Genomic DNA, 144,179 nt, shown 5'->3' on the forward strand with positions numbered 1-144,179 from the left:
AGTACAAGGAAGGGCAGATCGTTTTGTATTGTCGCGAAATAGGGGAGACAGTGTCACAGACATGATACGTGAATTGGAGTGGCATCATTAAAACAAAGGCGTTGTTCGTTGCGACGGGATCTTCTCATGAAATTTCAATCACCAATTTTCTCCTCCGATTGCCAAAACATTCTGTTGGCACCCACATACATAGGGAGAAATGATCATCACGAAAAAATAAGAGAAATCAGGGCTCATTTTTCCCGCGGGCCGTTCGAGAGTGGAACGGTAGAGTGACAGCATGAAGATGTTCATTGATCCCTCTGCCAGGAACTTTACTGTGAATACCAGAGTAATCACGTACATGTAGATGTTGATGTAGATGAACGACAGTCATCGTATTTAACAGTGTAACAGAAGATGTTAGTGTAGATCGCAGGATTTATTTATTTATTCGTTCTGGTAACCGGTTTGTGTCCAGGCGACCACCCTCCAATTTTTTAAACGATTAACAAATTGGACGGACTGTTTACGTCAAACGTAACACGCAAACAACATAGTACAAAATGAAAATATGTTTATACCATTGACAACGTGTGGAACCGGTTCAAGGAGATGCCTTGTGCATCAGGAAGTAACAGTTGACGATTGCTGACTTACTAGTGAATGCTAGACGTTAGTCTAGACCTCGGACTTTTAGGTTCTAAAAATCTTAAATTGGCTACCTAAAATATGTTCTATCACTTACAAAAATACATTACTAAAATCGGAAAATAGGTGACCAAATTATTTTTACTGTCTAGAAAGATAGAAAGTTTGACAAAAACCACATTATATTATTGTCCATGTCCATAATTACTGTCACACTAAATAACTAAAACTTTCTCCAAATTTTCCATTGAGAAACTGCATCTCTTGTCTGTTAATAGCATCTTATATGCCGAGAATGAGCGTTCCACGTCAACAGATGTCACTGGAGCATATTTAAATGACGCTATTAGGTGCAATAGGACGGCACACTCATGTTGATTTACGTGATAACATGTTAGCCACTGTGCAGAGGGTGCTCAGTTCCGGTTTCTTGTAGCACTGTCTTTAGTTTCTCACAAACTTTCATACCGATAGAACCCGGGACTAAGTTGAGTTTTTCTGTCACCTCTTCTATCAATCGCAGTTGCGTGTAGACTGGTTTCCCTGAACACTCTAGATCTTTAATAACAGAACCAAAATGCATAATGAGATTTTATGTACGCAATGTCTGTGGAAATTGTTGGGTCCTTTAGAAGATCTTTAGCTGAAGTAATTCTCACAGGCTCCTCCTTCCAAATGCTCGCAGTAATATTACGTGGCCTCTAGTTATAATAAAAACCATTTTTATAGTTGAAACTTGCTTATTTACATGTGAAAATTCGAGACATATCGTATCAGCTACACGAATAACGGTATGGGCAAGAAATGTGGTCTGAAGCAAGGCTGAGTAAAATACTTTCAACAATTTAACAGCGGCAGTCATGGATGTGGCAGCATCAGTGTACATTACAAGTACTTTATTATCATCTAGACTCGCGGGGAAAATGTAATTTGAGGGCTTTATTAACAAAGTGAACAGCTGTATCCTGGTTAGTCTTTTTCAGCTCCTTGCTGCAGACCAGATGAGGTACAGAGCGAGTGTCAGGCTCTAACTTTCCAACAATCAAATTAGCCACATATCGACTTCGTCTGTTAGTCGTCTCATCGACAAAGATCCACATGTACGCATTGCCTATATCTTCCCTTATCCTGCTCAATGTATTTTCATATAGAGTATCTAAATAATTCTTTCTCAGTGTGGATACTGACTGAATGCTGCGGTGAGAGTATTTCTCTAGATAACCTTTGAACTGACTAATTTCAACTGCCTAGAAAGGTCTGTTTGCTGCAACAGTGACATGACACAGGTCAAGATGAAATTCGTCTTTGTTTGTTGCATTTGGTTGAGTTACAAATGTTTGCTTCAAATTTGATTTTTTTTTTAAATTTGCCTGGTGTTTAATGCCTGTAATGTTTAATCTCTATGACATGCTGACTGAAATGCGACATCTGTCCAGAACGTACCTAAAAACAAAAAGAAATGAGAAATACTTTGTGGAAGAATTTATGTACAAGACCTGATTACCAAAATTAAACTACATTAAGCATTTAGAAAGAATATTTTTGTATTCGCATGTGTCTGGTCCAAGTTTACTCGTGTAAAACAGTATTACTGTTCTCTGAGAGGGCATAGGAGATGTAGTGCCACGACCGTTTAAGACAGGAAAAAGTTACATTCGGTGCAATATTTATGAGTGCACAAGTTACAGCCAGGTGCGGGCCTGTTGACAGTAAGTTATGCTAACCAGCAGTTGCGAAGCAGAATGGAGACCACAGGGTCGTCCGACCACTGAAAAGCGCAAACACAGCGGTTTGCATGGCGCAAGCTACAGGCAGAAGGGGCCCATTGGTGCAACCGGGGTGTGATGAGTACGTGACTCAGAATGGCGCGTTAGCAAAACAGGGGTGCACAGCCGAGCGTAAATAGGGGCCGTTTTCTAACGAGAGTCATTCAAGTGTGGCAGCTCTCGTGGACGGCAGGGTGTGTCACACCACCAGCTACACGCAGCAGCAGATGGGATGCCAGCGTTCCAGTCCACAGCGGGTCAGTGGTTCGACCCTCTGAGGCTGATGTGGGGTCCGTAGCCAGCCAGCCAGTGGCAGGCCACTCCATGGCTCACTACTGCGGGCAGGCGTCTTGGCTTCCAACACACGCCACAGACATCCCGAGGCGAGGGCTGCAGATTCGGATGCAGAATTGCGGGCGCTTGTCATTGCCACGATCTCAGCTAAGCCAGCGAGGAAGGACGCAGCGGGGCACTCGGCAGCTCCCAGTGGAGCAGCGCTGAGTCGTCGGGGAAGAAGACCACTGAGTCAGCTGCCGGCGCATCCCTACAAGGCCAACATACGGCAGCGCGTTGCACTGGGTCGCTGGGGCGGTGGCCACAGTATTGCAGGACCCTGCGACGCGTAATGAGGTGAAACAGGGCACAGTAGTGGTAACAAATTATTTGGAAATCTCGGTCGAGTCTTAATATGGTGCCTTCTACCTCTTGCCGCGACGCTGGTCATCCTGATACATTCGGTGACAGAAGCCGCCACTACACAAATAAGAGGTTGACATTTTACTTACGTCTTCGTTACACACTTTGCAGTGAATAACTCTTCTGTCTGTAGATAAATCAGGAAATTCTTGTAACCACTGGCGAATCAGAGATGGTTTGGAGCTGGCTACTTTTATCGTGCTTGACTTTCCACAAATACAGTGTCACTGTGATTTCACCACATTCAAGGAACACGCTGATAGATCGAATGAAGAGAGTGCAGGTGTTTTAAACAGGCTATTCCGACAGGGCAGAAAGGCGCCAGAGGCAAATCACAAGGCTCCTATGTGCCCATTTCATCCTTCACAGCGAGCGACAACGATCTGAGGAGCAGGGTGGGCTGGAACAGCATGGCATATGCTGTCATCATCTGACACATGATTGGCGTTCACACATGCAAACAAACCAATTATATTCAATTGCTGATTCTAAGAAGCCGGGAAACCAGAAGAGTAGTTTTACTCATACAAACTTTATTTGACTGAATTTTTAAAAAGCAGATACAGTCGGTTTCCAACACGATATTAGGTATTTTTAAAAATGAGGTATAATCAGGTTCTAACATGAAATTAGGTATTTTCAGGTGCTGTAAAACCAGCGTTTTCTATCACAAATTGGCGTAATTCATTGTATATCCAATTTTTTTGCCTTTATTTACTGTGGAACGAAATAGGTTCTTACCTCAAATATGAGGTCTGCACGTTACAAAGGGAAAGCTCAATCCATCGCTCCACACATAATAGACTACGTAAGACAATACGCGGTAAGATTCGGAAATTGCATCTATGTAAATAGGATAACGTCGGATTGTTACATAAGCAAAGTTGATTAAAAGCCACAAATAAATTTAAACATCAAAAATATTTAAAAGCTCGATAGCAGTGGCTAGAATATGATAACATTGCCTGCTGTTGTGTATTAGACAGAATTACATTGCTTGGATGTTAGTTTTTATGGAGAATTGCTGTATAACACTAGGCCCATTTTGTTACACATTTCAGAGCTATTGGTCTGAAGATGTCGCTTAGACTGAAACGAGCTATCAGGATGAAACAAATAATTATTATTACGTTCCAGTATTTTGGTTATTTAGTGGTACATAAATATTTCATTACGATCACGAAAATATTTTACATATTTTAGTGTTATTACTATTAAAATCCTACACGTTTCTAGAACAGTAAGGTGATGGTGCCTGATGTAGTAGGACAGCAGTACACAGGCTGCGGTCGTATAAGGACCAAGCCCAAGTCGAGGATATACCAAAAATACAATTTTTTCTGTGTTTACTGAGACACTGTATTTACACTTGTGGCATATATAGAACAGTTAAGTAACTTGTGGTTTTACAGACAAGCTCAGCAATCTGAACAGTGTGAACGAATCTTTAGACATACTTTCACTAAACCAAAATCTATTTGAAACAATTAAGCAAATTTGACTTAAAAAGCAGACTCAACAATCTAGAAAGTAAACAAGTTCAAATCCAATGTTTAAGCAGAGTCATAATGAAACCAGAATTTAACCTAAAAGAATTAAACAAAAAATGATTTTACAAGTGTGCTCAGCAACCTGAAGAGCAGACAGACTCAAGTCGAAAGCTTAGATACAGTTAAATCAAAATTTACCTTGGAACAGTTACGTAAACATTAATCGTAACTTGACTCAGAATTTAGAAAGAAAGCAACTTCCTCACCATATTAAGAAGAGTATATGATATACTTAACATGGGCTGGTCCTCTCAATTGGAGTGACTTCAGAAATTCTACAGAAATAGCGTAAGTTGTTCTAAACAGATTAAACTGGAATTAATAAAGCGATTTTGTTAATTAAACGTTATTTTATGGTAATATATAGAGATTTATACTTCACCTTAACACAACAAATAAAAAAAGCACTAGAGGAATACTAAAGGTTGATATGAAACTAATGATTACAATGAGCACAGTCCAAAATGACCCCATTTTAAAAGGTGTGTTAGTCCTTTCCTAAATCAGGGAAAAACCATGTTTAGAAAATGTGTTAAATTAGGTGAGGCGTCTGTAAAAGTGAATTAATGAACAACTTCTCAAGCAAGCAACATTAAGCGAGATTTGCACCTTTAAATGGATGTATACAATTGAAAACGTTGCGGCTGTATAAGAGTCTTTAAAGAAAGGTAAAACTTTTCCAGGCCTTCAACAAATATTTTGATTACGCTGACCCACTCGGAAATGGCGAGCACTTTATCTTTTCGATTCCCCCTCAGGTAATGGACAGAAGTTCCAGAAATACCGACAACCAATAAGCAATCTGAAAGTTCCGTAGAACGTCAGACGCTGTAATGTGATAAGAAAGCGAGCACAACCAAGCCAAATCAAATAACAAGTAAACGCGCTGTAGGAAAATAGTACAATGCGGATGAAGGAGCTTTAACAATAACCACAAATAGAAAAAACCCAAGAACAAATTGAAAACAGTAACATTAGAATAAAACCACTCTCCAAGAAGACTAGGTGCCAGTGTAGCAGCTCAAATGGACTCAATTCTGTAAGCAATTCCGTGAGACGACATTGTCCCATCGAAACTCAGTTCCTCGACACAAAGCACAGCTCCTGTGAAGCATTGCAACAGGCACTAACCGCTTCAAAACCACAATTTCCGCCATAGCGTACCCTTGCCCCCGACGCACCGCCAAGACCCTCTGCCCCTCCACACACACTGCCATTTAATCTGCAATCCGCACTCTCCTCTCTGTGATGTTCACGAGCCGGCTGCCCCACCATCTCCCTTTGCAGACTGTCACTTCAACTCCCTGATGGCTCCCACTTCAGACCCCCGCCTAACCAAAGAGGCCAGAGGGGGAGGTCTACCTGCTAGATAAACCCTCTGGCCAACGATGTGGTACTACTTCCTGGGAACGCACGTGTAAGTATCTATGTAGTGTCTGTTCTTTCCGACATGACCGAAAGAACAGACACTATTTTTTAATCCAGCAGCTACTATGAAATGAAACACAAAGGAATTACTGTCACTGGCTGCGATAAGGCATTGACTGAAATCAAAGGGGAAAGATAAAAACTTGTGCTCGACTGGGACTCGAACCTGATCTCCTGTTTTAGTAAATCTCTAATCCCTTTGACTTCTAACCCATCCTGACACAGTGGTCATTGCAAGTGCGCGAAATGTACCAGCACGCCTCCTGCCAAATTCACTTGTAAGTGACCAAAATTACTTTCAGGATGGGGAGAGAGTAGTGAACTGTGATCCGCCAGTTCGAACATTGGAACCGCACCTGTTTCCTGGTACTCTAAACTGAGTGTTGATTGGTACCTACCGCTTGTAGGGCGATTGGGCCGTATCTCTGTGAAGCGTAATTAATAGGTAACTATATAACCGTAACCTTTGTAAAATATTTTGTTATGAACGCCATTTTCCACTGTTGGTTGCGCTTTTAACGTCTCCGTCTCCAGTTTCAGGATCTTTTTAACGATTTGTTTTCGAAGTTATTGTACGCACAATTTTAGTGACTAATTTTTACGTTGCTGTGTTATTCTCTAGATTTTTCCTTCTGGAAACATAACATCGTTTGTTCAATATGCTGTACTTTTGGTGTGTGATCTAGGTGTCATGCCATACTGAATAAACTTATGTCAGCTCTGTTTCCTTTCCTTTCATGAGCTGTCATCTTAGGAAACTTGCATTTATTGTGCCTAATTCTCTTCTGAGTGTCAAATTTCTCTGCCCTAAATTCATTGCCTATCGAAGGCACGAGTAGAGCTAACAAAAGATCTGTCTTCCCTGGGTTCGTAGACACCCTCTAAGACAAAAAAAAGGGACGCTCTTTGGAAGCCATACCTGAATCTCAAGGAAGTCGGTAGGTGTGATCTATATAACAAATAAACAAGTGATTACAGTTTCAGGAAAACTGGATGATTTATTCAAGAGAGAGAGCCTCATAGATTGAGCAAGTGGCCTTATGAAAGCAGATATTCAATTTAGCAGTAACTGACAGAGTAGTTGGTGGTCCCACTGAGAGATGTCGTCCCAAATTCTGTCGAACTGGCGCGTTAGACCGTTAACCACCCATAACGCTCTAAACTTTCTCAGCTGGGTAGAGATCCGGCAACCTTGCTGCCCAAGGTAGGGTTTCAAAAGTACGAAAACAGGCAGTAGAAACTCAAGCCATGTGCAGGCGGGCATTATCATGCTGAAATACAAGTCCAGGGTGGCTCGCCATAAGGGTAACGAAACGCGGCGTAGAATATCGTCGACGAGCCGCTGCGGTGTGAGAGTGCCACAGATGACAACTAGAGGGGTCCTCCTATGGAGTGAAACGGCACCCAAGAACACTACTCTTGCCTATATACAATGGTCTGCTCTTATCATACACACGCGTCAGCTTTGTACACGTGAAACCTGTGGATCTTTAGACTATCTACTCGCTAACAGCGTAATTATTAGTTAATTAATTCGCATCAATGGACTTCGAACAGCTCATCCATTGCACACAATTATGTTTCTTTTATTACTAGTGACATATGAAAATGTTTCGTTTTGTATTCTATGATATTTGGCGTAACTGGTTGAACTTCAAAGTATATTGATTTGAGGTTTGTTGTCAATGTAGAAAACGACACTTCAAAGAGACGAATATTTGGCAGTGTAATTTAATATTATTAAAGAATGACAACGTCCTTTGATTGCTGTTCGTGGTGAATCTAGATCTAAAGATATTCGCTCAACATTACTTTGGTAGATCAATGTTATTATTTCATTTTATTCAACGGAAACGCTTAGTAAAGCGTTCAGATAATGAGTAGGAAACGTGTCGAAACGTTGCTGCAGAATGAAGACTATACTCGTCTGACAAACAGAGCAGACTTCATCATCGAAATTGGCCGAGAAATCCGGTGTTCCCACACCTTTATATCGTATTCATGTTGCAGATAACGTATTACGTTTTTCCTTTAGTGGATGTAAACATCATGAACAAACGTCTTTCCATAAAAACGAATTCATACTTATTGCAGAACTGTGTGTATGTGTGTACTATGTACGTATGTACCACGTCTCCTCCCAAAACAGAGGATTGATTTCCAGAAATCTTTGTACATATATCACTTACTGTCAGCAGAGAACCTCTGTGGGGGTAAGACGTACCTGCCTATAAAATGGCTGGGATGAGGGGTAAAAAAAATAGCGTAGTTCACGAGGCACGACATCGCGGATTTAATTAATTATCCAGTATTTGAGAGCAGACGCACTTACTGAATTGCACAAAATTTAGCTTCTGATGTAAAACTCCTGTTGTTGTTGTTGTTGTGGTCTTTAGTCCAGAGACTGGTTTGATGCAGCTCTCTATGCTACTCTATCCTGTGCAAGCTTCTTCATCTCCCAGTACCTACTGCAACCTACATCCTTCTGAATCTGTTTAGTGTATTCATCTCTAGGTCTCCATCCACAATTTTTACCCTCCACGCTGCCCTTCAGTATTAAATTGGTGATCCCTTGATGCCTCAGAATATACCCTACCAATTGATCCCTTCTTCTAGTCAAGTTGTGCCGCAAATTTCTCTTCTCCCCAATTCAATTCAATACCTCCTCATTAGTTATGTGATCTACCCATCTAATCTTCAGCATTCTTCTGTAGCACCACATTTGGAAACCTTATACTCTCTTCTTGTCTAAGCTATTTATCGTCCACGTTTCACTTCCATACGTGGCTACACTCCATACAAATACTTTCAGAAACGAGTTCCTGAAACTTAAGTCTATACTCGATGATAACAAATTTCTCTTCTTCAGAAACGCTTTCCTTGACATTGCCAGTCTACATTTTATATCCGTAATACCTCCCGTATATTCACACATTTTGCAGAGGTCAATGGCGTATCACACTAAATGTATCTGGGAAATTATATCATTGTACGACTTATAGTTTGGGAGATATGACGTCTTAAGCACGGTGATGTGTGAAAAACTGCCGCATCAACCATGGCGTTTAAAGTTACTGTTTCTCTGCTACTAACCTTACTCACAATAAATTTCGTAGACTGTATCAACATATACTGCTGAATGTACCTAATTGTTTATATTATTGTACGAAACATATTTAAGGAGAACTTCAGTCACAAACACTGAGATGTGTGAAATAATGGCACATCATGCATGAATTTTAATTGCTTACTTAAAAGGCCATAATATCCCACATTGTTGCTAAAATGACAATAGGTACATTCTAACTTTGAAATTTCCACTACATTATATTTCATTTGGTTTCTCTTCAACATTGTCATAAAACCTAATTATTGTCACTGTCGGTTTCGTCCATCTGCTGGCCATCTTCAGAATCCACAGTGTAAAAAAGAAGAAAAATCTACATCTCAGTGATGGCATAAACTGGTAATCATTTCATCCATGTTTTGTGGTATAAGATATTCAAGACAGTGTGTAGCAGTCAATCGCCTTTCACCATAAAGAGGAAATTCAACTACATTTTTAAATGGTTATCTTGTAAGTTGAAAACTGCAAGTCCCAAACACGAATCCCGAGCACGTACATCGTGAATGTAAGATTAAATTTCTATATGCCGACAAATTTTCCTTTTCCTTCCGTACTGAACAATGGCAACCGTTTCCTTACATTGTGTTTTCGATTTGCGGGCTTCATTTGCGCCTCCTGCTAAAAAGCGTGAACAGTGGTAACCGCGTAAACATACGCAATACTCAGAGTGACGTACCTGCTGTATAAACACAGTGTTCAAGACCGTAATCGTTCCGTGTCCACTTATCTTCGAAGTAGACAACAGAGAGTTAAACAATAGCTCTTATCTGAAGCATACCATAGTATTTCGTGGTAGAGCGTTGTGGCACAGTGATACAGACGCTGGGAACGCCTCCTGGAGGGACGGGATTCAAACTGTCGTCCGGCCACCTCTGTTTGAATTTTTTTCCTAAAAATGGTATACCGAATGTCTCGACAGCTACCGAACCTTAGGAATTATGACATTTCTCACTAGTTCTAATCACGTTGTCATCGACAGGATATCTAACAATATTCTTTGATATCCTTACGTTTTATTATCGATGTGGCGATTGTTGGAGAAGCAGATAATTTGGGAAGCAATGGTGTCTGAAATCAGCCGTGGCCATATTGCGAGATCGATTATGGTATAAGTTCGTAGACTTTCACGCACAGTGACATTTTGAATAATATAATTCTGGGTATTGCACAGCGTCGTTGTTGGAAACAAAAGCAAATAAACTGCCGACGTTTCGACCGACTTACTGCGGTCTGTTCAGGGCGATTAACTGTTGGATACCGATGAATGTCTTCCCCTAAATATTATCTGTCTCGGTTATCTGGAAGCTACTGACGTCACATATCTTGGATGTCATTCCTGTTAGGGAGTCTGACAATTTCAATTGCAACTCTCATTTTATACTGCTGCAGCCACGTCTGACGAACAAGCGTGCGAGGTTCTAGAAAATTTAACAGAATGACCATATTCCTCGTGGTATTCAGCCACAGCTTTGTTGTACAGTCCCAGCTCTCCACACTGCAGCTGCCTACGAACGTAATTGAGCATATGGCGAAGTTTACGTTGGTGGAACCGGGAGACGCATTAACACTCGAGTGAGTGGGACAGAACAACAAATCAGCTGCAGCTGAACACCACCAACATTGTGGCCATCCTACTAATTTTCTAGAACGTCTCGAGCCCGCTCGGCAGCCGTGAATGCAGCAGGGTAAAATAAGAGAGGCTACTGAAATAATCGAACGCCCTATCAGCATGAAGAGAGAGGTTAGCTACAAGTTAGCTACTGCCTAGCTGACAACAATTCCAGCCTGGCGGACCGCGTGTGTCCGCTACATAGCAACATCACATGATCCAGGTTTATAACATAAACAGCGGCCACGAGAGAACTTCCTTAAGGCCATAACGCCTCGCTGCAGAAGAACGCTACCCCACGGATACTAGGTACCGGTTTACTATTGCCTGCAAATCACCATCAAGAGTTTCCTGCCAGTCATTTAGTAGAATGGCACAGAGAACAGGCTGCCGGTATGCTATTTTCTACAAATCACCCAGAAGATATGGCTTCCAATCAGCCACCAGTGTAGCACAGGCAATAGCCTACTGTACAGCCATCCCTGACCATAGTAAACACGCCTAGAATTGTCCAGTGACATGCCAGACATGTGACGTCGGTAGCTCCCACACAACCGAGACAGACAATATATGGAGGAAGACATACATCAGTATCCACAGTTAAGCGCCCTGAAGAATACCGCAGCAAATGCGTCGAAACGTCGTCAATTTAGTTACTTCAGAATTTTTACACTGACTCCGTCTAATACTAAAAATTATTTTATTCAAAATCTGTCATACTGTACGCTTGAAGTGTGCATAGAAAAATGAAACACCGAAACCAAGTTGCTCACAGGAATTGTAACCCTACGCCTCACGTAAATATTTGCGATCTTGTGATCCAGACCGCTCAGCTGAAAGAGGGCCATTATAAAGAAAATTAAAATTATTATTGCCCACGTTCCCTTTGTTATTTACCTATCACAATTCCTCGGGAATCACATGTAAACTCAGACGATGTCATTATTTTGCTGCCGGCCTAAGTGGCCGTGCGGTTAAAGGCGCTGCAGTCTGGAACCGCAAGACCGCTACGGTCGCAGGTTCGAATCCTGCCTCGGGCATGGATGTTTGTGATGTCCTTAGGTTAGTTAGGTTTAACTAGTTCTAAGTTCTAGAGGACTAATGACCTCAGCAGTTGAGTCCCATAGTGCTCAGAGCCATTTTGAACCATTATTTTGCTTTTTAATGAAAAAAATTGTAGAATGAAAAGTTAAATATCATTACTGAAATAGTAAAATAATGATAATAAAGTAATGTTAATATAAATGCTTCTCAAGATACACAAAAGTGCGAAACCACAACATAGTCATCAAATCAGAGTGTATCCAAGAGATTGAAACGCTCGTTATAAGAGAAAAGGTGAACGAGAAGTAATTAGCAAAATTTTGTGTACAAATTTCAATGAAGGAAGGGACGTGCTCACTAAGAGAAAATGATGAAACTGAGAAGATATCAACGTTCATTCGGATACGAAAATACGCAGAATGAACTTGCATGAGTATATTAAAAGAATGAAATCAACCAGCGTAACTGGATAGGTTATGGAACTCTAAGATAGTCGCAGGGCAACCAAAACTGCAAAAATGAAATGGAATGGGGCTGGTGAGAAAGACCTGGAGCAGCTAGGAGGAACACATATTGATGTAACAGACAGAAATTGGCAGAAAATTTACCGCGGGATAGTTACCCCGGCAGCAAGTTATCGGAATTCCTTGGTCTGATGGTCGAGAAAGAGCATATTCTGAAAGAATGACAGTAGTTTGGGCACAAGGAAAAGTTAAAATTAAACTATGAAAATGGCCTTTGTTGCAATCGCATGGTGAAGTAGGGCCCAAACCTCAATAATAATACTTAAAAGTCAAACAGAAACATGACGAAGAAAAATGTCGAGCTATCAAATCAAACACATATACAAACGTGAAATTCCTTTCTCTCAACTACACTTGGTTGCAAGATTTTTTGATTGCTTGACTTCCTGCCGGTGTTTCTCACAGAAAGAGTTCTAACCCTAGGATGGCTTACCATAAACAAAATGTATCGCAGGAAACAACCCAGGAGTATTGCCTCTGTTATCACTGAAAGGATGCTAGTGTCATTGGCGTTGAGAAACAGCTGAAACTATTAAAAATGAACAAAGCCCCAGGGCCCGATGGGATCCTTATCAGATTCTAAATGATATTAGCAGATGAATTAGCGCGTCTGCTAACTATAATCTATCGTAGATTCCTCGAATAAATAACTGTGCCCCGTAGCTGGAAGGAAACATAGGTCACACCTGTTTACAAGACTGGTTGTGGAAATGATCGAGAAAACTACCGTCTAACGTATCTGACATCGATCTGTTGTACAGTTTTGGAAACATTCTGATCTCAAACACATTGAGACATCCCGAACAGAATGACCTCGTCCATGCCAACGAGCATGGATTCCGAAACAATCGATCACGCATAATCCAACTCACACTTTCCTTACATGACATAATGACAGCTTTGAATCAAGGCAGTGTCGTAGAAACAATATATCGTGTTTTCTGAAAAGTATTTGTCACATTAACACATCTAAACTTATTACCAAAACTACGATCATATCAGGTATCAGGCAAAATTTATAGCACGATTGAACATTATATTAGAGAGTACGCAGCACTTTGTCTTGCATTGTAAGAGTCAGATGTGGAAGTAAATTCGGGTGTGCCATAGGGAAGTGTTTTCGGAATCTTGTCGTTCATGTTGCATATTAATGACTGTTTGACAGAAGCTGCATAAATATTCAACCAGATCTTGATAAGATTTCAAACTGACGCAAAGCTTGGCAGTTTGCTTCAAATGTTCAGAAAGGGAAAACAGTGTACTTCGTAAAATGAAAAAAAAAAAAAAAAATAAAATACAGCATCCTATGACTATAGCATCAGTGAGTCATAGCTGGAATGTGTAAACTCATACAACTGCCTGCGTTTAACACTTACACAGGAACACGGAGTGGATGATCATTTGGAATCAGCCGTGGATAAAGCAGGTAACAGACTTCAGTTTATTGGTAGAATACTAGGACATTGCAGTCCGTCTACAAAGGAGATAGCTTACATACTACTAGTGCGACCTATCCTAGAATATTGCTCACGTGTATAGAACCTCTACGAAAATGGACTAGCAGGGTATACTGAAAGTATGCAGAAAACGGCAGCTCAAATGATAACGGGTTTGTTCGACCCGCAGGAGAATGTTATTGAAATGATGAAAGAATGAAGTAGCAGACACTTGAAGGTGCACATAAAAATTATTCCGAGAAAGTCTACTAACAATGTTTCAGTGACTGGCTTTAAATAATGACTCTACTTATCGATCCCAAAGGGATCCCGACGACAATATCAGATTCATTAAGGCAAGCAGAGAGACAGTTACACACTCATTCTTCCCACGCTCCATGCGAGAATGAAACGGAAAAACCCTAATATCTGGTACAGCAGAAGGTGCCCTCTGCTATGCACTCCACAGTGGTTTGCAGAGTATTGAGCTGGATGGGGACGTAGAAACTTTGTATTGATTTTGTATATATGTCAACATTGGTCCTCATTTGTTTTCTGAAAGCAAATTGGCGTCCAATCAGTCAAATAAATCTGGCTGGCTAGTTTTCAGCAGCATAGTCGCCATTACCCTACCAAGATATTTACCAGCCTAGTGAGGATGTATACCTTACATTAATCCTTTTCTCCCATCTCTATTTCGATGAGAATGATTCCGAGTCCTGTAACTACTACGTCGACTTGCAGTGTTCGAGCGCCAATAGATAATCCACGAAATGCAAGTTATTTAATCGGCTACAAAATAAATAAATAAATAAACCTTTTTCAGTAAGGAGTTAAAACGAAAAAAGAAAAGGAGAGGGGAGAAAAAAAGGAGAATGTAGGTGCTTTAGAGTAGTTGATGAGGTATCGAACAGCTTTACTTTCGCTCCATTTGTGTTTCACTTCAATGCATTCATGCCGGTAAGAAAGCGATTTTGCTGGTCTGCGAAAGAACTCTGCACCTGTTCGTAGCCTCTGTTCAACTGGAAGCGGCCAGCGCTGCGGGGTAATGGTGATGTGACCGGCAGCAAATTAACGTGGGGCGCGCGTCCCAGTAATTGCAGGGGTTGTTAGCGCTCGCCGCCCGCAGGCGGAGAACACCCAGCAATTACCGCAACCGAGGGGCTGTAGCCGGCGTTACACCGCCTTACGAACACGGCACGGTCGCAGCAACGCCGCAAGCCTCTGCTGACACAGGTGGGACTCGCTGTCTAAATAGTATCCCTTTACAGCGAGGATGGGTACAGCGTCAAACGAATACGCTGCGCACTAAGGGAGAGACTAAACCGAAACTGTAGAGACCAGTGCAGACGTATATTCCATCTATCTCGAGCTGTGCCGCTTTTAGGTTTCACGGCAGCAGTACCTGAAGTGACATACACGGTGTTATAAGTGCTAAAGTTGCCTGAAAAACTACAGACAAAAACCGTATTGTTTACTTGTAATTATACATTGGTCTACCAACAGTTTCGACTCCATCGACGTTTACTTAAAGAGCAAATCGAAAACAACTTCCATAGTATGAGTCTGCAAGTTTCGTGGCTATTGTCATTAAAGATAAAATTTTATGTTTAAAAATAGTCGCTGTTTAGATCTCTCTGATAGCATCTTTTCCAGGACACACCAGAAAAGGCCAGCAGAGACCGTCAACGGAAGGGAGGTACGACTGGTCTTACAAGGGAACCTCCCCATCGCACCCCCCACAGATTTAGTTATAAGTTGGCACAGTGGATAGGCCTTGATAAACTGAACACAGATCAATTGAGAAAACAGGAAGAAGTTGTGTGGAACTGTGAAAAAATAAGCAAAATATACAAACTGAGTAGTCCATGGGCCACATAAGCATCATAATGGACCTATCCACTGTGCCAACTTATAACTAAATCTGAGGGGGTGCGATGGGGAGGTTCCCTTGTTAGTTTCGCTGTGATGTTGGGGTAGCGTCTTTGATTCGTAATTAAAACGTTTTCGGTCCCGGGGTCGAACCCCGTCGCTGCTTAAATTTTGATTAATAATCAGCACTGTCGGCCGAAGCCTTGCGGCATCAGAAATCAGCCCTCATTCAGCCAACGGCCTTGTCAAAGGAGGTGGAGGAGTGGACTGAAGGTTCAGGGCACTCTCTTGTCCTTGGGGTGGGAAACTGCCTCTAAAGGCGGAAGAATCAGCGTAATGATCAACGGCATGAGGATGTAGAAGGCAATGGAAACCACTGCGTGAAAGACACGTAACGTGAGTCCACAGGACATGTGGCCTGTAATTGTGTCATGATGATCTCTCCATTGGCAAAAGATTTCGGATTTTGGAATAGTCCCCATTCGGATCTCCGGTAGGAGGCTGCCTAGTGGGAGGTTACCATGAGAAAAAGATTGAATAATCAATGGAAGGATAAAATTCTACGAGCCGGGGCGTGGAATGTCAGAAGCTTGAACGTGATAGGGAAAATAGAAAATCTGATACGGGAAATGTAAAGGCTCAATCAGCATATAGTAGGGGTCCCTTTCGCGGCTGCTGGCGTAAATGTATGCCAGGCAGGTAGAAAGGCCAGACCGCTACGGGCTTAGATCTACGTACAGCGGGGGCGTCAACTCCAGACGCTACGGGCATTCATGTTCGTCCGGCAGGTGGAAAGTCCAGACGGCTAATGGCGTCCACATACGCCATATACGCCCGAGCCCGGGAGCAGATAAACGTGCACAGCAGAACGGCTGCTCCCTGCTGTCCCCATTTCTGACAACAGTGTCATTATCTGACCTTCTTTCTAAAGTAGGAAAGCGCTTTTTCCGCTTACTTGTCTAACATTCGGCCAGTCCCCTTTTCGTTTCTGGTGAGACGACAGCGTTACCGTGTGTAGCATTTGTCATGTCGAGACACAGTTTATCGGACAAGGAAATCATGGATTCTCTTGTAAATAGTAGCGACGAAGATTGTAGTGATAGTTCGGAGTTTTCTTCTGACATAGAGTTGGATGTGTCTGGACTTATTGCTAAATCCTCAACATCACGAACAGAAGATTCTTCCTCTGAAGACGGTAAAGAAGATGAAGTAAGTGAAACTTCGTCAGGGAAAAGAAAGTATGACTGGATGGAGAATCATCCAGTGAGGGAAACGATACCATTTTGTGAACACAGCCATATGGAGTGGTCTCTTGGTTAGAGGCGCCATGTCACGGACTGCGCGGCCCCTCCCGCCGAAGGATCGAGTACTCCCTCGGGCATGGGTGTGTGTCTGTTATTCTTAGCATAAGTTAGTTTAAATAGTGTGTACGTCTAGAGAGCGATGACCGGAGCAGTTTGGTCCCTTACGAGTTCACACACATCTCAACTAATTTGTGAACACATTTTGCGGGTTAAGAGCAGACTTCGAAGAGTCTGCAAGTCATTTAGATTTTTTTTTCCTTTCTACTTCATGTTCATGGAATTTGTTTCTACCATCTGTACACAGATAAACAATTATTATAAATTTGTTCCTGAAAAATGACGACAGTACCCAGGAGATTAGCATGCTGGAAGCATTTAGAGCCAGCACAATTTTATTGCTTCCTAGCGTGTTCTCTGGTTATGCCTAGAAGTAAAATGTTAGAAGTGAATGAATATTGGTCGACATCTTTGCTTCCAACACCAATATTTTCTAACATAATGGCCAGGGACCGGTACTAGTTGATCCTGCGTTTATTGCACTTCAGTATCAGTTCCACCGCATCGTAAGATATTCATGTAAAAATACATCTCATTGTAGATCACACAAAAAATAAATTCTGCAAGGCAGTAATAACCTTTCAAAATCTAGTGATCGACGAAAGTCTGCTACTTTTCAAAGCAAGGCTCCAATTTAAGCAGCACATACCAAATAAACGTAGGCGTTTTACCATCAAAATTTTCGTCCATCGTGACGTACCAACAAATTTTGTTGGATTATATTGCCTACAATGATGCTGCCACGGAAATAGAATCTGGAAGTGCTGATAGGGGAAAATCAGGCGATGTTGTTGTGACCTCATCAAAGGTCATACCATTCATTTAGACAATTGGTATTCCAGCACCGAATTGTTCTTGTGGCTCCATGATAAATGCACAAACGCCATAGGAACAGTACCCAAAAACAGAATACATTTATCACCGTTGCCAGACAAGCTGAAAAATGGGGAAATACAGTTCAAGTCCCGTGGAACATCAATGACATTAAAATGGATGGACAACAAAGGAGTCTGGATGCTTTCCACCGTAAATGGACCAGAGTTTGTGGAGAAAGAGGAAAAAGAACATACAACGGGCCAAAACAAATTTAAACCTACCTGTGTTGTCAGCTGTAATAAGGCAGTGTGTGCAGTTGGTAGGACAGACATGCTATTATCTTCAGTACAGTGCATCCGAAATACAATGAAGTAGTACAAGAAGGTATTCTTTCATTAGACTGACTTGAATGTGGTTAATGCAGAAACTATTTTTGAAATACAAAAGCAACAGAAGATACCACTAGCGAAATACCACTTGGAAACAATCTGTCAGCTGCTTCATAAATTTCATAATAAAACATTTAAAAGTGCTATCCTACGGACAACCAAAGAAGAAAGCCCTTTCCGACCGCAGAATAAAGAGGGACATTATCCAGGGTTCCTCGTAGCAACAGAGAAAAAGGAGAGTCCCCAGAGACGCCGTGTAGTGTGTATTGCTCATTCGCAACGAAAAATGACGGGAATAAGATGCAAAAAGTATGATGTGGCTCTCTGCATGGTGCTATGTTTCGAAAAATATCACACACTAAAGGATATAGCGATGTTTTAGTAACTGTGTACGTTTCGCGTAAAGGAAAGTAAAAAATTAAAACAAAAATAAAAAAGGAAATAAAAGAAAAAAATGGATTTTAACTCAGCCAGTGGCGGTCCAAAGCCTGCGTCAAAAATGAGGATGGTAAGCCACTAAAGTAAACCGCACTGAACGTGACGAGCTAAAAAAAGAAGACAGCGAGGAAGAAGAAAGTAGACGTTTACCATCCGATTTCTTAATGTGGAGAATCGACTTTAGAACATAATTACAAACGAAGCCATGGGCCCATCGCAAAATGAGTTATCCAAATATATTCTTTGTTTAACTTTGAGTTCGGATACATGACACATTTTGGTTTTAAATTTCTGCAATTATTCTGTATTTAAGATACCAGCAAGAATTTTCCGAGATTTGGGCGTTTTCGCTACACACTACTCACTTTCAAACTATATGTCTTGAAACACATTCGTGCGATGTTAATGAAATTTTAGTATGTTGTAGACACATACAGTTACAGAATTCGCTATTAAAAAAGCTCCATCATTTTTCTTAACCAACTGTTTTCCAGCCCATAATAAACATATAACTGATAATATTGGTTAGTTTCAAAGCTCTCTTTCGTGATTATCAGAAACTAGAAACAAGCTGACCATACAGGGTACAGTGTTATTAGGAAGAACATTACTAAACAGTGGTTCTGTGCACGGCGGAACGTGCGGGAAGCCTGCAGTGGCCGAAGCCTGCTGCGGCCACAGGGGTTAGTCCGGCGCTCGCCAGCCGGGCGCACACTGCGTTTCCTCCGGTCAGCCGGCCGGGCAGCCACGACGCTCGCCCCTTGCAGCCGCGAAAGTGTTAGGTTCCACAGCAGCACTACCTGAAATGACATACACGGTGTTATAAGTGCTCAAGTTGCCTGACAAATTTAAAACTGTATTGCGTTATTTGTAATTATGGATTGATCTACCAAGAGTTTCAACACCGTCGACCGTTTCTTAAAGAGCAAATGAAAAATTTCGTCTGTAGAATGAGTCTGCGAATTTAGTGCCTATTGTCATTAAAGGTAAAATTTCACGTTTAAAAATAGTCGCTGTTTAGATCACTCTGATACCATCTGTTTCAGGACTTTACTAAGCGTGCAACCAAATGGTCACACCGGGAAAGGCCAGTTGAAAACCGCAACGAACGGGAGGTCTGCTTGGTCTTAATTTAGATGTAAGCTAGGCGTAGCGTCTTTGATTCATAATCATAAACGTCTTCAGTCCCGGGTTCGAATCTCGCCGCTGCTTAAATTTTGATTAATAATCAACATTGGCGGCCGAAGCCTTCCGGCATCAGAACTCATCCCTCATTCTGCCGACGGCCTTGTCAAAGAGGGTGGAGGGGTGGACAGAGGTTCAGGACACTCTCTTGTCCTTGGGGTGGGAAACTACCCCTAAAGGCGGAAGAATCAGCAATGATCAACGGCATGAGTAAGCAGAACTCAATGGAAACCACTGCGTTAAAGACACGTAACATGCATCCACTGGACATGTGGCCTGTAATTGAAGAAGTGCCATTGGCAAAAGATTTTGGAATAGTCCCAATACGGAGGGGACTGCCAAGGAGGAGGTTGTATAATCAACGGAAGGGTAACGTTCTACGAGTCGGGGCGCGGTATGTCAGAAGCTTGAACGTGATAGGGAAACTAGAAAATCTGAAAAGGGAAATGCTATGGCTCAATCGAGATATAGTAGGGGTCAGTGAAGTGAAGTGGAAAGAAGACTAGGACTTCTGGCCACATGAATGTAGGGTAATATCAAGAGCAGCAGAAAATGGTATAACGGGAGTAGGATGCGTTATGAATGGGAACGTAGGCCACAGACTGTGTTATTGTGAACAGTTAAGCGTTAGGGTTATTATTATGAGCATCAACAGCAAACCAACACCGACAACGATAGTTCAGGTATACATGGCGACGTAGCAAGCTTAAGATGAAGAGATAGAAAAACCGTTGGAGGATATTGAAAGGGAAATACACTATGTAAACGAGGATGAAAGTCATTCATGAGGGACTGGAATGCAGTTGTAGGGAAGTAAGTAGAAGAAAAGGTTACAGGAGAGTATAGGCTTGGGCCAAGGAATGAGAGAGAAGAAAGCCTAATTTAGTTCTGTAACTAGTTTCAGGAAGTAATAGCGAATACTCTGTTCAAGAATCACAAGAGGAGGAGGTCTGCTTGCAAAAGGCCAGGTGATACGGGAACATTTCAGTTAGATTACATCACATTAAGACATAGATTCTGAAATCAGATACTGGATTGTAAGGTGTACCCAGTAGCTGACATAGACTCAGATCACAATATAGTAGTGAGGAAGAGTAGGCTAAAGTTTAATACATTAGCCAGGAAGAATCAATACGCGAAGTAGTGGGATACGGAAGTACTAAGGAATGAGATATTCGGTTTAAGTTCTATAAGGCTATAGATACAGCCACAAGGAAAAGCATACTAGGCGGAACAGTTGAAGAGGAATGGATATCTCTAAAAGGTGCCATTCCAGAAATTTGGAAGGAAAACACAGGTACCAAGAAGGAGCGAAGAAACCATGGGTAACAGAAGAAATAGTTCAATTGATCGATGAACGGAGGAATTATAAAACGTTCCGGGAAACTCAGCAATACAGAAATATATTGAAAGCCTCATCAGGCTACCTTCCGCCACATCCGCATAAGTCTCGATGCTCACAACAGGAATTTGTGTGATCTGCACCTATTTCTGGCCGGAAAACTTCAGATGGAAGACTGGGATATAGTCGACAGGTTAACCTTTCAGCAAGCATCAAGGACCAGCAATAGTATTACTAACCGCCAGATGAGAAACTACGACAAACTACAACAGAAATCCACGGACGAAACATTGACGCTGGACAGGCGACGGACAGTGGTCAACCTCTCCAGCCACACCTTGAGCGAAGCAACCACAGCAATTCTGGCCAAGGGGATGAATTTCGCAGTCGCACCTAAGCGAGTTCCAAAAGAAGATGTCATAGAATCCGTAGAGGCTTCGGTACGTCATCTGCCACAGGCCGAGGCGGAGAAGATCCGGCAGGATACGGTCAGAGTTCTGAATAAAGCAAAGCCACCGAAGCAAAACATCAACGTTGAGGAATACCATGCCATCAAGGAACTCAGGGACAACCCTCACTTAGTAGTGGTACAGGCAGATAAGGGCAACGCCTCTGTAGTCTTGGACACAACTGATTACAACAAACGAATGGAAGATATTCTCGCAGAACCTATCTACAAGAAACTTCAGGGAGATCCGATGGCCAAGGTAATCAAAACGACGCAGGCACTGCTCAAGCACTCTAGAATCAACTTCGACAAGGCCAGAAGATTCATCCCGCAAGTGACACAGGCACCAAGGATATATGGTGTACCGAAGGTACACAAAACCGACTTCCCCTTAAGGCCCATAGTAAACAGTATAAATTCGCCGACCTACTACCTAGCGAAAGAACTGGCACCTAGGCTCCGACACCTAGTGCACCAAGCCGAGTCCTACGTTAAGGATTCCACTCACTTCGTGTCTCTCCTAAAGGAAATGCGTGTTACGGACCAAGATCTGATGGTTAGTTTCGACGTCAAATCCCTATTCACGAATGTCCCAGTGTCAGATACTGTGAACATCCTAGAAGAACGCTTGGCACCTGAAATATGTGAGCTTGTGAGCCACTGTCTGACGACCACCTATTTCAAGTGGAGAGGTCAATTTTATGAACAAAGTGACGGTGTAGCTATGGGCTCACCCCTATCGCCTATCGCAGCAGAAATTTTCATGGAGGCATTTGAGGAAACAGCCCTCCAGTCCGCACCATTACGCCCAAATTGTTGGCTTCGCTATGTCGATGATACTTTCGTCATCTGGGCCCACGGAGAAGAGGAGTTACAGAACCTCTACAAGCACCTTAACCAACAGCATTGGAAAATTCAGTTTACAATGGAAACAGAGAAGAATGGGGTGCTGCCCTTTCTCGACGTGGAAGTTTATCGAAAACCTGATGGTAAACTTGGCCACAAAGTGTACAGGAAACCAACCAATACGGACAGGTACCTTCACGCCTCCTCCCACCATCACCCCACGCAGAAGAAGTCCGCCCTGCACACGCTAACGAAGAGAGCGTACAGGATAAGCGACGAAGAACATCTGAAGACAAAACTTGAACGCCTCAGGTCCATCTTCGGAACTAATGGCTATGGGAAGCAGATGATAGACAGCACCATGTCGACAAGGGAGAAGACTAATAGGGAAGAGGAGAAGGAGGCACAGAGCATTGCTGTGTTACCATATGTACAAGGGGTCACCGAACGTATTGGCAAAATTCTACGAAAAGCCGACATCAAACCAATTTTCCGAAGCAGATACAAAATATCAGACATGCTCGGTTCCACCAAGGATGCAGTTGACAAACTACACACAGCTGGCGTGTATGAAATTGGTTGTGCGTGTGGATTAGTCTACATAGGTGAGACGGGACGTCCGATTAGCACAAGGCTCTCGGAACATGAAAGATATATCCGCCTGAAACAACACACTAAGTCAGCAGTGGCGGAACACCGAGACGAGTGTGGGAAACCAATATTTTTTCAAGAAGCCCGCATCCTGGCGAAACAGCCTCTCACTTTCAAAAGAAAGATTAGAGAGGCGATAGAAATAGCCAAAAGACCCGCCAACATGAATAGAGAGGACGGGTACAAGCTTCCGAGGTCTTGGCTGCCTGCAATAGCAGGGCTACGGAGCGGCGGCAGAGCCGTGGCGGCCCATGCAGACACGCGGAGAGCCGCAGTAGTGGTCGCGAGCACACAAAGCAATGGAACGCCGCAGCCGGCTTCTGGACAGCATGGAAACAGTGTGACGTCACAGCCATCACCTGTTCGCTATTCGTCCGTCTCCTCCAATGGGGTGGATTAATATAAAGACCAATAGAAAACAGCTATTTCAGCCAATGACAGATAATAAAGGAAACACCAATAAAGCATACCTTTCACCCCTCCTCCTCCTCCTCCTTTTACAGCCAATCAAGTAACGACACGGTTTTCTTGTGCAGCTATTTAAGGAATCAAGTGTGTTCATTTAGCAGTTAACGTAAGGCCCTGATGAAGGCTAGCTGGAACGCTGGCCGAAACGTTGGCGCATTTTAAATTATGACGATGCGGTCTGATACCCTGAAGAATTTTATTGAAGAAGACAACGGCCGCGGAAGCCTACGCTTACATTATTAATCTCATTATTATCTGAACTTTGCAACTGATCTGCTAAATCATCTACAATGTTATTTATTTGCAAGTCTTGTGGCTGATCGGAAGCATCGTTGCCATCAATATTTACTTGACCTCTTTCAATACTTCTAATAAGATATCTCTTTTCCCTTTTGTCAGACATTTTATACTTTATCAAATGTCTGAATTTTAGCCAAATATGTTTAAATGAATCAATTTTAGACTACACTTTAAGATTTTGCAACTACTGAACTGTCACTTAGATAGATTAAATTGTTGTGGCAGAGTAACACTTACTCTTAGATGCTATTCTGTGTGCTGACGTCGAGAAGGTCCTTCTTTGCTCCCGCTGCTGAAGTTGGCGTCACGTACTGCTTTCTGGACTGCTGAAACACCCAGTTCAGCAACGCTGCTACAGCTGTGTCTCGGCACTGCTGCCGGCTGCCAAGGCGTGTATCTGCCGCGGTGAACTGCGCCCGCTCACACTGCTACTGCTGCCTCCCCGCGTTGCATTGCGTCGGATCGTAGTACGACTTGTCGATTAAATAATAACGTAATACCGTGGACCACATACACGTATTTGGTTTTTTGACTATTGCACATCAACACATCCAGTTTCACTCTCAACAAACGTCATATTCTCGTGAAAAATAAAAAAAAATAAAAAAACTGCCTGTGGTATCAATAATCAAAGTTCAACTAAAGTTCAAAAGAGAGTTCAAATACAGTTAAAAGACATCTGACACAGTTCCTACACAGTACTGTCATAATTTAGTAGCATATTAGTCACTTTCGATGTTATGAATTTTTACTAAAATGTTTCACAGTGCACAGTTCTCGCTAATAATCAAGCCTCATATCTCCAAAGCTCTCAAACATCGAAGATTTTCTCCGCAAGGGATGCCATGTACGGCAAGCGAGGAAGAATGAATTGATTGTAGGTTTCTATTACTACCATACTCCTTTACTTCCTCTGCATTACTGCAGATGACGTGCCACTGAGCACATTTGTTCTGTGCGTGCAGTACACGTGAGGCACCTATTTGTTTCCACTGCACTGTGTGGAATACGAGGGTTCTGTTATAGTTCACTAACCTGCTGTCTTCAAGTTGATGTTCCCATTGCAGAAAACAGCACGCAGGTCGTAGGTTCTGTATCTTGAGGATGAAACTGATTTTAGCGAGGTTCTGTTCTGAAATAATATATCACTTCTTTGGGATGCCACTCATGTATTTTAATATAGCCACACAAGAAGACTACGTGATCTTAACACAACACCTTCTGATACAGCAAAGAGCATGATCAAACACATTGTTTACGAAATTGTATCTTTACACTATTTGTAGCACGTGTCTGTGCCTCATGACTACCAGAGTGAATATTTTAATACTGAATACTGGCAAATACTTCCTACTATAGATAACATGTGTGTTCTTCTCGACTCCGTGATCCAGAGTGACGAACAGGAACTTAAATAAAAATTAGAAACACATCCTACGAGAGACAACATGTCTGTTCTTCTCGACTGCCTAATCGAGAGTGACCAACAGCCCGAAACACTTTGCGCGCCATGCCAGAAAAGGCGTGACTCGAACGTTTGCGAAGTGCTTCGTCTGCAATTTCGTCAGTCTTTTGTTTTGGATTTAAATTGTTTTTAATAATTCTAAAATGACTATTTGATAGCCAGCTGTTGAGAGATATTTATATTAAAAAGTAAAGTCATTCCAATGAGTAGTTTAACTAATAATAATAACTACACTTTAACGATTTGGCGCCCTTGCTCCGAGCGCAGTAGCCAATCACAGAGCTGTAGCGTTATGCAGGCGGTCCGAATCTAACATCTGTCGCAGATATCTCACACCACATTTCGTCATCTACATATTTATTGCGTCTCCACTACTCTGGGAACAGCTTATTGGAGCCTAATATGATGGCTGACTTAGCCAGAAATATTACAATTTGCATAATCAAATCTAAAAAGGACGACTGATTGCTGTGATCTATAATTTATAAATACTGAAAGCCTCTAAGAGCGTGAAGATCTGTCTGATGTGATAGAAGAAGAAACAGGAGTCAAATAAGATATAAGGGATCCAGTACCTGAATCAGAATTTAACAGAGCTTTGGAGTGTTTAAGATCAAATAAAGCAGTTGGGATTGATAACATTCCATCAGAATATCTAAAATCATTGGTGGAAGTGGAGATAAAATGTCTGTTCACGTTGGTGTATAGAACGTATGAGTTTGGCGACATACCATTTAACTTTCAGAAAAACATCATCCACACAATTCCGAAGACCAAGATCGAAATGCTTCTATTAAAAAGAAGGTAAGACAAGGATGTCGACTTTCGCCTCTACTGTTCAATTTCCACATAGATGAAGCAATGATGGAAACAAAAGAAAGGTTTAAGAGTAGAATTAAAATTCAAGGTGAAAGGATATCAATGATACTATTCGCGGATATCATTGCTATCCTGAGTGAAAGTGAAGAAGAATTACGTGCTCTGCCGAACGGAATGAACAGTCTAATTAATATAGAAAATGGATTGAGAGTAAATTGAAGAAAGACGAAGGTAATGAGAAATAGTAGACGTGAGAACAAAACTTAACAGCAGGTTTGATGATCACGAAGTAGATGAAATTAAGGAATTCTGCTGCCTAGGCATTAAAATAACCGATGACGGACGGAGAAAGGAGGACATCAAAAGCGGACTAGCAATGGCAAAGAGGGAATTCCTGGCCAAGAGAAGCTTACTAATATATCAGCCTTAATTTGAGGAACAAATTCTTAGAATGCACGTCTGGAGTAGTGAAACGTGCACTGTGTGAAGACCGGAGCAGGAGAGAATGAAAGCAGTTGAGATGTGGTGTTACTGACAAATTTTGAAAATTAGGTGGACTGATAAGGTAAGGAATGAGGAGGTTCTGCGGAGAATGGGAGAGGAAAGGAGTATGTGGAAAACACTGATAAGTAGAAGAGACAGGATGATAGGACAACTGTTAAGACATGACCGAATGACATCTATGGCACCAGAGGGAGCTGTAGAGGGCAAAAACTGTAAAGGAAGACAGAGATAGGAATACATTCAACAAATAATTTAGGACGTAGGTTGCAAGTGCTACTCTGAGATGAGGAGGTTAGCACAGGAGCATCAAACCAGCCAGATGACTGGTGACTAAAAAAAAAAAATTCTTCGCATCTTCAGTTCACAGTCACTTTCGAAGAAGAAGTCTGAACAGGAACGTGATGTGATTGTCTTTGTTGCGCTTTTTTCTAGTTCCAATCACGTTTTTGTGTATACCGCATCGTTTCCGCCTATCCAGCCTGCAAGTTGTGGGAAACTCCCAGGTACGGTATTTGAACAACAGTTCCCAGATACTTATTTGTGGACGTTAATACGCGAATAGCAACAGGCTGTAGGGTGATAGCGCGATTAATCAGTCCAAATCAGTTGTTTGTAGTCGCCCACTGTGCGGTACTGTCGTTCTTTAAACAATACTTACGCTAAACAGAAAATTCGCAATCCACTCAATTGCACATGGCGTATACATACCCTTTGCTGGTCCACTCGGAACTAGGGCGAGGGAAAATCAACTATCTATATGCCTCTGTATGAGCTATACTTCCTCGTAACTTCGCCGTTATTACGTGCAAAGCATGTTCGAGGCATTAGAGTCGTGATTATGAGCAAAACTTGCTTGAAATGCGTTACCATATGTTAAATTAAACTTAAAATAAATAAGTAATCTTCGTCTATCTGCCTTAGTCTGTACTATACGGTAGTTAACATGTTAACATTTTTAATTCCTCAGTGGCGGAGTGCAACCACTCTGTAGCCAACGACTCAGATCTTGCCCAAAGAGTATATTTAAAGTCAGACTTTGCCCTCCTCCTCTACCTCAATTGATAAAAACCACAATTAATTTAAGTGACAGCTCTCTACAAATGCCTGAAGTTCGTACTACAGTTGAAAGGGTGGGGTTTTGTTTTTTGCTTGCTTATTCTATAATTGAGAAAAATTGTGTGAGGTGAAATTACAAGTTTAATGTCGCAATATTTCTCACCAAATTACAGCTTTTAACACAGTTTTCAACTCGCCAACTTAAAAACAGCACAATGGATAACACATCTTGCCAACATCAAATAGAGAAATAATTTTATACACAACAATGTTAAATATTAACTCTTTGAAAGAACATTAATCCTAAGCACAATATTATGAAAGTTTAATTGGAAGTTTCTATTCATTAATCCTAAGCACAATAATATGAAAGTTTAATTGGAAATTTCATAACAAAATTGCTTCTACACATATGTTACTATGTTGGTCAGTACTACGAAAATCGTCCGATTCCGGTTCAAAGTTAAGTACTATTTAGGATGGCAATCAAGTCTACGGTGGATGGTTAGTCAAGTGACAAATTAGAGCGTAAGATAACCTAAGGCCACCTCTGCACACGGTATTTACCTTAAGCTGCAATGTGCTGCACTCTCTCCCACTGAAATCCCTACAAAACTAATCTGGCCCTTGCTGAACTTTCCAGCAGAAACTTTCCCTATGTCTCTTGTTATGCTAGAAAACATGTAATCAGCCCTAGTCTTATTATGTGGCGATATATATGGGCATGTTTGGAATAGCGGGCATATTATAGTGCCCTCTCAGTTCTCGCAAGAACATTCAACTACTTTGGTTGGTTCGTTTCTTTGCAGTTGGAGCTAAACGTTGCTACAGCTAATTCTTTTGCTGGAGTGCAGCCGCTGTGAATGCAGTGTCCACGCAAATTTCTTCTTTGCATCGTACAGAGCGTTTAGCGCTCTATTCTGCACTGGAAGCCAGTTTAGAGAAGAGTACACGAAATATTCTCCCTTGGGTTCCTTTTTCACGTCACGGGTTTTTTCGACCAATAGGAGCGTTTCTCTTATTTTGTACAAACTCTCTCTACCAATCACAAAGTCGATTCTATCAAACTGCGTTGATACTTCAGTATTTTTGTCCTTCCTAGTGCGTTTCCGCCAATCACACGTTTTGTGCCTGTTATAGACGCCTAAAGTACATTGACCATTCTATGTGTCACACTCGCTGGACGAAAATGCGTCACTCTTTTGTTTGTATCCCGTTGGAATTCCGAAACGCAGTTTTCTAAAGCTTCTTCTCTGCCCTTGTGCCGATGTCCTGCTACAGGCAGCCCTCCAGCTTGAGTCACCTGGCCCGGGGTCGCTGTCCTCCTTCCTGCCACTCCTTTAAATGGTTTCTGGCGTAACTCACGCAGCTCGGCTTCCTATGCCATTCTGGAGCTGGTTTTTCAAAACTAAAAGCGACTTGACTCCCGTTCCCTGTTCTACCTACCACTCAGAGGCATGCATGTATAGGAATGGTGTGTTAATTACCGTCGACTGACTGTCATCACCCTTTGCATTATATATTGATATTCAAATGTTCTCATGACTGCAGATTTACATTAGGTCGAAGAGTGTTTTTTTATGATCATTGTATGACTGATGGACTACTGTAAATTTTACTGATTATTGTTTATAAATTGGTATGTGCTTCATTGTCATTTATTTTCACAAGTTTTCGAATAATGGGACTGGAAGAATGGGAATATCATATGATCACCATACAGAATTTTCATATTTACCTTATGTATTTTTCTATAGAGCAATGGCATAATACTCAGTCAGAAAAGGTGATAAGTAGCTGGTTAACTTAGGTATAAATCTGCGATGGATCTCACAGTTTGTGAGACATCCGCAGTGGGTGTGGCCGTTGCTGACAGAGAATGGGCATGAACAGTGGTGTGGTAGAACAGAACACTCGTTTATCGCTCTGGTAGGGAATGACAGTCCTGTGTTAGAAGTTAAGTCATTGACAGAAAGACGCGAGCATAGAGCACTTCGCTGTGATTGCTTGGTATATAATGGGAATGTGTTGTGTGTAGGGTGATGGAATAGTGGTGGTGATGATGTTCACTCACTGTTGAGCAATTCTTTCACTGTTAGAAATTAAGTATGGCCTATCATATTATGCCATCGTATTCTGGTGTTATTATTCAGCAGTGTATGTCTAGTCTCTGCAAATCCTAGAACCTTCTGCCTATTTGTGCCACCGCAGTAGAACTCGATAATTTTCATATAACTATTTGGCAGCCTAGATGTGTGTATTAAAACCTTAGGGGCTAATTTAATAACACTGTGCAAGTGATGCATAGATTCTCAGCATAACCCTCGTATTTCTGGTTCGCTCCGTTTTGATCATACTGTTCGCTAAAACGCTCTTCAACGTAGCCACTTTCCGCTTTTATTGACAAAACATCAGGAGCTGATAGATTCTAATGATACCAAATAGACGATGCATATGTATCTTTAAGTCTTATGGAGTGAATGACAGTTTTACTCAAGGTTGACTTATTCGAGACATTGCTTACAGCGTTTTATGTTTCTTGTTCCACTTTCTGATAACAACAGATTCTCCTTTCGAACTAGCAGAAGCTGGAATCGAAATTGTGCTGTATATATTCGCTAGTTTAATTTTCAACCAAATTCAGTGCTGGCATTTTCTGTCATTTCTTGTTGTTTCTTGCATAGTAGCCTTACCTGATATGGCAGTTCATTTAATTCGTAAATTACGAAGTCTCCCTGTTGATGTTACGTCTTGCAATCGATGCTGTCTTGTTGTCTCTTAACTTGTTTGCCTATCTTTCATGGACAATGCCATTGACATTGACCTCAAAACATTTTCGAAGTCTATTTCCATAAAAAAAAGGTTTTGCCTACTCATAATGTTCCAGTATAACTACTGACTGGAGATGTTCTAAAAATGTGGCACATCTGGCGATGAGCATTTTAGTTTCAGTACGCTTGTGACAGAAAAATACAATGTAACAGTTAATGATTTGTGTTGTTTAGTTTGCAGTTAGGATATCTGAATATTATTAGTGACGACGCTCAAGTCCCTAAACCCAGTTACGGAAACGTAGTTAAGACTCGTATACGTATACTTTAGTTATGTAGGCGCTCGGCCACCATGTCTTTGAGACAATAATTCTAGTCACTCTCTGTACCTCGCAAGGCGGGATTTCTTCCAATCACAAGTAGAACTGAAGCTTGGTGACAACGCAGGATATGTCTGGGAAATCTGTGACTGATGAATTATTTACTGAATGACATCGAATTAGCCTACAAAGTCCACTTGATATGTTTGTGTCTTTTCCATTTAATAATCAGAGTGATTTTCATATAACGTGTTAAATAAATTTATCAGTTTATGGCTTAGCGTCCAGGAAAGTCATTCGAAGTTGGAATTGCACTTAATTTCGTCTTTTTACGTTGCGAGTTTATCTGTCATAGCCAGCACTGGAGCAATATGGAACAACACTACGCTGCAGCGTTCCGGTAGCTGTGAGATAGCGTGGACGGAGAAGTACATTTTTAGCCGTTTCATCGCAGAGCTAAAAGCAGCCAGAACGAAAATCAATAAGGTAATTTTATTTACATTATTTGTGAAACGCCACATTTCCACACTACTTCATTGCAAAACAGGAGAGCAAGTAAACAAAGGCCATTTCAAAATCCGGAGAGAGTTATATGTTACTAGTGTGCACTGTTACAGGCACGTTCTCATGCTTTATGTTTCATTAAAACAGACATTTTTCATAAGAATTTCGTGGTAAATTTAGTTTAACTTGAATTAGTACAGTGCACATTTTAATAGTATAGTCCATTATTTTATTGAACACAGCAGTTAGAAACCAGAGAGAATTTTTTTCCTTTGTTGTTATTTTAAAACCTTGTACAAAAGGTAGGCCGGCAGCAGCCTATCTATGCCGCTCTTCGGCCACAGAAAATCGGAGGACAGGTAACATGTAGACAGATACACAGAAAATATGAATATGAAGAAAACAGGAGACACACATAATCATAATAACGAAGACGTTTGAACTGAAGACACTGAATTGCCTTAGCAAATGCCACCGTACACAAAGGCACAACGAGTATACTACTGTAGAATGGTGGAGGACACTGAGGAGACACAATTCCACTGGAACGGAGAAACACTGCACATAAAACATTGACGATGATTTTCGATGCACTGCACACACCATTGCACGAAAACAAGGGGGAGCTGCCGAAGGGAATAGAGGAAGGTAGGAGGGAGATGGGGAGGACGCCAGTGGGAGGGAAGAATTGAGGGACTGGGAAGATGGTAGGGTTGGGTGTGGAAGCCCATGGGATGGGGAGGGGGGAGGAGAGGGAGAGAGGAGGGGGAATACATTAGGAGGGAGAAGGGAAAGAGGGTGCCCTGGAGGAAAAACTCATGAGGAGGAAGGGGAGGACCAAATCTGATAGCAGGGACAGATGGAGGGGACTAGGGCATCATCCAGGAGGGAGAACTGGCAGATGTTGGAGGGTGGTAAGATGGAGGGTGGGTGGGATCCAGTAGTACATGCGCGGCAGCGGATTGGGGTGGGAAAGGACGGGAGAGTCAAGTGGGTGAGGGGGATCAAGTTTACAGGAGGTGTAAAGGATCTGTATCCATTCAAGGACGAGGGGGAGGTGGGGGACAGGAATTAAGTCGAAGAGGAGCTACGTGCTGGATGGGAGGAGGATGCACTAGGCGAAGTGGAGCGCATGGCCTTCCCGGATTTGAAGGGACTTGTAGTAATTAGGAGGTGCAGAGGTTCAGGCAGGGTCAGCATAACAGAAGATGGGGCGAATGAGGGATTTATAAGTGTGGAGGACAGGGGAGGGTTCCCAACCCCATGTGTGGGTGGAGAGAAGTTTGACTAGGTGAGTCTGGAGTATGCCTTGGCTTGGATTTTCTGGATATGGGGGTCCAGAAAAGGCGACGGTCAAGGGTGACATCAAGCTACTTGAGGGTGGGGGTGAGGTTGATAGGACAGCCGTCGATAGTGATATAGAAATCAAGGAGGCGGAAGGAAGGGGTAGTTTTGCCTTCAAAGATTGCCTGTCAAAGAGAAATTAATCGTCAACGGTATATTCTCTCACATTATCTAAAACAATCTGAGAACGCTCAGGAAGTTCAAAGATTCCACGCATTTAGTAACACACTGAATCTGAGTTAAAAATGCCATGACAAGAGATTTCAAGTGCATTTTCTTCCAGAAAGGAATTTTCTTGACAGTTTTTCGGTGAGGAGCTTGAAAGATAACATTTTAGGGCATAAGACCAGACGAATAAGTGCGTGAGGGGTATCATTTTCAAATCCTAGATTGCTTTGTTACTCATATCGATAGAGGGCGTTATCATGTACTACCAACACGTTTTGTAGATCGTTTTTCTTATACTGTGACCGTTCTGTGTCTTAGTTGTTGGAAACAAATACTAGCTGTGATACACTCATCACTGGAGAGGGTGGTCGAGCGGTTCTAGGCGCTACAGTCTGGAACCACGCGACCGCTACGGTCGCAGGTTCCAATCCAGCCTCGGGCATGGATGTGTGTGATGTCCTTAGGTTAGTTAGGTTTAAGTAGTTCTAAGTTCTATGGGACTGATGACCTCAGAAGTCCCATAGTACTCAGAGCCATTTGAACCATTTGAACCTGGGGAGGTTTCCTTAAGGTGCAACACCCATCATGAGCCACCATATGCAGAAAATATATTCACACTACCTTTTGCTCGAGTATATGTCTTTTTTTAGGGCTCAACCATTAATTCTTCTTAAAATGTTAATAATAACAAAACTGTGACTGAAACACACAATTTTCTTTCATTACGTCAAACTTTCGTCATACGTTAGATATGAAACTTTAAAATTCAATTGCATTTTATGATACTTTGCATTCACTGTGGGAGATTATATGCTTCTGCCCGACCAATTGCAGCACGAGTAACTTTTCTATCATTTTGTCGAAATTTTATGACACTTGTGTTAGCAGCTATCACATCCTCACACTCTCCGACACATGGCATGCCCAAAACGAGCAGATCTGATAAAACCTAGCAGAGTACCTACTGCATCAATTTTAGTTAAATTATGTTCTTCATAATCTGTTAGTAGAATATGAAGTCTGATGGACTGTCTGCATTTCCGTCGAAGGCGCACTGCGATACTTTCATTCGATATATCGCTTCTATTTCATGGAAAACGTGTGTCATCACAGGTCACATCATACCATTCCGTAACTACAGCGCCCGCGATTGATACCGTGACGTAATGGTGAAGGCGATCAATTTATATCCTTGAATTTTAATTCATGGTAAAAGTTATTGGTTTAGGAGGACAGCGATGGCTGTTACGTACTGTAATTGTGAAGAAGTTATATAGAACTGGCAATTTAGTGGACTACTCAAGCGCTCGAGCACGTCTACGCCACAGGCCTTGTTCCACGTTTTCCCTCTGTTTTGTTATTTCTTCTTGGCATTAAAAGGAAATGATATCTCCTTTGTCCTTTCATCTCGTATTGGCGTCGTGTCTACCTCTAAACAAAGAGGACACAATTTAATATGATGCTATTTCTTGTCTTCAAACAACTAACTACTTGAATAAAATTTTCTCGGGTTTCCCATCGCGTCAATTGCTTAACACTACACGAGCTTTCGGCCAAGCACTCCTTGGTCATTGTCAAGTGGTATGACTGCCACTGGGCTGCTAGTGCACCGTTATATAAGCTAGCTGCCCGCTGTGACGTAACTGGTGCCCGTGACATTGGCATATATGGGCACGCTTTGAGTCGGCGTTCGATGTGCCTTCTACAACCGCACAATCGCTGGATTCCACGCAGCGCTGACCTGCAAGCCACCGTCACTATTCAGGGTGTTAGCGGTAATTTTTATTTCAATAGCTTCCTTTATTGAACTGTCCCACTAGCCGTTAGTGCGAGCCACGACAGAGGTATCGTCAAGGGTTATATGGTGACCGTTTCCTAACGCATGCTCAGCTAACGCAGATTTTTCTGGATAGCGTAGGCGATAATACCACTCATGTTCTTTCCTGCGCTGTTCCACAGTGCGCACTGTTTGTCCGATGTACTTCTGGCCACACTCACAAGGTATTTAGTAGACTCCAGGTGTTCTGAGACGTGCTGTGTCTTTAACTGGTCTCATTAATTGGCGGATTTTCGATGGAGGCCTGAAGGTTGATTTGATCTTGTGTCTTTTCAACATGCGGCTTAGCTTTCCCGACACAGAGCCACAGAATTCCAGCAAAGCAAGTTTCTTTTCCTGCTCTTCGTCGGTGGTCTTCTTCTGATATTTCCCAGAAAAAACTCCTTTCACTTTAAGGGCGCTGTAGCCGTTATTCCTGAAAACCTATTGTATGTGGCTCCTTTCATGGGGAAGGTTATCGTCGTCTGATATTACTCTTGCACGATGTACCAATGTTTGTAATACTGTGCGGTTCTGCGCTTGATGATGATGGCTGGTGGCGTGCAGGTACAGGCCTGTGTGGGTGGGTTTTCTGGAGACGCTGTTGCCAAGGCACCAATTTCGTTTACAGTGGACAAGGACGTCGAGGAAGTGCAGTGCATTTTCTTTTTCCACCTCCAAGGTGATCTGAATATTACTGTTGATGCCATTGAGGTGTTCCAAAAACTCGTCTAGTTTCTCGCGTCCGTGTGGCCAAATGATGAACGTGTCGTCAACGTATCGAAAGAATCATTTCGGTTTCAATGGCGCAGTATCTATAGAAATATCCTCAAAATTCTCCATGAAGATGTTTGCAACAGCTGGAGCAAACGGGCTACCCATTGCTACGGGGTCTGTCTGATCGTAATACTGGCCGTTGTACACGAAATAGGAGGACGTAAGAGTGTACCTAAATAGCTCGACCACGTCACTTACAAAATACTGGGAAATTAGGTCCGAAGGTCTTTGACAGGCACATTCGGAAACAGCGCTACTGCAGCAAAACGCCTCACTAAGGCGTAGACGATTGATTGTGCTGATAAATTCTGCTGAGTTTTTTATATGATGTTCGCAGTGCCCCACATGTGGAGCGAGGAACTTTGCTAAGTACTTCACCAGCTTGTATGTTGGAGAACGTATTTTGGACACAATAAAGCGAAATGGCGTCCCGTCCTTGTGTATCTTCGGTCAACCATAAGCAGTTGGTGGTCTAGGCGCTTGTGGAAGAAGATTCTGAACCACACTGTCTTCCACTGAAGATCGCTTAGGAAGTTCTGATGTTTTTCTTACTATTCTTGATGTCGGGTCGCGTGGGAGCTTCCGATAAGTATCTTCGTTCAGTAGCGCACACATCTTCGTATCATAGTCCTCAGCAACAAACACGCCACCGCCCACCGTGTTTAGCCTATCTTTTCGGAACACCGTTAGGTTCTTAGCAAAAATTTCGGCTGAGCTTATATCCGGCTTTAGCCAGCTTTCAGTGCCTATAACGACTTGAGCATCAGTGCTTTCTATTAGCGCTTGGAGATCTGGTACTTTCCCAACACAGCTACGACAATTTACAACTTTTATACCAATGGTTCCCGAATCTATGTTCTTACTGTGTTCGACCCTTTGTGACTGAAGCCCTTCTTGTGTTTTTCCGCGACCCTCTAACCTAAGAAACCGCCCAGTCCACGCCACACAGCCTTGCTACCCGTGTAGCCACCTCCTGCGTATAGTGGACACCTGAACTATTCAGCGGAACCCGAAACCCAAACACCCTTTGGCGCAAGTCGAGGAATCTGCAAACTACAAGGTCGCAGAACCGTTTGAGCCTCTGATTCAGACCCTTCACTCGGCTCTGTACCAGAGGTCCGCAATCGGTCCTGTCGACTATGCTGCAAATGGTCAGCTCTGATTTCATCTTGCAAGTAAGACTGGCAGCCTTCACCACTTCTGTTAGCCACTCGAAACCAGAGAGAATCTGTTCTGATCCAAAACGACACACATCATTGGTACCGACGTGAGCAACCACCTGCAGTTGGCTGCACCCTGTGCTCTTCATAGCATCAGGGAGGACCCTTTCCGCAACTGGAATGACTCCTCCCGGTATGCACACAGAGTGCACATTGGTTTTCTTACCCTCCTTGTCAGCCAAGTCCCTAAGGGACCCCGTAACGCGCCTAGCGTTGGAGCTGGAGCGCCTGGGGCGACCTCCCACTCGACCACAGGTGAGGGGTCAGCCTCAGTGCGAGCAGTAACTGGGTTGGCCACCGGTGATGACCGATCGCAGGACTCTGACACGCTGGACGTCCGTTGGATCCTTGATACTTGATATCGGTGAGTCCCTTTGCCTCTCACCATTAGGGTGAGTATCCAGGGCAGCTACGCCTGTCACTATCACAATATGGACATTTTATCCTATCACAGTGGCTTTGGTTTTTATTTCGCCGATATACGGTTAGTGGCCAGCGCGATAGTTACGGCGGTTGAATGAAAACAAGTACCGAAATTAGTCCCCCTGTTGACATTCCAATGGTTTGTGAATTCTCCCCAATGAACCTCATAGGTACTGTACAAGTAGCTTACTTGAAATGACAATATTTAGCCATTTTATCTGTACTGCAGAAACAAGTTTGCAACACTTACGTAACGCTGAACGTCAGTATCAAGTTAGAACGCAAAAGCTTTCATCTACATCATAAATAAAACTTAAAATCAAATGCGTGGGATCTTAATTACAAACGTAGGCACAAATACCACTTGTTGATTGCAGTGCCACGTACCACGAATGGGAAACAATTGTTTGAATAAACGGTGCGTACTTTTTTGCCGTGAAATCCGAATGTACAATAAAAATGGAGGGTTCCCATTTGAAAATACAAATTGCGAACTATATTTTCAAATGTGAGGGTGTAAAAGCCTCATATATTAAAGACTTAAATGACTAAACAACTATAAACAATTGTAGCCCTGTCTTATGGAGCACTACACTTTGGGTAGCAAGAGGGGACATTTGTTGGTGTTCGAACGAGCTAAAGCTCGCAATGAAATAGAAAAATTTAAATTCCTATTTCGTACATCTCTTCATACCGCGCTGCCTGTAAAATCACAGCAAAAATTTAAGATATGTCCTTGGTTACTAGTTTGCAACACTGTATTTTACTTTTATTTCTTAAATATGAGCTATTAATGTGTTTCATTACTTACATTTGATAATCACTTCAAATGCATGTTTCGTTAATCCTTTACTCCTTCAGAGTTGTAAGTATCCCAATTAAACACCAGTAGTCAATAGCTGTGACAGAATCTCAATGAGAATTTATCCTAAATAAAGCGAAGGCGATCAACCACTCAAGGAGTCCTTAAACTATTCTCACTGGAAGAAACAAACATTATACGAAAACCAAAATTACCCACTTACTTTAACAGAATTTGGTTATATGGCTCGATCAAATATAAAATTTTTCCTGTATGTTGCCTAAACACTCTCAGTACTTGTGTATTTAAAAATGCACTTTCGTAACCCAACATTAAAGCAGCAAGGATGAATCACGATATTATTGCAAATTCTGTACAGACTCGGACAGGAGCGGGAAAAGAAACACCGTGACATTTGCCGTAAGTGTTGTAGGAAGATTACACAAGACCTGTATCATATCCTGACGACTGTTTGGGCCCGACCGTCTCTAAGACGAGTACAGTGTAATAACCACTACATTACACCTGCAACACCGATGGAAATTTTCTGCTTATTATTAACTTGGCTCCAGCAGTTTGGCATTTAAGACATTTCTGCGTACATAGTCAGTATCCCCGCTTCTTGCCACTTCCTGTAATTTCCAGTTGATATTCTGATAAGAAGATATATTCTTCCCATAGCATCATCGTTTATTGTCTATTGCATTCTGATGTAAAATATGATTTCATAACCGCGTGGGGTAGAAGGGTGGTCTAGGGCACCTTGTCACGGCCCGCACGGAGCTACGAGTCCTCCCTCAGGCATGGGCGTGTGTGTTGTACTTAGTGTAAGCTAGTTTAATTTAGATTAAGTAGTGTGTCGACTTAGGGACCGATGACCTCAGCAGTTTGCTCCCATGAGATCTTACTACACATTTCCCAAAATATTATTTCATAAACATTCAGCGAAGGCTTCCCGTCGGTGACTTACTAGCAAGCTTCTCAATGTTGCCAATAGCTTTCCTGCAGCTCTGCCTTGTGGATCACATGCAGAATAAAGGAATCGGAGTAATTTCTTTATTAGATTAAATGGAAGGAAACAGCAACGATCAGACTGCATGTCTCTGGCATATAGGCATGCTAGTATTCCACAAGGAAAATGAACAATAGCACTGCACTACACCATCGCATACAAATAGTTGTTATAACCATTCAGAAACATCATATTCACACAAATGAGACATAAAGTTGCGTAGAAGGTAGGCGAATATGTTGAAAATGAATAGTAGTACAACATAAAGGCAGGATTGGTCAATAATCAAAAAGCCAGTGCTTCAAAAATAGAATGAGTTCATTGATCGTAATATAACGCGTTTCGGACTTAGCCATCTTCAGATATCTAGGAGCAACATGTTGCACTTAGATAAAAAGGTTACAAGAAGTGCACGTAGCAGTCATAAGCTGACTGATCTGCGTAACAGTCATAAGCTGGATGTTGCTCCCATGTAACAGAAGACGGCTAAGTCCGAAACGCATCATTTTACGAGCAATAAAGTCAGTCTATATTTGAAGCATGTGTTTTGATTAGCAACAATCCAGCCTTTATGCAGTAGTAATGCTCGTTTCCAGCGTCCATATTCAGTTTCGCCCGTTTGCCAACACTTGGGCGAAAAACATATACCTGAAATTAGTAGAACAATGTCCGCCCCCGGTAGCTGATTGATCAGCGCGGCAGGATGTCAATCCTAAGGGCCCGGATTCGATTCCCACCTGTGCCGGAGATTTTCTCCGCTCAGGGACTGGGTGTTGTGTTGTCCTAATAATCATCTATTCATCCCCATAGACGCGCAAGTCGCCGAAGTGGCGTCAAATCGAAAGACTTGCACCCGGCGAACGGTCTATCCGACGGGAGGCCCTAGCCACACGACATTTACATTTAGTAGAATAATTCAAAATAGTAAAGGAATATTTAGCACTTGGATAGCTTGGTACGTCAGCACGAGAAGACATGAGTGGCCACATTTGTTGCAAGAATATCTGTCGCGTGTTGACTATTTTATGCATCCAAAGATCGATTTTGAGATACGCGGTATTATATGGACTTTATTGAACTCATAAACATAACCAACTACAATAATCATGCCAAGAACGAGGGACGTGGCTATAAACAAAAAACAAAACCGGAATCCACATAGCTTCCGTTCAGGTACCGCATCCAAACCAGGTTAAGAGATTTGCAATACAGGCTATTTCTGGAATGTAATCTTGTGAAATCGGATGAATATTTCTGGAACAGTCAGGGTTGTAGATTCTATCTCCTAGAAGAATGAAGCTGGGAACTCGTGGTGAATTTTAACTTACAGGTAGGACTACACCGATTTCATTGTATAAAGACAGTGAGATTTTCAAATGGTACCTATATTACATGCACGGTCATACAATTTTGGCGTACTGTTTATTGACTTTTGAGACACAATTTTTCATTCTGCTTTCACAAATGTTCAATGTGCCGTATTCCGAGTATACGATAAACATCCAGACACTAGGCAAACTCGTACCATATTTTGAAACCATTTCATGATTTCCGCAAACAATTTACCAGCTGACCTGCACTATATTTTAGAATACTATGGATCGAGTGTGGTCCATGTTTAAAGATACTGTGTGATGTGCGACCATCTCAACAGTGACTTGGACGTATTTAGTGTGTTTCCAGGATGTTTGCTTCCTCTATTCTTTCCCAAATGAAAAAGGTGGTACAGTTCCCAGTTGCACTATTTTACTGGTTGTGTACTCGTAGTTATTGTCTGTGTGTGTTAACCCTTTCGGTCACTAATTATTTTTTTCCTGAATAAAAATCATGGCTTTGCTATCTAGTTCTTCGAATTAAATTGTGAGTTTTCAGATGTGTACAATACCCCAAGGTGCCCTTCCAAGCGGGGATACAACGCGTCCCCCAATGAGGACATTGTGTTCAAGTGGGTGCAGTACAAGCCGGAAAGTCAAAGTATTTTATTTGATTTTATTTCACCAAAATACATAAATTACACCAAGTTTACTTAATGATTATATATACAGGGTGTCCCAGCTATCTTGTCCACCCAAAGTATCTCTGGAACAATAACAGCTATTGGAAAACGACTTTCACCGGTATCAATGTAGGGCTGGGGCCCATGAATGTACATATTTGGAAACATTCTAAAACACAAGCATTTGTGTTTTTTAACACAAGATGCCCACCGTTGTCCAAACGAACTTCAGCTTTTGGATGAACTTCCGCATTGGCTCGTTTTGAAGTACTTGGATTCTCACTAGTGGGACGCCTCCTTGCCCTGGCGGCTGGCTTATGTATTTTTGTCAGTACTTTGGCCACACTTGCCCTAAAGTGAAGCAAATCAAGGGTCTTGTTCTTAGAAACACCTAATTCTGATTCGTTTTTCTTATACGCTGTTCATACACATGCAATATCAATTACATGAGGGAAAATGCGTCTACTTTCACGTTGCAAAACCGGCCATAAACCATCGAAAATGACTGTCGAAAGTCGTGTTCGGTTTCAAAAGCAGCCAACTGCATATTGTCTTCGAGTGAAAAGCCTGCTAAATGCCCAATAGGCGTGGCTGTCGCCCTGCCATGTCCGGATACAAGTGAACAGAAATCAGACTTACCAATCTGGACATTCAAAGCTGCCTTTCAGTCTGTTACATTTAGAATGGATATTTTTCTTATTCAGCCTTACGTTGGCTGCGCTGTGACAAATTCTTACGCAACAATAACATTCTTTCTGCTAAGGCATTGTCGTTTGGATGGGTGGAGTGTTTCGTAGTTATCTCGCTGTCACTTATCATGCAGTCAGTGGGCTTTGTGTCTAGGCAACTCAGCTTACAATGCTTAGTCAGCTACAATGATATAAAAGTCTAACATTACCTCCATCATTGTCCTCTTGTTCAAAATTATTCCCAGGACCATCGGATATGTTCTCATTTTCAGGAGTTCTATAACTCCTTCTTCTATAAGTGGCCTTCGTCTGTCTTGGACACGGGGCATTGTGAAATCACCGTAAAATGACTTAGAAGACAACGAAATAATGTCCTAAATTTCTATGTTATTACAACCTTTCAATCACAATGTTCTCATTTGGAGACATGTATAAAATTATAAACATGTCACTTACCTTTCGTTCTGAAAGACACCTTTAGTTTTCACCTTTAAGAATCCACCTCTCTACGCACAAATAAATTTTTTTGCCTAAACTCAGACGATATTAACCGGCTGACGGGAGGTACAGAAATGACTGGGAAGAGTCCAATTGACTGTCCACATTCAGTTTTGTTTCGTGGAACAGATTGACAGGAGATGTCGACACTGTTCTCAAATAAACTCTGCTTGTGACAGCATGAGGACAACAATGACAAATGGTAACATTTAACGTATTTTAATATACTAAGCATTTATTTCGTATGTCCTTATATCAGGGTGTAATGACCGAAACGGTTAATCACAAAGTGATTTGAGGCATACGTCTTTTGATGTTGTACTTGAAAGTGTGAGTGAGACGGAGTGTCCGTGGGCGTCTGAGGATTAAATTTTACTTTTTAAATTTTTGTGCACACTTCTCACAAAACAGAGCTACATTCATATGCAAATACATGCGTAAGGACGCTGTTGAGCGCCCTACAGATACCAGCACCAACACAAAGGCCGGTGCCCTCATGATGCTGGTACAGCTCGTAACCAGCATTCTCACAGAACAATTACATGTCTTTTATTCGACAGAGCAAACCACAGAGGTGGTCTCAAGCAGCGAAAAAAGAAAAGTGCCTACTCCTATTTTCCAGAATTCTATTGAGTAATTACAACAAACGATAATATCAAAACCTTATTTGTTACATGAATGTTAGAGTAGCGAAGGGAAGATATCTCGGTTTCCGTAACGGGAAGGTAGATTGTTCTCGATCCACTGGAGTTACTGGAGAATAAGACGTCTACATTAGTCCGAATGTAGTACATTTGAGGAGCATCGTATAAAAACATATTAAATGCAGCCGAAGTCAAAATACAGTTTCATTCCTTTTCACCGCAGTTGTGGTATGGTCTCTAACGCTGTTTAGTCAGATCGAGTCATTTCGAATTCTCTCCCATAGTAATTTAGTAGCGAGAAACACAAATCGGAGCAAATCATATTATATACCACGCAGCCGACGGTTCAAAACGTTTTATGTTCGGGGAAAGTTTCCTAGTCAGCGTTATTAGTCCGCTATGTTCCTTGCTATTTGCGTTATTTTCATCTACAGCTCACAATGTGTTGTTGATTACATGACGGTGGACTTTCGATCACCATGGGTTACTGTATACCCCGCAGAGAGTGATCGAAAGGAAGTAGAATGAGAATTACAGCTATGAAAACTAAAATAAAGCGTGAAAAGCAGCTCAGTAAGTAATAACACCTGATATGTTTTACATACAATCATTTTCAGTGAAGTTGGTGATGTCGGTGCATGGAAGTGTTATTCGTGTGCGAAAGGTTGTGCAAATACCAATTTTTATACATTGCTTGAGTTTTAGTACCCATAGTTGTGACGCGACGAGACGCATTTCGTTTAAGGTACTTCAACGGAAATCCATATTTAAATAATTTTAAGACACACTGTTATCGCAAAGAAGGCAGATTCAAGTGAGGAAGCATCCCAGTATTCTACCCGGCGAAAGCAGAATACAGTATAAAGTTTGCCGTGTACCGAACAAAGTAGAACAAGATCGCCGACTCAGTTATATGGTGGAAGTTTCATCTCCAAAAGCATGAGAAGTGGGAACTCTCATGAAAATTCAGTCGAAGTTCCATCGATAAACTGGACGCCGATAAACTGTTCAAACAAGATTTAGAGACAATTAGAAAGAGGTTGATGGTTTGAAGTTGTATGTTTGAGACCTAAACATCAGCTGAAACTGGTAGGCAGACTCATGAGAACGATGACTGTGATTGCTGCATGACGAAGAAGGAGAGAGTGCAAGCCTGTAACTTAACGATGTACCATCAACCACATTTTAACAATCATTTTAATTGAATAAACTGTGGGTTCTTTGTGAAACATTATAAATTAACCAAAGAATACTGCTTTTGCCTTGTTTCATAACTTTATTATTAATGTTACTGTACAACCTTGGTTTCGGGTTATAAGCCCATTTTCAAGTACATTACTGGTTCCCAATGATGATAATGCACAGATAAACATAATGAGATGGCAAAGATAATCATCTCAACTTCTTAAGATAGTAATTCATAGCGTAATGTAAAATTACCTCAATGATCATTTTTAACAAATTCCATACGTTATTACACAATTTAGCAATCACACTAACATTACAGGACTAAAACTATGCAATAGCCAAGAACTTCTTAATTACGGTGGACTGGGGCCCAAAGTTTTGCTTCTCATGCAAAGCAGGTGAATAATTGAACTGGGTTTGCTCGTTTAATAATAGGTGTGGGGAAGTACACATCTGTCTTTTAATTTCTAAAATTTCTACTTGGTTTAGTTTAGCCTCCGACAACTTATATTGTACACAAATATTAGTTATAAAATTGTTAAAAAGGCAAAAAAAACAGTGTTTATGTAGTTAAATATTAACAACTTTATTTTCTTACGTGATGGGCTGTATCCAAGAATAAAATCAGCAAAAAACTCGAAATGAACGTTTCAAATCATATTATGTGAAAATATGATCGCATCGAAATGCATTTTGTTCAGAAATCACTAAGAGCAATTTAAAAATGAAAATGACGCCTTCATGCAGTTGAAACTGATTTTAACCATGGATGATTTTGGAACATAATCTAAATACCTAGATCCTGCAGTAGAGAAATTTGTTTCATTGGGTTAGTAAGAGAAAGGTTTCTTTCTTTTCTTAGCCGAACGGTGTAGGGCGCTGCAGTCATGGACTGTGTGGCTAATTCCGGAGGAGGTTCGAGTCCTCCCTCGGGCATGGGTGTGTGTGTTTGTTCTTAGGATAATTTAGATTAAGTAGTGTGTAAGCTTAGGGACTGATGACCTTAGCAGTAAAGTACCATAAGGTTTGACACGCATTTGAACATTTTTTCTTTCGTTTACTGTAAAAATTTGGTCTGTATACTTAATACGATTTGAAACGATGCTCTTCATTTTTTATAATCAACAGTAGAATGTGTTACAATGATAAATGTAACAGACACAATTTTAGTTCTTTCTTGGATTTAGTTTTGAAACTATAGTGTTTACCCTTCACACAGTTTCCGGAAATCAACACAGCAAGATCATAGCGTTCGCGAACTTTCGGGTTCTCCATGAATCGCAGTTGTGTCAATCTAACTGGAAATTATTTGCCATCACATCTTGATTTCCACTTTGTCCATACAGGGTGTACACTTTTACGTCACATCAGAAATGCTTTCAATGACGAAGGACGTTTGGGAAAGGTAGAAATCGGCTATCAGCTGACCCATTTTAAACGGAATACGCAGAGTCGCTTCTTTCAAAGAGCGTGCCGGAAATGTAGGTATGATTGTTCCCATTGTCATTCGGAGTACGCGAACCGGCTGTGAGGCGCATTCAACAGCGGGGGCAGTCCCGGCCCGAGGGTACAGTTTTGTGCCGGAAGACAATGGCGCGGTCTCCAGGCGCCGCCGAGCTGAATGCCGCCCCAGGTTTATTGTTTATCGCGTACAAGCGGCCTCTCGACGTCACAAACACCTCGGTACTCTTCTGTCCAGGAATAGCGAAATTTTTGCAGAATGACGACACCGCAGCCGGGATCTGTGGTGTGGCGTCGCGAGTGTCACAACAACAGTAGCTTTAGCCACACGGCACCCGCGAACTCAACAAAGGTGTGAGGGGCTCAACTGAAAGAGAGGTGGCCCGAAAAAAACCATCGGGAAACGCATGCTTTCACTTGTTGACAACAGACTTTTCTTGGAAATTGTACGACTTTTTTCAGTGAAAGAGAAATTAAACTTTGAAAATTCAGCAAAGTAGCACATTGCAATGCGAGATACACGTGTTGTTTTTGAGCTTCGCTTAAACTCTGGTTTTACTGTTGCCCCTGTCACGCAATGTGCTGTTGTTTCTCAGTAGTTATTTATAATACGACTGTTCAAAAAATGGTTCAAATGGCTCTGAGCACTAGGCGACACAACTTTTGAGGTCATCAGTCCCCTAGAACTTAGAACTAATTAAACCTAACTAAACTAAGGACATCACACACATCCATGCCCGAGGCGGAATTCGAACCTGCGACCAGAGCGGTCGCTCGGTTCCAGACTGTAGCGCCTAGAACCGCACGGGACTGTTAAATGGGTGGTGAATAGTTCCGTGTTATTTATACAAATGGCCGAATAAATAATTTGTCGATACGAAATTTTGTGGCAGATTAAAAATGTGCGGCGACTCGCGCGCAAGGTTCTACTGTCGGAGCTACCCAGGCATGAGTCACGGTTTGCCTTAACAGCTTCGCTGCCACCAATACCCCATCTCCCGTCTTCTAAGCTCCACAGAAGTTTTCCTACATACTTTGCGGAAGGTAAGTGGAGACATAATGGCGGAAATGTGGCTGTCAGGGTCTCTTCGGAGTCGTGATTGGATAGCTTAGTCGGCAGAGTGCTTGCCTCCCAAGGGCGAAAGTTCCTGGTTTGAGTTTCTGTTCAACACAGTTTTAATCTCCCAACATACATCCTAGTGCAAAATACAAATTTATATAAAGATAATAATCTTCATGAAAGATGTGTGCCAGACCTACACGTCTTATTATTCTGCAAGCTAACGGCTATTCAGTTTCTTAACACAAATTTTTGTGTATGTAACTCCGAAGTAGACTAAAAGTATGAGGTCTGCTATGATTCCGAATCAGTGCTCTAGCGACGCGAGCTTTTCAAGGGGCAAAAACGTTCGTTCTTTATTTAGAAATTTGCTGAGTAATCTAAAATATAGCCACAAAAAATCTATAATCTCATTGTTATTTCATTATACAGTATAGTGCTCGAGTGACTGAGGTAGGTTATTATGTTGTCTGATTCGTTTTCCTAGGTTTTTCAGCACTTGGTACCTCTTTTACGAGTATTGTGATCTAATGACTTGTAAATTGCATTTCCTAATATACCTTGTATACCGGGTATATTATGTGTAAATGTAGATATTTTTATATATGGTACTTTAATACGTACACACACCAGAGTGTTCGTTGCTTTTTCTCTGTCCAATAATCTTCACACAAACATGTCACATAATTTACTAGATTGTGTTTTTTACAAGGTCATAACTGCACCACTAAGTTGACTGCGGCTGTCATAGGCTAACCGTTTTGCATCCACACGTCACCACTACACCGCCTGACCTGCTACCCAGGGGAAATTAAGCGTTAATGGTTTGCTCTTGGCACATGTGCTTAGAGGTACAAATCAATGTAAAAACATAAAATTGGCGGTTGCTATGGTTATAAGTCTGCAAATGACGTAAATATTGATGTAATATTGTCCAGCACACTGTCTTCAGTCACCAAGAGAAATATATGGACTTACATGTGTTGCACCCTGTATGTGTGGTGTCTGTTGTGTCAGACATGTCCGACAGAATTGACGTCTCTCTCTCTCTCTCTCTCTCTCACACACACACACACACACACACACACACACACACACACACACACAAGGCAGTCTCTCGTATATATGCCTTGACACCTTAAGTGCAGCCGGCCGAAGTGGCCGTGCGGTTAAAGGCGCTGCAGTCTGGAACCGCGAGACCGCTACGGTCGCAGGTTCGAATCCTGCCTCGGGCATGGATGTTTGTGATGTCCTTAGGTTAGTTAGGTTTAACTAGTTCTAAGTTCTAGGGGACTACTGACCTCAGCAGTTGAGTCCCATAGTGCTCAGAGCCATTTGAACCTTAAGTGCAGATTCACAACAGTGTCCGTGTCCTTACCTGCAACAGGACTCGCTGCGAGCAAGTAGGTGAATAGACAGTGGACGCTACTACCGTCTGACAAGTTTGTAGTTTGTATCGGACTGGGTGTGTGCCAGGTTGGCGGAAGTGGATAACGCAACTGCTCCTGTTGACTGGGAGGGCTGGGTTTGAATCCCAGTTCGGCACAAATTTTCAACTTTCACCTTCAAATTGTTTCAATGTCTGATTGCTGCTGGAGTTGATCTCTCGTTGTACATTCGATACTCCATAATAAATTTCAGCATTTGAGTTTTGTATGGGAAGGTCAAAATTTTCAGCCAATCTCCATGGGCGTTTCAATTAAAGGGCGTGTATTAATGGAGGTCCAGTGTCGGCTGTAATTATCATATGGCAGCAAAAATTGGTAGATATTCTAATGAGTTCATGTGGAACCGATTTACGGCGGAAAAAAAGTAGTTCAAAATTTAGCGATCAGGTACAAATCAGGTACTGTAAATGCAAGAAAGATGCATAGAAATATTTCCATATATAATGAATTAGGAATGGGATTTGGACAGAAAAGTTGAAACAAATGAGAAACGCGTAATTTCGATTTTACTGTTAACAGACATCTACACAGTTTGTTGCACGAGGGCACTGGAGACTTTGACGAGGTGCTGTATACAGCCAGATTTGCACCTGGTGGCCGAAATTGGAACCAATTTTTTCTTTTTCCAGCCTAAAACGGTGCCGCATTAACGCGTTAGCATATTTATTCAGTTTCGCTACCATACGATAATAATAACCGGTAATGGACCTCCGTGAGTATCTGCACTTTATTTATAACCACCCTGTATTATGTTTAACAAAAATTTCAGTGAGCAAAATTGTCTTCGGAGGTAGACCACATTCGTAAAATTCCCTGTATCTTGGCAGAAGACACATGAATGTGAAATTCTGTGACCTTTGGTAAAAAATAATCTTTGAGGATGCGCAGTATTTACTGCACATTGCGAATGTCGCTTTTTGTGGGCTAATAAATCGTAAATAACAATCTTCAAATCCTCTTCTTCAAGCGGTATCTCCGCGGCTTTCTCCATCCTATCCATCGTGTGCCGATTTCCATTCCTGTGCCTTGCTTAGGTTAACTGGTGGAAAGGTTTGATCTTTTCTAATCGAAATCCTTGCATTTAATATTTAGTATGAATGACATTGTACGCAATGGTATACGAATAATTTACTTATGAAGTTCTGACATAATGTAGGAGCACAAATTTTTTTCTGTATCTTTCACAGTTGTGTTCAAGAATTCTTATTTGTGGTGGCTGGTTTCGGACTACACTGTCCATACTCGAACCGTAGCCCACAAACAATACGGAGCTCTTTATTTAATGTTTCAAAATTTTTCAAATTGCTGGAAAATAAACAACTCTCATAAGAGTAATTAACACTACACACCTTCGATGTAAACGTCACTATGTATTTCCGCCAGTGTACACATATACAGGGTGGTCCATTTATCGTGACCGGGCCAAATATCTCACAAAATAAGCATCAAACTACAAAGAACGAAACTTGTCTAGCTTGAAGGGGGAAACCAATGGCGCTATGGTTGGCCCGCTAGATGGCGCTGCCTTAGGTCAAACGGATATAAACTGCGTTTTTTTAAACAGGAACCCCCATTTTTATTACATATTCATGTAGTACGTAAATAAATATGAATGTTTTAGTTGAACCACTTTTTTCGCTTTGTGATACATGACGCTGTAATAGTCACAAACATATGGCTCACAATTTTAGACGAATAGTTGGTAACAGGTAGGTTTTTTAAATTAAAATACAGAACGTAGGTACGTTTGAACATTTTATTTCGGTTGTTCCAATGTGATACATGTACCTTTGTGAACTTATCATTTCTAGGAACGCATGGTGTTATAGCGTGATTACCTGTAAATATCGCATTTATACAATAAATGATCAAAATGATGTCCGTCAACCTCAATTCATTAGGCAATACGTGTAACGACATTCCTCTCAACAACGAGTAGTTCGCCTTCCGCGATGTTCGCACATGCATTGACAATGAGTTGACGAATGTTGTCAGCCGTTGTCGGTGGATCACGATAGCAAATATCCTTCAATTCTCTCCACAGAAAGAAATCCGGGGACGTCAGATCCGGTGAACGCGCAGGCCATGGTATGATGCTTCGACGACCAATCCACCTGTCATGAAATATGCTATTCAATACCACTTCAACCGCACGCGAGCTATGTGCCGGACATCCATCATGTTGGAAGTACATCGCCATTCTGTCATGCAGTGAAACATCTTGTAGTAACATCTGTAGAACATTACATAGGAAATCAGCATACATTGCACCATTTAGATTGCCATCGATAAAATGGGTGCCAATTATCCTTCCTCCCATAATGCCGCACCATACATTAACCCACCAAGGTAGCTAACGTTCCGCTCGTAGCAGCCATCGTGGATTTTCCGTTGCCCAATAGTGCATATTACGCCGGTTTACGTTACCGCTGTTGGTGAATGACGCTTCGTCGCTACATAGAACGCGTGCAAAAAATCTGTCATCGTCCCGTAATTTCTATTGTGTCCAGTGGCAGAACCGTACGCGACATTCAAAGTCGTCGCCATGCAATTCCTGATGCACAATATGGTAAGTGTTCAATCACTGTTGATGTAGCATTCTCAACACCGACGTGTTTGAGATTCCCGATTCTCGCGCAATTTGTCTGCTACTGATGTGCGGATTAGCCGCGACAGCAGCTAAAACACCTACTTGGGCATCATCATTTGTTGCAGGTCGTGGTTGACGTTTCACATCTGGCTGATCACTTCCTGTTTCCTTAAATAACGTAACTATCCGGGGAACGGTCCGGACAGTTGGATGATGTCCATGTTTCCGAGCAGCATACATAGCACACGCACGTTGGGCATTATGATCACAACAGCCATACATCAACTCGATATCGACCTTTTCCGCAATTGATAAACAGTCCATTTTAACACGGGTAATGTATCACAAAGCAAATACCGTCCGCACTTGCGGAATGTTACGTGACACCACGTACGTATACGTTTGTGACTATTACAGTGCCATCTATCACAAAGCGAAAAAAATGGTCCAATTAAATATTCATATTTCTTTACGTACTACACGAATATGTAATAAAAATGGAGGTTCCCATTTAAAACAACGCAGTTGATATCCGTTTGACCTATGGCAGCGCCATCTAGCAGGCCAACCAAAGCGCCATCTGTTTCCCCCCTTCAAGCTAGACAAGTTTCAATCTTTGTAGTTTTTTTGGTTTGACGCTTATTTCGTGAGATATTTGGCCCGGTCACTATCAATGGACCACCCTGTATAATAGCTATAACTGGTATTTTTAAATTCCTGCAATATAATGTTTCTTCAGGAACCATTAAGACAAGTAGTGAAACTCCCTCCAAAAGTAGATGGTATACTTACGGTCCATCTTGTAACCATTTCGAAGTATTTAGTAGAGGCCGTTAGTGACTACATGTGATTTTCTTACGCAGTGAGAAGCTTTAAGTGCTTCATGCTCCTACAGTGGTATTGGTCCGCTGTTCATCAAATAGTACTTATTCATGTACAAATTTGAAGGAACCGAATGCAATCTACTAAAAAGTTACAATGTACTGATTAAAACTGCCATAATTCAGGAAACATTAGAAAAAAACATCATAACGAAGTGTGGTCAGACATTTGAAATGGCTGTAAGCCATGATCGAAACATAATTAATCGTCTCTTATTAGAAAACAAAACTTTCTAAGTCCGTCCGCTACTGCTTAATTTCTGAATAAAAATCATCAGCAAAAACGGCCGAAGCCTGCTGGCATAAGGAGGCACCGTCGTTCAGCCTACATTGTCAAGGAGAGCGGAGGAGCGAAAAGAGGATCAAAGCAGTATCTTGCCTTTCGGTTGGAAGCTGCCCCTAAAAGGCAAAAGAATCTGCATTCCTTGACGGCAAGAGGATGCAGAAGGCAACGGAAACCACTGCATGATAGACACATAATGTGTACCGATAAGTAATATGGCTTGTAACTGAAATGATGGAGGTGATCTCCATTGGCAAAAAATTCCAAACTAGTCTCCCATCCGGATCTCCGGAGGCGGCCAGGAGAAGGTGACTTATCTCTCACATCAGCTAGGAGCATATACCGTTCTGCTCCATGTAGCTATACACTATGTGATCAAAAGTATCTGGACACCCCTAAAACATTCGTTTTTCATATTAGGTGCAGTGTGCTAACACCTACTGCCAGGTACTCCATATCAGCGACCTCAGTAGGTACTAGACATCGTGAGAGAGCATAGTCGGGCGCTCCGCGGAGCTCACGGACTTCGAACGTGGCCAGGTGATTGGATGTCACTTGTGTCATACATCTGTAAGAGAGATTTCCACACAACTAAAAATTCCTAGGTCCACTGTTTCCGATGTGATACTGAAGTGGAAACGTGAAGGAGATGTACGGCACGAAAGCGTACAGGCTGACCTCGTCTGTTGACTGACAGAGACCGCCGACAGTTGAAGAGGGTCGTAAAGTGTAACAGGCAGACATATATTTAGACAGGAATTCAAAAATGCATCAGGATCCACGACAAGTACTATGACAATTAGGGGGATGTAGGAAAACTTCGATTTCACGGTCGAGCGGCTGTTCATAAGCCAGAAACCACGTATGTAAATGCCAATCGATGCCTCGACTGTTGTAAAGAGCGTAATCATTGGACGACTGAACAGTAGAAAAGCGTTGTGTGAAGTGTCGAATCACGGTACACAGTGTGGCGATCCGATGGCAGGGTGTTGGTATGGCGAATGCCCTGTGAATTTCACCTACCAGTGTGTGTAACGCTCACAGTAAAATTCAGAGTCGGTGATGTTATGGTGTGGTAATGTTTTTCATGAAGGGGGGCCTGCAGCCATTATTGTTTCGCGTGGCACTATCACAGCACGGTCTACATTGATGTTTTAAGCACATTCTTGCTTCCCACTGTTGAAGAGCAATTCGGGGATGGCGATTGCATCTTTCAACACGATCGAGCACCTGTTCACAATGCACGGCCTGGGGTGGAGTGGTTACATGACAATAACATCACTGTAATGGGCTGGCCTACACTGAGTCCTGACCTGAATCCTATAGAGCACCTTTGGGATGTTTTGCAATGCCTACGTCGTGGCAGGCCTCACCGACCGACATCGATACCTTTCCTCAGAGCAGCACTCCGTGGAGAATGGGCTGCCATTCCCCAAGAAACCATCCAGCGCCGGATTCAACATACACCTGCAGGGGTGGAAGCTGTCATCTAGGCTAAGTATGTGCCAACTTCATATTGAATTCCAGCATTACCAATGGAGGGCGCCACGAACTTGTAAGTCATTTTCAGCCAGGTGCCAGGATACTTTTGATCACACAGTGTAGTTCTACTGGCAGTTACCAGCATTAGGTCAGTTTCAATGACTTCAAATTTATGTTTAATATTAACTGCTTAACGAAGTACTTTATATGAACAGAGTTATTGCTCTTAAATCCGTTCATCAGTTATCACATGTGAGTAGAGCATTCATAAAACTCTGTTCGAATAGTAACTGGTTATTTTTAAGTATTGTCAACGTTATGTTAGTTTATAATCTTTTTAGGTAATCATAAATTTTTTTGTTCAGGACACCATAGTCGGTGTCGAAACCTTGTAACAGTAAAGTTTTGTTGAAACTGTACGACTGTTTCATACCTGTCATATACTTGTATGTCTGCAAGGGTGCCTGATAATGGATTACGCACTGAAAGATCGTCGGATTGCTAATATAACTGTCGATTGAATTCAAAATAATTATATTTTCTGGAGTTTAAATTCAGTAAATGAAGCAGGCAAAAAGAAATACAAACGGCTCAAAAATGAGATCGACAGGAAGTGCAAAATGGCTAAGCAGGGATGGCTAGAGGACAAATGTAAGCATGTAGAGGCTTGTCTCACTGTGGGTAAGATAGATACTGCCTACAGGAAAATTAAAAAGACCTTTGGAGAGAAGAGAACCACTTGTATGAATATCAAGAGCTCAGATGGCAACCCAGTTCTAAGCAAAGAAGGGAAGGCAGAAAGGTGAAAGGAGTATATAGCGGGTTTATACAAGGGCGATGTACTTGAGGACAATATTATGGAAATGGAAGAGGATGTAGATGAAGATGAAATGGGAGATAAGATACTGCGTGAAGAGTTTGACAGAGCACTGAAGGACCTGAGTCGAAACAAGGCCCCGGGAGTAGACAACATTCCATTAGAACTACTGATGGCCTAGGGAGAGCCAGTCATGACAAAACTGTACCATCTGGTGAGCAAGATGTATGATACAGGCGAAATACCCACAGACTTCAAGAAGAATATAATAATTCCAATCCCAAAGAAAGCAGGTGTTGACAGATGTGAAAATTACCGAACTATCAGTTTAATAAGTCACAGCTGCAAAATACTAACGCGAATTCTTTACAGACGAATGGAAAAACTGGTAGAAGCGGACCTCGGGGAAGATCAGTTTGGATTCCGTAGAAATGTTGTAACACATGGGGCAATACTAACCTTACGACTTAACTTAGAAGAAAGATTAAGAAAAGGTAAACCTACGTTACTAGCATTTGTAGACTGAGAGAAAGCTTTTGACAACGTTAACTGGAATACTCTCATTCAAATTCTGAAGGTGGCAGGGGTAAAATAGAGGGAGCGAGAGGCTATTTACAATTTGTACAGAAACCAGATGGCAGTTATAAGAGTCAAGGGGCATGAAAGGGAAGCAGTGGTGGGGAAGGGAGTGAGACACGGTTGTAGCCTCTCCCCGATGTTATTCAATCTGTATATTGAGCAAGCAGTAAAGGAAACAAAAGAAAAATTCGGAGTAGGTATTAAAATCCATGGAGAAGAAATAAAAACTTTGAGGCTCGCCGATGACATTGTAATTCTGTCAGAGACAGCAAAGGACTTGGAAGAGCAGTTGAACGGAATGGACAGTGTCTTGAAAGGAGGATATAAGACGAACATCAACAAACGCAAAACGAGGATAATGGAATGTAGTCAAATTAAATCGGGTGATGCTGAGGGGATTAGATTAGGAAATGAGACACTTAAAGTAGTAAAGGAGTTTTGCTATTTAGGGAGTAAAATAACTGATGATGGTCGAAGTAGAGAGGATATAAAATGTAGACTGGCAATGGTAAGGAAAGCGGTTCTGAAGAACAGAAATTTGTTAACGTCAAGTATAGATTTGAGTGTCAGGAAGTCGTTTCTGAAAGTATTTGTATGGAGTGTAGCCATGTATGGAAGTGAAACATGGACGATAAGCAGTTTGGACAAGAAGAGAATAGAAGCTTTCGAAATGTGGTGCTACAGAAGAATGCTGAAGATAAGGTGGGTAGATCACGTAACTAATGAGGAGGTATTGAATAGGATTAGGGAGAAGAGAAGTTTGTGGCACAACTTGACTAGAAGAAGGGATCGGTTGGTAGGACATGTTTTGAGGCATCAAGGGATCACAAATTTAGCATTGGAGGGCAGCGTGGAGGGTAAAAATCGTAGAGGGAGACCAAGAGATGAATACACTAAGCAGATTCAGAAGGATGTAGGTTGCAGTAGGTACTGGGAGATGAAGAAGCTTGCACAGGATAGAGTAGCATGGAGAGCTGCATCAAACCAGTCTCAGGACTGAAGACCACAACAACAACAAATTCAGTTCAGGAAGTCAGTAATCTGATCATTATAAATCTCTTCTTTAAAAGAAAGTAATTTATTTTCTGCAATAGACGGAGTTATTTGCATATGTACATTCGTTTAAACATTTTTGGCCGAAATGAATGATTTTTTTTGTGGACTTAAAACTGAGAATGCGACTTAGAATGTTGAGTGTTCACATTAATTAACAGTGTTTTAAGAAAATATTTTAGTAAAAATTTGGTATTGTTGTTAGCTGATCTTATTTCTGTTTGAAAAACTGGTTTAGAGTCCACTTAAACATGACTAACAGTCATGTTTAATATTGTGTGACTTTTATCTGCCCATGTGCCCAAGACTTCTTCCAAGTATGAAGACTTCATAAAGAAAATTTTAAATAAAGTGTTTGTAATTAATTTTAATAAACTTCATTAGGTAATGGGAATTCTGCTTAGTTATGTAAAAAGCTTTATTGAATTGCCAGCGGTTTAAATAAATCAAATACTTGCAAAATGTTAGCACAGAAAATTATTTCAGGGAAAATATGTACCGTACTCATTTCAGGTAAAAGATGTACTCTCTACACAGAGAAAGAAGCTTTAAATGGGGAAGCTTGCAATCTTCAGGGTGTTACTAAAAGGTACGGCCAAACTTTCTGGAAACATTCCTCACACAAAAAGAAAGAAAATATTTTACGTGGACATGTACCCGGAAACGCTTACTTTCCGTGTTAGAGCTCATTTTATTACTTCTTTTCAAATCACATTAATCATGGAATGGAAACACACAGCAATAGAACGTACCAGCGTGACTTCAAACACTTTGTTACATGAAATGTTCAAAATGTCCTCCGTTAGCGAGGATACATGCATCCACCCCCCGTCGCATGGAATCCCTGATGCGCTGATGCAGCCCTGGAGAATGGCTTATTGTATCACAGCCGTCCACAATACTAGCACGAAGAGTCTCTACATTTGGTACCGGGGTTGCGTAGACAAGAGCTTTCAAAAGCCCCCATAAATGAAAGTCAAGAGGGTTGAGGTCAGGAAAGCGTGGATGCCATGGAATTGGTCCGCCTCTACCAATCCATCGGTCACCGAATCTGTTGTTGAGAAGCGTACGAACACTTAGATTGAAATATGCAGGAGCTCCATCTTGCATGAACCACATATTGTGTCGTACTTGTAGAGGCACATGTTCTAGCAGCACAGGTAGAGTATTCCGTATGAAATCATGATAACGTGCTCCATTGAGCGTAGGTGGAAGAGCATGGGGCCCAATCAAGACATCACTAACAATGCCTGCCCAAACGTTCACAGAAAATCTGTGTTGATGACGTGATTGCAAAATTGCGTGCAGATTCTCGCCAGCCCACACATGTTGACTGTGAAAATTTACAATTTGTTCACGTTGGAATGAAGCCTCATCCGTAAAGAGAACATTTGCACTGAAATGAGGATTGACACATTGTTGGGTGAACCATTCACAGAAGTGTACCCGTGGAGGCCAATCAGCTGCTAATAGTGCCTGCACACACTCTACATGGTACGGAAATAACTGGTTCTCCCGTAGCACTCTCCATACAATGACGTGGTCAACGTTACCTTGTACGGCAGCAACTTCTCTGACGTTGACATTAGGGTTATCGTCAACTGCACGAAGAATTGCCTCGTCCATTGCAGGTGTCCTCGTCGTTCTAGGTCTTCCCCAGTCGCGAGTCATAGGCTGGAATGTTCCGTGCTCCCTAAGACGCCGATCAATTGCTTCGAACGTCTTCCTGCCGGGGCACCTTCGTTCTGGATACAAACGTATCGCGCCACGGCTATTGGCCCGTGCTAATCCATACATCAAATGGGCATCTGCCAACTCCGCATTTGTAAACATAGCACTGACTGCAAGACTACGTTCGTGATGAACACTATCCAGTTGATGCTACGTACTGATGTGCTTGATGCTAGTACTGTAGAGCAATGAGTCGCATGTCAACACAAGCACCTAAGTCAACATTACCTTCCTTCAATTGGGCCAACTGGCGGTGAATCGAGGAAGTACAGTACATACTGACGAAACTAAAATGAGCTCTAACATGGAAATTAAGCGTTTCAGGACACATGTCCACATAACATATTTTCTTTATTTGTGTGTGAGATGGTATATGGCCTTTCGGACATGTCCGAAAAATAGATACCATCTTAGTATATACAGGGTGTTACAAAAAGGTACGGCCAAACTTTCAGGAAACATCCCTCACACACATTCCTCAACGTAAAAATGCCATCAACTTAAAAAAAATACATGTCCGAAAAAACAGACACCACACGGAATACGCAGTTGTGATGCATATAATGTGAACTGAAGTCGGAGGGGGAGAGAAAGTAAAGGAACGGGAAGAGGTTATCAACGTCAGTTGCAATGAGACTTTATGCGGGATCAACGGCGACGGGTGAAGATATGTGCCAGACCGGCATTCGTACGTGGGATCTCCACTTTACTACGCAGTTGCGTTGACCCCTGCACCACCCGGACAGTGTTCATTGGGATTGCACGCCCTGTCACGGCATGCCCCTAGGTCGACGCACACTCCCACCTAGCCACAATTACAGTCCATATACTCAATGCTTGCTATTTCGAGATTCCCGCAGTAGGCATCCGCACTCAAGGTACTGAATTCATTGCCCATCGAGGCGAATCAATTACACTGCTGGCCATCGTAAATGCAACACCAAGAAAGACAAGAGGTAGCACAACAAAATTTATTTTGTAGATAACATGTTGACCATGTATCAAATGATTACGTTTACAGACGTCTGTGACATGTGGTTGCTGCCAGAATCAGTAGCCAGAGTAGCCGCCATTGTTGGAGATCACCGCTGCCACACGTCTCGGCATTGAGTCAAAGAGACGTTGGATGTGTTCCTGGGGTACAGCAGCCCAAGCAGCTTCCACACGTTGCCAAAGATCATCTGGTGTGGCAGCTGGGGATGTAATCTGGGTCACTCGTTGAGCAACCATGGGCCACATGTTTTCTATCGGCGAAAGATCCGGAGAGCGAGCCGGCCAGGGAAGCAATTCAATCTGGTTATTGACGAAGAACCTTTGGACAATGCGTGCCACGTGTGGTCGCGCATTATCCTGTTGAAATATGGCTGTGGCCGAGCCATGAATGTAAGAAAGGACAACTGGCTCCAGCACCTCGGATATGTAGCGCCGGCTATTTAAAGTACCGGTAATGCGTACTAGAGGCGTGCGAGAGTAATATCCAGTAACGCCCCATGCCATAATACCCGGTGCAAGACCAGTGTGGCGGTGCATAATGCAGCTGTCCAGCATCCTCTCTCCACGGTGTCTCCACACTCGAATCCGACCATCGTGGTGCTGCAGACAGAAGCGTGCCTCGTCAGTAAAGACAACGTCATTCCATTCTGCCATCCAAATCTGCCTGTCACCACACCATTGGCGACGGAGACGTCTGTGGTTCTGCGTCAATGGTAGACGAAGCAATGGACGTCTTTCGGACAGACCACTCTGCTGTAAACGGCGTCGAATGGTACGCGCAGACACTGGATGCAGACGCAATGTGCTGTGCTATGGTTCGGGATGTCACTGAGCGATCCGTCACTGCCATGCGCACAATTTGGCTATCAGCACGTGCAGTGGTGCACCGAGGTGAATGCGATCGACCACGTCGGTCCATCGTACCCTCCTGCATCCAACGGTCACATATCCGCATTACAGTTGTTTGGTTTCGTCCAACACGACTAGCGATTTCTCTGTATAATAATCTACAATCTCGGTAAGCCACTATCCTTCCTCCGTGGAACTCGGATACTTGATCAAACGATGTTCGCTGTTGTCTACGAGGAATAACTGATCGTCTTGTGAAACAACCAAAAGGTAAACACACGTGCCGAACGTACACTCGTCGAAATCGCCAAGCCTTAAATGGCGCTATGAGGTGGCGCCACAGGCGCGCGTGATGTGCGTCTGCGCTGAAATTCTAATCAGTTGCATATCTCATAGCTGCAAACCCATGGTGTAAATTTCACTTGATTCGGATGCTTCCATCAGGGTGTTGCATTTACGGTGGCCAGCAGTGTGTGTGTGGTGATTGTTCTTTCACACATGTCCAAAAGAACAGTCACCACCGAATGGTCAACGCAACTGCCTAATAAACAGGAGACCCCAGGTTCGAATCCCGCTCAGGCACATATTTTCACTTGTCACAGCTAATGCCGAATAAACTTCCGATGCAGCTGATATCGTATGTTCCTTCGTATTCCTTTCCTTCCATCCCTTCTCCATTTTCAGTTGACGTTACATGAATTTACGACAGAAATTCATTAAAGCCATTAATGTCAAGCGTGGAGAAAATGAAGTATAAATAACGAAATCCGATACAGGCAATGCCTTAGTTATTGCTAGCAAACAAGAGCATGTAACAAAAACTTTACAAATTTTTGAGGAAACAATGTTTTTTTCAAGTTACGTGAGCAGTATAGACCTGTTTTTCAAAGAGAAAGTACATCCGCTAATAACAAAATAAATTTTTCCTTCAATGTTTTCGCAAAATACTGTTGATAATTGAAAGGCACACTCAACATCCGAATTTGCATTCTCAGTTTTAAGTCAACAAAGTAAATAATTCACTTCGCCCAATATCGAATTTGAATAATAGTTCGTAGGGTGACCTAACGAATATCCTTCGTAATAAGCAAAAAAAAAAAAAAAAAAAAAAATAAATAAAAAAATAAAAAAAATAAAAAAAAATCTACACTCCTGGAAATGGAAATAAGAACACATTGACACCGGTGTGTCAGACCTACCATACCTGCTCCGGACACTGCGAGAGGGCTGTACAAGCAATGATCACACGCACGGCACAGCGGACACACCAGGAACCGCGGTGTTGGTCGTCGAATGGCGCTAGCTGCGCAGCATTTGTGCACCGCCGCCGTCAGTGTCAGCCAGTTTGCCGTGGCATACGGAGCTCCATCGCAGTCTTTAACACTGGTAGCATGCCGCGACAGCGTGGACGTGAACCGTATGTGCAGTTGACGGACTTTGAGCGAGGGCGTATAGTGGGCATGCGGGAGGCCGGGTGGACGTACCGCCGAATTGCTCAACACGTGGGGCGTGAGAACTCCACAGTACAGCGATGTTGTTGCCAGTGGTCGGCGGAAGGTGCACGTGCCCGTCGACCTGGGACCAGACCGCAGCGACGCACGGATGCACGCCAAGACCGTAGGATCCTACGCAGTGCCGTAGGGGACCGCACCGCCACTTCCCAGCAAATTAGGGACACTGTTGCTCCTGGGGTATCGGCGAGGACCATTCGCAACCGTCTCCATGAAGCTGGGCTACGGTCCCGCACACCGTTAGGCCGTCTTCCGCTCACGCCCCAACATCGTGCAGCCCGCCTCCAGTGGTGTCGCGACAGGCGTGAATGGAGGGACGAATGGAGACGTGTCGTCTTCAGCGATGAGAGTCGCTTCTGCCTTGGTGCCAATGATGGTCGTATGCGTGTTTGGCGCCGTGCAGGTGAGCGCCACAATCAGGACTGCATACGAACGAGGCACACAGGGCCAACACCCGGCATCATGGTGTGGGGAGCGATCTCCTACACTGGCCGTACACCACTGGTGATCGTCGAGGGGACACTGAATAGTGCACGGTACATCCAAACCGTCATCGAACCCATCGTTCTACCATTCCTAGACCGGCAAGGGAACTTGCTGTTCCAACAGGACAATGCACGTCCGCATGTATCCCGTGCCACCCAACGTGCTCTAGAAGGTGTAAGTCAACTACCCTGGTCAGCAAGATCTCCGGATCTGTCCCCCATTGAGCATGTTTGGGACTGGATGAAGCGTCGTCTCACGCGGTCTGCACGTCCAACACGAACGTTGGTCCAACTGAGGCGCCAGGTGGAAATGGCATGGCAAGCCGTTCCACAGGACTACATCCAGCATCTCTACGATCGTCTCCATGGGAGAATAGCAGCCTGCATTGCTGCGAAAGGTGGATATACACTGTACTAGTGCCGACATTGTGCATGCTCTGTTGCCTGTGTCTATGTGCCTGTGGTTCTGTCAGTGTGATCATGTGATGTATCTGACCCCAGGAATGTGTCAATAAAGTTTCCCCTTCCTGGGACAATGAATTCACGGTGTTCTTATTTCAATTTCCAGGAGTGTATGTCTTTCAAAACAGTAAACAGTTGTTCAATTCCTGACAGTCTAAATCTCGTCAGTAGAATAAAAAAATATTTTCATCAAAGTGCAAAATTATTTTCGATCGATACTAAAAACCTTTATATGAATACACTTGTGCAAACAACTCTGGCTGTTGTAGAAAAAGAATTACTTTCTTTTAAAGAAGGTAATTCTGATGAGCAGATTACTGATTTCCTGTATTTAATTTAAAGATGCAGTAAAACATAATTATTCTGAATTCAATCGACAGTTGTATCAGCAGTCAGACGACCTTGTAGTAGGCAATCAATAATCTGGTGTCATTGCAGTTATATTCATAAATTCCTTGTTGTTGTTATGGCCTTCAGTCCTGAGACTGGTTTGATGCAGCTCTCCACGCTACTCTATCCTGTGCAATATTCTTCATCTCCCAGTTCGTAGTGCAGCCTACATTCCTCTGAATCTGCTTAGTGTATTCATCTCTTGGTCTCCCTCTACGATTTTTACCCTCCACGCTGCACTCCAATACTAAATTGGTGACACCTTGGTGCCACAGAACATGTCCTACCAACCGATCCCCTCTTCCAGTCAAGTTGTGCCACAAACTCCTCTTCTCCCCAATCCTGTTCAGTACCTCCTCATTAGTTATGTGATCCACCCATCTAATCTTCAGCATTCTTCTGTAGCACCACATTTCGAAAGCTTCTATTCTCTTCTTGTCCAAACTAGTTATCGTCCATGTTTCACTTCCATACATGGCTACACTCCATACATATATTTTCAGAAACGACTTCCTGACACTCAAATCTATACTTGACGTTAACAAATTTCTGTTCTTCAGAACCGCTTTCCTTACCATTGCCAGTCTACATTTTATTTCAAATTTGGGACTTAGAACTAGTGAAACCTAACTAACCTAAGGACATCACAAACATCCATGCCCGAGGCAGGATTCGAACCTGCGACCGTAGCGGTCTTGTGGTTCCAGACTGCAGCGCCTTTAACCGCACGGCCACTTCGGCTGGCTCTACATTTTATATCCTCTCTACTTCGACCATCATCAGTTATTTTTCTCCCCAAATAGCAGAACTCCTTTACGACTTTAAGCGTCTCGTTTTCTAACCTTATTCCCTCAGCATCTCCCGACTTAATTCGACTACATTCCATTATCCTCGTTTTGCTTTTGTTGATGTTCATTTTATATCCTCTTTTCAAGACACTGTCCATTCCGTTCAACTGCTCTTCCTAGTCCTTTGCTGTCTCTGACAGAATTACAATGTCATCGGCGAACCTCAAAGTTTTTATTTCTTCTCCACGGATTTGAATACCAACTCCGAATTTTTCTTTTGTTTACTTTACTGCTTGCTCAATATACAGATTGAACAACATCGGGGAGAGGCTACAACCCTGTCTCACTCCGTTCCCAAACACTGCTTCCCTTTCATGCCCATCGACTCTTATAACTGCCATCTGGTTTCTGTACAAATTGTAAATAGCCTTTCGCCCCCTGTATTTTACCCCTGCCACCTTCAGAATTTGAAAGAGAGTATTCCAGTCAACATTATCAAAAGCTTTCTCTAATCCACAAATGCTAGAAACGTTGGGTTACCTTTTCTTAATCTAGCTTCTAAAATAAGTCGTAAAGTCGGTATTGCCTCACGTGTTCCCATATTTCTACGGATTCCAAACTGATCTTCCCCAAGGTCGTCTTCTACCAGTATTTCCAATCGTCTGTAAAGAATTCGCGTTAGTATTTTGCAGCTGTGACTTATTAAACTGATAGTTCGGTACTTTTCACATCTGTCAACGCCTGCTTTCTTTGGGATTGGATTTATTATATTCTTCTTTAAGTCTGAGGGTATCTCGCCTGTCTCATAAATTTTTTTCTCACCAGATGGTAGAGTTTTGTCAGGATTGGCTCTCCCGAGGCTGTCAGTAGTCCTGATGGAATGTTGTTTACTCCCGGGTCTTTGTTTCGACTCAGGTCTTTCAGTGCTCTATCAAACTCTTCACGCAGTATCATATCTCCCATTTCATCGTCATCTACATCCTCTTCCATTTCTATAACATTGCCCTCAAGCACATCGCCCTTGTATAGACCCTCCATATACTCCTTTCACCTTTCGTCTTTCCCTTCTTTGCTTAGAATTGGGTTCCCATCTGAGCTCTTGATATTCATACAAATCGTTCTCTTTTCTCCAAAGGTCTCTTTAATTTTCTGTAGGCAGTTTCTATCTTACCCCTAGTGAGATAAGCCTCTACATCCTTACATTTGTCCTCTAGTCATGCATGCTTAGCCATATTGCACTTCCTGTCGATCTCATTTTTGAGACGTTTGTATTCCTTTTTGCCTACTTCATTTACTGCATTTTTATATTTTCTCCTTTCGTCAATTGAATTCAATATATCTTCTGTCACCCATGGATTTCTACTAGCCCTCGTCTTTTTACCTACTTGATTCTCTGCTGCCTTCACTACTTCATCCCTCAATGCTACCCATTCTTCTTCTACTGTATTTCTTTCCCCCATTCTTGCCAATTGTTCGTTTATGCTCTCCCCGAAACTCTGTACAACCTCTGGTTTAGTCAGTTTATCCAGGTCCCATCTCCTTAAATTCCCACCTTTTTGCAGTTTCTTCAGCTTTAATCTATATAAATTCCTTAGAAGAAAAAAATTTTCATCTGCCACTTTAGGTGTTATTTCGTACTCCAGATATGTAGACATTTTGAATGTTTACAGATGGAATAATAATGGCATTCATCGCCTGGTTAGTATTTTCAATGAGGACAGAAAAATTCTTTTCGCATGGGAGCTTGAAAACGAATTCCACTAGTTACATTATTTAGATTTAGCAATAACAACGACTGACTAAAACTTTATTTCAATATTTTGAGGAGATCAAATAATGTCATCCTGTTCAATACATCTCACACTTACAAAAATGCCTTTTCTTCGTTCTTCCTTCCATTCAGCTGTTTCCACTCCTGCTGAAAATCTCGAAGCTGAAATTAATTTGTTTAAAATTACTGCGATCCATAATGGATACGAACGAGTTGAAGTACATAATATTTTTAAAAACAAAACCATCAACAGTATAAACTAATATTTAGAACCTGAGTTTTGCAGCATCGTGTGACCAACTTGTATCATTTTCTACTACTAACAGCTTAAAAAATAATCTTATACATAATTTCGAAATCAGCGCATTCTCGTTCCAAATGGCTCAAATGGCTCTGAGAACTATGGGACTTAACTTCTGAGATCATCAGTTCCCTAGAAATTAGAACTACTTAAACCCAACTAACCTAAGGACATCACACACACCCATGCACGAGGCAGGATTTGAACCTGCGACCGTAGCGTTGTGCTTACCAAAACTGAGGTGTTGTTGTTGTGGTCTTCAGTCCTGAGACTGGTTTCATTAAGCTCTCTATGCTACTCTATCCTGTGCAAGCTTCTTCATCTCCCAGTACTTACTGCAACCTACATCCTTCTGAATCTGCTTAGTGTATTCATCTTTTGGTCTCCCTCTACGATTTTTACTCTCCACGCTGCCCTCCAATGCTAAATTTGTGATCCCTTGATGCCTCAGAACATCTCCTACCATCCGGTTCCTTCTTCTTGTCAAGTTGTGCCACAAGCTCCTCTTCTCCCCTATCCCTATTCTATTCAATACCTGCTCATTAGTTACGTGATCTACCAATCGAATCTTCAGCATTCTTCTGTAGCACCACATTTCGAAAGCTTCTATTCTCTTCTTGTCCAAACTGCTTATCGTCCATGTTTCACTTCCATACATGGCTTCACTCCATACAAATACTTTCAGAAACGACTTCCTGACACTTAAATCTATACTCTATGTCAACAAATTTCTCATCTTCAGAAACGCTTTCCTTCCCATTGCCAGTCTACATTTTATATCCTCTCTACTTCGACCATCATCAGTTATTTTGCTCCCCAAATAGCAAAACTCCTTTACTACTTTAAGTGTCTCATTTCCTAATCTAATTGCCTCAGCATCAGCCGACTTAATTCGACTACATTCCATTATCCTCGTTTTGCTTTTGTTGATGTTCATCTTATGTTCTCCTTTCAAGACACTGTCCATTCCGTTCAACTGCTCTTCCAAGTCCTTTGCTGTCTCTGACAGAATTACAATGTCATCGGTGAGCCTCAAAGTTTTTATTTCTTATCCATGGATTTTAATACCAACTCCGAATTTTTCTTTTGTTTCCTTTACTGCTTGCTCAATATACAGATTGAATAACATCGGGGAGAGGCTACAACCGTGTCTCATTCCCTTCCCCACCACTGCTTCCCTTTCATGCCCCTCGACTCTTATAACTGCCATCTGGTTTCTGTACAAATTGTAAATATCCTTTCGCTCCCTGTATTTTATCCCTGCCAAGATTAGAATTTGAAAGAGAGTATTCCAGTCAACATTTTCAAAAGTTTTCTTCTAAGTCTACAAATGCTAGATACGTAGGTTCGCTTTTCCTTAACCTCTCTTCTAAGATAAGACGTAAGGTCAGTATTGCCTCACGTGTTCCAGCATTTAAACTCAGGTGTGTATAATATTAGGGGTGACATGTTCAGCTTACTACATACGACAAATAGGACGCTTAGTTTCTTTTAGACAGAAAGTAGATCTCTTAGGAAAAATTGGTAACAATCTATATAATACGCCTTTTGCCGATAATTTATTAAATACAAGCCATATGCCTAAAGAAGTTTATGAGAGTGGTGGAGTAGGAAATGGACAGTGAAAGGGGCGACGAGGAGATGGAGAGAGAGAGAGAGGGAGAGAGAAGGGGGGGGGGGAAAGGAGGAGATGGACAAAAAGTAAACAAGAAGAGAATGGCAGGGAGAGAGGGGCCGGAAGAGATGCACTACTAGTACACTCTAATAAGCACATACCCAAACAAATCTGAGTGCTCATCTAGTAAGTTTGTAATTTTAAAGGAAACATTCACTTAGAAGTGTTGAGGCCTCCTGAGACACTATGTAAATACGAAACGCTCTGCACGTACTGCCGAGTTAGGATGGAGGCGGGATGTGGATGCCCAGGTGTGTTAGATTTCTCGGAATGAAAGCTATGACAGGAAAATTAACTGTCCCATTTGGAGTTTATTGTCTCCAAGCACTAGTGTTAAGGGATACAGTGATGTGGCCAGGGTATCAGCGGGCTGCCGTAGCCACAGTGAAGGCATCGTGCCTTGGAAGAGGAGCTAGGAATCACGAATAGCAGGGATGAGAGTTGGTAGGTGAGAGAGCAACCGTATGTTCGGGGTGTTCCTCTCTAGCGCACTCTGCGTCCCCACGTGACGAGCTCTGGCTTTCTATTGGATGGCATGTGGGTATCAGGGGCGTCCTACCGTTGACTATGCCGTCCCCTGCCAGCAGAATCCGCTGTGGTAACGTAACCCAAGTGAACTAGACGTGATCAGGGGCCTTTCGAGTGTCATACGATACGAAGCAGCCCATCTCCGGCCACTGTATCATGTAGGACGTAAAACCAGACACGTCAAACAGAATCGAATAAAAAGTTTGGGAAAAACTTCCTTCCCTCTTTTAAACATTCCAGTCAGTCTGACTGCTCACCATGCACAGCACTTCTCCAATTACACTAGTTCATGGCACGAAGACAGGAAGATCGAATCCGACCGGAGTAATGCCAGACATGTACTTTTCCAGTCACGCTTGCCTTTAAACTACCCAGTTGGCTTAAATTTTGATGACTCCCTCGGAATCAACTGACATTTTAACGTACTGTTTTGTTTAATCTTTGATGTGCCCAGGAACTCTTGCTTATTAACTCACGACTTGCAAAATCTCATCAGCAGAGGCCATCAGCGGTCTGTATACCGTTATCAAGAAGACGCCAGTATATAGTGCTGGCGCCTCTAAGATTTGCTGGTGAAGTAAGTAAATCTGCGGCGATGAGTAGCCATCGGTAACACCACTGGATAGCGTTACATCAGCTGCTAAATTCTTTGCCAACATTGGAACTGCCCTCAGCTCTCCTACCACCTGAATAATACATAGAACACTAGAATAATACAATACCTTCCCTGGAGATCTTGTAGCAACTAGCCACAAAATGAGCTTGTCTTCTTATAAAGCTTTCTTCCCAGAATCAAAAATGTGGCGCTACTTACCTCTGCAAAGTGATGAGTATTTACTAATTTTAATAAATATATTTTTGCAAGTACTTTGGGAGCTTAATAAAGTTCATTTCTGCAGATTGTCGTGACTTCACGTCTCCAACTCTTACAAGAGCGGTTGTATAATATTAAAGTACTGCACACTGTTTTGGTGCTTTCCTACCGCTCGGGTAAACCGACGGACCGATTCTTGCAAAGAAAGGATGCCCTCGTATGGACAAAGCGTCGTCATCTAAGGATATTGTGGTAGAATTAATGCGAAAATGTTCTCGAAGAGTGCAGACGTGGAACACGATTTATGACGTCAACCAGATGCGTCGCCATGCACACTACTTTAGCAAAAAGTGCCACCTGGTCGTACTGGCTCTAAATGCTTTTGTTCGTACAATCTCCTCTGGGCTAAAAGCTGTTTAGGAAATCATTTAAATACATAGTACTACTGAACAGATATTTCGTCCCACATCGTATCTTACGTTCTTAATTACTATTTGTACTTAAATTAATTACGGAATAAATATTATAATGGAAGGAAGAGACGGAGTTGAGCGTGGACTGCAGCTCAGTGCCAAGCTTCAACTTTTTTTTGAGCCGTCAGTCTCCTGACGTGTTTGATGCGGCCAGCCACGGATTCCTATCCTGCGCCATCCTCTACATCTCAGAATAGCATTTGCAGTCTACGTCCTCAATGACGTGCTAGATATATTCCAGTCCCTGTCTGTCTCTTCAGTTTTTACCCTCTACACCTCCATCTAGTACCTTGGAATTATTTCATGATGTCGCAACAGATGTCGTACCATGCTCTCCCTTATTGTCAGCTCTTAAGCTGATTGCGCGATAATTCTCACCCTTGTCAGCTCTTGCAGCCCTGGGAGTTGTGTGGAAGACGTTTCCCCTATATAAACGGTCGCTAGCAACAAGATTATAAAACACAACGACCCAGCGAATGGGAATTGAGTGAAAACGACATCCGTTCTACGACATTTGGCGAAATTTACCACGATAGCTCGTATTCAGTCAACTGTTTCTTCATAATTCCCCGTCTCTGATTTGTCACAGCAAATTAAGAGAGTATTCGGTATAAAGCCCCGTCATGTTGTAAAACGAATGTGCCATCCCTCTCATTTCTCTTATTATACGCGTAAACTAATACTGAGGAATTGTTCTTTAAGTTTTCACTACATTTCCATCTACAAGATTACTCTGCAGCTTACGATTAAGTACGATATTGCTTGCGATAACCTGGAATTCCAGTTTAGAGTCCCGGTTCGGAACAAATTTTCATTCTCGTCGTCCCGTTGTACAGCTGATGGTTGTCCACATTCGCCAGGGCGAATGCATTTCAAGTATCACAATACGAAACGAGGTGCCCCTTTTTTATACTTCTTCGATATCCTCTGTCAGTCCCAACTGATGTGGAACCCACACCGTGCCGCCAAGCATCGTCATCATTCACACGGCACACACATGCTGTAAAATTATAATATAAATGAACGCCATTGCATAAAACAATAACAGAACGACTGAACGTTAATATCAAGGTTTCTAATCCATTCCACCACCATGGCAATGGCATTCATAAAATCGTCATTCCATGTGCTATTATAGCATCGAAGGACGCACTCCTCTCGTACATGTCTGATAGATTATTTAGAATGCTTTAGTACACCACAGTCAAAACTCGGAGATCTACGATATCCCATTTGTAGAGTGAGTCAGAGCATCGAAAACATTCATTGAGGCTTCTCTTTAATTCGACATTTCCTGTCAGGTTCGACATCCACGGCATCTCAGTTGTCTTTCTTGAACCATTACCGTTCGTAGTTATTTCCGATGTGTTGACAGCTCTTGTTCCAGAAATCTCTTACTTTGGTGCTACCTGACCTGTAGCTAGCTGTTCAGCGTACAGTAGTTGCAGGTGTCTCGAACGAAGCCTTTTTCTTCGTAAGTTCCTTTATCTCTTGCATATAGTGATAATCTCAAAGCAGGGTTTCAGAACTGCAAACATATGGGCGGGCGCATCGTGGTGTTAAACCGCCCGTCGATGAGGCTGGTATGACTACTATTACACCACACTGAAGCACAGTACTCTGTGGCCGAAAAATCCAGTGCAAGAGCCGATGTACACATTCTCCATGGACCCCACCAGGTTGTGCCACGTTGCGTCTGTGTGAGTTAAGGGCCGCTGAGTCCTCAGTTATAGTTTGCCCTGGCTGACCAAGCTCTTTTCATTGACAAGCCAGAGAAATATCATCTGTTCGGCAGAATTTCCTTGAACATATTTCTGGAAGGTCAGAAATATGAAGGTTGAACAGGAGAGGAGGGGGACGTGACGCCTGTGGCAGGCCATTGTTTAGCATCCTTGTTGAGCTGGTATTTGAGCTATTTTCACCAAAGGAAACCTTCAACAATGCCAGTTATGTTACTCTCCTTCCACGGGACCTGGCGTGCCCATCGGAGCCGACCGACCGCCGCGTCATCCACCGCCAATGGCGTCATAGCCCGCAGTATGGAATGGCGAGGTGTCAGTACACCACTTTCCCGGCCGTTGTCAGCTTCCGTGACCTGGAGCTGCTACTACTCGCTCCAGTAGCTCTTCATTTAGCATCAGGACGCTGAGTGCACCTAATTCCAGTCCTTCTACAAAGGAATAATCCCTGGAAGAACCTGGAATTAAACCAGAGTTCTCCGCGTGGTAGTCATCCACAATGATCACTCAGCTACGTAGGCCAATCGATGCATTTCCCTTAAAGCATACTTAAACATTTTTAATGTGTGCCATTTTAGAACGGTACTCACACACTTTTCGCTTCAGTTACTGGAAGTGTCACCGGTGGATATTTTACGCAAACCATTGCTGCATTTGTACTCAGCACAATCTAACCCCGCTTCATTTTACAGTGCAGTAGGAAGCAGACTGAGGAGTGATGCACTCATTTTCCTATTTTGCAATGTCAACTCTCACCAGTTCCTAAGAGCATATTCTTCAGATATTTAACTGAATATGCACTATGACAAATATTTCATTAAAAATATCCATGCAATTTATACGCACGTGTCAGAATATGTTCGTCACCTACGCTGGCATGATGTTCTTGGCAAGAGGGTAAGTAGCGGATTACACAACATTAAAGCTCTACAAGCTGTAATCTGCTCTACAACTGATTAATTATGTCAATCACCACGTAGTTGTTCGCAGCAGGGCAACAGGGGTAGCCACTTAAATTAAGCTGCAGCGATAATTTAATCCAGTAGCACACACACACACACACACACACACACACACACACACACACACACACACACACGGGAGCATAACAATGATCCATACACTGAGCTAAAGTGTCTTTCGTACTGAATTTCACGTCGTGTGCGAATGAATCATTTTCAGTGTCTGTCAAGTGAGTTTGTGGTCGGCAGAAACCGATATCATTCCTTTGCAACCAACCAAAGAACGGATTATTTTACAGTACGTATCGAGAAGTGAATAGGTTGGTAGATGTACAAACATGTAAGAAGACGTTTACAATAAGTTACGGAAAAACATTTTTGCTTTTAGGTATTAATCATAGATCTACCCAGTTAGAACATAACTACGAATCTAAGACGTGACAAATTGTAAAAGTAACAATATAAATAATAATAATAACAGCAGTGATGAATGTAGTAACACCGTCTCTAAAATAGAAAAGTGTAAATATAAATTTTATACAATTTGCTATGAAGAAAATATTTTGCTCTCTGCCTTTATTACAAATGTTCGATGTTATATGATTCACTTAAGCATGTGATATCACCCATAATTCATAATAATCATTGCATTAGGCACACCTTTCTATTCACAGATAGATAGCGATAAAGTCCTGGTGGATGTGGATCATATCAGAAAAGATTAACACGTTTTACACTGGAATTTAAATGTTTACATCAAACATTCGGGCAGTACGTACTAACGCAGAGATAAAGTTTCTGCTGTAGAAAAGCATTGTGCAAAGAGAACTTCCAATTCTTACTTATCGTGATCATGGAATGTAACGAGATTGCAGTTATTTATTATCGTCTCGGCCTTCTACTGCCTCTAGTTTAGTACTTGGTTTTGAAGCGACTTCAACAAATCCTTTCTTTTTATTTTTAGTAATAATTTCGTCGTAGATTATTAAGATATATCCGGTATTACATTTTTCGCAGTACAATTTACAGGGAAGCTCATAAATATTACATTTGGAGTGTAACTCAACAATGACAGTACGACACATATTACTCAGCTAAATCCCAGACACAAGAAACAACTGTTATTTTTTGCAGCCCTCAGACTGAATTATAGTCCTTAGTTTAATTCATGTAATTGATGTGCTGGGTGGCTGTAATTAAACTTTCACTGCTTTAGCCAGCGTAGACCGAAATTATTTACCGTATGGTTATGGAACTTTATGGCGAAGAAGTTCAGACAGTGCGCTACAGGATTTGCTCGTAGTATCAGTGTTTTGCGCCGCTACTGGTACGGCGACGTAGGGTTAATACAGAAGCATTAGAGTTGCAGACAATAAACGTCGGTCTGGACAGTGTGAGCTCTGCTGCTTTTCACTAGTGCCGACGCATTAAAGGAATATGGACAGTTCTTCTTTCATCACTCAGGCTGAAGGACGTGATTCGGAAGTTCGAATTAAATGGCGATTTGGGAATTGCTGACGGCCAACTGCGCGACAACTGTTGAATTTCCAGTTGCCATGGCCGAGAATGCTGTGCGAAATGTGCGAACTTCAACCAGTGCATGAGCTGTGTCGCTACTCCTGAACTTTCTATGTATCAACCGTTCAAAAAGTGTTGCGAACAGTTGTGAGGTGGTATCTTTTGTACAGTCGTGGCTGTCGTGGATGCAGATGGTCGTTACATTGAGCCACGTTTGTAGCCTGGAACGTAAACATTGTACACAAATAACAAACGTAACACTCATGTGGAAATCTAAAAGCATTCCATTCAGTGGTTGATTTGTTACATCTCTTTTGCATTTCCTTATAAATGTTTCCACAAAGTCTCAGTGTCCTACGATCGCTCAATTTTCAAAGGGAGCACTTTCAACTAGCGAAATTTTAGTTACAACATCTTTCCAAGTTAATCTTGCACTGCAGATGATAGCCAGCAGTATGTCCATAGAACCTCGGCAATAATATAATTAAATATACATATGTTCTAATCAGGACGGTATAGGAGAGTTTAGGTGTGTCACACACTTCCTCTACAGTGGCCTATTGCTGTCTGCTGTGTTCACTTTTGAATGCCAGACGCTGCCAGGGATTTGAATAAAAGTTTGTGTACATTCGGTACCGGAATCCACACAACAGCATTTCCAAAAGGTTGTGTTTGGGCTTGACAAATACACAGATGGTGAAAGAATTAGCAAATATCGACGTTGTGTCCGAAATCATTGAATTAAGTACATAAAAGTGGGAGACATGACGATAGCTATGACATTTTTCAAAATCTGCCAAAGTTAAAGACGTCCATAGGTGTTCGGAAATCCAGGTTTTACAGCCTGTGTTCTTGCAACATTATCTCTGCACACCATTTAAAAACTCGTAGGTAGATGACAATCTAGGATTCTGTGAGACTCTCCTACCGCGGCAGTAATAGAGTCTACAGAGCGCGTTGCAAAAGTACACTTGCTGCAATGGCGAGCTGTTTTACATTTTGCCGTGGCCAGAGACTGAGGCTCCTTGGTCATCTACTTGACAAAAATTGGCCCCCTGACGTAGCAAAACTGAACCGAGGAACTATAAGCACTCGTCGCTCACAACCTACCTGTATTTTGCCTTCGACTGCTGCTGACACCGAGACTTTCTCTAGCCCTATCCAGGTCACATGGGGAGTTATTCAGCTGTATCACGGCTACCCACCTCATCCAGCTGCTGCTCTGCAGACCACTGCCACTTGTGACATTACCGGAAGGGGAAATACCGCCATCCGACTTGGCCGTATTGGGGGTGATTCCATCCATCCTCTGGGCGTCTTTAAGATGTCTTCGGTTGGAAACAAGAACGCCAGATAGCGACCTGATTGACTCACTGCAGAAGCAGTCGGCTATACACACATACACTGACACACTGCCAGTCCCTGACGTCATCGCTGCATCGACATGGTCACATGTGGCCCTTACAGTCGGCTGTACCGGCGCTTCTTCCCGATAACCATGTACAAAACAATGGTTCAAATGGCTCTGAGCACTATGAGACTTAATATCTGAGGTCATCAGTCCCCTAGAACTTAGAACTACTTAAACCTAACTAACCGAAGGACATCACACACATCCATGCCCGAGGCAGGATTCGAACCTGCGACCGTAGCGGTCGCGCGGTTCCAGACAAACTCCTAGAAGCGCTCGGCCACTCCGGCTGGCACCATGTACAACAGCGGCTAAGCACGTCACCTCAGACTTTCCTGACGTAGCCACAACTTTTTGGGAGTAGCATAAGCCTTGTAGTCACAGACACTGAACGAGTATGTCTTTGAATAAAGATTTTTTTTTTTTTTTTGTTTTACTGCAGAATTTCTGATTCTGCGAGCGTTGAGGAACTGGCAGTTTGCATCTAGCGTCCTCCACGCCATTCTGTGTAGACAATTCTGGCTTATAATAGTGTCTGCAACCCTGAAGCTACTATACTGGCCTCAGTAGAGGACAGTGATAGCAAGCAGTGTCCTGGGACAGCATTAAGTATCATCTTATCATGTAGAATGCTGGGGTTGGCGGTGGAGACGGGCTGCTGTTCCTCAGGATGGCCTGCAGTAGACCATCCTGGTTGAAGGGTGTAGTGGGTTGGCATCAGGTAGTTTAATGAGTTCCCATCAAAGAACACCGTTCTGCCAGTGACTGCTGAGCAAGTATGAACTACTTGGCAGCCTTGCTTTGCACCGTCCTAGCGACAGTGGGCATGCGGCAAGTGTGGCCCGTGGAGCAGGAAGGACTTGGGTGCAGTGCGTCTCTAGTAATGAGCTGAGACAGTAGACCTTTGCTGGGCAGCTCACCGGTTGATTTCTGGTGAAGGATTAATGCCTCTGCCTAGATGAAAGTCTTCCGTAGGAGGCCCTTCAACAGAGTCACATCAACAGGTAACCAGATTCAGCTGCCAGCTACTCATGAGGAACTTTAAGAGGTTTCTTTAATTACGTGTTAAAGGAAATTCAGAAATCTTAACACGGAAAATTAATTTGCTATTTATTCTAATATTGGTGCCAATAGACTTTTTCGTATCGAACAACTTGGAGCTGTCAGGAGATGTATGGATGACGATGACCCACTGCTCGCTTACAAATCTCGTCGCAAAGGGAACATTGTGTTCACTCGTGTTTATGGTGCACATCCCTCGTATGTTGAAGATGCTCATCCAGACACACTTGGAAGTCACATGGGTGGTAAGACAGACAGACAGCCTATTGCCCAAAGACCTGAGCTGTCTGTGCTCCTGCATTCAGTACCTCTCCCAGAAAAAGCCTTATCACCACTCGTGGCAAGCGTGCCGCGCTCCCTTCATGACAAATATTGCTTTTCAGGAGGCGTGGATCGAGTTATCGATCGTGCAGCGGTTCAGTTATGACTTTGTGGCTTCTATCATCATGACATTGTTGCATGTTCTACAGAATTTGTTCTGCAGTTATCCAAATCACTTGGGTTCCTATAAACTTGTCAAAACTACTCCAGGGTTGTAATTGATTTGGGGTAGGTTCTGTGCTGGGAGAACCTCCAGTGATTTAGGTCGTAAATGTGATGAAGGCTACATCACATTCAAAATAGTGGTCCCAGTTGTGGTTGGTTGCAAATACCAAGTACCTACAGGACTACCTATGCATATATCAGAATGCAATGTTCTATCCAATAAGACATGTAAATGAATCACTCTCGCAGTGCTAAATAACATGGTAATCTTCTTTCTAAAAATGACATCGATCAAATCTGTCATGCTAACAGCTAAATATAACAAGATTGCCCTCTTTATGATTAAACGTAGAAATTAATCATGTTCACGTCGTGTAATTAAGATAATCGAAATGACTCTCGCCTTTTGAAAATACACTTGCACGTCCTGCATTCCGCTATATAATAACGACACATCATGCTGCAACCACAGTAATATTACTTGTTTAATTAATACACTCAAAACTCCTCTTCTGCTCTGCACTGTACACTGTAATGGAAGTCACCTACTAAAATACAGTGGTGGTGTTCCTCTTGAAACGCAGATGTCCTTTCTTTGCCTCCACTGAAATCGCAGTCCTCTGGCCCGGGAAAAGATGCTAAATGTACCATTATATTGTTCCTCTACCGGACAATAGCCACGCCGGGCACCGACCAATCTGTAGAAAACTTATTGGCATATTAGCTTGGAGAAGGCATCTTGTTCTTGGCCATGCACCCATACACCAACTTACTCCCAATCATCCATCGTTCGTACACCATGGCAGAAGCAGTCTTCGTGGAAAGCACTTGCGCGCAACCCACTATCCCACCATATCAGTGCAGCAAGCCACCAAGCGTGACTCTGGCTGTTGGCAAAATTAACGTGCTAGTCAACATGACACAATTACTGTTTGTGCTTTGCATTTTAAAGAATTATTTCTACGTGCAACATAGCTTCCATTTGGTGTTACCTTTCAGAGATATGTTGATTTCATTTAAATTATTATGTTATAATATGATTGGAATAAAAGTTATTTGAAAACAGGCTCAACCGTCGCACAACAAGTCAGTCTGAAACTCATTCCACACACACGCAGACATTCGAGCTGGTAGCAGAGCACGGTCGAGTATTATCCCATAGGTTACTACCCCATGGTCTGTGGGTTGCGTCTTTCACTAGTAATTACTGCTTCCTGGATAATGGGTTTGAATCTAGCCACTGCTTAAATGTTGAACCAAAATCATTAGTAATTCCATCCGAAAACTTCTGGCGTAAGAAGTCATCCTTTTCAATGAGGATGGTGTGTAGCATCGAAGTCCAGGGCACCCTCTTGCCGTTGGGATGCGAAACTGCCTCAAAGGACGGAAGAATCAGTAATTATCAATTTTACTGGAGTGCAGGAGGCAGTAGCTACCAGTGCATTAAAGACATGTAATATCTATCTACAGGAAACGTGTCCTGAATTTCAAATGATGTCATGATAGTCTCTCCATTGGCAAAAAATTATGGCCTAGTTGCCCATTCTTATCTCAGGGAGAGGTCTACCAAGTGGGAGACGACTGTGGGAAAAAAAGTTGATTGACCACTGGTGACATTCTATGACTGGGGTCGTGGAGCGTCAGAAGTTTCAAAGAGGTTGGGAAGACAGAAGCTCTGTGACAAGATATGCTGACATTCGGCATAGGTATAGACGTTTTCAATGAAGTGAAACGGAAAGAAGACAAGGATTTATTGACGAACGGTTCTAGGATGTGTCAACAGTAGCAGAAAATAACACAACAGGAGAAGGATTTGTTATGAATAGGAAGTAGGGCAGAGAGTGAGTTACTGACAACACTACTGTGATATGGTTGTTGTTATAAGAATCGACGACAGACCAAGACCAACCACAATAGTTTGGATATGCATTTCGATATCGCAAGCAGAACATGAAAACGTAGAGAAACTATATGAGGGTATTCAGGTGGTAGTTCAGTGAGAGAAGATGAAAACTTATCTAATAGTCATAGCAGATAGGAATGTTATTGTACTGGGAGGATTACCATAAACGGTTACGAGAGAATACGGGCTTGCTAACACAAGTGAAAAGGAAGAAAGACTAATTCCACCTATCAATAGCAAATACAGTGTTCAAGAATGACGAAAGCTGAAGGTACACTTGGAAAAGGCCGGGAGATATGGGATGATACCAGTTACATTACTTTATAGTCAAGTAGGAATTGCGAAATAGCATTTCAATATGAAGGATACCCAGGACCAAATGTAGACTCAAATCACAATTTAGTAGCTTTTGAAGAGTAGGTTGAAGTTTAAGAAGTGGTAAAGAAGACTCAATGCACAAATAAGTTACATACGGAATTACTAAGAAATCAAGAGGTCCGCTTGAAATTCTCTACATCAGTAGACAGCGTTGTAATGTCTCCAGGAACGGCAGTTACAAATTTTGTAGACAAAAGTATGGTTACTAGATGATAACTGCGCTGAAACCATGGGTAATAGAAGAAGTACTTCAGTCGAGCGACGGAAGAGGGAAGTACAAAAATGTCTAGGGAAGCCCAGGAACACAGAAATATAGTTCCCACAGGAATGAAATAAGAGGGAAGTGCTGATACGCTAGGGCGAAATACTTACACGAAAAAGTGAAGAGATCGTAAAAGAAATGATTGTCAGAAGAACTGACTCAGGGTATAGAAAAGTCAAAACAACATACTGTGAAATTAAAAGCAAGGGTGGTACATTAAAAGTGCAGTGGGAATTCCACTGTTCAATGCAGTCCAGAGAGCAGAAAGGTAGAAAGAGCACACTGAAGGCCTCTATGAGAAGGAAGACTTGTGTGATGACCTGATAGGAGAACAAATAGGAGTCGATACAGAAGAGGTAGGGGATTCAGTGTTTGAATTGGAATTTAAAAGGGCTTTGGGAAACTTAAGTTCAGATAAGGCAGAAGGGAAAGATAATATTCCATCGGAATTCTTAAAATCATCAACGAAAGTGTCAAGAAAATCAATCACGTTAGTTTGTAGAATGTGCGAGACTGGCGATATATAATTAGACTTCCGGAAAAACATGATCCAAATAATTAAGACAACAGCAAGAGCCTAAATTTGCGAGAATTATGTCACCAACAGTTCAACATCTAGTGCATCGAAAATGGTGACTAGAATAATGTTTAGATAAGTGGAGAAGAAAATTGAGGACGTGTTATATGACTTTCATTTTGGCATTAGGAAAGGTGAAGTCACCAGAGATGCAGTTCCAGTGTTGTGTTTTGTAATGGACGCAAGACAGAAGAAAAATCAGGACCCGTCATAGGACCTGTCGACCTAAAAAATACGTAGTAATTTATCAACTTACAAAAGAAAGATAGAATCTCAGTAAACTCAAAAGCATAGTAAATCGCAAAATCATTATAATTAAAATTAGCAAAGTAGAACCAACGATCTCAAAGAATACTTCGTGTGAATACTCTTTGAGAATCGTGAGTAATGGCTAAGGAAAACTTGATCCATTGTCACTACGTTACGAGAGTTAGCCGAAGCTGGTCACACTTGTTTGAATACTCGTATATGTAGGTGCAGTTAGATTGTTTTTCAAGGATTGATAATTGCGATCTACTATGACGCAGTGAAACGAAACATTGACTTCAACTATAACATTGTTGAGAATTCAGATAGAGGACTATCTTATAATGAACTGATGTGAACTTTTTAATTAGATAACTCGAACTCAACTCTAGTTAGGCATTGAACAGTGATAGACAATAAACTTCATTCGTAATTGCAAATGGACTCTGGAACTTGGTAATAGTTTTAAAGCAGGTAATTTATAAAATCCCCCTCCCCCACATCATCACCTGGGAAAGCTTCTTCCTTACGGCCTTGTTAGGAAGTGATTGTTAATGTGAAATAAACCACCCTTTCGTGCCAATTTACTCATTTGTGATTCCAAATTACAAAATTGTTTAGAGACATAACTGTGATCATTTCCGTGCTGCGATGATATTTGACTGAAGCGCTCTGCGCATATATAGAAACTCTTTGACGTTAGGATGCAATCGCAACGTTACGACTTATTAGAGATTGAATTACAACCAAACTATGGGGAAGTTGGTGTCGGTGGAACTGAATTGAATTTATCATTTATATTTTAATACAAACTGTTAAACTATCGAATATAAACGAGTTAATTACGACGTGCATCGTAATATTGGTCACAATTGGTGAAGTAAATATCTCGCACACGTCGATAGTTCAGTTCAACACTGTTTTCTGTAACGTCGTCTTTACCTAATAATTGTATCATCGCTCTACCGACTCTCGCCGAGCTTTATAGCCAGGGCCGATCAATACTAATCTATCAACTACCAACTAGAGAAACCGGTGACGTTACAATTGCATGTGGCCGAACAGTACTAATGGTGTATATCCAAACAGGATGTGGATCTGTATATGAAGAACTGTGTACCATGTCCACAAGGGGGTGAACTGAGCCAACAGTGAATGCATTGCAAAGGTTACGGGAGGCTTATAATGTCCTTGGAATGATTGATGCAGTTGTCCTAGGTCCTTTTGTGCCAATGCAGGTTGGGGATTGCAATGTGCTGACATTAGATCATTTATCGCTCTACTTGAAAATGGTAGGTAACACAAATCGACAAGCTGACACAGTAGCCCAGGCGATGGTAAATAATTGAGTGTTGAAGTGTGGTGTTCCGAAAACATTAATTACCTTCAAGATACCAATTTTATATTAGAGTAAATGATACATCTTTGTTATTGCTGCGTATTAATATATTCAGGATGGTTGTGTTGCATCCAAAGGCCAGTGGAAGGAAAGAGAGAATGCATAGTACAGTAGGGAGGTGTTAAGTCTCTACATAAAGAGTCATCATTACGATTGGCATACTTTATTGCCATATGTCGCCTTGTAACATTTATTGATGAGGTTCATGACAGTGCACGTCAATCACCATGTGAGATAGCGTATGGGGGGGGGGGGGGGAGGATGCCATCACCTTTCATGATAGTCAAGCCCAAAAGAGGGAAGAATCGGGAATCAGTGCGAACTTTTGTAAGAACGCTGTAGGAGGTATGAAAGCAGGCACAAAAGCAATGGAAAGTTTCTCAACCGTCAGGGAAAGATAGGACAGAGAAATGCAAAGTGGCTTTAGTACTGAACAGGAGAGTGGTTGATGTCACCATCCAAATACTAACTGAAATGAAAGACCAAGAAATTCACCATGTTGGCAGGGGGAGTCAACTCAGGGGATAGAACGGATTGAGCCAACATGAGCCAATGGAACCTTACCATACTCCATAAGACGCAAGTTTACACCGATTTGTACAGGATACTTATTAATGGATCTGACCTTATGCTATCCTGGCCAACATCCATTGTTCCGGGTTCGCATTTCGGGGAGGAGCCTGCCAAGGGGGAGGTGACCATGAGAACAAGGTTGATTAACCAAAGAAAGGACAACGTTCTACGAATCGAGGCGTGGAGTGTCAGAAGCTTAAACGTGTCAGGGACGGTGGAAAACCTGAAAAGGGAAATTCGAAGGCTCAATCTACCGATGGTGAGGGTCAGTGAAATAGAAAGAAGACACGGCTTTCTGGTCAGAAGAGTACAGGGTAATATCAACACCTATGTCAACAACTATGTCACTGTGAACAGTTCAACGATGCAGTCATTCTAATGAGGATAGACAGCAGACCAGCGCAGACGAAGATAGTTCAGGTTTACATATCCTCCTAGCAAGCTGAAGACGAAGAGACAGTATATTAAGATACTGAGTGGATAATTCAGTATATAAAGGGAGATGAAAATCTAATAGTCACAGGGGACTGGAACGTAGTTGTACATGAAGGAAATGATAGAAGGGTTACAGCAGCATATGGGATTGGTACTAGGATTGAAAGAGGAGAAAGACTAATTGAGTTATGTAACAAATTTCACCTAGTAACACCGAATACTCTATTCAAGGATCACAAGGGGAGGAACTGTACTTGGAAAAGGAATGGATTTACGGGAAGATTTTAGTTAGATTACATCGTAGTCAAACAGATTCCGAATCAGATACTGGGTTGTAACAAGTACCCAGGAGGAGATATAGGCTTCGATCACAGTTTCATTGAGAATAAATAAGAACTGCACGGAAGCTAAGACGAAATGACTGCATGAAGAACATGAAGTAATTGGAAAGGAACTGCGGTCGGAAGGTCTGATTCAGTATATGGAAATGTGAAATCAACCTACGTTGAAATTAAAGGCGACGATTGAAACATTAAGCGTGCAATGGGAATTAGGCTGTTAAATGGAGAGGAGAGAGTGGTTAGGTGGATAGGTGGAAAGAGAATACTATAGGCCTCTATGAGGGAGAAGATATGTCTGATGTGACAGAAGAAGGCACAGCAGCAGATTTAGAATAGAGAGTGAAACTAGTTTTAGAATTAAAAAGAACGTTGGAGGACTTATGATCAAGTAAGTCAGAAGCTATGTATAATATTTCATCAGAGTATCTAAAATCATTATGGGAAATCGCTAGGAAACGAGTACTCACGTAAGTGGGCATAATATATCAGTTTGGGACATACCATTTGACTTTCGGAAAAAATATCGTCCACACATTCCGAAAACTTCAAGAGGAGGCAAGTCTGAGAAATATTGCACAATCAGTTTAACAGCTCATGCATCCAATTACTGACAGAAGAATGGAAAAGAAAATTGAAGATGTGTTAGATGACGATCAGCCTGCATTACTAAAGATAAAGACACCATAGGGGCAATTCCGACTTTGTACAAACAAGACTGAAAACAGAATCAGGACTCGTTCATAATATGTATCGACCTGGAAAAAGCGTTCGACAATGTAATTGGTGCAAGATGTTCGAAATTCAGAGGTAAAGAGGGATAATGTAGAGACAGAGACGGGTAACATTCAACATATGCAAAGGATAAAATGAATTACAAGATTAGAAACCAGCAACGATGACAGGTATATATCTTCCATCCCTACTTTTCAATCCACACATTGATGAAGCAATGATGGAAATAAAAAACTTTCAAGAGTGGAATTAATATACGTTTGGCTTATGACATTAATATCCTGAGTGAATGTCAAAAAGAATTAGTTGATCTGTTGAATGGAATGAACAGTCTAATGAATACAGAATATGGACAGAGAGGTAATCGAAAGAAGACCAAAGTATTGAGAAGTAGCAGAAATAAGAACAGCGAGAACTAAATATCAGGACTGACAGTCACAAAGTGGACGAAGTTAAGGAATTCTACTAGCTAGGCGGCCAAATAACCCATGGCAGGAGTATCAAAGAGGGCTTCAAAAGCAGATTACAAATGGAAAAATGAAATTTCTGGTCAAGAGAAGTCTGTTAGTATAAAACATTGGCCTTAATTGAGAAAGAAATTTCTGAGACTGAACGTTTAGAGCACCGCGTTGTATGGTAATGACAGGACCAACCGGAACAGGAAAGAATCGAAGCATTTGAGGTATGGTGCTAGAGAGTAATGTTGAAAATTAGGTGGACTGATAAGGTACGGAATGAGGAGGTTCTGTGCATAATGGGAGAGGAAAGGAAACGTGGAAACACTGATAATAAACAGGGACAGAATGAAAGGACATCTGTTAAAACACCAGGGAATAATTCCCTTGACACTGGTGGGACGTTTTGGTGGGTGAAAGTGTAGATGAAGACAGATACTGGAATACATCAAGTAAACAATTGAGGACGTACTTTGCAAGTGCTACTCTGGGATGAAGAGGTTGTCACAGGACAGGATTTCGTGGCGGACCACATCAAACCAGTCTGGACCCTGAGGATGATAAAAAAAGAAGATTTCAGGTCAGCAGCATTTGCATTATAACAATGTATCCCCTTAGATTCGACGCTTGAACCAATACAATGTAAATTCTGGAAAAATCGAAACAGAGGAGAGAAGACTGAAAGAGGAGGCAAATTCCACTTGCAGAAAGACTATACCCACATGTGTTAGATGCACATTGTCAGTGTGTGGGTGTTATGTTGACGAGTTGCGATCTCTGCATACACCCACGAGCGCACTCGCTCCCACTACATGTTCCCACTACTAGCGAGACACCGGAAGGACTTCCCTACATGCAAAAAGTGAGAGGGTATATCATGCACCGTTTTTCCCTCACTCCTCTGGCTCATTGTGTCAGAAATAGACCACCAATCAATGTTACTCTTACAAACAGGAGAATGGCTAAGCCGACCATTCCGGAAATATATTGCATCTGTGTTAGGCGTTTACTGTCCACTTGTGAGAACTCTGAAACTGCACACACAATTGTGTATGCTGGGGCTCTCCCAAACAATACAGCGGGTTTTGCTTTTAAGGTAAACATGGAGGCCATTATCCCTTTTCTCTGGCAAAAACTGTTTTGGTCTGTGGGCGGTAGGCCGGCCAGCACAGCTGTGTGCTAACTCACCCTCCTACAGACTTTCCAGTGGGCTGGATGCCTCCATTGAACAAAAACTCCTGTTAGCTGTCGTGTCTTGAATGTTTGTGTACGCCAGCCTCGTCTTTTTAACCTTGGTGTGCACTTGCGATTTATTTATTGGATTTGCATATCGATTAAATGGAAATATGTAAAATTGACTCTACCCTATCGAGTTTGGGCTCGAATGTATCTTCTTGATACACAAGATACGATGGTGATGTCGGAATGTGTAAGAGGTGAAGGTCAGGAGATCACACCACCATACAACATTGCTGTACACTTTAAGACACAGGGCTAGGTGCCACAGTATACATCAAGAATAACTTAGTAAACGAACTGTTATAAAGTTGTGTTTTGATGTTGTTTACAGAGATAGTGTTACAGGTCTTTCATAGAGTGTGTTATGCATTTGAACCGAAGGTTTCTATGATTTACTATTTTTATTTAAGTATTGTGACGAAACAAGCGCTGTATCATTTGAGGGATGCAGAGACGAGCGAGTGTGCCACGACTTACTTCACTTCGCTGCTAGTAGCACCATCATAATGCACGTGGATATAGCATACAAGTATTGCACCATAACCTAAGGATGATATTAAAAATTAAAGAAGCTTTCCAAAGTTTGTCAACATATGCATCAATATTTTAACGTTAAAACTGTTGAATCTGAAAGTGATCAGATGAATAATTTCGCTAAATACATTGTTTTAAGAAAAAAAAGCAAGTGGTGCCAAATAATAAATTTAGAAACCAAAAAGCGGTCAGAATGTGCAAATGTATGTTAAAAGCAACAGTTACACGTCACTTCATAGGAGCAATATTTTAGTCAAAATCGGTGGTTTTACAAAACTTCGAAGGCGCTAAATATTTGACTCAGAAATATTAAAATTCCTATGGTGCTTCACTCTCATATAATTCATAAACTATGTGACCCCATTAAGCTACCCCTAACAGTTGTCAAGTAATTGACTAAAAACCAAGTATGGAACCAAAACATCTTTATCTGTAGTAGATTAAGTATGAGTTATATAATGATAGAAGGTACTGTTTACAGCACTTGACTGCACCCAATAAATAATAAATATAACAAGTTTCAAGACTCTTTAGTAATTAACAGTCAGTACCAGGACTCTTAAAGATGTAGTCAGAGGTCATGTTGTTCTGTCGGTTCTGTTCTAAAAACAGTAGCTGGCGAAGTTTAAATGCAGTCGAGCAAAAACTTTTTCTGTAATTAAAGCCAACTTAACGCCATTTATACAAAGGTTACGAAGATTGTAAACTGATTCATGACGGAGTTATTAAAATATGAGCATCCGACAAAGTGGCCATTTTGATGCTGCTACCTGGACGTACAGCATATGAGGGCAGATGTTCCCTTCAAGCCGTCCGCTGCGCCCATATACAAATACGCCCTGAGAGGCACCGAGACACACTTCGCACCCCGCTATCATACGGTCCGCGTCAGTCAAATGTTGGCTTACACTTTGTCTCGAATGACGTTACTGAGAGGCTGCTACTAAAACGTGTGTTCGTTAAAAACAGAAAGAGAAACTATACACCGACCTCGATCGTTTAAATTTCAAAGGACACACTTCACACCCAGCTAGCAATCGGTTCGCGTCAGTCAAACGCCGGCTTACGAGCTGCCTCGTTTGACGTCACAGCTAGACTGCTGCTAAATGCGTGTTTTCGGTACAAAAAAGGAAATTACCTCGCGAGGACTGTACACCGTCCTGGACAGCTTATATTTCGCGGAAGTAACTGTTTGTGTGCCACCCGTAATTTTAACAATACCGCATGGGAAATGGTGAGGTTATTTTCCATCTTTGTGACGAGCTATTATCTTTGATGCTCAGAAGTCAGGGCGAAAGACCATTTAATCAGAACTTACCACAGAGGTCGCTTCTGAGCTACTCACAGTGCTGCTTATGATAGAGACATTATTATTATTATTATTTATTATTATTATTAACAGGAATGTTATTACGTTGTGTGTGTGAAATTTTATGAAATGTGTGAATCAGTTGAACTCAAGACTTTCATTTAGATCATAGTTGCTAATACCGTTGAGTAAATTGAGAGTAGAAACACAAGAAGAGTGTTGACTTTCGGACTGGAAATTATGGTCAAAATAGTCTCCATCGCTTTGTGCCTGACCACAAAAATAGTTTTAAGGCTCTCGTAAAAGACGGCGAAGGGCAACATTCCTTACTATTAATAACCTGCCGCCCAACAGTATATTGTCGAAGCATCTCAAGAAATTCGCTGTTTCTGTTTTATAGTTCAAAATTTTGTCTTCATATTTTCTGCAATGTGAACATATCTACAGTCCTAGTCATTGAAGCACTTTGACATTTTGAGCTACTTTTTCAGATGTGTGTCCCGTATATTGAACGTTTGTAGCTATTGCTGAAGTGTGTCTATTGTGTTCAAAATGGCTGTGAGCGCTATGGGACTTAAGTCCCCTAGAACTTAGAACTACTTAAACTAACTAACCTAAGGACATCACGCAAATCCATGCCCGAGGCAGGATTCGAACCTGCGACCAAACCTGTGACTGAAGCGCCAAGAACCACTCGGCCACACCGGCCGGCTGTGTCTGTTGTGTGCCTCGGCTTTATTGTGATCTGTGTACCTGGTGTTGAAATTTCCCCCTGTTTGTCCTAGACAGAACATGGAGCGTTCCTGATGTGTTACTTTTTGTATATTCTAGAGTCTGAAGACGCAAGGGACAAGCAAGTTTCCTGTGAATCCCAGCTGCCAGGGCCGGAATGTTGTTGTTGACAGTGGCGAGCTTAGTTAACTTATACCATGGTGTGATGCAGAGCTGCGCTGGTCGACTACGTGGTACTATGTCATATCAAAAGGGGATAAGCAGTGATAAGTATTTGGGGCCCAGATCCTAGCAGTATCTTGTCTTCGTCCTCTCCCAAGACCGAAATATACACTTTGCCAGTCGACCATCCCATGTGCGTCCAACAACTTCATCAGGTCTAGCCATCTCATTGGTTAGCTGCTGGGCTACAGACCACTGCTAGACCGGATGCTACCTCGACTTGGACTAGTTCTGTCCAGCTGGGTCACCTCCAGAGTGATTCCCTCTTGCTTCTGGACTTCTCCAACGTTTCTTTAGTCCAGAGACAGAGCGCTTTATGCGCTATACCGGCTTCCGTAGCATTCAATTGTCTGCACACATAGTAGCAGGCTTCTGTCACCTGATAACAGCACCACATGCTTAGCGTTCACGTCAACGCCGCATTCACCTCAGCTTTTGCTCCTGCACAGCAAACATGAGGAGTCTGTGGCCACGTACACCCCCTTGGCCTTGGCTGAGACAGCCACTGCTGCATGTGGGTTAACGAAACTTCCAAGTCACCCCAGCAATCATGGTGCGAGCATGTCACTGAATCATGAATGTATTTGCTTATGAAGTATCTCTGATTCTATGTCCACTGAGGAACTGGTGGCTTGCACTCAAGATCCTGCATGACGTCCAGAGTCGACAGTCCTGCAATATCACAGCATGTGGACCTCCAAAGCTATTACAGTATTCTGGTCTTTGAAGATCAGATTTCTCACGGTTGAGGACTGTCAGTAATAAGAAATTAACGATCTGTGTGTATATGTGGAAATGTTTTATATGTAACTTACTGAGTATGTGTGGTGCCAGTTAAGAGATACGAAGGCCACTGGAACACGAGTCTGAAATTATCCGTCACATTGGACAGCGTCCCTGTGGCAGTCAAAGTTAGGCATTTCGTGAGGTGTCCTCTCTCTAGAATAAATGATATATCGAGTCATTATCCTTTACAGGAAAGAGTTATCCAGTAAAACACAGAAAAAATTACCAGAGACATATCGTAGGACGTTTTCATTTATGGGTAGTTCAATGAGACATAATGTGAATCATCTGAGAATTTCTAAAAAAATTAACACAAGAAAAAATGAACACAAATACCCAAAAAGAACCAATTCTGCCGACTCAACCCCCCCCCCCCCCCCCCCCCCCAGCCAAAAGGATGAAAGAAGCATTGAAGGAGATGGGAGTTACAAGACATATGGGAAGTTAGGGCAGACATAGAGGATACATAGGAGAGACAGTTCGACTTCTCCGTACATTGTTCTTTCATATATTTGGGTAACAGAAAATACTTGCATACATTGATCCACGTCCAGTACACAGTCCTTTCCATCTCCCACCCCCTCCCCTTCCCCCGCCACTCTACAACGAGAGAGATAACACCAATCCAGATATTTTGTGTCCATATCGCTTCAGTATTAAGAATCTTAAGAAATTTCTTACTCTGTCAAAAATTAATCAGAATGACAGACCAACACAAAAATTTATGTTAGCTCAGAGCGAAATTTTCTGAACCATTACTCAAAAACAAGTTTAATAGAGGAATATAACATGTCACCACCGCAGTTCAGTTACGTGTCTGCATATACAAGCAGAGGATCCTACAAGGTTAATGTGAAAGTATCGAAATTTCGATACCCAAATGTCATCATAATCGCTGTCGCTCTATATTGAGGGTGACTAATAACTAAGTAAATGACCGCAGGAAATAATACAGAAAATCGGTCTTTGAATATTCTTCTAAAATCAGCAATTACTTTAATCGAGACACCACTGCTGTAAAAAGACACTGTAAGAGAATCGTAAACTAAATCGAACGTAGAATTAAATACTGAGTGAGCCGTGCTGCTGAACTTCCTTCGAATCCTCGGGGTCTGCGTGTCCTTTGTTCGTTTCTGAGATGTTTTTGTTCTGGTGGAGGTGCTGGGAGCGCAGCGGCAGCTAGATTCAAGCGACTGCGGCCGCGAGAGGCCGTGATGGGCAGTACGGCGGTTGGGGTGATCGATGCAAGGCAGTCTTGTAGAGCGCCTCTGACTGGAAGGAAGTGGCAGCATGAATTTGGATGCGGCCTCCAGAACGGACAGGAGGAAGCCTATCAGATTCCATAACGAGAGGCCCACAGGTGTTTTTGTTCGGTTGAAGGGGATCATCGTCGACCATGGTTCTTTTTCCACCACTTACTGACCTTTAACTTCTGTTGTTTAATGGAGTGGCTGCAGTGCTGTGATCCTGAATACGATTTTTGAGTCTGTTTACAAAACTCTGACTCGTAGCTTAGTTGTTTGCTTACGTGAGTTCCCGAAAGAATAAGGCTGGATAGTGTCGCCTCAGTGGCAGTTGTTTCATATTTATTCAGTTAATCCGAAGGCCCACCCGATGTTCTGTTCCAGATATATTCTGACCTCTTTGAGGTTATGGGCGTGTATCCTTAAACCTCACCCTTGAATTATGCTAGTTACTGTCCTCTCTGGAGCTGACCTAAACTGAGCGGCCGTTTGGTTTATCCCTTGCGTGTGTCAGTCTCCTTTTGAGTTGTTCTGGTTTTCCGTGACGTCTTTTCTGTGTTTTCGTTCGGTACGGCCATATGGGGGGTGCGGGCCTTGGTTTCTGCCAATTGACTTTTGGACCCCGGGTTGCTCAGTGCTTCCTTATTCACTGTGGTTTCACAAAGGCACTGTGCTATTTCGCACCAGGCTTATATTCCCTTATCATGGGTATTTGTTGAAACTACTTCTGGAAAAGCGGCATGGAACCGATCATTAACACACACCTTAAAGTGTTCCAGTTTTTCTGGCGTGAGGGCCTCACCTCACAGAAGACGATGCCAGTTTGATGGGGTGGAAGGACGCCCGGACCTGCGACAACCGAAAGACGATGGCTCTGTAGACGGCACACCGAATCAAGAGCTACATAGAGAAGTTGATACGCATTTGCGAAGTTGAGTTGAGAGCATATTTAGAGGCTTTCTCTGAAATGATTGTGTTGTCGTAAGTGGTTAACACTTCTTTTAAGAAATGGGAAATTGTAAACCATTCTAAAGCGCTTGAGCAGGCCTGTAGTTTACGCTACTTGTTTTGTATTTAAGTCTTTTAAGCTTTGTTATTACATTTCTTGAAAGCCGGAGACGCTTTCTTACTGAAAATTTTGGGTCTTGTTTAAATAAATTGTGTAAAAAATGGTGAATGGTGTTTTCCCTGAATCTTGCCTAGCCATTCCACATTCCCTTGGCCTAGTTTCTGAAACTTATTACGTTTAGATGGGCCCCGTAACTGAGAAGGAATTACATGTCAAAGGAAAACCTACGAGGTATAATAAAGCAGAATACTAAAGTAATTAAAAAATCTGTCTGTTGGCACAAATTTCGAAAACTGTAGAACAGTGGCATAAGTTGAAGTAACTTGTCCAAGTGAAACTGTTTTCGAAAGAAGTAAAACTGAAAAAATAATATGCTCAAGATACAAAGACGATAGTCCTTAACTGCCCTAATTTTTCAAAATGGGTTATTTTATTTTAACTCTAATTTATTAACTTCTTATTCATCTTAATGACGCATGCAAACTATTATTTAGCACTTTCTCTGTGTTAGAATGTGTATAATATAACGTGTCCCTTTTGACACATTGAGAACTCAAATGAATGTTTTAAACTTCTGTCCGTGACATTTAAATTTAATTCCAGATTGAACGTGTTTCAATTCAAAGAAAGACTGAGCAGATTTGAATACAAAGAAAGCAAAATTTGAACCAAACAATTCCTGTCAACTGATCTGTAACAAAAAATGCAAATTACTTCGCAATCATTTCATTTACTGAATTTCGTGGTATACTTCAAAACATTCTAGAAACTATCCTGAATCGCATTCCACATTTCCTGCGAACTGTTGATGACTTCTGTTTTCTGTAGAAACTTCTTTTCGTCAGTTTTATTTATGAATTGTTTCATCCATCTTTTACCACTAGAAAAAAGTGGTTTGTATTCGCATGTAGGACTGTTAGGTCGGTCTGTTCCTTTTGCAGAACTCATACCTCTTAAGGTAAACTTGTAGAAGTTCTATATTAAGTTCAAGCTGAGTAGTCCTAGCTCTAGCTGTTTGTTATATGCAGTAGAAATTTGAGAATACTATAGTTGAACTGTCGTCCCCTCCTTTGCAGAGGATCTGTCTGTGGATACACGATACAGCGGTCATTGAAGTACCACCCAATTTATGGCAATAACGCCATCATCCTGGCAAAGTGAAAACGCAAAATGTGCCCTTTCCTTTTCAACGAGTTCTAGCTGTGGGGGAATGGGCAAAAACTTTTTGGAATTCCGATTTCTGTAACAGCGCCTGATCCTCCTTAACCTTCTTTCCTAGGGGAAGATAGAAAATCAATTCCAGCAGAGAGGCTGTAAAAGAAAAAAATGGAATGGCAGTTGCTTTACCGACAGTTTTAAACCATCGATCATCTGAAAGAGGAAACTTCATATTCTGCGTTCACTTTTGGCGATCTTCCTTGACAAAAGGAAAAATTTACAAGATCTGCAGAAGTGCTGAATAAACACCATGCTATACATCAAAATCATATTGATCTCTCGCTGATAAACTACTTGCAAGACTACCTACCAAAATACTTTATCATTGATACATCGTAGGATAGATGTTGCTTATTCTTTCAATAAAGGGTCTTAGTTTTCAAGTTTTACCTTTCCGTCAAATTTCACAGTTTCTTCAAAACGATTTCTCCTCATGGCACAGCACACAAACTCGTCTCTTGTGCCCAGATTTGAATCGCATGATGAGCTCTAACTAAAGAGAGGGTTGTAATTACTTAGAATGAAAATACCACGGAAACATTTCATTCCATCCTAGGCCATGTTAGGATTTGGAAGGTTCTTAAAAAGGTGTATATTTGTTTGACTCATCAATTAAGAATTCTAGGATACGATCGTCGAAGAATAACTAGACAGTTTCCACAGAATTTACCAACATGTGCAAAAGGCTGAATCAGGACAGTGCTTCATATTTGAAGTTAAGGCACTATGAACACATGTTTTCTGCTAATTTTTTGTTTCTGTAACCTAAATTTGTCAAATCTGTTTCTATTTCTGTATCTGTCAACCTTATTTTAGCTTTGGCCCAGAATTTTCGAGGGTTCAGAATATCTGATATTCTCCTTCCATGCTCGTCACTTGGAACATGGGGCACTACGTAAATCCATGAGCCTCAGGAGCGTTTCTTTCTTCACACAGGATGTCTGAGGCATACTGCACAGTCAAACATGGCTGAATCAATTCCGCGATTTACCTCTTATGAAACAAAAGGGGAAAATGAAGGAAAACATTTTGGACCTTGTAACTGTCCAGTGGATTCATATAGACGCATTTGAAATACGCACTTCAAAAACGAAAGTATGTTGATACGTAACAACTTCTCCAAAGGGGATCTCTTAGTAAACATATTTAGATTTACTGTAAATAATTTCACTTGGAAATCGAAGAAGTTCTACATAAAATAACACTTGCTTAGAATCAAAATGCTTCACTGTTATTACCGAAACACTATCTACAATACAGGTTCTCCAAAACAGAATAGTTATAGTAACAATATAGTGTTAAGACAATGTCCGTAGCTCGTGGTCGTGCGGCAGCGTTCTCGCTTCTTGCGCCCGGGTTCCCGGGTTCGATTCCCGGCGGGGTCAGGGATTTTCACTGCCTCGTGATGACTGGGAGTTGTATGATGTCCTGGCTTCCATGACCACCAGCGGCGTACGTCGGCCAGACATAATGACACCCCAAAACATCAGGGAACCTCCACCTTGCTGCACTCGCTGCACAGGGTGTCTAAGGCGTTCAGCCTGACCAGGTTGCCTCCAAACTTGACTCCGACGATTGTCTAGTTGAAGGCACATGCGACAAATCGGTGAAGAGAATGTGATGCCAATCCTGAGCCATCCATTCGGCCTGTTGTTGGGCTCATCTGTAGCGCGCTGCATGGTGTCGTGGTTCCAAAGATGGATCTCGCCATGGACGTCGGGAATGAAGTTGCGCATCATGCAGCCTATTGCCCGTGGTATGAGTCGTAGCACGACATCCTGTGGCTGCACGAAATGCATTATCCTACATGGTGGTGTTGCTGTTAGTTTTCCTCCGAGCCAAAATCCGTAGGTATAGTTGAACTATAAACATCACGAGTCGTGTACCTCCTTCCTGGTGGAATGACTGGAATTGATCGGCTGTCGGACCCCCTCCGCCTAATAGACGCCGCTCATGCATGGTTGCTTACATCTATGAACTGGTTTAGGGACATCTGTAAACAGGCAAAGGGACTGTGTCTGTGATACAATATCCTCAGTCGACAATGGTCTTCATTAGTCTCTGGAATCGGGGCGATCCAAAACTTTTTTTGCTGTGTGTAGAATCATGAAAATGATATTACAGAAATTATCTAACAGGAAAAAGAATGAAACTTCCTGGCAGATTAAAACTGTGTGTTGGACCGAGACTCGAACTCGGGACCTTTGCCTTTCGCTGGCAAGTTCTCTACCAACTGAGCTACCCAAGCACGACTCACGCCCCGTCCTCACAGCTTTACTTCTGCCAGTACCTCGTCTCCTACCTTCCAAACTTTACAGAAGCTCTCCTGCGAACCTTGCAGAACTGGCACTCCTGAAAGAAAGGATATTGCCTTTCGCGGGCAAGTGCTCTACCAACGGAAAACAAGTAAGATGAGAGGCTATTTCAAAATAGCAGTTCGAGAATAACAAAGAACTCGAACAGAAACAAACAATGCTACAAATCAAAATAAGTAAACATACAATAAAATGAATGTTCTTGCACTAAGAATATTGAGATGTGATTAGAATATAGTTGTACTCAGTCAACGGAAAACAGAAAACAACTTTGAATAAAATTATCTGAAGGGATCGAATGATGGCCAAATAGTAGATGTTCAGTGTGAAAAGCGGTTTGACATCGCTATCTACGAGATTCAGTCCTATAGAAGCATCATAACATCTGTATTACTATTGATGCTAAGAAGTATTGGATCCTGCTTACTCTATTGAATCCTTGCTCTCTATTTGACACTTTCAATCGACAGAATTACTTTCAGTACCAAACTAAGAGTTCCTTGATGCCTGAAAAACAATGCTACCAACCAGGCTGTCCTTTTACTTAACTTGTCCTATAAATGTCATTTCTTCCTTATATGCAACGGTCCCTCCTCATTAATTATTTGGTCTTCTTGAGCATTCTCCTGTTGTGCAACACTTCAAATGCTTTTTCTGCTATTTCCCTCTGCATTTATCATCATCTTCACTTCAGAAATGGGTAGTCATTTTACTTTCCATGTAAGGAAACACATTTACTGCTTTTAGTAGAACATTTCTTAATGGAATTCCCATATAATCAGCTGACTCTTTTTTTGTTGACGTTCATCTTGCAAGTCCATTCGAAGCAGTTTCCATTCCGTTCAGTTGATCTTCCAAATTATTTTCTGCTTTTGACAGTTACGATATGATCGGCAAACCTCAAAGGTTTTCAGTTTTCTTCACCTGAACTTCAATTTCTTCTCCAAATTTCTTCTGGTTTCCTTTACTACTTGCTCAGTGTACAGGATGAACAATATTGGACTCAGGCTACAACAACATTCACATTCGTCTTGACTCTTGACTCCTTTTCATATTCTAGGGCTCTTATAATTACAGTCTCATTTCTATAAACGATATAAATTTGCGTTTCGTTCCCGTCTTTCATCCATCCAACCAGGATATAGAGAAGTATTCCAGTTAACAATATCAACAGCCTTCTCAGCGACTACAAGTGCTATTAACGTTTCCTTGTCGCTCCTCAATATACTTCCCAATTTAGGTCGTGGTGTAAATATTGTCTTGTGAGTTCCTAATTTCTCCCGAACCAAAACTGAAATTCACCGTGGTTGGTTTCTTCCAGTGTTTGTTGTTTTGTAATTCTTCTCACTACTTTGCTTGCATAAAATGGTAATAAATAAACAGATGAATAAATGAACCATAGTAATCGCTACAAAATATACAAAAATGATTGCATGGCATGACGATAGATCTGTTCAACTATATCTGGTTCTCCATGCAAAAGAAAGACATTCTTTTTCAGCCTCTGCAACAACCGTTAATTTCCTGCACACACCGCCCAGTCACATAGGTGTGACTACTAGTCAGAAGCCTTTACAGCGCGGATCGCTGCGGGCTGTGCAAGGAGTGAGTCAACGGGATTCTGCAAGGTACCGATAGGGATATAGGATCACGTCGGCTCCAGTACCTGTACAGATGCTCTAGGTTGCTGGACTGAGGAGCCTTGGCGCGAACAGCCAGATCGAGGTGGTCCCATAGATTCTCGATGGTGTTTATATTAAGCGAGTCTGGTGGTTAACTCGCCCTGGTGCTCTTCGCACCACGCACGTACAATGGGAGCTGTGTGACACGTGGCTTGTCCTTCCCGTATATGGCAAAGTTCCGAGGAAAAACAAGTGCATGACGTGGTCGAAATGGTCCCCAAGGATAGATGTGTACTTTTGTTGAATCATTGTGCCTTTCAGAATGACGAGATCGCCCAGGAAATGCCACGAAAACGTTCTCCAGACCATAACTCTCCCTCCTCTCCCCTGGACACTTCCGACGATTGTTGCAGGATGCTTGCTTTCAATCGTTTCATTCACTACAGGCCGACCGCCATCTGTCCGTTGTTCCATAAAACGTTATATACATGAAAAGGCCACATGTCGCCACTCAGCGGACAGCCAGTTGAGGTAATGGCGTGCAGATTTCAGCCTTCTTTGCCGATGAAAAGCGGACAGCGTAGGAGCAATGAACAAGGCACCTGTTGCGGAGACCCACATGCAGCAACGTTCTCTGATGCTGTTGCTAGCCTCTTGGTTCAGCTGGGCTGCTGGTTGCTCTGAGTTGCACGTCTATTCGCCTGTACACCTCTCCGCAGCAATCATTCACTCTTGTCATCTATGGGCACCACAGGTGACTCGCCGGTGATTTGTATAGTGACAGCTTGGTGGGCATGGTATGCTTTAACCACGGCGGCACACAAACAGTTTACAAAGCCGGTTCAGAAATGTTTCCGCCCTTGGCCAAAAACCAATGATCATGTCTTTTGGGCGTCAGATAATTGTGTTCGTTTTGGCATTCCGGTAACAGCCGTGCTGTTTTTCGGTGTACTGCCGACACGCTTTATATACCTTCCAGAGCTAGTGCTGCCACCCGCCGTCTGTGAGTGGTTATTGCACGTTGACGTCGAACACAGGCGGTGGTCACATTAATGTGACTGGGCGTTGTAGTACTCAAGGAAATCGACTGAATCCTGCATTTTTTTTTTTTTTTGTGAATACCCTATTTCGATGTCGCTAGCTTCTGCATGAGTTCACATTGAGACAGCAGCAAGAATTTCTCGTACAAATTTCACATCTTTTGCCCCAATAATATAACAGAATATTCGTACTTTTCTTGTTTTTGGCATATAAAAGCTTGTTATTACTTATTCGAGAAATTGTTTATCTCTACAATTATTATTAATATTTTATCGGAAACAGTTCCTCCAGATATCCGTCGGATGGACATATTCAGTGACGAAGTCTATGGGATCCCAGCTTCCTATATTAGTAATGATACTGGACGCTGGCTTCTTTCCACGCGCTTTTCGCCGTCGCTATCGTGCTGACGAGCCTGTGATCGATGTCTCTTGCTTTTAGCTGTTTGCCTTCTAGGATTCTTGTGCTTTGTCGGTTTGACATTAGGCCATGAGCGGCAATAAGGTGTTCCATTGAAAAGCATAGCATTCTTTTCAAGTGTACTGACTTAACTCCCTCTAATCATTGAGAGAATTCTGTATATGAGGTTCTTCGTATAAGTTGTATGCCATACTGTGTAGTCTGTGCAATTTTTATGTTGATTTGTCTGGGAATTTTCCTTAAAGATAGCAGACTCAGTTTCTCTACCTCAGCAGTTATCTAAATCGCTCTTACTAGTTGTCTTCTATGTGCCTGTTATTTGTAGATTATGTACTAAGTATTTTTAACTTTAGAGTGTTCCAGTGCTCGTTTCCCACAGGTTAATTTGTCATTTTTTTACAGAGTTACTCCTTTTCTTAATTGCATTGCTTTTGTTTCATTCTTATGTATGATCAGGTTACTTTCCTGGGAGCATTCTTCCAGTTTGTTAATAGCTTCAGTCTGGAACTCCATTCTTTCTGTTTGTAGGATCACATCATCAGCTTAAAGCCTCATTTTCATTTCCTGCACCAGCAGTCAGGGCCCAGTTGTCACCTGTTACACATCTACAGAACAGCGACTTACGTATTTACTTTTTCCTGCATGTTCCTAGTAGTTCATTTCTTAAATGCTTTTCGTGTCTTACTTTTTAAGAGGTTTTTAGCACAGTTTTCATTTGTTATGAACAGCCACCTACACTACCCACTAAGGCATCAGCATCCAATAATGACATGTCAGGAGGGTACGAACATTTATATCTACGGTTCCTGTCTCCTTTTACGGTTGACTTCTTCAGTTAGTCTTGCTAAGGTGGGTAGGAAGTGTATATGCTGTTTTCTGACGCAGGAGGAGGTGGATACTGTTTGCGAAGAGCTGAATGTGCTGTCGGCTACGGTTAGTCACCTGGTGCTGCCATTGGGAGTATCGGTCGCTGAGAACGTGGGGCGTCGCATGGGACACCTCAGGTCTTGCTTTCTTGGCCATGCGCCCTGCTGCTGAGGCACCTCCTAGTGTGCCTGACAGGGTGAATCCGCCATCACAGCAGGATGAGTAGCGGGTGGTAATGCATTTGCGACGCTCGAGGGGGGGACTTAATGTGGCGACTGGCCATTGGGCCTCTGTTATGCGCCCTTTGAGTGGACAAAAATGGTTCAAATGGCTCTGAGCACTATGGGACTCAACATCTTAGGTCATCAGTCCCCTAGAACTTACAACTACTTAAACCTAACTAACCTAAGGACATCACACACATCCATGCCCGAGGCTGGATTCGAACCTGCGACCGTAGCAGTCCCGCGATTCCGGACTGCAGCGTTGAGTGGACAGGTTGCCGTTCCTTGAGCAATGTTTGAACCGGCATATCGGAGTAGGGCTTTGCTGCTTATCGTGAGCTCTAACATCAGGCGCGTTGTCGGTCTCCTTAGTAAGATAGCGTTCAGATTTTGAAAGAAAGCCATTGTACACTCGATATGTCTGCCGCATGGTGCAACCGGGGCACCTAATCCGAGATATGGAGATGGACTTCCGGTGGCTATTGAGCGTGCTGGGTGCAGTCGTTTGCAAGTTGTGTCGCACATCAGCACCAACGACGTCTGTCACATGAGTTCTGAGGCCATCTTCAGTTCATACACGCGATCGCGGAGGTGGTGAAGGCTGTTGGTTTCAAGTGCAGGGTGCTAGTACAGCTCACATTTTGCAATATAGTTCCCAGAGTCGACCAGGGCACTTCGGTTTGGAGGCGAGTGGAGGGCCTAACCCAAGGGCTTGGTGATGGTGATGGTCTTGGCTGCAGATTTGTGGACCAGCGTTATCGGGTAAGAAATTGTAAGTACTTGAGTGGTCAGTGGTGCACTACACGAAGGAATCAGCTACTCGTGTAACAGAGTATTTGTGGAGTGGACGTGAGGTGTTTTATTCAAGGGAGTGGTCTGAGGTACTCTGATGAACACCCTCCAGACGATACACAGAAAATAAATGAGACCGCACTCAGAGAAAAGGCACTTCGCCTGTCAGAATTTATCAGTTAATTATCGATAATCCTAACAAATTCTTTGAATTTACTGCCCCCCAGGCATACTTTAGCAGAAGATTTGGCCGAGAACGAGAGAAAACTCTTGACCTATGTAAAATCGCTAAGCGGGTCTAAGGCTTCCAGCCATTCACTCTTGGACCAGTCTGGTGTGGCACTAGAAGATAGCCTACGGAAAAACGAAGATTTAAGATCTCGCGTTTAAGAAATCGTTCACGGAGCTGAATCGTACAAACATACTGGCATTCGACCTCCGCTCGGACTCCCGTATTGACAACATAGTTACAGGCATCCATGGAGTAGAGAAGCAACCGAAAGGAATGAAAACAAATAATTCGCCAGGTATCGACGAAATCCCAAGTCGGTTTTCAAAAGAGTACTCTGCAGCATTGGTCCCTTAAGTAGCTTGCATTTATCGGACGGTTCCCCAGCGCAAAGAAGCAAGCTATAGGAAAAAAACGCAGGTGACTCCTGTACATAAGAAAGGTGAAAGAACCGCCCATCAAAATTAGAGACCAATGTACCTAACATCTGTGTGCTGCAGATTTCTGGAACGTATTCTGAGGTGTAACACAATAAAGTTTCTTGAGACCGAAAAGTTTTTGCCCGTGAATCAGTACTGATTTTAAAAAGAATCGCTCGTGCGAAACAGCCTGCCCTTCAACAGGTAGATCCTATATTTTTAAATTTTCGAAAAGAATATGACACGGTGCCCACTGCAGACTGTTAATGAAGGTACGAACATATGGAATAGGTTCCCAGATACTTCTTAAGTAATAGAACCCAGGACGTTATCCTTAATGGTGAGTGTTAATTAGGGACTAGGTTATCATTAGGAGTGCTCCAGGGAAGTCTGTTGAACCATCATTATATTTTAAGCACATAAACGATCTGGTAGGCAAGGTGGACAGCAATCTGCGTCTGTTTGCTGGTGATACTGTGGTCGTAATTGAATGTCTGTAGGAGGATTCAAGATGACTGTGACAAACAATGAATGGTAGCTAGCTCCACATTAAGAAAACGTAAATTAATGGAGATGGGTAGGAAAAACAAACCTGTAACTGTCGGATACAACATTAGTAGCATCCAGTTTGACACTGTCACGCCGTTACATATCTGGGAGCAACATTCCAAAACCATACAAAATGGAACGAGGATGTGAATATTCTGTTAGGGAAGGTGAATGGTCGACTTCGGTTTATTGGGGTGAATTTTGGGAAAATGTGGTCCATCAGTAAGGAGACCGCATATAGGATGATACGGCGACCTATCCCTGAGGTCAGATTAAGGGTAGTCATCGAAGACATTCAGAGGCGGGCATTTAGATTTGTTACAGGTAGATTAGAAGAACTCACAAGTAGAACAGAGACGCATCGTGAAATCAAACGGGAGGCTTCGGAAGGAGTGCGACGTACTTTTCAGTGGTATATATTGAGAAAATTTTGAGAATCGGCATTTGAAGTCGACTGCTGCCACCAACAAACATTTCAGGTAACGACCACGAAGATGATATACGAGAAATTAGGCCTTCCCAATGAACCATGGACCTTGCCGTCGGTGGATAGGCTTGCGTGCCTCAGAGATAGCCTTACCGTACGTGCAACCACAACGGAGGGGTATCTGTTGAGAGACCAGACAAACGTGTGGTTCCTGAAGAGGGGGGGCAGCCTTTACACTAGTTCCAGGGGCAACAGTTTAGTTGACAGACTGATCTGGCCTTGTAACGTTAACCAAAACGGCCTTGCTGTGCTGGTACAGCGAACGGCTGAAAGCATGGGGAAACTACAGCCGTAATTTTTACCGAGGAAATGCAGCTTTAATGTATGATTAAACGATCATGGCGTCCTCTTGGGTAAAATATTCCGGAGGTAAAATAGTCCCCATTCGGATTTCCGGGCAGGGACTACTGAGGAGGACGTCGTTATCAGAAGAAAGAAAACTGCCGTTCTACGGATCGGAGCGTGGGATGTCAGAAATGGATAGGTTAAAGTTATATATAGTGGGAATTAGTGAAGTTCGGTGGCAGGAGACACAAGACTTCTGGTCAGGTAAATACAGGGTTATAAATACAAAATAAAATACGGGTAATGCTGGAGAAGGTTTAATAATGATTAAAAAATAGGAGTGCGGGTAAGCTACTACAGACAGCATAGTGAAAGCATTATTGTGGCCAAGATAGACATGATATCCACGCCTACCACTGGAGTTGAAGTTTATATGCCAACTAGCTCAGCAGATGATGAAGAGATTGATGAAATGTATGATGAGATAAAAGAAATTGTTCAGATAGTGAAGGGAGACGAAATTTTAATTGTCATGGGTGACTGGAATTCGATAGTAAGAAAAGGAAGAGATGGAAACGTAGTAGGTGGATATGGACTGGGGGTAAGAAATGAAAGAGGAAGCCGCCTGGTACAATTTTGCACAGAGCATAACTTAATCATGGCTAACACTTGGTTCAAGGATTATAAAACAAGGTTATATACGTGGAAGAAGCCTGGAGATAATGACAGGTTTCAGATAGATAACATAATGCTAACACAGAGATTTAGGACCCAGGTTATAAACTGTAAGACATTTCCAGGGGCAGATGTGGAGTCTGACTACAATCTATTGGTTACGAACTGAAGATAAAAACTGAAGAAACTGCAGAAAGGTGGCAGTTTAAGGAGATGGGACCTGGATAAACTAACAGAACCTGAGGCTGTAGAAAGTTTCAAGGAGAGCAAAAGGGAACGATTAACAGGGATGGTGGAAAGAAATACTGTAGGAGAAGAATGGGGAGCTTTTAGGGATAAAATAGTAAAGGAAGCAGAGGATAAAGTAGGTAAAAAGACGAGGGCTAGTAGAAATCCTTGGGTGACAGAAGAAACATGGATTGAATAATGGAGAAAATATAAAAATTCCGTAAATCAATCATACAAAAAGGCATACAAACATCTCAAAAATACAAAAATGAGATCAACAGGAAGTGCAAAATGGCTAAGCATGGATGGCTAGAGGACAAACGTAAGGATGTAGAGGCGTATCTCACTAGGGGCAAGATAGATACTGCCTACAGGAAAATTAATGAGACCTTTGGAGAAAAGAGAACCACTTGTATGAATATCAAGAGTTCAGATGGAAACCCAGTTCTAAGCAAAGAAGGGACAGCAGAAAGGTGGAAGGAGTATGTAGACGGTCTGTACAAGGGCCATGTATTGAGGACAATATTGTAGAAATGTAAGAGGATGTAGACGAAGATGAAATGGGAGATGCGATACTGCGTGAAGAGTTTGACAGAGCACTGAAAGACCTACGAGGAAACAAGGCCTCCGCAGTAGACAGTATTCGATTAGAACTACTGATAGCCTTGGGAGAGGCAGCCCTGACAAAACTCTACCATCTGGTGAGCAAAATGTGTGAGAAAGGCAAAATACCCTTAGACTTCAAGAAACATATAATAATTACAATCCCAAGTAAGCGGGTGTTGACAGATGTATAATTTCTCGAACTATCAGTTTAATAAGTCACGGCTGCAAAATACTAACGAGAATTATTTACAGACGAATAGAAAAACTGGTAGAAGCCGACCTCGGGGAAGATCAGTTTGGTATCCGTAGAAATATTGGAACACGTGAGGCATTACTGACCCTACGACTTATCTTAGAAGACAGATTAAGGAAAGGGAAAAACCTACGTTTCTGACATTTGACGACTTAGAGAAAGCTTTGGCAATGATGAATGGAATACTCTCTTTCAAATTCTGAAGGTGGCAGGGGTAAAATACAGGAAGCGAAAGTTATAAGAGTCGAGGGGCATAAGAGGGAAACAGTGGTTGGGAAGGGAGTGAGACAGGTTTATAGCCGATCTTATTCAATCTGTAAATTGAGCAAGCAATAAAGGAAACAAAAGAAAAATTCTGAGTAGGTATTAAAATGCATGGAAAAGAAGTAAAAACTTGGAGATTCGCCGATAACGTTGTAAATCTGTCAGAGACAGCAAAGGACTTGGAAGAGCAGTTGAAGGGAATGGATGGTGTTTTGAAAGGAGTATATAAGATGAACATTAAAAAAAGCAAAACGAGAACAATGGAATGTAGTCGAAATAAGTCGGGTCACGCTGAGGGAATTAGATTAGGAAATGAGACACTTAAAGTGTTAAATGAGTTTTGCTACTTGAGGAGCAAAATAACTGATGATTGTCGAGTAGAGAGGATATAAAATGTAGACTGGCAATGGCAAGGTAAGTGTTTCTGGAGAAGGAAAATTTGTTAACATCGAGTATAGATTTAAGCGTCATAACATCATTTCTAAAAGTATTTGTATGGAGTGTAGCCATGTATGGAAGTGAAACATGGACGATAAATAGTTTGGACAAGAAGAGAATAGAAGCTTTCGAAATGTGGTGCCACAGAAGAATGCTGAAGATTAGATGGGTAGATCACATAACTAATGAGGACGTATTGAATAGAATTGGGGGGGAAGAGAATTTGTGCCACTACTTGACTAGAAGAAGGGATCGGTTGGTAGGAAATGTTCTGAGGCATGAAGGGATCAGCAATTTAGTATTGGAGGGCAGCGTGGAGGGTAAAAATCGCAGAGGGAGATCAAAAGATGAATACACTAAGCAGATTCAGAAGGATGCTGGTAGCCGTAGGTACTGGGAGATGAAGAAGCTTTCACAGGATAGAGTAGCGTGGGAAGTTGCATCAAACCAGTCTCTGGACTGAATATCACAACAACAACGCAGAGGCTTATAAACAATCGATCTTCCCACCCCCTGTTTGCGAGTGAAATAGCAAAGGGAATGACTGTTAGTGGTACAGCACCTTCGCCACATACCGTATGGGGGTGCGAAGTATATATGTACGGAGTGTGTGAGAGAAGTAATGAGTCTGAGTTTCTATCAGCCGTAGTTTTTATTTATTTTCAGACAACAGCATTGTCCTCTTCAAAGCAGTACTCTTCGGCAGGTTTATATTACTGGTCACATTCTTTTGAATGTTCTCAATAGTGCATAAATGACATTCGTTTAAGAAATTATTCAAACAGGTCTCAGATCAGGTGAATAGGATTGTTGTGAGGTCAAAAATTCCGTGATGGACGTGGCCGTATGACATGTGGTGTTGTCAAGATGGAGCATCAAATTGTCCTCTCTCTCTTTATTCACCCTTTTCCTGTGTCAGAGACATGTTTATGAATCTTTATGTTGACAGAACAAATCTCTGATTCACGATACCCCCACTGTTAAAAAATAAATCAGCATTGTTTAGATGTTGGACTGGCTCATTTTAGCTGGTTTTTGTCGAGGAGATGCCATTCATCACTTTGCTGCTTTGTCTTAGGATCATACTGAAAAATTTAAGATCCATCACCTGTGATCACAAGACTGGATCATTGGAGTCATTGGAAAGCCGTTCAAGAAGATCAACTTACATCTGTCTTCTATTGTCCTTCCACTCACGTAAGGGCTTTTAGTTACCATTTTGACACAAAACATTCCCAAGTCGAAGCCTTGGGTCGAAAGTGTGTAAGTTTAGCAGATTACCCATCACCCTTATAGTTAAAAGTTGGTCTGATCTCACAAGAACACGCACACGTTAGACGTTTTCGTCGGTTTTTGAAGTTGAGGGTCTCCCTTCAGCGTGTTTTCGGTCTTCCAAAAATAATTTGTGCAGCGAAAAACTTATGCTGTTGATAATGTTCCTCATAGGCCTATCTCAACTTTTGAAGGCTCACACTCGTGGATTCCCTAATTCTAATACAAAACTTAATGGCATAACTATGCTCTTAAATCCCGCTGTTTCATTTTTGTAACACACAACAATGAAACTTTACCGATAGCGCTCTCAAAAATCACATGATGGCTGTACGAAGATGAAAATCGGACTGAGCGTCAGGAAGGGATGAACATACCGGTCTACACAATTAGAATGACATAGCGTTGCGAGATCGCTCTCAGTGTTCTCATTCTCATTACTCTTCTCATACACCGCGTAGATGTAGACGTAGATGTAGAAGTATCCTTTGGCCTATGTCATAGGTAAGTACGCTGAATACAGTGGGATTTAGAGGGTCTGTCTGCAGTGCTGCATCCGCTTGTCGGATTCCCTGAGCGGCATTAATGTGTCATGAAATTTGCTCGTGTTTGCTCGGAGCAAGCTTCCCGTGAACTTGATGAACTGACTTCCCGCGGCGAGTATTGTGTGTAGTTTTTCCTATACGGAACACTCGTTTACTTTGTCAAAAAGCTTGTCTGCACCCAACAAAGAATGCGCGTCCTTGGCCTTTAGGTTTGGACATCGCTTCGATTATAGTTGAAAAACGTGTGCCAATGCGTGTGCAGTTGAGCTTCTAAGAATGAAGCCACGTGGGAACATCTGGCTTTTAAGTGTGAGTAGGAATAAAATAAATTGTTCCTTTATGTTAATACTAATCACGTACACATGCGCTGCAAACTGACTCAATATCATTTCTATAAAAGAATCTTTCATATTATCTGTGGAAAATGTAATTAACTAGCAAATGCTGTCAATCCAGGCAACCGGTAACCTATAAACCTACAAGCTGGTTGTAGAAAGCCCCCTCAGCTATCGAAAATAGGAAGAGTGGATAAGAAAAGGAAGCTGAAGTCCGCAACAAAACTGTATTGCCTAATTTTAGGCAGCCTGGACGAAAAGACAGCACTTAAAAACATAACGGAACATCTAAATGAAGAGGCATCTCGGACGTAAAGGAACGCTGGGTATTAGGTGCTAGAGGAGGAAACAAGGGCTTTGAGCTGGCAGTCAACGAAGACATCGACGTAGATATTGAGAAAGAGGAATTAAGACCAGAAACAATATTATGCAATCCCTTTCATTTTCACGGAACCGTCGCAAACAAATTGATGACGATGGAACGCTATAGATCTTAGAAGGCTTCAGATTCCCACTAAATATTTCTCAAGACGAAACATTTTCCAGCTATGATATTGTCGTCTTCTGCGAAACCTTTTTCCAATAGCTCTGGAACATAAACTGTTTCTACGTAATACGTGCAATGGATAATGATGGGACGGAAGGGAAATATTCAGCAGGGGTGACGTTTTGTTAGAACACTGGTCTCGGTCACGTAAGCACGCAGAGATCTGTGAAAACACCTTGCTTGTATAACTAAACAAACAGAAAAAGTAGCAGTCTGTATAAGACCCCAATGTTCAGCGGACGAAGCGACAGAAAGCATCATCCTGTAACCGACCAGAATCACCATGAGATTCCAACCCTGCTTCCTCGACGTCTAAACTGCCGAATAGACACGACAAACAGCAAAACGCAAGAGCTTATAGAGCTCATGGAAGAGGAAATCTTCGCCTCATTAATGAAGGTCAGAATAAAACCTACAACTGACACAACGGCCCCTGTGCATTGGCCTTATATTTGACTAAGGCGATGAGAGAAATCTTCAAAACATAACAGACAGCACAGATTCTCCAAGCATTGTCTAAGGAAACGGTCGCCGATAAGGGCGGGACGTAAGTGCTGAGAAAATACTATGCCCAACAGAAAGAGGCGACAATGACGAGGCGCTGCGGAACGTAAGTGTACTTCTGATGGAGTGAGCGTCCGTTGAACCAACAGAGAAGAAAGGCAATTCATGATCTGACAGTGAATGAAACATTAAAAGACACTTGCACTGACAAAAATGAACGAAATGAAAAAGAGATATGTGGAAAACGAAAATTTGGGGCGCAGCTTTATGCGTACAAGAACAAGATACAGTTCACTCTTGAAAGAAAAGGAAAAGCAATACACCCTGACAGAACCAAAAGAAGCACTACAGAAAGCAGAAGCAAAGCTCTAAAAAGCTCTGGAGCCGCAGAGAACAAAGACGATTCTAAGAATCTCCTTGACAGCAGGGGAAGATCGCTTTACACAATTGATAAACTTTCTCCAGAAGTAGAGTTATTTTTGCATAACAGCAGAGGTGGCATGCTAAACATGAGCTTCACCGAAGACAAGACGGCGGACAGATGTGTTTACGTCTGACGTCGTGTCTGGAAGTGATTTGATTAGATTTTCCACAGAACAAGTGCAGTAATGGTATACTTCTTCAATTCTTGCTCTGTGAATGAAAAGAAATTGTGAACTTATCACTGTCATGTTCCACGGTGAATTTTTTATCATGGGGCAGTTTCTTTCCTTTTACAAAATAATCTGTTTCATCTTTTATATACAACAGGATGAGTTATCAGCGAAACCCTGCTTCATTAGTTTGCTGGCCAACACCTACTTAAATCATTTAGAATCATCTGTTTTCAAAGATAATGCACCAACACCACGAAAAGGAAACACTGGAAATTATATGTGGATGAAACTCTTACCTCTTTTTGAAGGAAGATAAGGGCAAATAAGTTATTTTCAAAAGTGCATTACTAACTGCACCACAACATGAAATTCGGTGGTTAGTATGCCATATAAATTGTCTAGTTTTAAAGACAGAAATACAGTGGCAAGCATAAATTTAAATACCCAGGAAACTCAGTACAACTTATGCAATAATTATTAGCACTTAGTCATCCCGAACAACATAGAATGGCTTACTATGAGACTGGATGTTGACAGATTCTTGAATAATCAATTATAGTTGAGAAACTAAATGAACTTTACTGTGTAAGTATTTTGTAAATGCTAAATGCCCATTACAGTCTAGGCTAAAAATAATCTCTGAAATAATATATCCATCATAGTTATAGAAGTATGTCTTGACTGAAGCAGCTTGTTCGTTGGTGCAACCAGTCAACTGAGCAAGTGACGTGAAGCCTGATGTAATCACATCTGTCCGCAATATTATCTTTAGTCAAGCTCATATTCAGCGTGCTCCAAGTAATGTATTTAGTAAGCATCTATGATGTAATGCATAAAGAAAACTTTTTTATCAAGGAATCAAAATCTAAAAACTTAGTAAATAAAGTAAAATCTGTCGCAAGCCAGGCGATCTTGAATACTGTGTAAAATTATAGTTGAAAATTATGTGAAATTTGAACAAGAATTCTTCTCTGCCATCTGACGATGGTCTCAGGCACCAAACTATTTACGAGGATATAAAGTCGTCACCAAAAAATGTGGCCTATTCCATTCATTTTTTCCTTCAACGCTATTTGCGGAAAAAGGAGCGATTTTCTCAAACCGTTATCGACAAAATAGCGTGGTTAATTTCTGTTTGACAGCGAGCTTCGAAATCTACGTTATTCAGAAAGTAGTATCACCCCTATCTGTAGTCCTGAAAAACGTTTCTCCTATGTACAAAATTACGACATTCTGTGCAAGCAGAGATATACTTCTAGGTCCACTGTCCCGATTTATGTTTCGAAATGACCTTCCTTCACTAAATTAACAGCAGAAATTCGGAAGTTATGTGACAGAAACGAGTCACAGTCAATTATTCTAAATAAAATAACTATTTTAACGCTGAAATTGTGCAGTGGTCCCCCTACCAGTAAAGCTGTCCCTTTTTTGCCTATTGTTTTTCATTTGTGCAAAGTTAAAAACAGTTCGACAGCACACGGATTAATAATAATGCTGTGTGAAAGCTTTTTCCAATAGATACGCTTGGAATGCTAATTGTCCCTCAACCGCTACCAGAACACACAACACCAGCTGTTTAATTAGTCTTCAATGCGTTCTCTTGTATTTATATTCAAGAAACACTGGTGCTTTTTTCTACTTTCATAGTACTCTTGCCTTTATTTTGTATTTTAATTTTCTAAAAAGTTAATGAGACCAACAAAATTGTCCTGCGACCGAATTTGTATTTTAGTTTTTTTTCTTTCTTTTTTATTTACTGTGCTCAATAATTAGCCACTTTAATATATTATGCATGATCGTGTGCATGTGTGTGTGTGTGTGTGTGTGTGTGTGTGTGTGTGTGTGTTTGTGTATAACAATCTGATATATCCTTCAAAATTAGTTTACCACTTTACTGCGTCCACTAAATTCTAAGAAAGACAATATAGAAACACATAAACTTTCCTAATAGTTCACTGTCGATAAATTCACTTCTCTAAGAAATGTAGCAAAATGGATTTTAGTATTTAGTTTCGTAATAATGATTTGGTTCTCACAGAAAATTCTGTAAAAGAGACAGAACAGGCCACAAATATTTTACAGATTGAAGGCCTGAATATGGGAAAGATGAGCTATACTGAGAACAAATGTGAGGGGATGAAACATGACTGCCCTTGAATCCTTTTACTAAGGGCGCTCTGCTGTATATTTGAACTCATGGTAGCCTATATTTTCGGTGCCTAGCCGGTTGAGAGTTGGTCATTGTACTTAGTACTTTGACAGCTACCCTACAAGTCTTCGTCAAGTGCTGGCAACACCGATCTCGGACGTGTTCCTCTGATCGTGAACCAGACTGAATACACTCTGGATAGAACACAGTCGAAAGACCATTCCTTGTAGCCCCCGACGAAGGCAAATAGGCCATTTGCCAAAATATTAGCTCAAAATCGATTCTCAATCCTACACGATACTCGATTGGGTACTCGATTATACGCTAACACTCAGGTCGAGGAAAATCACAGAATTTTATCTTTGGGATATTTCAAAAATAAAATGGAAACAACTGGCGGCACTGAATACTATCGACGGCAAATTATATAAACAGTATTAGCCTCCAAGCACTCACAACACAATTCATGCCGTATTAACAAATTCTGATATTCCTTCGATAATATCAAATGTAATGAATGTACTTAAAAGAATTTACATCTAACAACAACAAATAGTTTTTATCCCAACGGGGTCTATCTTTTTCTTACGCTTTTATAAGGTTACCCTATCGGTCATTCTTGTCAGGTTGGTGGTAATGTAAGAAATTAATCAACTAAGCGTCAGGAAGTTTGATTCGCAAAAGCAACTACGAATATATAGTGTTATTCTTTACTAATGTCACAGAGTTTCGCGGATGATGGAGAAGGGTAAATGTATGAATCTGAGGTAATTCTCCCTGCTCCAGAATCGACCGAGCTGAAAGTTACTAGCTAAAATCTTTCTGGTACTTCCGATAGTGGAATACATGATTCGATACCGTCGTCGCTAAGACTGTAGCGTACGCAGCTTTCAAAGATGGTAGCATGGTCCATACAAAAGAAAACTCTCTAGTAAACATGGCCTCTAAAATGCATACCTTAATGTCATGAGGACTTGTTCATCTTCGATATATGAAATATCTCTTCCTCCGGCGGGTCTTTTATTTCAATATTTTTGGGGGAAGCACTAAGTGCCTAAGCCAATGACATTGCCTCAGTGGTAACACTGGTTCCCGTGAGATCACCGAAGTTAATCGCTATCTGGCTTGGCTAACACTTAGATGGGTCGCCGTTCGGGTATGCCAGGTGCTGTTGGTAAGCAGGGTGCATTCAGCCCTTGCGAGGCAAGTTGAAGTGCTACTTGAATGAGAAGCAGCGGCACCGCTCACGAAAACTGACGATGGCTGGGAGCCCGGTGTGCCGACCAAACGCCTCTCCGTACCCACATCCGGTGACGCCTAAGGGCTGAGGATGCCACGGCGGCCGGTCGGTACCATTGGGCCTTCAAGGTTTGTTCGGAGGATGTTTGTTTGGTATGTACCTAAACAAGGAAAAGCGCCTAGTGAATATGGGCTCAAAGTGATACATCAGAGCTGTGAAACTTTTTCATCTTCGATGCTATGAAACGCATTTCCTCTACTGCAAGCTCTTTGGTTTCCATATTTTTGTGGGAGGTAATATGGACTAAAGAAACAAAGTCTGACAAATTTAGGCTCTTAAAGTGCATACCTTAAAAGATACAGACATTTGTTCCACAGAAGAAATGTGTTTCACAGCAGCAAAGATAAATAAGTACTCACAGCTCTTAAAGTATGGGTTTTGAAGCCCCTATTTACCGTATATATTTTTTTCTTCTTTTGATACAACAAAAGAAAGAGCTGGCAGAGTCACAGGAACGAAGATGAATAAGAGCTCATAGCTATGAAAGTACGCATTTAGAGCCCATGTTTACTAGATACTTTTTTCTTATTTTCGTCCGTACTACCAACTCTGACATTTTCCTAACCTACGACCATAGCAACAACAGTATCGGTAAGTATATTCCAGAGTTATAAGACCGATTTTCGCTTATACATCTCGGCCGTTTTCAGACCAGGATCTTTTAAATCAAATTTTCCTACACCGTCATCCCTGAAAGCTTGTAACATCATTACGAAATCGCACTAGATACATAGTGTAAAAGAAAAATGTGTTTATAGTGTGAGCGTGTATAGCGGACGAGAATAGAAACACTTTTTAAGTGGTGAAAATCACATATTACCACCGTCCGACAAATACGGAAATATTCCAGTTAGATTACGTCATAGTCAGGCAGAGGTGTCGAAGTCGGGTACTGGATTGTAAGGAATACTCAGGAGCATATATAACCTCAGATCACCATTTAGTAGTCATGTGACGAGGGACTCATGTCGCGTACACCACTCGCCTGGTGCAAGTCTTTCGATTTGACGTCACTTCGGCGACTTGCGCGTCGATGGGGATGAAATGGCGGTGATTAGGAGAACACAGCACCCAGTCCCTGAGCGGAAAAAAATCTCTGACCCAGCCGGGAATCGAACCCGGGCCCTTAGGATTGTCAGTCCGTCGCGCTGACCACTTTTTTTGTTTCTTATTCACCAAAAACAGTAACAAAAACGGCTACAATGAAATGACATAAATAAGGTGACAGATAATTGCAGTCATAAATTACAGCATTCAAAAAATGAGTCTTTAGCAGCAGCACAATTTAGCACCTTCACTGTCACCTTCAACTGGTGGCAGTTCAGCATGCACATTTTCTTCTTCTGCAGCCGGTTCCTCATCATCATTTCCCAGACCCAAATTAATCATTCAGTAAATCCTTGATGTGTGTTCCTTCCAGGGTAAATTACTGGGCAGAAGAGAAGTCCCGAACAGCGACATCGCAAAATATTTCACTGCCTCGTTATTTTTGTCAGTTCCAGCCTTCTAAACGCATCTATAGGGAGTTCAAGATCTTCCTTTATATCAGACACCAGATGTTCCTGCCATATTCTTGTATCTGCTGTACTACTGATTTATTTTTCATGTGTGACTTGCAGGTGTGGTTAGGGTCGGGAACGTGACCCAATCCATTCCATCTCTACTAGGAATCCAGTTCCTAACCTATACCCATTCGGTTGAAGACATTTCGGAGCATGTTACCATATTTCTTATTGTGATTCTGATATTTGAGTATTTTCGCGAATTCATTTTCCATATACATCTTGTATTCAATATGTTCATCGCTCCCAATATTGTTAAAAACAAAACTTGTATATTTGCCCATTAACCAAATCACTGCGTTATTTTTTGCCTGAGGGTAGTAACTTTCCTCTGGTCTGAAGAGAATGTTAGTCGATACATTGTTTGTTGAAGTTCTTGTTATTTGAGCAATTTTCTCCCTGGTCCACCTCCAGTTGATAATCCGATCTCCACAAGTGTAACGATGAGGCACACTATCAACGAGGTTGCATTTGCTGCAGAGGTTTGTGTCACTTAAACCGATGCCAAAGAGAGGCTCATTAGTGCTGATGATGTTATTGAGCCGGCCGAAGTGGCCGTGCGGTTAAAGGCGCTGCAGTCTGGAACCGCAAGACCGCTACGGTCGAAGGTTCGAATCCTGCCTCGGGCATGGATGTTTGTGATGTCCTTAGGTTAGATAGGTTTAACTAGTTCTAAGTTCTAGGGGACTAATGACCTCAGCAGTTGAGTCCCATAGTGCTCAGAGCCATTTGAACCATTATTTTTGATGTTATTGACTACCTTTTACCACGCTGTTCTCACGTCAGACGAAAGAACATCACTACTGATGTTTTTCCAGACCACATTCCATGCTATTCCAGCATATTTGGTTTCTATGTTATTTTTCGTTTCATGTTTCCGTCTTTCAGCTAAAATCGCCTTTGCTGTAACGTTTTTGGAGTTTAAAATCTTTTTGCTGAGGTAACTTATGTTCAAGATAATACACACTAATGTGTTTCAGCTTAAAACTTATTTTTTGTATATTTGTCGGCTGCTCTACACTTTCTGGCCTCACAATATCGTATAGTTTTGCTGTAATGCACCCTGGATCATTACACATTATGCTCCATGTTCGTTTGACATACAATGCCATCGCTTTAGACTTGATGTCGGTTAGAGCCATTCCTCCATTGCTTGTATCCGAAACTGCTGTCTTCACCGGCACTCGAAACAATTCCCCTTTCCACAAGAACTTTGCTAAGGTGGACATTATCGTCTTCGCCATCATTGATGGAATGGGGAGAACCTGTGCTATGTAGTAGGCCTTGTATAAAATATACGTGTTGATAAACAGTATTCTCTGGAACTGGTCTATGCTACGTTGACAGTTTTCAATCAAAGCTCCCTTGATTTTTCTTGCCACCTCCCGCCAATTTATTGCTATCATTTTTAAAAGGTACGTTGTCAGTGCCATTCCAAGAGCTTTGTGTTCATTAACATGGTTCGCCCACTCAATGCGTAAGTTAGCAAGCCGCAAATTTGCTTTTATTTTGATTTACCATCGCACTTGATGCGGAACAGTATTTTGCTAGTATCATCTCCAGTTATGTCACATCTCTTTGGTCTCTGATGATTACGCCTACATCGTCCGCGTAACCACCTACCACGGTCTTTGTTCCTTGAATGGTAATGCCTGTCAGCCTGTGCTGTAGCTGTCTCAAGAAAGGTTACAGCGATATAACGAACAGGAGCATGGATAAGGGGCTTCCTTGGGTAACACCCCTTTTTATTTGAATTTTTTTTGTCTGTTGACAGTGAACAGAGATTTGTGCAGTAACACCCATTGCCATGTTCTTGATGATGTCGATGGTTTTAGGCAGGACGTCCATTCGACGCATTATCTCTATCAGGATTTGTGATTAATTTGATCAAATGCCTTATGGAAGTCTATGAAACGCAGTCCACATTTTAAGTTACTTGCCTGCGCTAGCGCAATGACATCGCGATACAAAGCCGCAGTTGGTAAAATCGTTCTTCTAAAAGCACAAGTCTTCTGTTGGCCTATGATGTCAGCAGTGCGTGGTGTAAAGCGCTTGTTAATTACTCGAGCTATAATTTTATAATCTGCATTTAAAAGCGAAATCGGCCGTAGGTTGTTTATTTTTTTGCAGCCTCTGTTCTTCGGGATCAACACGAGTTTGCATTGTTTGAACTCTGCAGGCACTGGCTTTCTTGTAAGACTTCATTGACAATTTCGGTGAACTTTTCTCCTATTAGGGTCCAAAATCGTTTATAGAATTTAATGGGCAATCCGTCAGGTCCTGGAGATTTTCTAGCAGGGGAGCTGCACACGATTTCTAATACATCTCCCTTGGTGATGTCCGAAGAAATGTTCTCATCATCATCTCGCGATATTCGTGGAAGATATGTACCAAAGAGCTCATCGTATTCTTCTTCGTTTGTTTCCCCTGACGCATACATACGTTCATAGTACGCTGAGATCTCTTTAATTATTTCCTTCTGGGTGGTGATTATGGTACCATCATCTATTTGAAGTTCATCCATGAAACTTCTTCTTCTATTCTTGGCGTGTCTGACAAGGTGGTACAATGCAGCAGTCTCATCTTCAGTGACTGACTTTGCTTTGGATTTTATTTTAAGTCCCTCCAGTTCCTTACGTTTCAGACTTATTAACTTTGCTTTTTTTTTCTTGATGTCTTTTAACCTTGTAGGAATTGCATCCGTCTCATCGTAGAGGTCCCTGAGCACGCTGTAGTAGAATTCTTCAGTCTGTTTCCTTTCTCCGGCCATATCTATACTAAAAGATATTAAAACTTCCCTTAGCTTCGGTTTCGCTCGTTGGGTCCACCATTCTATCACACTTGGAAAGTTGTTCAGTGAACGGAGACACATTTCCCAAGCTCTGGTTATGGCATCTTCTAAGCCTTCTTCTGATAATAACGATGTATTTAGATTCCACTGGCTTCTTACTCTTCGGGTAGGTTGTGGTGTTAAATTTACGCAGGTCAACAACGCACTGTGATCGGAAAAACTAACGGGAACAGTTTCCGTTTTCAGTACTTTTACTGCAAAATTTTCCGATACGTAAATTCTGTCAGTTCTACTACAGGAATTCGCAACAATATGAGTGAAGTTCACCATTGTTAGGTATTTTATTTCCCACGAATCTTTTAATTTTAAATCAACAACAAGACGTCTCAAGTCAGTTGAGTAATTGAAGATGGGGATTTGATCCTTTCGACTCAATAAACAATTAAAATCTCCCCCTATTATAATTTGGGGGGGAGGTTTCCCCAGTAAATAAATTACGCTTTCATTAAAGAATGTGGCTCTTGCAGCTCTATTACTGCTGCCAGAAGGAGCATATAAATTGACTATAGTAACTCATGCTACATTTATTCCAATACCTCGCCCCGATTCTAATTTATCAACGTCATGGGCGGGGATGTCTTCTCTAACTAAAATGGCCTTTCCAACATTCATTTCAGTAGAAATAATGTAAAAATCAACGTAATTGGAAAAATTTAATTGTGGGAATACCACTTCCTGTAGGAGATCAATATCCGTCGCTGACTCATACAGAAACTGTTTCAGAGCAGCCATTTTAACACCCGACTGTGTCCTATTAATGTTTAACGTGGTAATCGTATATGACTGTAACATAGGGGAGTGACCTTTTTCCCGCTAGTCTAGCATTTCATGCCACTCCATGCCGGACACTTCCTGAGAATCTGACTGCAGACCACCACACGGTTTGCATTAGAACCTTTCTTTTTACTTTTCTTTCGGTTTGTATTGACGCTGGCCATCACCGAATGTCTGCTCCGCCCACCCCCTGAGTAGTTTTCCAGCGTGGGCGGCGTCGGTGGATCTGAGGGGCAGTCGTGTGCCACCATCTCGTCTGCCAAAGGCAAACATCCTTCCAATGCCCGGTCACTTCTGCGGTCTCTTTCGTTTGCTGTTTGTGTGTTATTGCTATAAGAATGTTCAAATGTATGTGAAATCTTATGGGACTTAACTGCTAAGGTCATCAGTCCCTAAGCTTACACACTACTTAACCTAAATTATCCTAAGGACAAACTCACACACCCATGACCGAGGGAGGACTCGAACCTCCGCCGGGACCTTGCTATAAGACTCCGCTTCTTCGTCTTGGGATTTGGGCTGTGACGTCCCCGGTTGTTGGCAATCATTCGCTACCTCGTCGTGTTTGCTTTAAGTTGCATCCGCAAGTGAATCTGTCTGCATAGATTGACGTACCGGTACTACAGCGTCGGCTTGTGGCGTCACCAAGACCAGCGCATTGCCATCTACTGGTGCGTCCAGCGCTACAGAATGGGACTCTGATGTCACTTCGACCTGTTCGGGTGACGGTGGCGTATTCGATTTGTCTACTGATGTACTTGACTCAGAGTTCGAATCTATGCTGACAATATTATCTGAAACAGTTTCCAGTACTGTTTTCTGAATGTCACCTACAGCTTTCAGCGACAGGTTGATATCTTCTTCGTCTGTGCTACTGCCGTCACAAGTTGGACGTCTCTTGTTAGTGGCTATGCTACTTTTTGCAGCCGGATTGTCTACAGTGTCTTTCCTAAGTAAAGGTGGAAATGCTTCAAGAGTATTTTGTGGCCTGTCGTCTACATTCCCCGAAATGCTGAAAACTTCACCACCCGTCATCTGATTTTCAGTCACAAGATCAGCCAGTGTTAACCTTTTACTCTGATGTAAATTATTCTGCAATGCAAACACCTTTTTTGGACAGTTTTGCCGGAGATGACCACTTTCATTACATATATGACAAGTCAAAGTCTGTCCATTGTATATATCGTGCGCTTGTAGCCACAAACCAAAATATGAGATGGAATGTTTTGTTTGACATGCATATCGACAGAACGAACACCACTAAAGCATTTCAATCTATGCTGGCTTGACCATCGTTCATTACGAATTTGCCTGAAGTCACCGTATTTAGATAATGCGTCTTTTAAGTAGCAGTTTTCTACCTCAGCGGGCAAATTAAATACTCTGACTTGTTTATAATCAACATCAGCATTTGAAATGGTAACTTTACTCACCGAATTATCGCGATGGCGGAATTCAGCTTTTCTTCAAATTTCTGCAAAATCCGTTCCAGCAACAACGGGGAAAGCAGCTTCACAAAAAAGCAGTAGTGCTCCAAGTCATAATAAGCAGTGTGCGTCTGATCAGAAGTAATGCCAATAACGGCAACGATCCAGTCATGAATTTCCAGTGAACTTGGATGAACATTGCGGGTTGCTTTGTCAGATACAAATCTTAGGGTAAGCTTTCTGGGAAACATTGTTGCCATGTCAGCAGTTAACAGCTCGCGAAAACAGGGAAACTAAAATTCTGCATCACCACAATCACAATTTTGCACAACAGTGTTACGCAGAGTCATAAAATCCAAACAGAAGCGCCACAGCGCGTCCGCTCAGGACGGCCAGAAAAACCGATATTCTGGTCCCAGATAAACGAAACTTTCGTGTAATTGCTTGTCAGAAGGCTATGAACGATAATAGACACCGCTCAAAGTATAATTGTCTGTAGTACAACTATATTTTTAAATTATTTCACAATGCGAACCAAACTGCGATCTCTGTTTACGTTGCTAAGCAGAGATACTGCTGCGTCAACTAGAGCTGAGCAGCCGGGAGCTACTGGGGGGCGGCCGTTCAGTAGATATGGAACGCAGGATGAAGAGAAAGGGACAGCGAGAATCTATGAGGAGAGAAGTGGGGAACAGAATTACTAAGGAATTAAGAGATACACATTAAGTTCTCGCAAGCTGCAGATGCTGTGGTAAGGAATAGAATGTCTCTAAGAAATGTAATCACAAGTATTGGATAGGTAACGAAGTACTTCGGGTGATCGATGAAAGAAACAAATACAAAATTGATCAGGAAAATTAAGGAATACATGAAAACTAGTCTCTTAGGAACGAAATAAATATGATGTGCTTGGAAGCAAAGGCGAAATCGCTGCATGAATAATGTGAACAAATTTAGAATGAAATTATTGTCAGGACTGACTCATCTTACAGAAAAGTCAGAACAACCTTCGGTGAAATTAAAAACAAGGGCTGTAACATTAAGAGTCCAAGGGAAATGCCACTGTTAAATGCAGAGTAGAGAGTGGATAGGTGGAAAGAGTTCGTTGAAGGCGTATAAGAGAGGGAAGACTTGTCTGATGACGTGACAGAAGAAGAAAGAGTAGTTGACAGGGAAGTGATAGGATATCCAAAACTGGAACCGGAATTTAAAAGAGCTTTGGACGACTTAAGAGAAAGAAAGACAGAAGGGATAGATAACATTTCATCAGAATTTTTAAAATCATTCGGGGAAATGGCAACATAACGACTGTTCACGTTGGTGTGCAGAACATATGAGACCGGTGACTTAACATCACACTTTCGGAAAATCATCCGTACAATTCAGAAAACAATAAGAGCCGACAAGTGCGAGAATTTTCACACAATCGACTTAACAGTTCATGCATCTAACATGCTGACAAGAATAATATACAGAAGAATGGAAAGGAAAATTGAGGATCCGTTGGATAACGAACAGTTTGGTTTTAGGAAAGGCAAAGGCCCCCCCAGAGAGGAAGTTCTGCCGTTGCTGTCAGTTATGGTAGAAAGACTGATGAAAAGTCAAGATATGTTCATAGGGTTTGTCGACCTGGGAAAAGCGTTCGACAGTGTAAAATGGGGCACGTTGATCGAAATTCTGAGAAAAATAATGGTAAGCAATAGGGAAAGAATATAAAATATGTACAAGAACCAAGAGGGGAAAAACCGAGCGAGGTGCCGCAGTGGTTAGCACACTGGACTCGCATTCGGGAGGACGACGGTTCAGTCCCGCGTCCGGGCGTCCTGATTTAGTTTTTCCGTGATTTCCCTAAATCACTGCAGGCAAATTCCGGGATGGTTCCTTTGAAAGGGCACGGCCGACTTCCTTCCCCGTCCTTCCCTAATCCGATTAGACCGATGACCTCACTGTTTGGTCTCTTCCCCCAGACAACCCAACCACAAGAGGGGAAAGTAAGGTTGGAAGAACAAGAACGAGGAGGACCGATTAAGAATATTGTAAGACTGCACAATCAATACTTCGATGAAGCTATTAATGAAATAAAAGAAAGTTTCAAGACTGGCTTCATCATTCAATGCGAAAGCATATAAACGATAAAATTCGCTGATGACCTTGCTGCCCTTACTGAAAGTGAAAACGAATGCAGGACTGGTTGAATGGAATGAACAGTCTAATGAATACAGAATATGGACTGAGAGCAAATCGCAGAAAGACGGAAGTAGCGGATGAAGCGGCAGAAATGAGAACAGCGAGAATCGTAGCATCAGAAATGAGGATAACGACATACGCGAAAATCAGGAATCCTTCTAACTAGGCAGTAAAATAATCCGTGATGGACTGAGCTAAGAGCATTTAAATGGCAGACTACCAATGGCAAGAAGAGCATCTGCTAGCATCAAACATAGGTCTTCATTTAAGGAAGAATTATATGAGAATGCACGTTTTGAGCACAGCATTGTATGGTACTGGGACATGGACTGTCGGAAAACTGGATCAGAAGGAAATCAAGACTTTGCGCTGTGGTACTACAGAAGAACGATAAAATATTATGTAGGCTGATCCGGTAATGAATGAGGTGGTTCTCAGCAGATTCGACAAGGAAAGAAACATCTGGAAAGCACTGAAGAGAAGAAGGCAGGATGATAGGACATCTGTTAAAAGAGCAGGGAATAACTGCCGTGGTACAAGAAGGAGCTGTAGAGATTAAAAACTGTACAAAAAGACAGAAACTGGACTGCTTACAGCAAATAATTGAGGACGTAGGTTGCAAGAGTTACTTTGAGATGAAAAGGTTGGGACAGGCGAGGAATTCAGGGCAGGACGCATCAAAACAGCCAGTAGACTGGTGAAGAAAAATAAAATTCCAAAGTTTCCTCTTAATGCCGTGAATCATTTTCTCACAAGTCTTTCACTTCCTGTTCCACTCGCTGTTTGCATTTTGTTACTTCTCTTCGATGGACTGATTGTTTGTTGTTTACTGTTGTTATAAAACTACCTTTGCCCATTACATTTGTAACGTGTAACGCGTTACTTAAATTAATTCCTTGAGCTATTTTTACCTCCACACCATCCAAACCTTTCAAGAGGAGCATGGAAAAGACGATTAAGGATCAATGGCCCGTCGGGAGCGGGTTCGTAGGAAATGGAACCCAAGTGCGGAAGGGGGGAGAGTGGAAAGAGATTTCGGTCATATCCCTTGCCTTAAATGATTTAGTAAAACCACAAAAATTTAAGTCGTGGTGACCTGATGGAATATCGAGCCACTGTCCTTCCAAAAGTTGGTTCAGTGTGTGAGGACAGTACCATACTCCACTGCAGTTGTAGCACAGTCTTATCCTTCAACCTAGTACAGGTTTAATATTTCCTCTGACCTCCTTATTATAAATTTTGTCTCTGCATGAAGGTAATTTCTTCTGCTGTCTAGGAAGGACTGCCACAAAATAGTTTTAGTCCACGAGTTCATACTTAGTTTTGTGTTCCAACAAGCCCATGCATCAAGATAACGAGTCAGTTGTCACCTAAGAGCGACGTAAAATGAGAGAAAATATAGCATGTTGTGAGTAAATTGAAACTATATGATTATAAATTTTAAAAAAATGGAGTTGAATTAATTAAGAAGAGAATTAACATACCTTCCTTCAATTAACATTACCCTTGACACATTGTATGGGAAGTACACTTAACTGGTGTTCAAGAAAGGAGTGGAGCCCTGAGCTATATCCTGAAGGCTAAAAGTGCCACACGCAAATGGAGATGCTACCTCCAAATGAAATCAAAGTAGAAGATTGGGTTGCCTCCAGCACTAGCCACAACGACAAACAAGAGGTTCTGTTGTAACCGAGACCGGAAAGGTCGTGGGGTTGCCGAGAACGAAAGGGCGGCGGGACCGAACGGGAGCGGCCAGCGAACAAACAAAACGAATGGGGAAGGGCGGACACGAACAACGACGGACGACCAAGCAAGACCTAACGAACTAAAACACGCAAATAGCAACGGGGTCACAAATGAAACTTCACGAATCCACAGCATCCACTCGTACACAGAAACCAAGTAAACACGCAGTCTGTAGGCTAGATGTCGATAGACTAACGCTAATATGAGACAGCTTGCTGAGATTTTTTCTATAGCGTTATTTTAACACTCTAAAAAAGGTAGGCCGGCAGCGGCCTACCTACACCGCTCTTTGCCCACAGAATAGCAGATAAAAAGCACGGAGACACAAAAACAGACATAGATGAATGGTAAAAACAGGAGACATACAGAAGAAAAGAAAAGAAGTCGTTCGCGGAAGTCGCTGGTGGTACAAGTAAGTTCAGCACTGCACACAAACGTAGCCAAAGAGTTTCACACGCGAACGAAGGAGCACTGAAGAAGAAACACCGACGCACTTAGACGAAGAGAACACTGTAGCACATGGGTGACGATATGCGGCGCACTAGACACACTATTGCACAAAAGAGGGGGTGGTGGGCTGCCACAGGGAATAGGGGAGAGTAGGAGGGAGGTGGGGATGATGCCAGTGGAGGAGAAGAAGGGACAGGGAGGGGGGAGAGTATGGTGTGGTGTGGAAGCCTGGGGGGAAGAGAGGGAGAGAGGAGGGGGAAGGGAGGAGTGAGTGAAGGGAAGGAGGGAGCCATAGGAGGAAGAACTCAGGAGGAGGAAGGGGAGGATCAAACCTGGTAGGAGGGGCAGCTGAGAGGACGAGGGCATCATCTGGGAGGGGGAGTTGGCGGAAGCCACCTTGGGAATGGGTGTGGTGTGTGGTAAGATGGAGAGTGGGTGGGATGCAGGAGTACAGACGTGGCAGGGATTAGGGTGAGAAAGGATGGGAGAGACAAGTGGGTGAGGGGGATCAAGTTTACGGTAGGGGATAACGATATATATCCGTTCAAGGAAGAGGAGGAGGTGTGAAAAAGAATTAAGTCATAGAGGATCTGCATGGGGGATGGGAGACGGATGCCATAGGCGAGGTGGAGCTCATGGCATTTCAGGATTTGAAGGGGCTTCTAGTAGGTAGGATGGGTGGAGATCCAGGCAGGATGTGCATAACAGAGGATGGAGCAGATGACAGATTTGTAGGTGTGGAGGGGTCCAGACAGCATGTGCAGCCAGAAAGGAGTTTGAGGAGGCAGACTTGGGTGCACACCTTGGCTTGGATTTTCGAGAGATTGGGGTCCAGGAAAGGCTACAGTCAAGAGGGATGCCAAGGTACTTGAGGGTGAGGATTAGGTTGATTGAAGGCTGCAGATAGTGACAAAAAAATCAAGGAGACGGAAGGAAGGGGTGGTTTTGTCTACAGTGATCACCTGGGTATTAGAATGATAGACTGTGAGCAGCCACTGGTTACACGAAGTGTTCAACCAGTCAAGATGGGATTGGAGAAGTGCTGAGAGTGTTGCAGGGTGGGGGCGAGGGCAAGGAAGGCAGTGTCTTCGGAGAACTGGAGAAGGTGGATGGGGGGTGAGGGCAGTGGTACGTCTGATAAATAAATGAGGTAGAGAAGAGGGGATAGGATGGAACTTTGGGCACAGCAGCAGAGGGGTGGAAGGTGTAGGAATCTGTGTTATGGATGGTGACAGTAAGGACGTTAAGAAAGGAAGGAGGCGATCAGATGGATGTAGTTAATAGAGAAGGCGAAGGTTTGGAGCTTGAAGAAGAGACCAGAATGCAATACACGGTCAAAGGCACGCTCAAGGTCGAGAGAAAGGAAGAAGGTGAAGCGACGGGAGCTTGGTTGTTCATAGGGGAAGTGAGTGAGGTTAAGGAAAAGGTCATCAGCAGAGAAGGATGGTCGAAAGCCTCATTGGGTAGAGGGAAGGAGGTGGTGCTGGTGGAGATGCTGGTGGATGCGTCAGGTGAGGATGGATTCCAGGACCCTGCTGAAGACTGAGGTAAGCCTGATGGGATGGTAGGAGGAGATAGAGGATGGCTGTTTGTTTGGTTTGACGAACATCACGATCTGGAAGGTTTTCCACAGGTTGGGGTAGAAGCTGGTGGACAAGACCACATTATATAGTCTGGCAAGGGTGGGGAGGAAAGAGGTGGGAGCTTCACAGAGGTGACAATAGGTAACACGGTCGTGACTGGATGCAGTGTTGCATTTTGTGCATAATGTACCTATCATATCTTGAGTGGTGATGGGGTTGTGGAGTTCAGTGTGTGGAATGTTGTCCAAGTGGAGAGGCAGAGGTGTCAGTTCGATCACAGACATTGGGGAAGATGGTGTATTCGAACTGGGGATCATCAGGGACAGTAAGGATATTGGAAAGGTATGAAACAAAATGGTTTGCCATACTAAGGTTATTAGGAAAGGGGTGGTCATCATGAAGTAGAGGGTAGTTGGGGGAGGGTTTAGACAAAGTAAGGTGGCAGAACGCTGACCAGTACTTGGACAAATTAATAGGTAAGGTAACATGAAAGTGGGTGCATGTCTGTCACCAGTCCCAGTGTTTCTTAGCCGCAAGTAAGTTTTGTAGGTGTCTCTGAAGTTGCTGGTGGCATTGCTGTGAGTCCCGGTCCTGCATGTGGAGAAAGGAATGTTAGAGATAATGGGATTCATGAAGGAGGAGGACATCCTGTAGGGGTAAGCCAGGGTGATGCAAGTGGATGGTGACGGTAGGGATGTGTGCCTCAATGGCCTTAGACAAGGTCTGCTGGGAAAAGGATGTGGCACATGATATATCATTGGGGTGCTGTTAGGTGAGGAGGTGACTATCGAACTGGGTAGTGAGAGTATCCCGGTAGGTGTTCCAGTTGGCGTGGGAATAGTCATTGACATATTTTGGGGGAGGATCTGACCAGGGGCGATGGCCATCTGATATGGTGAGGAGGACAAGGAGATTGTCACTGCCAATAGGGTCTAGGATGTCCACTGTGATGCATCCAAGGAGGCTGGGGGAAGCCAGGATGACATCGAGAGTGGTATTAGATTCAGGGTGGGTGTGTTGGGGAAGGGGAAGAGGGTCACCTTGGAGTGTGGTGAGGAACTGATGCCACCACCGTAAATGCATGGCGAAAGGATTATGGATGTTGAGGTCGGCAGGAGAAGGAATGATCGATGTGGGAAAAGAAGTCAATGGGAATAGGGATAGAGAGGCGTACATAGATGGCGACACAGGTAATAGTAAGGCCACAGAAGAACAGACTAAGGATCAGGTGTTCCGTGGAGTTAGGAAGGAGGGGCTGGAGCCGAACAGGGTTCTCTTGGTGGTGGCCAATGGCTACCACACCACGCACTTTCGAGAGGGGATTATTAGAGCGGTGAAGGAGGTCGGGCGATGTGTGTATGGTATGTTGGGGCTGGAGAAAGGTATTGTTGAGGAGGAATTCATCCATACAGTGGGTCATGAGGGTAAGCATGAGAAAATTCTTGTTAACGGGAAGGGAGCAGATGTTGTCGAGCAAGATGAGCAAGATGCCATGCTGTTGCGTCATTACGCGAACTTACATAAGGGTGTCGAGGCAGGCGAAGGTAAAGTGAGCCTAGTTATGGGAGTAAGTGGTGAAGGTATTCAGGTGGAAAATGAAGCGGGCTGCGAGGGAAATCTGTTGGGGGGGGGGGGGCATTGGAATGGAAGGACATTTTTGAGGATGATTGTAATAAATCGAATGCTGTCCTCAGCGGTGGGAAGCAGGGTAAGGGAGCTTCCAGGAGGTGTGGGGTCATCCAGTGGTCAGACGGGGACAGTGAGTTTGTGAATGGAGAGGGGTGATCGAGCCTTGCACTTCTGGGAGTAGGTGGGAGGGAGTGGAGGTTGTGACACTGCTGGAGGAAGTGTGCATCCTTACAGTGTGGGTAGACTGATGCCTCGAGGAACTCAGATGTGATTTGTGCATTGTATCGCAAACACCTCTGGCAGCGGACGGATTGGGGAGGGAAATGGGAGGGTTCAACCTTGTACGGGCAGTGGAACAGAAGGTCGATGGATGGAGCTTGCTCAGAGAAGACCTGCCTGAGGTGAGTAGGGCCGGCAGGATTGTAAATGCGACAAATAGCATGCACATCCAGGTAAGGATGCGCCTGGAGCTCCGCCAACACATCCTCCTCTGTGTTCATTGGACTAAGCCGAGTGATCATGGTGATGAGGATCGGCAGGTGATGCAGGAGTTGAGGTTGGCAGGAGGAGGAAGTTGGAGGAGCTGGGGTGAGGGAGACAATGGGGCCAAAGCAGGCAATAAGGTTTCAGGAAATGATGTCAGTATGGAGGGTGGGGCTACGGGAGGTAATGAGGACAGAGTCCCTACAGGGGCTGGGGAGGGGGATAGGGGCTTCCAGGAAGTGATTGCGGAAGAGTAGGGTGAGGTTCCAGGCCTCCAAGAGAGGACAGGTGGTATTTATGGGAAGTGGAGGAAGAGGAGGGGGCAGTGGAGAGGGGGCAGTTGTGTCAAGCAGTAAGATGTCCATGGCATCTTGGAAGGGGGAGGAGGGAGAGGATAGGATTTTTGGGATGTGAGGAGGTGAGAGTGGTGCTTGGGCAGTTTACCACAGTGGAAGGGTGAGAGGAGGCTTGGGGACGGGAGCAACTGGGAGATGATGGGAGGTGGCAGGTCCCAGCGTTGGCGCTATGGTGGAGTGGGTCATGGCTCTTCAGGTGACTACCCTGGTGGGGTCGCAGAAGTTGACGTAACAGCGATGGGGAGTCGAGGGAAGGGATCAGGAGTGGATGAGAGGTTTATTTGAGAAGGAGCAGTTAACGGGCCAATGAACTGCACAGGAGTGGGAAGGATGAGAAGTGGGGGGATGGAGTGGGGGTGGGGGCCGACTGGGTGCACCAAGTAATCGTGATGGCGGCGGCAGAGGGGAGGTATAGACTATGGCGGGGTGGTTGCAGTGGTCGTAGGAGTAGTCATGGTGATGGGGAAAGAGGACAGAACAGGATAAACAGAACAAGGGCGAAAACGAATGACGAAGGTGAAGACGAATATGAAGACAAAGACGCTGCCTGGGGCCAAACCCCATTCAGATGCTGCTGGCTGGATGGCGGCTGCTGGAGTGAGATCTACTGTCAGGGGTGGTGAGCGACTGGACCGCATCTGATACTGCTGCTGCTGTTGCTGCTGGAGTGAGATCTGCTGTCAGGGGTGGTGAGCGACTGGACCGCATCTGATACTGCTGCTGCTGTTACTGCCGCTGACACTGTCGTTCCTGGCGCCAGTGCCAGGCTGGGCTAGGCTGGGCTGGGCTACACTGGGCCAAACCCCTGCTGCTGCCGCTGCCACTGGGCTGCTGGAAACTGCTGGGCAGCTGGAAACTGCCAGAACTGCTGGCGCCGCTGCTGCTGCTGCTGCTGGATCGGTGTTCGCAACTTCTGCTGCTTCTGCTGCAATACCTACTGCTTCGACAATTGTATTGATAATTCTCGAAGGGCGCAACTCTCATGAGTTCCACCGAAGATGCCTGCTGAGCGAGAGGCAGGCGATTAAATACCTGACAGAGTACATTGCTATTGGCCGCTGCCACCACGTGTTCCACCTTAGCGCACTCACATTATACATGGGCCAGGAGCGTACGCACAGCCATGGCTTATGACGCGAGGGCTGGAGAGACCTCTAGTGGTAATTGAGGTCGACGCCGTCTGGTGCGGATTCAAAACCCTCGGCGCTCGGTACCAGAGGTTCGACTGAGTTGGAAAATTAATTAATTTAGTCATCAGAAAAACAAACATTCATTGTAATGTCACTCATGAAGAATGGGATGTAATTATTAAAATGATCAAGGGATTGTTCACTTGAGTAAAATATTAAAATAAAGTAAAATGTGTGTGAACACTGTAAGTAAGAGCAGTTTGCAGCAACATTCCTGAAAACAAGATCTATTCTAAAGAATTTGTTTTCAATAAAATATAACACTAATTATTGAACCTGTGAACATGGAAATGCTATGGATGGGGTAACAAGGATATTACAAGATGAATGGCGTAGGTGAAGGAGACGTAACATCGGTGCACTAGATAAAACTTGAAATAAAATTATTTATTTTTTGAGTCATTGATAAAAGGCATCTATATAACTGCTATTGCCTGGTAACTATGTACGCTTGCTTATGAAGTGCTATACAACTCACAACAGAATCTAATAATTTAGAGTCATGGTCGTAATTAGAAGGGGACGGGAAATGTTTAATACTCGCATTCAGACCTACATTCATTCTAAGAACAGCAAGGACGGCCCCTAAACCAACATGCAACGTAGCTAAGAGGTTTGTTACGCTGTGTTGAGATATGATGAAACGAAAGAGTAAATCTGAATATCACCAGTGCATTTAAAGTTGAACCTCTATTTGGAGAAACAGACTCAACGAGGGCCACACATACACGCTTATGCGCTTAACATGAAATCACAAACCACAAACACAATTGAATAATTCGGACAGGTGTAGAGCAGATCTGAAGATGGTCATTACTGACTGAAACTGGTCACCGTCAAGGGAACTGATATTGTGATCAAAGACTGGAATAAAAACATTTATATTTAATATTCCAAAATCAGAGCAATAAGTAAGCTCTTGGACAGAGACAGGAGGCCACAGGAGAGTCAGGCTCACAGTTAACTCGTGTGGCCACGTGGTTCGCGGAGACACAATAATAAGGGCCAAATTTTAGCAACATTAAACCACGCAGTGTGGAACAATTAACATTTTACACAGGACACATTTGAATAGACAAAGGGTAATGGCACAAGACCAACAAACTCTAATAAGAGGGCTGTCCAGAAAGTAAGTTACGATCGGTCGCGAAATGGAAACGACTATGAAAATCCGATAAAGCTTTGCAAAGATGTGTTGGGCAGTGTCTCTAGTATGACTCTAGGTAGAATTATGTCGCTCTTTTCATTCCTGAGCTCTTAGTGAGCGCGTGAAGATGTTATAGAAAGTAGTGTCTCCCGCCAAGTACGAGGGTCTGGTGAGAACTTTCCCCTGAAGCTATGCAACCAACATTACATAACTGTCGTGTGGTTTCTTCTTCAAGACAATTCACAGCCTCTTTCTGCAGGGGCAGGGGCATCGTTTCAATTGGAAATGTTTGGTTACCCACAATACAGCCCGTAATTGTCTCCCACTGAGTTTCATCTCTGCTCAAACGAACCGCTGGCTATGAAGACAACATTTTGGCACAGACAACGAGCTTTAGGCCACCGTAGAGAATTGGCGGAAAGCACTGGCGGCTGCCTTCTATGATGAGGGTATTGGAAAGTTGGTACAACGCTACGACGAATGTCTGAGTCAGAACGGCGACTACGTAGAGAAGTAGCTGAAAGGTGTAGCTAACTGTTACAAATGAAACATTTCTGATTTTCACTGTGATTTTCATTTCGCTATCAATCGTAACTTACTTTCTGGACAGCCCTCGTATTAACCCACGTGGATGGTTTCCAAAGGACATATAGTAATGAAATAAAGAAAATTCACAAAGAGGCAAAATTTATGAAAATTCGGAAAAGTTTAGAATATGTATAAACGCTGTCGCAGGTAACAAACATTCACGCTGTACCGAGGGTGCACTTCCTACGTGAGATCGCTTCAACATGTGCGACACCTTTGTTCTACATTCTTCTTAAGGACTAAAGTCTGCATTAGGAATCAAACGGAAAGTCTGCAAAAGCCGTGCATTCCTTGCTGTGACCCGCCAAAATAATCTTTAAGAAAAAACGCGAGGCCAAAAACTCAAAGCTCCTCTCTCGCTATGAGACAACGTGCCACGTGGTTAAATCAACTCAACCTTCTTCGAAGAGACCTCAGCTGCAGAACCTCGGAGGGCTGGTAGCCGGCTGCCCATTTCAGACTAAAGCTTCTCCCACACGACTCCGTGGCCAGGAAGGCCCAGAGATGACGCTTCCGCCACCAACCTAACACTGGTAACTTTCACACAAGGGGAAGAAACCACTTTGTCTACCTGAAAACTGCAAGGGTTGGCCAGTCTGTAAGACTACTGCTGATTCTCTGCAGCAGACTAAACCACCGTACAGCAAAATGAAACACACCCACAGTCATTCACTCACGCATGCCAGAGAGTTTTGGAACAGGAGAACAGTGGATAAACATTTTATGGGATCATAGTCATGAGCTGGGTTACATATAAAAAAAGGAACACTTATAATGGCGTTATAGACGCATTTGCAAGTCTGAAATAAACCAACATAACAATCATATGACGCTTTCAAATTGTAGAAATAAATAGGCTATGGCTAGATTGAATCTTTGGTCAGTCTTCTCTGGCACGAAGTTTAGCAACGGAAACACCCGAAGTGTTCTGTAGGACGGAAAGTGCACTGGAAAGCAATTAAAATGATAATGAAAGCGGAGTACACGGCTCTTTCAACATACGTTAGGAAATTGAAATTAAAGACGAGTCTTTCGCAAATTAAAAAGTAGTATATACAGTTAGCTGAATTGAGAGATAGTGGTTAGATAAGCAAAATATTGTCAGAAAGAATGTAGAAAGTGACGTAGTTATGAATACAGGATTCGCCCATTTGGAAGAGTCACCTTCGGCATCGACAGTGTTTTAGGAACACTAAACTTCATGTCGCCTCGTTACCCCCGTAGAGCTGTATATGGGATGCAAGGAGAGGATGTTTGGTGGCCGGTTTCCTCGTTCTGTAACACAAACTTCATGCAAATATTAAATGGGTCATTTATTTCTAAGAATAAGAAATCCGCTTAACTTGAACTAGTAGTTGTATGGTACAAGCGCTCTGTAATAGCCGATGTTAGCCTCACTGCTGGTGAAGTACAAGTCTTCGATGTACTCTATTCTGGTCGCTATATGCTGCCTGATTCTGAGCTAGGGGCTTTGACTGCAACTCTGACTCGATGATTCGCCGAATGACGGACTGGAACTCACTCGGTGAGACAGACTGCGACAGAATGGCCCTCTGGTCTGCGGCTGCTATCTAACTACAGGTGGCCGATAGGGCGTTGGCGGTGCATTGTCTGTGAGTCTGCTATTGGCCTCTGTCGATCGTTTCGCAACTTGTTTGGCACATGGCGTGCTATCGCAAATTTACACCAGCACATTCCTCCCCCACCCCCTCCCCTAGAAATGCTGCATTGTTGTTTTATTGTGAGTCTGCAAATGACAGTGGGGAGGGAGACAGGACGATGGATGTACAGACTGCAGCCGTGACTGTGGAGGATAGCATACTCCCGACTGTACCCCACATTCTGGCTTGTGAGGCAACAAGAATATCCTTCAGAAAACTGCTGCCGAGGCACATGTTCAGGCCAGAGAGCATGTGCTGGGCAATGAAGGTGCGATGACGGCGGCGATTGTGGGTTCAGGTCCATGGAACCGGCGAATGGGGATGGGGCAAGGGGACATCCCACTCCTCGTGGGATGCCCTGATGGCCCCAGTGCGCCGCTGCAAAGGCAGCACGATCCTGTTAATATGTGAATCTGGGGGAAGAAAAGCAGCAGAATCACAGGGAAAATGACATGCGTGAATTTGGTTCTGGTTGGGACCTGCGATTAAGTTCATATAAGAGCCAATGCGTTCCTCGATGACGCCTCTTTCGCAGCGTCCGCAATTGCCATAAACGCTGAATAGAACAAGCGCAAAGCGATACTTGTGGACCATTTGCGGCGCCATATGCTGCGGTGGATGCAGCAGGTGTAGCAGTGCCTGATGGCTGCGGCCATGCAGAATTTCCGCTGGTGACGATCAGTCTCATGGGTGGGAGCGATAAGAGGCTATACAACCGGATAACCGTGCCAGCCCCAACAGTCAATGGTTTTGCTCTTGACAACGATGGCGGAGTTAGCCATCGAGTGCTAGAGAATTTTGGACAGGTGAACAATTTGTAATTTTTAAGGCGCGAATCAATGTAAACAATATGGAAAGCATATATAATCATATACAAGTATTTAACATCAATGAATGAAATACTATGATCATAATGCAACTGACATGTTAGCAACAATTGTTTCATTAACATCATAAAAGAAGAGTCTGCACAACTTTGGTTACTATGTGTTCTGTCAATCACTAATTGATCTTGATATTCTCAGGGATTATTTGATTTAAATTTGAGTAGTGCACCAAAGAGAGAGTTGGTGGACTCGGTATTGTTGCCAGATTTAGAAGGTTCAGCTAGTCCATTCCCTCATACTCGTCCCAATGATGTTGCCAAATATATCCAGGATGCCTGTCCAGGTCGAGGTCTCCTGAATACCCTCCCCATTCACTCAAGTACTACCCTCTCCCCAACGAGTCTCACCCTCTGCGCTCCCTCCCGCGCTCCCTCCCGCCCCCCAGGACTATTTCAGGCCGAGCCATCTCCCATCATCAGTTATATCCTGATCACTACAGCAGAAGAACCTGACACAAAGTTGTGTCAATATAATGTGCAGTTACTGTGACTAATGGTTACAGCTGGGTCTCAATTACTGCAAAATTATGCATTGATTAATCTATCAACAACAGGTATACTCAGGAAAGCTGTGTTACTTTATGTACCACATTGAAAGAACCAACATATATACACTGCACAGTGCAATCATTCGAACTTGAACTTGGGGTCTGAGTGTGATGCAACCGCAAGGATTTTGTTTCGGAAGATGGGATGATTTGTAAGAGAAATCATAAAGGCAATTACACTTTTTAATACAATATCACTATTATTAAAGTTGGATCCAGTTACGCTAGAGATTCTATTGCACTAGGTTAATAAAACAGTAGTTTAAAATACAAGTTAGTCATAGGGTGACAGTGTAACAAGCGAGTACAAGTGTCATTACCACCCAAACATAGTGGCAAGCAATTATATAAGTCGCATTGCACCATCCAGTTTAGTAAGAATCGGAAGGTAGAATCAGAAATGCTTTTGTTTCATTGTTTTAGAACATTCCCACCCACATAACAGACACCACACAATGTTCAACATCACTTTACTGTTCTGAAAGGGAAACCACAACCCACACATAGCACCCACAAGCAGTGTAACACATGCACTAGTGAGAAGCCATATGCAGGGTGCCAATGTGCACCCCTTGCAAGGTTGTTAATGAATGCTGCCACACCCTTTCCCTCACCTCCTTCCCCATCACGGCCCATCCCATCTCCACCCTCAGCCTGTCCTTGGCTGGTGGGCCAGCGTGGCCGAGCGGTTCTAGGAGCTTAAGTCTGGAGGCGCGCGACCGGTACGGTCGCAGGTTCGAATCCTGCCTCGGGCAAGGATGTGTGTGATGTCCTTAGGTTAGTTAGGTTTAAGTAGTTTTAAGTTCTAGGGGACTGATGACCTCAGATGTTGAGTCCCAAAGTGCTCAGAGCCATTTGAAGCATTTTGGCAAAGACCGGCAAGGAATTGACTTTTTCATGCTATCTCACTATTGCAAGAATCTGCAGGTGTTCAGAAGTAATTCATCACCCATTTACAACCATCAGTGGACTTTGCCCAATGGTGACAGGCACTTCAATACAGGGAACTCCACCATGTAATTTGAGCTATGAGCAGAGCTCAGAGAGATATTAATGTGTTGGATGCAGCTCCGAAACCCACCAGTAAAAATAAGAAAATTCATGAAATTCTGGTAAAGTACATATACATGATCTCATTTACATAATTGGAAATTAAGATTATTTACACAGTATATTGCTTTTCTAAGTGCATCTGTAAATCATTTTAACGTTACTTAACACCTCAAAAACGAAAATTGAAATCGTTTACCTTTTACTGACCGACGAGACACCAGACCACTTCAATACAACTTGGAGATGGTTTTCTAACGAGAGTATGCTAAAGACGTTAGGGGACATACGTTTACGACAGGCTGCAGATTCTAGGGAAAAGAATTCAGTAAGACAGTCAACTCGCAAGCTACTATATTTACCACAGACAGTTGAATTACCGTTTCTTATCTCCTTCGTTTTTTTGTCAGTCATTGTCATGTTGTACACGGGTTTTCCAGCGTTTTAAGTCTATCCTACAGTAATCAGAACCACATAGCCGCTTACCTGAGATGGAAGCACATAGCTTGGCACAAGTAGTTTGAAAGTATATCAAGCTGCTCCTCTAATTAGACACTGATTCATACAACAGTATATACCCATGAGATGGGGTTTTATTAGTAGAGCTGTCCAAATGTAAGGCAAACCTACTAAATAGTCACTGCCTACAACACACGTGTCAGTCCTCTTGTACAGCATTGTATTGTATGGAATCCCTATCACATTGAATTGATGCCTTCTTAGACACAATGTGCACGACACGACAATTTAACACCAAACAGCAGTCCATTTTCTTGAGCACAAATCAGCAAATGAGTCCTCATTCTTTTAATACAAAGCCATTCCAATTGCTAATTAGCACTTTATCAACTCTATGCTACCAGTTTCAGCTTCCATACTGGGTAATGATCAAGCTTATTTGAAAGTTATGCAGTGGAGAAACTAGATGCTATATCAAACATGGAGAAACTGATAGAAATAATAACTCTGTCGAAGCCAGCTGTTATTTTATAAATGTTCTATTATCTCACTGTCACTGCATTATCGCAACAGACCGGCGATTACATTGTTTATAGAAGCAGTAATAAGACTTTTTTTCTGAAATAGAGAGGGTAAGGCTAAGTTTTTTTTATCATATCATGTATATATTTCCGCAATGTACTCTGCATACTACATACAGGAATCCAATTCCAGTTTACAAGGAGTGTATTGAATATGCTTCTTGGATATGAAGACCAATCACAGGATAGGAGGAATTCAGTGGTCACAGGTCTGACAGGCGATATTAATAGAAACATAAATCACAACACACTTTCACACCAATTACATAAAATGAAACCCGAAAATGGGGTGCAGGCTGAATACTTGGTGGTGATTACACAGACAGTGACTGGGAAAAAATATGGAAACGCCATTTACATGTCACGTTACCATGTCTAATACGGTGTACGGAGCCTGTCATCATTCAAAATGACTTCAAATAACTTTGGAATGTATAAATACTGCTGCTGTACTGTTTTCAAGGAAATCTTATAACGTTCTTCCTCCAAAATAGTGATATGTCCACATCCCGAAGATGGCTGTGGATAGTGATCATACACCATTCTCTTCAAAAGAGACCATCAATGCTCAGTAATTCTGCGAGGGAGATGATCTTGAGATACATACTGAATAACTAACGGAAGGTAAAAGCTTTATGAGTCTGGGGGGGGGGGGGGGAGAGGAGGGGGGGGAGAGGAATGTCAAAAATTTGAACGTCGTAGGGAAGCTAGAGAAACTTAAGAAGTGAAATGCTATGGCTCAACCTTGGTACAGTGGGGATCAGTGAGGTGAAACTGAAAGACAAGATATCTGGTCAGATGAGTATAGGGTAATATCAACAGCGGCTGAAAACAGTATAACTGGTGTAGGATTCCTTATGAGTAGGAATGTTGAGCAGAGAGTGAGCTTCTGTGAACAATTCAGTTCGTCTCATCCGAATCAATAGCATACAAACACCCTCAACGATAGATGAAGTGTACATACTGACGTCGGAACCTGAAGATGAAGAGACAGAGGAGGTATGTGAAGATACTGAACAAGTAATTCGATACATAAATGGAGATGAAAATCTAATAGTCATCAGTCAGCTGAATGCGATTTCAGGGCAAGGCGTAGAAGAAAAGGCTACTGGAGAATATGAGCATTGTACAAGGAATGAGAGAGGAGAAAAACTTACTGGGTTTAGCGATTAATTTTAGCTAGTAATTATTATTCTGCCCACGAATCACAAGAGTAGGAGGTATAGTTGGGAAAGACCGATCGATAAGAGAAAATTTCACTTAGATCTCGTCACGGTCAGGTACAGACTTCTGAATCAAATATTGGATACAGGACCAGATATAGAACCAGGTGTAGATGTAGAGCGTTACGGAATTGCTCAACAAAACTCCATTAGCAGGCGTTACAAGACAGGTGTTGCGCATCACGGAGGGATTTACTATTGAAATTTCGAAAGAGCGCTTCCTAGGAAGAGCCGCAACACATATAGATCCCCCCTCCCCAAATACGTCTCTCGTAATGAACATGAGGAGAAAATTCTAAAAATTATAGCCAATATTATTCCCACGGTCTGTTTGCGAGTGGAACAGGATTGGAGGGCTAATGTAGTAGTACAAAAACTACCCTCCGCCACACACCACTACATAGCTTGCGGAGGAGTATGATGTAGATGTAGATGTCACAATTTAGTACTGATGAAGAGTAGACTGAAATTAAAGATACAGGAAGAATCAATGCGCAAAGAAGTAGGTTACGCAACTACTAAGGCATCAGGAGATACACTTGAAGTTTTCTAAGATTATAGATACTCTTACAAGGAATGGGACGTCTCTAAAAAGAGCAATCACAGAAGTTTGAAAGAAGCACATAAGCAAGGAAACTCGGAAGAGACGATGGGTAACAGAAGAAATACTTCAGATGACCGATGAAAAAAGAAAGTATAAAACGTTCAGAAAAATTCAGGAATACAGAAACACATAGCACTTAGGAATGAAATAAATAGTAAGAGTGGGTAAACTAAGCCGAAATGGAAATACGAAAAATGTAAAGAAATCGAGAAAGAAATGATGGATAGCACTGACTCAGCATATAGGAACGTCAAAACAATCTGTGGTGAAATTAAAAGCAAGAGTTCCAACATTAAGGGTGCAATAGGAATTCCACTATTAAACGCAGAGGAGAGAACGGATAGGTGAAAAGAGTAACTTGACGGCCTCTTTGACGGAGAGACGACTTGTCCAATTTTCTGATGACATGACAGAAGAAGAGACGATGCAGAAGAGGCAGGGGATCCAGTGTTAGAAGGAGAATTTAAAAGAGCTGTAGAAGATTTAGCATCGAATAAGACAGCATGGGTAGATAAAATTCCGTCAGAGCTTCTAAAATCATTGGAATAGTAGTAAGAATACGGTTATTCACGTTGGTGTGTAGAATGTATTAGGCTAGAGATATACCACCTGACTTTCGGAAAAACATTATCCGCACATCTCCGATTATGGCGAGAGCCGACAAGTGCGAGAATTATCGCATAGTCAGCTTAACAGCTTAGACATCCAACTTGCTGATAAGAAGAATATGGCGAAGAATGACTAAAAGTTGATGAATAGTTTGGTTTTAGGAAACATACAGCATTAAAAGAAAGATGTAAGATCGGAATTAAAATTAGCTTTGAAGGATATCAGTGATAGGATTCAATGGTGACATTGCTGCCCGCAGTAAAAGTGAAGAATAATTAGAGGATTTGCTGAATGGAATGAGTACAATATGTGTATTGAGAGTAAATCGAAAGTAACACGAGGTAGCAGAAATAGAAACAGCTAGAAATGTAACATCAGAAATGTGGTTCATGAAATAGATTATCTAGGCAGAAAAATAAGCTGGGAGCACATTAAAACCAGGCCAGCAATGATAAAAAAGGAATTCCTGACCAAGTGAAGTCTAATGCTATCAAACACTGTCATTAATTTGAAGAAGCAGTCCCTATGATGAAAACAGTAAATCGAAGCATTTGAGATGTGGTGCCTCAGGAGATTGTTGACAGTTATTTGGACGGATAAGATAAGGAACGTGTAGGTTCTCCAGCTGCTAGGAAAGGAACTTGTGGAAAACATTGATATGATGAAGAACGGGAAGGATAATATATCTGTTGAGAGATCACAGAATGACTTCCATTGTACCTGAGAGATTGTAGAGGGTAAAAACTGTAGAAGAAACGAGAGTGGAATACATACAGCAAATAGTTGAGGATGCAGGCCTCTAATGCTACTTGCGATGAAGAGGTTGGCGTAGGAGAGGAATTCGTGACAGATCACATAAAACTAATAAGACTGATGACTAAAAAAAATACTGCAACCTGGTTATCTGTAAATGACAATACGTTCGCCATGTTCATGCCCTAGATGTACACGAGATATACGTAAGAGGAGGTAACACATACTGATTGACTCTTCTAGAAATGTACACTCTTAGAACTTTACCAGTTTGACGCAGAACAACTCTCACGCAGTGTCTGTCACTCAATCTACGCCCTTGCAAGATGGTTTTATAGATGGTCGCAGTGTACAAAAATGGATTTTGTTAATATAACACGCAATTGATATATCTTTTCCAATTGTAACTGTTGTCAACTGTTTGGTCATAGAGTAATTTTGTGGCAATCTGGACATAGTCTTAGCTGTTAGCCACAATAACTAGGTAGGATATTGTCTGAAAACAGTTTTGTTTCTGTGACGATGTTCTGCTACGGTAAAGAGTATGCATGTGACGGTAGGAGACTCGTTAATCCTGAAAACAAGGGTGAAGAGAGAAAGGGACTGAGTAAATGTGGTGACTGGGTGGGGAAGGATTGGGGGAACGGATGGGTTTGACCCCAACCTTGGCCTTAACCTTAACCTTCACGCTGATAGCTATTTTAGATAGATTTTCAATAGTGTGAGGTGGGGTGAGGGAGGGGATAGCTTAAATCGGTAAATCTGGATACACTGCAGATTACACCAACTCTCTCTTTCAAATGGTTCAAATGGCTCTGAGCACTATGGGACTTAACATCTGAGGTCATCAGTCCCCTAAAACTTAGAACTACTTAAACCTAACTAACCTAAGGACATCTCACACATCCATGCCCGAGGCAAGATTCGAACGTGCGACCGTAGCAGTCGAGCGGTTACGGACTGAAGCGCCTAGAACCGCTCGGCCACGGAGGCCGGCTTTGTCTTCAGTCCTTTAGTCCACTACCTATGTGTATATGGGAAATGGCTGTATTGTGAGAAAGCCGAAAAGCAATAAAGAACCAATAACAACAAAAAATCCGAAGATCGCTATGCATGGCGAAATAAACCAAGGGGGGGGGGGGCACTCCATTAGTAAGAAACTATGGACAGCGTTTACAGAAAGACAACATATAGTGCAAAGATCTGGCAATGAATCCAGGTGTTGTAGACAGCTATATATTACTACATTTATAAGGTCTTTTGTCTATTTAACCTTAATATATTCCTTAATAATACTACCACAGTAACTGGAATTGCATGTTAGAATCTCTGTGTTCTCATCAGGTGACCGGTACCAAGACCGATACCAGTCATTGCACATTTTCTCGGCTGCTGGAAATATGTACCACGCTTGTGCTTAATACGCCAATCTTCTACGGTCCTGATTGTATCACCTATGTCGGGCACGTTACGAGAAAAGAGCAGGCTGTGGTTGACATTACCTTATTCAAACAAGGACCTGGTTTTACAGTCCCTAAAACTACTGTAATCTTAAACGTTTCTCGAAAAACGCATTTGTGATTATGTTCCTTCATGTTAGAAACATTATTTGCACAAGTCAATAATGCTTAATCGCTACACCTTTATTCCCATCACTTACCGGATTTACTTTTGGCCAATGTCGCAATGCGCATCTGATAGATATCTCGTTATAAGCGTTCTCGAAATACGTATCTTAAAGAAGGGCTACCAACTCTGAAAGTCAGAGTGTATACGCGTCCCACCCTCTCCCCTCCCCCCCCCCCCAACCCCCTTCCAGCACCAGTAAGTGGATATGCAAACGGCTGTGATCGCGTGAGCCTAATGAATAGTGGCGGGGGGAATATAACGCAACGTATAATGGACACTGATTAATAATTACTGCTTAAATAATTAAAAACAGAAATTTTGAAACAATAATTGAAAACAAACTGGAAGGGACACATATCCTGAGTGAACTTTGACTGGCATTAATATCAACAGACCCCCAATATTCAATACATATATTCAGCATTTAAATTTACGTACCTCCTTTTCTTGTTACCACCACTGTGCATAAAGCTTGCTGTGACAATACTGGTTCCGGATCGCCCCTCTTTTACTCACGCAAATTATTCATTCTTGTCTGCTTCGATCCTCCTGACGCCCGATTCTCGGCACGTCGCGGAATGATGAACAGACGGGTATGGTCGTTGTGAATGTACGAATAAACTTTGCTATCTCGATAACTTCTATAACACTTTTTAATGTACAGTTGGAATACACTTTTTTTAACAATATTACGTAACTCGGCGGAACTCGTAATACGTCCGCTAGCTATCACTTATGGACACGAACAGATGAACATAAAGAAATTAAAAAATTGAAGAAGATATCTCTACTTGTTTTGTTTGGGACCCAGTAGTATCGTTGGTACAAAATAAAGAAAAGAACGACGCACAAAAGAAATAAAAGTAATTATATTATACATTACAATTGCCCCCCACTGTGCACTGATGTCAAACGGGAGTGCACAGTGTCTGAGCTTATTTCTCGTTTTATGGGTTGATTAGTCGGGCCGGTATGGACATAGCCTTTATTTTTCGGCCATTGGAGTTATCCTGTATGGTTACGAATTTATACAGGCATGTCCCTTAACACATACATACGTAAGTTTTCCTTCATAACATAGTGCTTGCTGTAACCGCACAGTCCCATTATTGTCAGTCAGTGTCTGCCCAGTGCTTAGCTTGCGATGCATGCGCGCGCAGCTCGACGACCGTTACCGTCCCTGCTCGCTTTCACATATTTAATACAATGTCAAAATGCCCGTGTCGTGCGTTCACAAAGTCTTCACTGCACAAATTCGTCAAGCCAGTGTTCAGTGGCGTGATCCTTTGTGAAATATTTTATGCGGTGACAACTGGTTGCCGTATCAGCGGCCCGAGGAATGTATTTCACATGTCGCTAGCACTTATTCAGTGGGGACACCAGCAGTACATCCAACATCCACCGACAATGTAAGTTTCTTGCCGCTTCTAAGACGTTGTCAAGCACAGAAAATTCATGTTACACGAAGTATTTTCAATTTTAGGTCATCCGCGCAGTCCCACATATCTCACACGCACACGTAACACTTTCCAAGCAGGCTTCGCATGTTTTTGCGCTTAGTTGTTGAGCGACTTTCATATCGTTGCATTACACAACATTTCTGTAGTGTCCTTTCCATATACTATACACATGATGAAAATTAATAAAAATACAGCTACAAAAATAAACTTATCCTATTCATTTGCTGACGTGCCATTATAGTTGCTTATATATATTACTGACTGATTGTCATTTTGTTTAGTAAATTTCGTTAAATTATAATTTCGTTACATTGACCCATACATAACATTCATACAGTAATAGATTATGTTTTTCTTCATGGCATAAATGGACATGCAATACATTTCAATTTACAGTGACATCTTCTCAGAGCATATTAATCAATTTCAAAGAATTAAAGAACGAAACAATAGTCGCTACAACAGATTCTACGCGCTGCTTAAATAACTACACGTGGCCTCGTATCTCTAGCATTCTTCAGGAAGGATCTACACACTACAAGGTTAAGGAAATTTCACGGAAAGGCATTTATGTGCTCAGTTACGTCTCGTTACTAGACTTAATTGTGATCCCCAGAGCAAAAGAGTTTGTTGTTTATAAACATAACGCAAACCTGACGGTACCAACAGTATCCAATACTTATTCAGTATTTAAAGTGCATCTCAATATTTACTTGTTATGTTCATTGTATGAAGAATGATCATTTCATATGCTGAGGTATACAGAGTTGTGTCATCAATAGTATATTATGTACAATTAGCGTAAAATACTGTTTATGTAAGTAGCAAACGTGTATAAAAATTTCAATGCAAATCATTTGTTGGACACTTTCATAAGTAGTCGACGTTCACAATAGTTAGGTTTCGACCCCTTGATTATTTGGAAGTGCACCACCCTAGTTAAGCATCGTGATATGCAACGTACTGCGACTGTATTCTTTTACACATATTTTCACGTTATCACAATCATATACATATCATAAACTTACAACTATATTTACTTGCGGTGCGGTCCGTTCTTATGTTTATATGACACTTGACAATTGTTTATCTTTCTTCCCTTTAGAATGCGTCGATTCATCGTTCCCTGCTAGGAAAAAAAATAAAAAACTTAATACTGACTTAAAATTAAATCCTCATAGATGTATGTACAGTGGCTCTATAGCCACTAATACCTCTTTCATATATTCAATCACGTATTCATTTACTTCAGTGTGCAGTCGTGTTATCGCAAATTAAGTTAATGCCATGAGTGTGTCTCTACTTACTGAAAGATAAAGTGTATTATAAGTGTGGTGCGACCTCTTATTCAGTTTGCTACTTATATTGTACTCGCTTCTTTACCTGCAGAAAGGGTTTCCTGGTCCGTCAATTATAATTAGTCCGTGTACTTTCAGTACTTACGTATGTAACTATATAGATATAATGTGCATAGTAGCGTAACTTTAGTAAATATTTCGTAGTTTAGGATCCCTTTCCGTGTATATAATCCCATAGCTTCTTTCTGTTTGTGTGCATCATGTACGAGTAAATAGTCGTAGTTGTAGTATAGACTCTCCATTAATTTTCTATTTCCCTTTTCATGCAACGGGCTTTAAAAATGGCGGTGCAGGCTGTAGCTCATAGGATTTGTTTGTTTTGTATGCTCCAACACTTTCAACAATGTCTGTCTGGCGCACACGCGCTTCCAGTTGGCTGATTAGCTTTCTCCCCAATGCGCAGGCGCTGCGTCGCTTTATCACGAACGTCGCGACGAGTTGTGTAGCGCAATGCGCGCTACTGTGCCTTTCACAAGTTCGTTTATTCTTTTACAACTGGGGTACGAGCAAGGCGAAGCGTTGTGTTTCAAGTATCATCGTATCTAGACGCATAAAAGTAAAATTCTTCCTTGTGCATCCACTTACTTTATCGTTTACATGTTTGACATATAAGAAAAAAACAAACAAAAATTTTCCCTATCAACCAACAACAGAAATTCAGGAATGTGATTTTCCAGCACCCTATATCTAATATTATTATTCATATATACAACTTAGAGGGTAAACCTACCTTGATCGTATCTGATGAAGCAAGTGTTGATCAAGCTCGGGCCCCCACTCCCCTTCAAGGTCACAGAACCGGGGGGTACCGTGACCGGTTCAAGTTTTCCGGCGTTGAGATGGCATCGATCTCTGGGTTAGTCGTCACTTCCACTATGTTGACTATTGGTGTTTGGTTACGCCAATTAGTGTCCTGAGAGGCTCTCGTCTGAAATTCTCTTTGCCTCTGGCTGTTTTTCTGACTATGTGTGTTACTTTGCTGGCCGAATTCCGCTGTCTGTGGGTCATTCGATTGTCAGCTATTGTTTTGCACCTGCCAAGCGACCGGCTGATTACTGCCTGTAGCTTGCGCCTGTTCATATTGTACAGGCCGGCCTTAGGTTACTCGTTCTTTGCAGCTTTTCTCGATAATTCTTTCCCCATTTCCTTTATGTCCAACTTTGTATTTACGACTTTCTCCATTGCCGTTGTGACTACCGTTACCACTACCGCAGGTCTGTGTGGGGTAAGGTTGTCATCGAGGTTGTACTACTGATTCGTTGTTTACTTGTTGGTCCATAAATCTCTATGTCGCTATCGGCGTATTAACAGGCTTGGGTTGTACTGGTCTCTCTTCGTATATTCAATGTATTGATTCCAGTACAGATAGAAAGTAATCAGTGTCGTGTTCTGGGACGGTAATGGGTTTTTCCCAAATGCGGGCAGGAAGACGGCTCCTTAAAATTTTCAGCACGTCTACTTGAGATACCGGGTTCGTCCAGTACCTTGTCTTATTCAAATATTTTTCAAAATAGCCCCGTAACCTTCCATACCTGCTGTTAAACGTAGCTGGGTTGAATACTTCACGTCTAAGTCTCTCTTCTACGGCCTCAGACCAATACTTGGTTCTGAGCACTATGGGACTTAACATCTGAGGTCATCAGTCCCCTAGAACTAAGAACTACTTAAACCTAACTAACCTAAAGACGGCACACAGCACCCAGAGACCAATACTTATCCAGCAATGCTCTCTCAAACTATTCATATGAGAGACAACGTCCCGTCATGTCCATAGCCCGTAGCAGAACGTCATACTGTGGGTATCCCACAACATATCTCATTTTATGAGCTCCGGTCCAGGTACGAGATAAAACATTGCGAAATGCTCTGATAAATACCACAGGGTGTGTTCTTTATCCTTCAGAAGTAAATATCGGGAATTGTCGATGCCTAAGTAATTCCTCATCTGCAAGTAATGTTGGCAAACACGTCGCGCCGGCCGCGGTGGTCTCGCGGTTCTAGGCGCGCAGTCCGGAACCGCGCGACTGCTACGGTCGCAGGTTCGAATCTTGCCTCGGGAATGGATGTGTGTGATGTCCTTAGGTTAGTTAGGTTTAAGTAGTTCTAAGTTCTAGGGGACTGATGACCACAGCTGTTAAGTCCCATAGTGCTCAGAGCCATTTGAACCAAACACGTCGCGCCGTCAGAGACAGGCGGGTTTATGTTCGCTTGTGGGGTAGCGCATTGCAACTGCGCTTGCTCGACAGGTCCAACTGCCGGCAAGTGTTGTTGCATTGTGTAACCATCGCTATTTACCTTCGACAGGCTAGCCCGTATTGTGGGTAACCAGTGAAGGAATCTAACTTCTCTAAAAGAATAGATCTGCTTTCTGTCATATGTTGTTCTAGAATGTGAGTAGTTTTGGCAACACTGCCTCGTAACCTTTCTTTTGCTTCCATTAAACCCGAGTCTATCTTAGCTAGGAGTTGACTTTCTTTATCCTTTAGAGCTTATTCTACAATATCTACATAAATGTTGTATTCTGACACTACCTTTTCAGCAAAGGTGCTGCCCTTATCCAGCATCCCGGCTTCATCTTTTCAGCTATTTCCTTTACATCTACACGTAAATTATCTCTCTGTTTTTTTGGCAAATTCTGACTCTAATCGTAACTGATCTACTGTTAGACTCGTGTATTTCTGTTGGTAGGTTTTTGCATACGTCTTGCAGCTCGCTGACTGCGTTCGTCACATTTTTTACAGACGCATGCACTTTGGATTGAGTCTCCTGAATCTGAGAACATGCCTCATTGAAGTTTAGCAACTCACCTGCAAATTGTTTCTGTTAGCACTCTACAGATGTTACCTTTTCCGTTAACGTATTTATACCGCGGGACATGTCGGTAATTATATCTTGTTTTAGTTGTTTACCAATCTCTGTCAACTTTCCCAAATAGTTCGTCAGATAACTCAGTGCATATGGTTTTTCTCACTTCACTGAACTGTTGACATAGTTGAATGCCTGATTTTGCTGTGTAAACTGTTGTCCGACTTTTTCCTCATGTCTTGTGAACTGTTGTGTTCTTATTTGCATTAGTCGTGTCAAATTGTATGTCTCGTCAGTATTTACATTGCTTTTATGAACTGTTTCCTGTTCTTGCGTTCGCGACGTTGTGAGCAAATAATCAAAGAAATTTTCGCTGTTGTGCTCATCATTTTCACTGTTTGAAAAAATGTTTCCCCGTG

General features: G+C 42.4%; 1 protein-coding gene across 1 annotated transcript; it reads left to right on the top strand.

Moving 5' to 3' along the window:
• Positions 1 to 21,458: 21,458 nt before the first annotated feature.
• LOC124606340 lies at positions 21,459 to 86,849 on the top strand. The gene is made up of 2 exons (XM_047138323.1): positions 21,459 to 21,920; positions 86,760 to 86,849. The coding sequence occupies exons 1-2, from the start codon at positions 21,459 to 21,461 to the stop codon at positions 86,847 to 86,849; spliced, it is 552 nt and encodes a 183-aa protein (XP_046994279.1).
• Positions 86,850 to 144,179: the final 57,330 nt, after the last annotated feature.

The sequence above is a fragment of the Schistocerca americana genome, chromosome 3 (genome assembly GCF_021461395.2).
Source record: "Schistocerca americana isolate TAMUIC-IGC-003095 chromosome 3, iqSchAmer2.1, whole genome shotgun sequence".
In the NCBI taxonomy this organism is placed as follows: domain Eukaryota; kingdom Metazoa; phylum Arthropoda; class Insecta; order Orthoptera; family Acrididae; genus Schistocerca; species Schistocerca americana.

Excerpts from the sequence above, each read along its gene's own strand:
- LOC124606340 (XM_047138323.1), top strand. The coding sequence starts at position 21,459 with ATGAGAAACTACGACAAACTACAACAGAAATCCACGGACGAAACATTG. Across the intron at positions 21,921-86,759 it reads AGGGAGATCCGATGGCCAAG|AGTCTGAAGACGCAAGGGAC; the intron begins GTAATCAAAACG and ends TGTATATTCTAG.